Source organism: Pipistrellus kuhlii, unplaced genomic scaffold (genome assembly GCF_014108245.1).
Source record: "Pipistrellus kuhlii isolate mPipKuh1 unplaced genomic scaffold, mPipKuh1.p scaffold_m20_p_3, whole genome shotgun sequence".
NCBI classification, from domain to species: Eukaryota; Metazoa; Chordata; class Mammalia; order Chiroptera; family Vespertilionidae; genus Pipistrellus; species Pipistrellus kuhlii.
Window position 1 is genome coordinate 37799671 of NW_023425529.1, and position 106148 is coordinate 37905818.

The window sequence follows — 106148 nt, forward strand, 5'->3', positions numbered from 1 at the left end:
GAGTGGAGGCCAGGGCAGGCCAAGGAGGGCAGGAAGCTTGGCTTCCTCCATTGCCAGGGGAAACCCAAGCCTCCTGCTTGCTTCAGCTCTGTGGCAGCAACCATCCTTGTTGGGTTAATTTGCATACTTGCTCTGATTGGCTGGTCAGTTTGCATGTTTCTCTTTTATTAGTGTTGATGGCATGCAGATATGGCAAGAATTGTGAAGGTAGAAAGAAAGATAATATTGGGAACCATTGAGTTCAAAAGTATGAATTTAGCATGCAAGTAGCGAGAGAATAACGTCAAAATAATCTAGTTGGATTTTCACATGAATTGTCTTTTTTGAAGTTGTGATGTCATCTTTTTTTTTTTTAATATATTTTATTGATTTTTTACTGAGAGGAAGGGAGAGAGATAGAGTGCCAGAAATGTCAATGAGAGAGAAACATCGACCAGCTGCCTCTTGCGGCCCCCCCTCCCCCGCACTGGGGATGTGCCCGCAACCAACGTACATGCCCCTGACCGGAATCGAACCCGGGACCCTTCAGTCCGCAGACCAATGCTCCACCACTGAGCCAAACTGGTTTTGGCTCATCTTTTTTTTTTTTTTTTTTTCAAAGAATCATAATAACTAAAGTATAGTGTAAGAAACTATGAATATATCAACAAAACCTATCAAAACTTCTCATTAAATAATTCAAAACATACATACTAAGAAAACAGAAACCATTACATTTACAATAATATAAAAAACAATAAAATACTTAGAAATAAATTTAATAAAAGAAGTGTAAAATTTGTGTGCTGAAAACTATAAAACATTATTAAGACAAATTAAAGACCTAAAAGATAGAAATATATCTTTTGTTCATAGATTAGAAGATATAAATTGTTAATATGTGATACTCCCCAAATTGTTCTATAGTTGTAGTACAATTCTAGGAAAATCACAGCTGGCTCTATTGAATAAGTGGACAAGATGTTTCTAAAATTCATAGGAAATTAGCTTATATAATAAAAAGGTAATATGCAAATTGACCATCATGCCTTCACACAAGATGGCCACCCCCATTTGGTTACAAGATAGCTGCACAAGATGGCTGCCACAAGATGGCCAGCAGGGCAAGCAGTTGGGGGTTACCAGGCCTGCAGAGAAAGGTAGTTAGGGGCAACCAGGCCAGCAGAGGAGGAATGACTGGGCCTGCAGGGGAGGGAGGGCAGTTGGGAGGCACCAGGCCTGCAGGGGAGGGCAGTTGGGACAACCAGGCATACAGGGGAGGGAAGTTGGGGGTGACCAGGCTGGCAGGGGAGCAGATAGGGAGTGATCAGGTTGGCAGAAAGAAGTGGTTAGAAGCAATCAGGCAGGCAGACAGGTGAACGGTTGGGAGCCAGGAGTCCCAGATTGTGAGAGGGATGTCTGATTGGCAGTTTAGGCCCAGCAGTTGGACATCCCCCGAGGTGTCCCAGATTGGAGAAGGTGCAGACTGGGCTGAAGGACAACCTCCCACCTCCAGTGCATGAATTTTGTGCACTGGGCCTCTAGTTACTTTATAATTAAACTATATATGTTAATAACCGCTAAATAAAGGTGCCAAGAAATTATTTTTTAAGTAAAAATACTTGATAAACTGATAAAAATTATTATATAAATTCACACATAGGCATAAACTCTTCAATTTTGTATTTTGTAATCTAGGTTATGAGGAGCTCACAAGGGTTATAATATGTGAGTTGTAGTCATTAGATTTTATCGCATTTGGATTTCTGTTTGAAATAGTATATTTACACTGGCTAATCAATACACATAGGATGGCTGGACGCAATTTAACATGATTCTTTATAATAAGAAAGTTCATTAATCATTCTCCTTCCAGAAAAGGACCTTATGATCCTTTGTTAGAAAGAAAACAGAAGAGCAGTGGCTAGGTTCCAGCCTGTGGACTCAAACAGGCTCTGCAGGCACTACCCAACTTCTGTTCTGTGATATAACAAATCCAGTGTTTAGCCCAAGAAAGTCCATTAAGTCAAAATGGGGACCAAGTGAAGTATACACAAATCACTACAAAACCCCCACAAAGTCCATCTGTAACAACACTGGGGAGCAACCAGAGGCAAACCTAGCACAAAGTTAAATACACATCAGGGCCTCTCACACAGGCCACCTCCATGATGCCAGACGGGACCTATCAATGTGGTCACATGGTCATTTGTTTTAAGCTTATATTTTTGTATGCTGATTCTTAAAAAAGAACCCCCCTCCCTTCTTTGTCAGATAAGCCCCAGGCCCCCACAAACCTAAACACAACCTGGTCTTCACTCCTCTGAATATTCTTTTTACTGATTTATATATTTTGGGAAACTTCCCTCCACTCTTGGCTCTGTCAGCTCCTCAGCACTCCTGGATATCTGCCTCCTGTCACCTTGGTAAGCTAAAGGAAAGAAAGATGAATAACATCTAACTCATTTAAACTTCTAATTAAAAAAAAAAAGAATAGTTTGGGGAGAAGCCCAATTTACTGCACAAAATGTCTAACAGATAATATTTGTGTACTATAAAACACATTATCGACATTATAAATTCCTGGCTATAACAGAGGAAGAAACCAAGAAAGCTCTCTTTGTATTATCACACACACACCCCCCGCCCCTTATTCTAAAGCACAGCTGCTTCCAGAGGCAAAGAAAGGAAGGGAGTGGGCAGCAGATGCCTCAAACTGTCTTTAAAGTTTTATTTTGGTTACATTTTCATAGCAAGACAGATGAGAAAGATGTTAAAGATTAATGAATAAAAATAACGATTTAATAAATGACATCTGTTTGAAGGTAAACTTAGAGAAGTCAATCTTTTCAAGTGTGAAAGCACACACACTCTCTCTTTCTCTCTTTCTCTCTCAGACACACACACACACACACACACACACACGACCTCTAAGCTTCTCTTCACAAAGTAAAGTATAAATTGAGCAGAGTGCTTCGATTGGGGGTTGGGACGGAAGAGACTGTAGCACATTTTTCATCTCTTGTAAATACAGGTGCACAAAAAAAGAGAAAATTGTGCAGAACAAGTGATGCAAATAACAAAATAAGAGATCACCAAAGTTGAAACATTCCTAAATTAATTTACTTTAATCTTATAAAGGATATGTTTCTGGACATTTCTTCATCATTTTAAAATGTATACATTCAAAATATGCAACTATCAAAGAAATGTAAGATCTAATATTGTTTCGTTCAGTGTCGTAAAGATTGTGTCCTGCAACATGTTTACCTCTTCCTAATTCTCTTTGATGTTAGCCCAACCTTCTGATAAATTATGCTCATCAAGATTCTAGTTCATATGATTTGTTTTGATGAAGTGCCCTATTCTCTCTCTCTTTTTTTTTACCCTCAAAGCAATAATGTAGGAAATATAAAATTACCTAAATGCAACTTTACTAAAGAGCTTTATTTTAATTTCAGACAATTTTAAACCATTCATGTTCTTTATACTTGACCTGGTTTGGTAAATAGATAATTAGAAATTATAACTAATGTTTAACTTTTACTATTTACTTTTTTCCCTATGCCTTATTTCAAATAATTTTTATTATAAAGTTGACAAGAGGCACATATTATATAAATACATTGCAATTTTTATATTAAAAATTTACAGTGACTACCCTAAAATATTTTCCAATGACCAATCAAAATAATTACATCCTTTAATCTTTGTTTTCAGAGCATCATCAACCTAAAGTAACTCACATACAGTGATAGAGAAACATTGCCTCCCAACAGTCCTTCTTCTTTTCTTCTGCAATGAAGAGCTTCTGACATTTTATATGGACTCAGGGATGCCAATAATATGAACTACATTTCTCAGTCTGTCTTGTAGCTCAATATAGTATATGACTGAATTCCAGCTAATAACATGTAAGCAAATCCTTGCTTTAAAAATAACTGGCCCACACCTTTTGCTCCTTTCTGGATTCATTTCTCCTTTCCTGTCTTTTAGAATGTGGGTGGGATTGCCGATTATAATCATCATAAATGTTGGGAATGGAGATCTATGTATGGCAGAACAAGACAGGAGGAATCTGGGTCCTGGGGACTTTGTGAAACACGTCACCCTTACAGCATTGCACTGTCCATTTTTGAATTTTACTTGAGAAGTAAATACATTTATTTCTTAATAATACCATTACTATTTTAGGGTTTCTGCTACTGGCAACATTACCATATCTGATACATGATTATTGTATCAGTTAATTTTCTGGGACATTAGTGCAAAATACTAAGATCTCTGTCTAGCATGTATATCCTATGAAAAGTCTCAATAGAGATAAAAATTTTGAACACTATTTACAAGGTTCCTAATGGCAATGAATTGATAGTCATGTCTGATATTGAAAAATGCATACCTGAATTTACGACTCCTAGATACAAAAAATACAGTAAATATATTCAATGAAATCAAGTCCTCAGATTTGTTCTGAGAAATAAAAACTCTGCACATGATTTTCAATAAGGCATGGGTTTTTCAAATCATTTTTGTTATTGATTTGCCAAAAATTCAGCTCCCTCATAATTTTGAGGGGGGAGGGGTGGAACAGATATATATATATATATATACACATACATACATACATACACAGTGTATGAATAAATAAAATAATGAGGTCCAGAAACATGTCATGAAAAAATAAATAGTATGGTTAGTTGAACCATTCATTCATTTATTCAATGAACATTTATCAACCAACCTTCTGTGTATAATTTCCTTTGCTAATTTATTCTTATATATATAAATAAGTCTGTGTCAGGGCATTTCATTTTATATTTAAAGAGAAGCAACTGCTTCATGATTTTACTGGAAATTATTATCACTCGCTCTTTTAAACTTATAACTGAAAATAAATCAGCCCTAGCCAGTTTTTCTCAGTGGGTAGAGCATCAGCCTGCAGACTGAAGGGTCCCAAGTCAATTCAGGTCAAGGGCATATGCCTGGGTTGTGGGCTCAATCCCCAGTTGGGGGTGTGCAGGAGGCAACCAATCAATGATTCTCTCTCATCATTGATATTTCTGTCTCTCCTTCCTTTTCCCTTCCTCTCTAAAATCTATTTTAAAATAAATAAATCAGCTTTGATAAGATCTTCTTAAAGCATGAATTAATAGTATAGTGAGGGTATTTAAACCATTCTGATTTATTGAATGAAAATTCCAATAGTTATGTTACCATTCCATAATTGTAGGTAATTTAATATATTAATTCATAGTATGTATGATGACATGTGAGGTGTCATCATTCTTTTGATTGACTACTTGGTGTTATATTTGATTAAATTACAAAGGCAATACACCGAGAAGCACAATAATCTTCTTCTTAAACATAATGTGCATGTTGTAGAATGACTAATTAGGGTATTTAACCAGAGCTTAGTTTGAAACAAAAAAGGATAAGGGCTACAAGAGCAGAACTAGGAATGTAGTTATAAGAACGTAAATGTTAAGGCTCTGACTAAAGAAGATCTAGCCAGGCAAAAATCCAAGTCAAGAAAATTAACAAAAGCAGGCCAGAGTTGGCAAGTACCTTGGACCCTGATTACAAACCAGATAGATATAACATCTGGGAGGACTTGAAGCCATGCTAGAAAATTGAGATAAAAGATTAGAGATTCTGGGCAGTACGCGTTCAGAAACTCAAGCCAAGGAGGCTAGCAGTAAGGTTTCAGGCTCCCATTAGATGACTCTGAGCAATAGGCATGGGTAAAAATGGGGTTTATTATTGAGCTGAAGAGCTTGTGCATGTTGAGCTTCCTATAAATTTAGCCTGAGGCCAGAATTTGTCTCATAGCAATAGACTGATCTGAAATTTCAGATATCCTTGCCTGGGAAGAAGGAGTGAGAAAATAAACAATAAAGTAATTCGTGATATAGGAAACCCAACTCTAGGTATGTGAGACTTTCTTGAGCTAACTGATGAGCATGACTGAGTTTTATTAATTATAAGACAACAGTTATCAAATTAGGATTCCTTAAAGTGAAGAGGTAGGCCAATTTATGGAAGCTCTGATACTACATTATTTTTTTTTTAATCCTCACTGAAGGATATATTTTTATTGATTTTTAGAGAAGGAAGAAGGTAGAGAGATAAATGTGAGAGAAACATTGATAACCAGGGAAGAAAACACAAAACCTAGGTATGTGTCCTGACCCAGAATTGAACCCACAGTCTTTCGGCGTATAGGACAATGTTCCAATCAACTGAGCCACCCATCCAGGGCTGAAACTACATTCTTATTTTGGCAGAATTAAGTATTGCTTACTAGCCTTGGGTCTTCCCAAGGATAGTCTGTGTTATTATTGGGAACCTAAAATAAGGCATTTGCTTGCAAATATGAGAATATGGAGTTTTACTCTCTTTAGGCTCTAGGCCTGATAGCCAAACCCTGTCAGGAAAAATCCTTCAACCCAAGAGGTTGAGTCATCTTGGATCATAACAGCCACATGAATGCTACTGTGAGAAAAAAAAGCAATTAGGATACAGAGGCTTGTGATATCATAAATTCCCTACATCAACACAGAGAAACAATACCTTTACAGACACTGACCTTATACTAAATATCTACAAAGTTATCTTGATGTAGGATTTTAGTCTACCTAAGTTTTCATATAAATTTTTATCTTACCCAAATGTTACCTACTCTTGAAATTCCATGCTCATTTAAACAAAACAACATTCTAGTGGTGTTTTTGTTGTTGTTGTTGTTGTTTTTTGTTTTTTTGTTTTTTTTTACTTTGGATTTATAAAAAGAGTCAGGTAAAATTTTTAAAAATTTAATTTATATAGTGTTTATAGAGTGAACTCTAACTGTATACTAGTAGGTGTGATTATTAACATAATTTTCAACTCTGCTATAGTGAGTATAGAAAAATAGTGAAGTTTGAACAAGCACTAGATAAAGAAATAATGCTAGAAGATTAATAGAACAAGATTCTTCAAAGAAAAAAAAGAGAGAGACAGAAAAAGAAGAAATCTAAAGTAAAGGGATAAAATTACAAATGGGCTTTCAGACAAGCTGTAAGTACTCCAAGCAATGAAGGATGATTGAAGACTTGAATTAAAAACAGATTCAACCAACAAGAAACATATTTTGTAAGGAAGGACAGATGTAATGGCTTGAGGGGAAGAAAGGAAGTGAGCGATGGAGCAGTGAACATGAAAGGGTGACTCAGCTATGCAGTCACAGCAAGGTGATCAAGAGAAGATGAGGTTGGAAAGTACAAAATAAATAGAGACTGACTTTGCAAGTCAAGCAGGAAATTTCAGAGTTTGATTAGACTCAGAGAAATGGTAGCTAATACATAATTAACCCTCTCCTGTTCTTAAAATTCTTGAGGTGAGAAGAGGGGAAGTTTGAAGATAAATGAACGGGGAGAAATTCAAAGAAATGAACAGTTAGTTGTCTTCAAGTAAAAAAGCCTAAGTAGGAAAGATTGCAATCAAGAGACAACTCATCAATCACCTAATTTAGTACAATCTGTATGCAAAGTTTGAGTGAGCAGTCTTAAGTTCAAACCTTGGCTGCACCTCTTTCTGTGTGTATGTGATTTTAATATATATATATATACATATATATATATATATATATATATATTATTGATATTATTATTATTTATTTGAGGAGGGGGAGAAAAATAGAAAAATCAGTGATGAAAATCATTGATCAAATGCCTCCTGCACACCCTCTACTGAGGATTGAATTTACGATCCAGGCATGTGCCCTAACAGGGAATCAAACCATGACCTCCTGGATCATGGGTTGACACTGAACCACTGTGCCACACCAGCTGGGCATGTGGCTCACCTCTTACAGTATTATCTCTTGCAAGCTCTTAGTTTCTTTAAACAACAAAGTCTTCATCTATAAAATGAGGATAATAACATCTACATCTAGAAAAGCCTAAGCAGCTGAACAACCTAATGACCAGTCACTATGATGCGCATTGACCTCCAGGGGGCAGATGCTCAACACAGGAGCTGCTCCCTGGTGGTCAGTGCACTCCCACAGTCAGAATGGCACTCAGCTGATGGACCTGTCTCAGTGGCCCACCAGCCTGGCGGCAGCCGCTCACTCCCTCAGTAGTCCTGTAGGTCCAATCTTTGGAGAACTGCCAGGCATCTATGGACAGTGCCGCTGGCCTCTAGGAAGTTGGCCTCGGGCACCTCAAGTGCTTCCTCTTCCTAGATGCTCTGCAAGGAAGAAATGATATAAAAGCAGCCACCAGGTGGCTCTTGACAACCGGCGTGAATGTCAGTGGGACAAATATGGATCCTGGGCCAGCAAATGCATCCTCTGCCCACCAAGAGGGCCAATCGCGTCCTGACCCCCCACACACACCCACTTCATCACAGGAGCAGCAGGCAGCATTGGACTGCTGGTTTTGGCCTAATCCCCACAGGCCATGCCAAGGAACCCCATCCATGCATGAATTCATGCACTGGGCCTCTAGTATATTTAATAGAATGTTATCAGGATTAAATCCAACAAATTGTGCTAAAATGCTATATGAATGATACCATTATTTTTTTTTTAATAAGAGCAAACATTTATTGTAGAGTGTTTTTAAGCAGAAGAGGAAACTACTTAGAGAAGTTAAGTCACATGCCCATAGGGAAATAGTGCTAGAGCTATTCCCAAGGCATTCCAACAAAAGAGTCCATAATTCTAAAAACTTGGTTATGCTGCCTCATTCCCTGGTTTCAGGGAATTTTCAACTGAGTTGAGGGGAAAATAGTGGAGTGCTGAATAATAAGACAAAAACCATTGTCACAAAGGAACCCATGATTCTGTGTTAAATGACTTTTAGGGACAGGAAGGTTTAACCTGGAATATTTTTAGGAGACCTACTAGTTAAGAAAAGAGTTGACTTATGCTTATGAGGATGATTGGAACTGGCTAATCAAAATGAAGAATAGAGATTTTTTACAAACAGCAACCTAATGAGGCTAAACATATAAGGCATAAATATTAAGATTACTTAGTACATTTATGCTAGAGGAAGCCAAAAATTATGGTGTCATGGAAATTGAAAATGCTGCTTATATTTCCTCGAGACAAAGAAAAACAGCTGCAAATAATAATTCAATTCCAACATATAGACTATAAGTCTTATAACAATTCATTATTTACTATTTAAGGGATGGTTTGAAATACTAGTAAATGACTATGAGATATACTAACCAGAGACCAAAAATTAATAAAAGAAAATGTAAGACAAAATAAACACATTAATCTTGTCAAAGCAAGTATTTTATCTTTAGACAAAGTAATACTATTAGGAAATAACCTTATTTTTAAATATTACTCCCTGATTTTAATGCTTTAAGGCTTAATAAAGTTCTATTCGGTTTTAAAAACTCTTGTTTTATTAACCTTGAAATAAATTAAAGGAAAATTTAATCTAAAGACTTTTTATACTCTTCATAAGAACTATTAAACCTTACCACAACATGATCTTACAAAGCATAAAACTGTATTGTATCTTCTCTGCTTATTTTGGGGGAGTTTTAAAAGCACTCAGAAAAAACACAAATATAAAATGTATAAGAGAAGAAGAAGCTGTGCTTATGTTAAAATTAAGTTTACAAAAGCTTTAGGTGTTTTTAGGGAGTACAGATCTAGAACAAATCCTGCTCTCTTCATCTCTCTGCATCCTTTTTCTTTGTTCTTTTGGCCCCTGCCCAAAGTGTCAACTATGAACACTATGTCTGTTGTCCTAGAAGTGTAAGGACTATTGTTCAAGATGGTCCCTGGGCAACCTTTGGGTAAGACTCTACCACATTATAGCCAAACCAAAACATTTCTTCCATTAAAGCATTTCTTATGACAATGCAAACAGTATCTGGCAAGAATACTATCTCCTACTATTAAAATCATGATTAGTATTTATTTTCAGCTTAGTTATCTATTTTCCTGGTAGGACTTATTTCCCTAGAAGATTTCTTTGTTGGGATGGAAAGTTAGGGAAGACCTTAGTATGACTTATGTATAATTTAGGACTCTTTAGTAACAAAAACCAAACCTGGCTTACTTAAGTCAAAATGAAATATAATGCAATAAGTAGCTCACAGGTCCTATGGGAGAGCTGAAAATCAAGGTTGAGAAAAGTGAAAACAGACAGCGCAAGAAGGTCTTCTGAAATCTATGTGGCCATGACTGCTGAGATACGAACAACCGTTTCTTCTCTCTTTGCATTACTTCCCTCAAGAGTCAGTGTCCCAGGAGAGCAACTGGTTAGCCCTATTTAAGTCTCCTACCTCACTCTTGGTAATACTTGGAAAGTCAGAGAAAGCCTTTGGAAAGAAGAGCCAAGCAACTTATGTGGTTTCTTTTGCAGGAGCAAACCAAGCACTTGGATTTCAATCATGTCAATACTACACACAAGGAAGATTTAATTTGAAAAGAGCAAATCAGGGCGTCATTGGAAAAGGGGAACGAAGTTTTGACAGCCAAAAAAAAAAAAAAAAAAAAAAATCAAATATGGCTACTACGAAAAGTCTTTATGGAAGGTTCTCGGGTGAAGCAGTCCTGATGCCCAAAGGCAGGGCCCCAGAAAGAAAGAACAGCTGCAAATGCATTTGCATTCAACACAAGCTGTTGAAACAACTCAGTTAACAGCAATGTGAAAGTGACTAAACATAGAATATATAAGCCAGAAACCAAAACCCAATAAAAATGCTATGCCCCGCAAAGCTAACAGCTTTAACTGACATGTAATGGATAGACCAAAAATATACTACTGCATATCCTCAGTGTCTCCTAGGCATTATCACCCTTTTTAGGCACCCCCACCACACACACACACACACACATCTCTGACCACCTTCTTTAGTGTTTCCAGAGTGATCCAATGGCCAAAGGAAAACTCCCAGCTACTTGTAATGTTTTCTTTGAAATCAAATTTAAACACAATACACTTATTTTTTACTTAATGCCAAGGAATCCTCATCTGTGAGTACCCATGCTAAGTAAATTGTATACATTCTCCACTGGCTTCTCGATACCTGAAGAACAGAATCCCTGGCCTGTAAGACCCTACGAGATCAAACTGGAACCTTACTGAATCTTATCTCAGCATGTATTATAACTCATTGCCTCAGTTACACCAGCCTTCCTTTTCCCCCCTTGAATGTGCCAAGTTAATTTCCTGCGCATTACCTGGGGCTTGGTTCTCCCTTTGAAGGCTTTCCAATGATTCTTTAAATGGTTGGTCTATCTAATGCTTCACTGTTTGGTTTCAGTTGGCACCTCCTCAGAGAGTCCTTCCCTGAATTCCTTCTCTATAGTCACTTTCTGTTGCATCATTCAATGTATTTCTTCTGTAACACCGCTATTAAAAATTATCTTTTTTACTTGTTCATTGTTTGCCACCTCCTCCTAGAAGGGTCCTTTTCTGTCTTGTTAATTGTTGTATTCTGCTCTTTAAAAAATTCCTGAAACACAATGAGCACTCAATACATATTTCTTAAATGTATGAACTAATTTATGCAAAGCATAACTGTTTTTATACCTGTTTCTTTTTCTGTAAAATAGAGACAAGATTGCTGTGGAGGTCAAATACAAAAAAAAAAGAGCTCTTTGATATAGTAATATTACAAATGTATAAATAGTTGTACTTTAAATATTAAAGATATAAATGATAAGTACCTAAGCAGTTACCTACCAGGTTGTGAGCTTTTCAACAGCAAGGACTATATCTCTTCTTGTCTTCACTTGCTATTCTATGCTTAGTATAGTGTCTGCCTTGTACACTGAGTGACCAGATTATTATGGTCAGTAGTCGGCAAACTCATTAGTCAACAAAGCCAAATATCAACAGTAGAACAATTAAAATTTCTTTTGAGAGTCAATTTTTTTAAAAAACTTAAACTTCTTCTAATACCACTTCTCCAAAATAGACTCACCTAGGCCATAGTATTTTGTGGAAGAGCCACACTCAAGGGGCCAAAGAGCCACATATGGCTCGAGACCCACAGTTTGCTGACCCCGGATTATGATCTCTGAATGCATAATAATCTAGCCACTATATATATATATATATATAGCCCCGTGCATGAATTTGTGCATGGGTGGGGTCTGGCCAGCCTGGCCAGGGGGAGGGGACATGGGCAGTTGTTCGGCCTACCTACTGGTCAAACCCCTGGTCAAGGGAACAATTTGCATATTAGCCTTTTATTATATAGTATATACATTGAGTGGCCAGATTTTTATGCGTTCAGAGATCATAATAATCTGGCCACACTGTAAAAATTTGTTGAATAAATGGATGAATCAATGAATGAGCAAAGCATCTCTCTACCTCCAGAAAGACATCCATCTAGAAGAAATAAATGTAGATGCAGTCCTTCATACGGAATTACATCAATATTATTGTGTGCTATTCTTCATTTACTTATTTGTAAGAATTCTTGAATACCTACTATGGCTAACACTGTTTACAATGTAGAAGATACAATGATAAAAACAAGTAAACCCGCCAACCAACACATAATGTTCCTGCCCTCATAAATCTCATTGTATGTTGAGAGAGATATTAATAACCACAGAGATAAATTTATAAAGCTTCAACTGAGATAAATGCTAGGAAATGGGTTTAAATTACTTTGGAAATTATTATGTGTAACTATTTAAACCAGATGTTATAAAGCTTTTTAGGCAGAACATATATTTTGGTTATTAAAGAAAATAACTTTTTGAAGAGAGAACTGGATCTAGGACTATGCTAAATAAATTCATATTTTTGGCTCATCCACATAGGTTTACTAAATTAAATTAACTACAGAGAAATTCACATGTTCAAATATTTGTTTCCAGGGAAAATGTCCTCTGTCTTCATCCTACGGTTGCTTTTAAAGTCACCTGTATTTGAAATGTCTCTTCATGCGTTCAAAATGAGCATTTCCTCTTCTTAATGTGTTTTAGCTTGAATTCCTCCTAATCTGATCTTACTACCATAACTCCTGCTTTTTGTTTGCCTTTGCCTTTGTTCACAACTTTATAGTCAACTATTAATACATTTTTTTTTAGATGGGCCTGCCACAAACAGCACAAATATATCAAGTGTAATTTCTTTCTAAGAAGAAAAAAAAAACGTTTTTGGAATTAAGCCAATTTATAAGTATTGATATGACATATATTTGGTCTCATTTGTATCTGATTTTTCACATTGACAGCTTGAGTCAAAAGCTAAGATTGACAGCTTGGGACATACAAGAGATTATTGCGCTAGCTGGTTTGGCTAAGTGAACAGAGTGTTGGCTTAAAAGGATCCCAAATTCTGCCAAAACCGGTTAGGCTCAGCTGTAGAGCGTCGGTCTGTGGACTGAAAGGTCCCAGGTTCGATCCGGTCAAGGGCATGTACATTGGTTGCAGGCACATCCCCAGTAGGGGGTATGCAAGAGGCAACTGGTCGATGTTTCTAGCTCTCTATCTCTCTCCCTTCCTCTCTGTAAATAAATCAATAAAATATATTAAAAAAAAAAAAAAAAAAAAAAGGATCCCAGATTCAATTCCAGTCAAGAGCATGTACCTTGGTTGCAGGCTCCTCCCCAGCCCAAGTCCTGGTTAGGACTGTACAAGAGGCAACCAATTGAGATGTTTCTCTCTCTTTCCCTCTCTCTTTCCCTCTCCCTAAAAATCAATGAAAAAATATCCTCAGGTGGGGATTAACAGAGAGAGAAAGAGAGAGAGAGAAATTACTGAGGGTAATGCCTGTGAAAGACAAAGGAGAGACAGCAGAAGTAGGCTAGGAGAGCTTTCAGACCATGGGACTGTCTGAAACTTAAGAAAAGAGAGGGCCAGTTGGATAGGAAGAGCCTCAGACCAGTGCATCTCTGAAAACCAGGGTGGCCAGTCCTAAAGGGGAGCTCTAGGACAAAGATTGCCCTTGGAGAGCCTCCCTGGGCAGATATGGCCAGGCTCTGACATCCATGTCATGCTAAGTCACTGGCTGGAGTGGCCAGCAGAATGTCAGCTCCAACACTGACTGTAGCACAGGCTGTATGCTGACCATGGGCCTCCCAGCAGGGTCACCCTTGAGGAAATATGAGTAAAAGAGCTACATGGCTGCCAAACACATCTTATAATATTTTATTCAAGTATAACCTACACACAGTGAAATGTACAGGTCGTAAATGTACACAATCTAAGGAGTTTTGACAAACTTACAAATCTATTTACTCCATCCCCAACAAGAAAGAGACTATTTCCTTCACAGAAAAAGGTTCCTTTGGGCCCTTGGATCCCATCCCCCTTCCTTCTGTCCTTCGTTGCCACCCCACCATGCTCTCTTTCACACACACACACACACACACACACACACACATACACACACTGTTCTGATTTTTATTACCATAGTTTATTTTGCCTGCTTTGAACTTCATATATGGAATCACAGCACATGTTCTCTTTTATTTCTGATTTCTCATGCAATATAATATTTTTGATATTTATACATATTGTCATATATATCTTAAAATGTTTATTTCATTGTCTGAATATACACCGTTTCTTTATCTATTTTCCTTTTATAGAGATTTGGGTAGTTTCCAACTATTGGCTGTTAAGTTACTGTAAACATTTTTGTAGATCATTTTGTACATTTTTTTATACACATTTTCATTAATCTGTGATAAATATTTAGGATTGGGATTAATGAGTCATACACTAAGGAATGTTTAAATTTATGAGAAAATGCCAGTTTTCCAAATCATTGGTACCATCTCTTACCCAAACATCTGGCTGTTTTGATTGATATTTAATTAAATTTACATACCAATTTGGAATGAACTGACATCTTAAACATAGTGAGTCTTCCAATGACTGTCATATTGCTCTCCATTTTCTTAGTTTGTTCCTTTCCTCACAGAAATGTTTTGTTCTCATTGATGCAGAGAACATGTAAGTTTTTGTTAAATATATTCCTAAATATTTTATGCTTTTAGGCTACTGTAACTAGTAACTTTTATTGATCAATTATTCATTGCTATTATACGAAGCTGACTTTTGTACATTGGCCATGTAACCTATGAACTACCTAGAAATCATTTATTAGTTCTGCTTATTCTTTTCTCTTTGTAGATTCTTTTGTATTACCTGTGTGTACCATTACATTGCCCTCCAAAGATAAAAATTTAATTTTTTCTTTTCCAACTTTCCTTATACATTTTCCTTGCTTTATTGCACTAGGACCTCTTATACAATAGAAGTGGTGAGTGCAGATACCATTCCTTCTTTTTTAAAAAAATATATTTTATTGATTTTTTACAGAGAGGGAGAGGGATAGAGAGTTAGAAACTTCTATGAGAGAGAAACATCGATCAGCTGCCTCTTGCACACCCCCTACTGGGGATGTGCCCACAACCAAGGTACATGCCCTTGACCAGAATCGAACCTGGGACCGAAGCTCTATCCACTGAGCCAAACCGGTTTCAGCCATTGCCTCTTTTTTTATCTGAGGAAAAACAGTTCAATATTTCACCATTAAGTTTTCTCTTTGTTGTGAATCATGGTTTCTTGCTTCATTTAATATCTTGTTTTTATAAAATGTTAGTTCCAAGACTAAGTGTAAAGGACCAGTGTTGTTTCGTTTATTTCTCAGACAGTACAAGTTCCTTCCTTATTTGACAATTGGAAGGAAAGGCTGTTGATTCTGATTCTTTCTAGAGTTTGATTTGCACTTAGATGATCCCACAGCTTTGATTAGGTTGAGTTCACCAATCTCTCTGCTTAGCTTTTAAGAACTCATTTCACCCTAGAATTCAGTTCATGAAGCCTTCCTTGCACCCAAAACTCTGTTGCCATTCCATAGAGAAGTATAATTTTTGTCCCAGTTTCTTGTTACCACAAATATGCTCTTTTATATCTTTTTACATCCTAACCGGTAACATTTTGTTATTTTCCCTGTGTTTACATCTTCAAATATTTGGGTGAATTACATTTAGTCCTCCTTATATTCTTGTCGGTTATTGTTTTTCTAATTGTATATTGTTTCTGTGTGTCCTTATTTCAACCTCATCTTCGTTTCTCTGAAGGTTTTGCTATTGTCTTCTGCATCTTCCTGAAGTCTGCTCTCTCAGATTTCCTCTTCCACTTCTGCCGTCTTATATTTCCTGTGTTCTTTTCTTTCTTCTTCTATTGCCATTTTGTTATCTTCCTTCATAGGACTGTTTTCTTTAACAACAACAATTATAATAAAAGTGCATGTCACAAGCTTTACCTTGTTTATGGCCACCTTTACATAGTCTGTCGACAAATGCTGCTGCTATGGTTCACATTTATCTTAGATATCTACGTCGTGACTCTACCAGTTTCTTTTGCATTTTTGTGTGAGCTGAACTGTTCTGGGCCAGCAATTTGCGAAAGTTCTTGGTGAGGAGGAACTAGGATATTCTTTTCATGATTTATAACTCAAAAGATTCTCTCTTCTGCTTCCAACAAATAAAGCACATCGTTTGTGATGCTTTGTTTAGCCACAAGGTTTAGCAAATTTCTGCCACCAGCCTTGCTAACCCAACTTCTCAGACCCTTCCAAACAAGAGATTTTTTTTCCTTTTCTTTTTTTAAGGTAGCTACCTCATCTTCAGAAAAAACATCATCCTTCCCCCCAAGCTTTTGAGATCTGCTGTTACTGAACTCTCTTCCCACTTTTCTTCACTTCCTACCGTGAAACTTTTTTCAGGTCTCAGCTGCCCTTGGTAGCTAGCTCTCACATGTAAGTTAAATTATATTGTTTGTAGGTTTAAAAAAATTGTTTTCCTTATTGCTTTTGTGTGATTTCCAAGAGGGGGGGAAAACCCACTTGCACAACCACATTCTTATCAAAAGTCACCTGAAGGTGCTTTGGCAGACACCTAAGTTTTATTTTTATTTTTTTAAATGTATCTTTATTGTTGAAAGTATTACAGATGTCCCTCTTTTTCTCCCCATTAAACCCCTCCAACCCACACGCATGAGACCTAAGCTTTATTTAAACCATGTCTTATAAGGTTTATTATTTAGTTTATCCTCTTGAATGACATTAAACCAATTATAAAAACAGTAACCAAGTACTTAAAATGTTGAGTTCTCTAATTTTTTTTTATTAAACACTTGTGAAATATTTTCCAATAGCTTCTATGAGAAATTCTATTTCACTGCAATTACTAGAGAAATTCAACTGATTACCAAAATACTTTATTAGTCATCTAGAAAGTAACTTGCAATAAAATAAACATTTGAACATTGCAGAGAAAATTATAGCACAGCTCCCAGCTATTCTTTCAGCCTTAAGACATGAAGACTAGTACTGGAGTAGAGCTGGATGAGCTAGGAAGGGGTTATAAGTACAGGGATATATTTCACTGTGAAATTAGAGTAGGCATTGAAGTTGAAGGCTGGCTCCCAGTGAGTTTCCTTTTGGGAACACTAAGTAACCATCAGTACAAAGGTCACAGAAGTATCTTATGAAGCCAACCATTTATGACTCTTTGTGGCTATGGAACTGATCAAGTCAGTTGTCAAATGCAGAATGAGAGCATGGGGGCATGAGCCAAAAAGAAAGAGAGAAGAAAAGGAGAAGCACACAAGGAAATAAACATAGGTAGCAATATGTATATACATATTATATTTTATACTTGTTTTTTAATATAGCCTTGAAATGCAGAATGATTAAAGATAATGAGGACTTTTTCCTTCATACTCTTCCCCCACTTCTATCTGGTGCTATAGTGTTCCCAAATGGCTTACCCTCACATGTAGAAATCACACTAAAGTAGCCTGGAGAGGATTTAGAAGATACGAGTTAGTAAAAAATAATGTTGCCCTTATATAATTGTAAAAAATAATAATAATAAAACTACTAGGAAAGATATTAAATAAAGTTTTATAATACAGTAGTTTCAAATTTTTAATGAGAAATTCTTTCTTTAAGCATAATGGATTTTGCATGTGAAATAGTTACACACTTCCTGGTCAAAACTTATGATTAAAAGAATAATAAGAGTTTGTGACAGTGCCCAGAAAAAAGTAAATGCTATATAACAACATAAAATTTTGTAGAAAAAACTTAAATCTTTTTTATAATCATTCAAAGTTTATAGTACTTCAAATGTTTGAAGAAGCTAACAACTCTTTCTATTCTATCATAGAACATTTCAATGTTAAAATTCAAAACACTAATTCAAAAGGATATATGCACCCCTATGTTCATTGCAGCATTATTTATAATAGTCTAGATATGAAAGTAACCCAAGTGCCTATCAATAAGAGAGTAGATAAAAATATTGTGGCACATGTATACAATGAAATATTACTTGGTCATAAAAAATAATGTAATACTACCATTTGCAACAGCATGGGTGGACCTAGAGGATATTATCTATGTGGAATAAGTCAGACAGAGAGACACAAATTTTACTTATATGTGGAAACTAAAAAACATATGAAAAAACAAAATAGAAACAGACTCATATATACAGAGAATAGACTGTTGGTTGTTCAAGGGAGGGCTGTTGATAAAGATGAAGGGATTAAGAAACAAATGAGTCAGTTTGTTTATATTTAAACACATACTTAAAGCTTTTCTTGTTCATCATTCATTCCTCCACTTTAGGCTGATTAGGATCCTATACCTGCTGCCTGAAGTTTTTTTTTTGTTTGTTTGTTTGTTTAATTTCCATTAGTGAGTCACTACATGTTTGGGAATTTTATCAGATATTTTACTATATTCTATCATTGCTCTGAAGGTTAAGCAATCACTCTCATCATTTCTTGAGAATAATCATTCTCTTGCTGCTGGTAAGCTTTTTTTTAAGCTTTTCAATTTTATCTATAAATATAAAGGATCCATAACAACCAAGGCTCCACGACTGAGGAGGAGGCTGCAGGATCAGGCCCAGAGAGAGGCCTGCAGAGAGAGAGGCAGGGTCTGATCCCCGGGCGCGAGCTGCTGATCAGCCTCACCTCTTTGATCAGGCCCAGAGATAGGCCTGGAGATGCTCACTGGCATAGAAACTGACCAATCAAAACCAAATCTAGGTGAAGTGCCAGGAGCCAATGGCTGCCTAGGAGGCAGAGCTTTTGGTGCTGACTGGCATAGAAACCAAACAATCAGAACTTAATCTGGGTGAACTGTGAAGGCAGAACCTAAGATGGGGGCTGAGGAAGGATTTTAAGGGCAACAGCAGTTTGGTATAAGGTGTAAAAAAAGCGGTTCAATTTTTTCATGACCGGTTTGGTATTATAGTGCATATGACTGGCTTTCAGTCCAGATACAGGGATTATGTGTTTTTGTCTGCCAAAAGCATCTACTCCTGCTGAAAAAGGCTTCCCTCCCCCAACACCCCATTTAAGCAATCCTATTCTATATAATCTATCTATACTAATAAAAAAGGTAATATGATAATTAGACTGGGTCAACTGGCCATCTTCTGGATATCCAACTTCCTTCCAGACAAAGCCATGGTGGTGGGGCCGAGACAGAGGCAGTTAGGGGCGATCAGGCTGGAAGGGGAGGGCAGTTGGGAGCGAGATCAGACTGGCAGGGAAGGGCAGTTAGAGGCAATGAGGCAGGCAAAAGTAGTTAGGGGCAATCAGGCCAGGAGGAGAGGGCAGTTAGGGGTGATCAGGCAGGCAGAGGCAGTTGAGGGCAGATCAGGCTGGCAGGGGTGGGAAGTTAGGAGCAATCAGGCAGGCAGGCAGGTGAGCAGTTAGAAGCCAGAAGTCCCAGATTGCAAGAGGGATGTCCAATTGGAGAAGGTGCAAGCTGGGCTGAGGGGAACCCTCACCCCCCGCACAATTTTATGCACCAGGCCCCTAGTAACAATATAATTTACTAAGGAATGATTGTGATATTAAGCATTTTTATTTTTTAATTACATTTTTATTGATTTAAGAGGCAAAGGGCGAGGAAGAGAGAGATAGAAACATCAATGATGAGAGACTCAAGAGTCAGCTGCTTCCTGCATGCCCCCCCACAGAGGGTTGAGCCTTCAACCCAGGCATGTGCCCTTGACTGGAATCAAACCTGGGACCCTTCGGTCCACAGGTTGACACTCTATCCACTGAGCCAAATCAGCCAGGGCTCATTAAGCATTTTTAAACCTATTTATTACATGTCAGGCACTGGATGGATGTCTGAGGCATCAAGAACAATGACCTTAAATAGTAGATGAGCCAGATATTCAATCAAATAAGTATATTGTGATGTGACCAATGAGATAATAGAGGCATATACAAAGTGTTATGGGTGCATGACTTCACAAACAAGACTTTTAACCTAAACAAAGCAGACATTCTGCCAATGGGAATGAGAAGTTGAGGTGTATAATGTGGAAAGTTGCTGTATTTAGGAAAGAGCAAACAGCTGAAATAAAGGCATGTTTTTTTGTTTATTTGTTTGTTTGTTTCAGAAAAAGCGGCTGATAAAGCCATACTGTGCAGGTCTACCTGTGCTATGTTTAGAAATTTGGACTTTTATTCCATAGCCATGGGGAAGCCACTGAAATTGTGTTTATGCCATAAACACAATAACGATCAGACTTCTACTTTAAGGAGGGTGACTGACATCATATACATGGAAAACTGGATAAAGTGAAGAATGAAGGCAGCCAGTTGAAAAAATATCACAATAATCAAAATGAGAGAGAATATGTACATAAACTACACAATCATCAAATGCTTCACTATGAAATGAAAGTTTTTATTTTTCATGCTTTGGAAGAATGTTCTCTGAATCAGAATGATTGCTTCCCAGTTTCCTAATGGTTCCTAAATATATGAAATGTGCAGTTATAATTTAGGTGCCATAAAAATTAATATATTTCCCTTAAGAAATTTCATGGGAAAATGTAAGCTAAATTAATTCTTTTTGAAAAAAACATATGCAAAAATGAATCCATTGTATTACAACTTAGAGAAATGACAAAGGTTATGTATAGAAAGAGTCTTCTTCTTCTCATTTTAGAAAAGAACACTGGTCCTTTATGGTCAGCAGTGGGGGTGGAAACAATGATCAGCAAAGATTAGAACCCCGTTGTAGTGAAAAAATTCAGAATCTTGACTTAACCAGTCTAAGAAAATGCCAGTAAGACTTATCACAAAAGGGTGACTTGGAATAGAAGCACCAAGAATTGAGCTGTAACCCTCTCTACTCCCCACCCCAGCCTGCTGCTCAAACAACCTCTGTTAAGGAGTGACCAGCTTTGATCTCTTCCCTTTTAAAAACAACCAAATAGCTCTTGTTTTCACTCCATGATAAAATTTCCTCCTTGTAACAGAGATTTATTTCTATATTGGCATTTGATGTGTATTAAAGAAACGACTGACAGAAAAGAAAATGTAATGTCATATATTTTGTATTGTTTTTCAATATGTCTAAATTTCAATAATTTCATGGGTACCCTGACTTCTTTCCAGGGCTAATTTTTTTCTTTATAAGACAGGGTTTATGTACACAGGCAAAGTAAATTAGCTCCTGCCTCACAGTTGCTAAGAAAACGAATTGCTTAAGAAGATTAGAGTCATTTTCTTTACTTAAAGGTATTCCTGACAACCCACACTGAAATTACACAAGATTAACTCCATTAACACCATTTCCCATTCTTTAAACTAGTAACTTTCTAGAAAGCAGCATTTAGACTGAATAGTTCAAAGCATACTTTAAGAGATCTCAAATGCTTAGAAATGCTAATAAGAGTATCATTTAAGGATTCAGAATAAGGTTCTGAGAGGTCAAGTAACATTATTGGTTATATAGTGAGCCACAGTGAAATGGAAGAAAGCCGCTTGCTTTTTGTCTTTGCCATTTAGTCTGTATTTTCTTTATGTAGACAGCATTTCAAATCAAATGATAGCTTAAAGGGTATAACACTATTATATAATTCCTAAAGGCAAAGAGATTATCTGATATTTTTTGTCTTTCCTCAAAACATCTTACAGAGTGTCTTTAACTTGGGGACACTCAAATTTTTGCTGACTATTATGTCATATATTTGGCATTGCTTTGTAATTCACCAAAAAAATACGTAAAACCAAAGGACTTTATAAGCCTAACCAATGGACACAGACACCAGGGGATTGAGGGCATGGGTGGAGGGGGGTGGGGGGACAGGTTTAGGGGGATAAGGATACATATGTAATACCTTTATCCATAAAGAAATTTTTTTAAAAAAATGCATTAAGCAGAGGGCTTAACACACATACACACACACACACACACACACACACACACACACACACACACAAAATGATTAAAACAGTACCATGAGATACCAAGCTATCTCTAAGCATCTTTCTGAATCTTAAGCAAAGCCATAGCACAGGCACTAAACTTTACACTATTGATGTTAATTACCATTAGTGCTATTGAAGTGTACAATGCACAAATCTCTCTCTCACAATAGGTTGGCCTGAGCCAGAAGCATTCTGAAAAAAATGCAAGCGTCATCCATCAATTGCTTCACCTGACCATCTCTGAACCTTAAGTATTCCTCAAGGTTTTTAACTGCAAAATTAATACACAAATGTATTTTTGTTTAAAAACCCAAATATTTTAGAAATAGATGAAACAATGAAAAGTCCTATTTTCCTTATTACTCCCCATATTTTTCTCTAACCTCTTTCACTGTCCTTATATTAATGCAAGAAAACTCTGCATTGTGAGACAGAGCTTCATTTTCTTCTTGGTCCTTTAATGGTAAGTTCCCAGGTGGAAAATACTGAGGAACACTGACCTAGATCTTTCTTAAAAGATCTTAATTTGAATGAACTGCTGAATTCCCAGGTTTAGAAATAGCTATTTCCACTTACCATAAAATAAATCTAAAAATGTGCTGAATTATAATTACTTTATGTTAAGACAGAATAAGAGCAGATCTCAAGGGAAAGTCATTAACCATTCCATTGTAAAACTTGTCATCAGAGAGAACAGTGAGATAATATCCATAGAAACACTAGTTGCCGTTTATTTATTGAGAATTAACTAGATGCCAGACCCTGATCTTAGTGTGTAATAAGATTTTCTAAAATAAAGGCTCAGCAGTGAAATTTTAAGACATGGCATGTGATCATCAGTATATGTGTTCATATTATCTTGAATTTGTATATCTTCCATTATTTTGTTTGATGCAAGACTGAGAAATGATTACTGATATTACTTATGATTATCTGAATTCACAACAGAGAAATCCAGTGGGTGGGTAAAGCCACAGATGAATGCAGTGGTGGGGTCCCTCTCTGAGTTCAGGTTCTCAAAGCTATGCCAGCATTCCCCAAACTTCAAGCATTCTTGTTCTGCTGCTGCTATAGCTACACTTAATGCCTTTAAATTGATTCCCTTTCTTTAAAATTAAATTTACTTTTCAAAGAAACATCATGTAAGTGGGAAATTTATATGGATTATTTGCCGTAAATAAAAAAAGATAACTAGAAAAATAAATTCAATAAAACAAAGTGATCTTATTAAATTCTGATTGATATTGTTGCCTGCCGGTATTCCTGAGCCCGAAACCTGCACTGTCTCTGTTCAAAGAGTGCATCAGCAAGTGGCAATGATATATGTTAACTAGAAACAATCAGCTTTCTCCTTGTCTTAAACAGAATGATTGGTTAAAGAACTGAAAGAGAATAAGGGGGGGAAAAGCAACTCTCTCCAAAGTACTTTTTAAATGACATCTAATACTGTGCCAGGTAAAATTTCAAATAACTTCCTATTACCTATAATGATTTTGCCTGTGTTTATGATACAAGTCCCAAGGTAATCTAGAAAATGATTTGTGAATTTCCTGAAGAATCAATCTCCTTTATTTTTATTTTGGTCTCAGAATCTCAAAAGAAATCTTGTTCTCACTGCTCCAATATACCAAATAATAAATGGCAAGTAATATCAAGTTGGTAGGAATGAAAGTTATTAACCAAAAAAACTTATTTGCAGAAGGCAACTGTTAGGTAGACGAAAACAGTGTTGATTTAGGAAGCACAATTAAGTTCAACCACATACTAGCTTGTTTGGCCTTGATAGGTCAGTAAACCACTCAGTATTTTCTCATCTGCAAAAAACAGGAAAACACTACCTGTCTAACTCATGGGTACATGAATTAAAGTAAGAGAAATGCTTGGCACAACAGACACTCAAAAAATGTATTTGTATCAAAAGTTACATATGACTTGCAGCTTATTAAAACTCACAAAAATCCAAATGTTTTAATCTTAATAAAAATATCTCCATTTATTTTACCTTGGTAATTCTGAGGCACTATGGCTCAGTTTCAGATGCAACTTTGAAAATTAAAATTCATCCTTCTGAAAGCCTAAAATGCCCCTGAAAAACTGGTCATTAAAAACCTGGTCATCATTTGGTCCAAAATATCTTAAAAGTCTTAAACTGAAAAAAAAAGTGAACATGGCAAATGTTATTGGTATACAAAATAATTATCCACGTGTACAGTATCTGAATACATTTTATGATGGCTTGAAACAAGTTTAGTGACCTTTTCTTTAAACATGGCTAAAGTAAAGATATCTAAAATTATAGTGCCATCTACAGGCAAAGAAAAGACTCTTAATTACAGCACATTTTATGCTTTCACATTTTCTAATTGCTACTCAATGTTTTAAAAGAAAAATGAGATTTAACAATCTACATAGTTAATTTTGATTGTATTTACATAATTTATTTATTAATGTATTTATATCAATATAATTTGTCATCAAATAAAGTAAAATATTTTCTCTACAATTTTTACTACCTAATATATCATCATTGCCATTAAAATAGAGGCAATTTTTAAAATCCATGATACAATCGTCATTTTTTGTGTCCTACATTAAAATATATGACAAAACAAGAACTTTTTAGCATTAAAAAAAATCCAAACACCCTATCATCTCAACAGAATATCATTTTCATATTTTTAAAATATATTTTATTGATTTTTTACAAAGAGGAAGAGAGGATAAAGAGCTAGAAACATTGATGAGAGAGAATCATCGATCAGCTGTCTCTTGCACAACCCCTATTGGGGATGTGCCCGCAACCAAGGTACATGCCCTTGACTGGAATCGAACCAGGGACCTTCCAGTCCGCAGGCCGACACTCTATCCACTGAGCCAAATCAGTTTTGGCTCATTTTCATTTTTGTTTCCTGTTCCTTTACAATCTATATTTATTTAATAACAAGTGTCAGGCACTTTTCTAAGCTGCTTTACATATATTGATGCAGCAAATCATCACAATAAACCTAAGAAATAGGGATATTACCATCCCCACTTTATAGATATTGAACCTAAGCACATAAAACTTAAATATCTTGTCCAAGATATTATAGCATGCTGTTAAAGTGGCTGAGCCAAGGTTCAAACTGGGGGATTTTGTGTCCACTATCTATGCTTTGAATTACTAAGCTAAGTGTCTCTCCTGGGAAAAAGCTGCATTCAGTGTATGTACCCCTGTAATATATGTTCGGCTTTTAAGGGGTAATATTTTCTTGTAACTAAAATGATCATCATCATTTTTAGTAATTAACATGTTTTGCCATCAAGTTGGTAGATCTCATTTTACTTTTGTTATCTAATGCTTGACTTTCCAACTATTTCTAATTTCTTTCATTATATATAAAATACTGCAATAAGCAAATTTTGCATTGTATGTAGCTCTTTTCTTTCTTTTGCATTTTGTTTTCTTGTGCTAATATTCCCAAAATTGTTTGACCGACTTAAAGTATATATGTTACACATTATTGATATATAATATATAATGCTTTTTGAAATTTTATTATATAAAGCTACCAGAAATTAGAGACTGCTCAGATATTCCTATTTCCCCCAAAATTTATTAAATAAATTGGTTAGGAATGATTTATGATGTGAAATAAGTTAATCTAACAAATATTTAAATTTTTTAATGGGCCAAATGTTTTCTTCCTCTAGCAACATAAAAGATAGAGATAATCCAATTATTTGTTGCTGATGAGGTTGGTGCTAACTTGATTCTTTAAGTGCTCCTAATAAATAAATAAATAAATAAATAAATAAATAAGTAACACACACAAAGTCACTAGTAAGTGTCAGATATGGAGTCAACCCAGCTCTTCCTGACTCTAAAATCGATGCTTAGATAATCAGTGGAGGAGGAAAGGGGGAGGTCAATGTATGACAAGATAAAGAAATGGTATAAAAATTTTATTTCAATATTAATTGAAGATTATTTATCTCATAAAATGGTTCACTACACTGAAGTAGCTATCATAAATAAAGGGATTACATTTCCACGATGTATTTTTCTGATAGATAATATCAAATGTGAAAGAATGACAATAGCAGTTAACAAAATGCTTCATCTATCTTTATCTCCAGCTACATGTTTTCATTACAATCTGGTCTCATTTATATTCTAAGCAAGAACTAAAGGATATAAACATTACTCTAAAAGCATTCTTTCTTAACTGTTATCTTGCAGTATTATATATGCTCTTCATAGTCCAGAAAGATTGTAACTTTTATAACACAATAAAGATCACTGAAATATCAGAAAATAGATAAGAAATACAGGTTTTGGAGTCTTAAATTCAGACCCTGACACTTATTAGCATATATGTCTTCTGAAATGTTAGTAGCAAATTCCTACTTTATTGGGATATTGTGTAACTAAGGGAGATAACAATTATAAAACTCATAGCACATGGCAGACGCTCAAATAAATTTTAGCTCCCTTTCCTTTGAAGAACGAAATATGCATGGTATATTAATGACACTGGTTTTAAAAGCCGTGCTTCATTATTTCCCTCAGACAAACAGTAGCATAACAGGAAGCGTCAAGATCAAAAGAAATCAAAAGAGATAAAGTTGCTCCATCAATATGAGAACCTTCTGCTTTGACATCAGTATCATGTTTTTCTATTAGTTGGTATGAGAGATTACGAGGTTGTTTCAAAATCTTTCTATAGCATCCTGGAACGTTCAGTTTCAGAGTAGGTACTTTAAACCTACATGTCTGTAGTCCATCTCTGTTAAGTACTTCCTGGTACCACAGCCCTACTTCGTTCTTTGGGTACTGAACATTGTATCCAAGCACTGGAAGAACCACCTGCATAAGGGAAGGGGGTAAAAAGATACATGAAATAGCCTTCAGAAAAATATATGATCAAATTTTAAATTTACTTTTATGACTGGGTCCTAGATCTGTAAAAATAAAAAACAGTCTCAGAATATAAACGTACCATCAGCCTAAAACATACTATTAAATGCTATATACTACTTTGATTATTTTTTATGCTAGCAGACAAAGAAAAGAGCTACCTAAAATCAAGAAGGATTCATAATGAACAAGATAATCAATTCAAGTCAGATATTACAAGACAAACTACTGCTAAGGTAGAAGAGATGGAACAAGAAGCTTAGGTACATTTAGTTAACCAACAGACTTAATCTCTGTGCAGTCATACAATCTTAAAAGCATATTCTTTCTGTAACACAAAGAATAACCTCTACTACTCAACTGGTATTTTAGTTGATAATTTTACATTCCTCTTACTGATTTAAAAACACAAAAGCAAATAGCAGACAGCAAAAGTAATGTTTATTTTCTCAGCCACTTATGAGTAGCTGCATTCTGTGGTGTTTTCTCTTTTACTTATGACTTCTAGGCATTTTTCTTGAACAGTACCACAGGGGAGTCAAAAAAGAAATAAGGTAAAAAAAACTCAAATCCACACAATATTAATGTTTCAAATTCATTATGCTAACTGAAAGAAGCCAGAACAAAAGGCCATCTATATATATAAAAGCCTATGAGACCATTACGACTGGATGACCAGATGACTGGACAACTGGCCAGTAGCTATGACATATACTGGCCACTAGGGGCCAGTGTGCAGGAGCTTTCCCCTGGTGGTCAGAGCACTCCCACAGTCAACCTCCCATGGCTGGCCAGCCCCAATCAGTCCCAATTAGGACTGGATGAGACAGCCCCAATCAGCCCTGATTGCCAGCCAGGCCAAGGGAATCCTGTGCACAAATTCGGGCATTGGGCCTCTATTATATGATTCCTTTTATATGACATTTTTTAAAAGGTAAAATCATAAGAATAGAAAGTAGATGAGTTATTGCCCAGGGATGGAGGTTGACTACAAAGTGCACAGGGAAATTTTGAGGAGAGATGAAACTATTCTTTATCTTGATTTTTGTGGTAGTCAAATGGATGTAATACATTTATGAAATCTCATATAAATGTAAACTTAGGAGAGTGAAAATATATATATATATTATACCTAAATTGGAAAGTGGTAAAAAAAAAAAAAAAAAAAAAGTGGGAGAGGGGAACTGGTCACATTTTTGTCTTTCGGAGACAATGTCTACATTTAGATCTAAGTAATACTACTTTTTAAGCAAATTTACCTGATGTATTGCATATGCATTAGCCGATTCCTCTTCTTCAGTTACTAGGTGAACCTATTTTTAAAAAACATGATGAAAAATATGGATGATTCTTAAATGTTCCAAATGCCTTCAAATTTCCCTAATTTGTTATGTAAAATTTGACTCCTATGCTGAATATGCATATATCCAAACAAGACCTTTTCACAGTTTATTTCTGGAGGAGCAGACTTCATAAAAATTAGAATGATTCTTCCTGCTTTAACCACTGATAATTGAAGTTGGCACACACAGATTTTGGCGGGCAGCTTAACACTTCTTTACTATTACCTCAGTCACCAACAATCATTTTCCAAATTACAAAGTTGTTCTTTGTTATGCTGAATCAAAAATTTGCTTCTGTCAAACCACCTCTCCCTCCTCTGTCCCCAACAAATATCAGACTCTATGGGATGTGGTGTTTCTCAAAATGTGCTTCACAAAACAGATACAGGTATTACATGTAGGAGGTATGTGATCTATTACGTTTGAGAAATGCTGCTGCAGGACATCACAGAATAACTAATTTATCTTGCAAAGGAGAGCTCAAGTTCAAAGGCAGCAGCATCATTCCACAAAGAGTGACAGCATTCCCACCTTCCTAATGCACTCATCGTATAAGATAGTGGCCAGATAGCTTCTAAATCTGCTTGCTTTCCCTTTGATTCTCTACCATTATCAACAAAGTTCCTCCTTTTATTTTTTTTCACTTGAGTTGTTTATTTATAGGTATATAATCTGTTTAACTGTTATACTCAGAAGTGGCTATAAAACTCCAGATCAAAATAGATGGGACTATGATTTCTCTTATATCACTTCTAGCTTTTTGTCTTTCACAAATTCATAAGCATACCTACAATTTTGTTATTTAAATAATTTATGAAAATACCAAACAAATATGATCAAGTACAAAAAACCATGTTTTGCCTTAAGAGAACTCTCTTAAAGTTAATATCAATCTATAAACAGGTTCTTGCTGTATTACTGCTCCCCAAATATGAATTCACTGTGCAACTCACGTTTCTCTACCTTGCTCATAAAAAATTTAAAAGAGAATCTACCAAATTCCTTGAAGTAAAGATGTACTTGTTAGGCTAGTAATACTATTAGAAAGGGAGTCAGATTAGTTTCCTACCATTTTTTTAAATTAAAGATATGTAATATTACATGTCCTATATATCATGTCTTAAAAATCTTATTCTGCCTTTTTCCTTTTCATAATAAATTTTGACCCTCTAAGTTCTGCCTGTTCTTTCCTCAATGCTAACTAATACTAGTAAAGCATAAAAGATTTGCCTTAAAATTATAAACAATTTTTTGTTGCTGAGAAAACTGCAGTATAGAATGGAGAAAATGTTATCTTTTCTCCTACAACTCCAAAAAGAAAAGCTGATACATTTCTGACCACAAAAGTCCTTATTAATGTTATGTTGAACAAAGAAGCCTATAAGACACATGTATTTCAGAGATCGTAGCTATATCTTGTCACAGTAACCTTTAACTTCTGCAAATCTGAATGAAAAATGGCTGACTTACTAAATAATGTACTGCCCAGGTAATATTTAAATAGGCCGGTTATCTAGAAGGTGTTAAAAACTTAAGAATTTTTCATTATTTATCAGAAGAGGATCACTGACATTTCTATTTCTATTCTATGAGTTAGAATAAAATTTAAGATACTGCTAGATTTCTTTCTACACAGTTTCAGAGTCTGTGTCTCAGTTAAATGACCATTCTTAGTAATTTATGCTTCTAGTGATTACTTTCTTATCTAAATATTCAAAAGCCACCCACTTAATGAAATAATAAAACTTGCTCAGCCTTTACTACCCCTTTTCTGATAGCGAGTTTTCCAGGGAGCTCCCCTCCCAGATCTCAAACACAGTGAGGATGGGATAGTTCCAGGAAGGAGCCCTAGAAACAAAGGCTTACGAATCATATACTCCAATTCACAGCTATGGGTTTGGGGAACTGTGACCCAAGTCACACCATTCTGAGCCACTGAGACTATTCTTGGCTTTTGTTAAAACTGTTGAGGAAGAAAACATATACATTTTCTGGAGAAGTTGTGAGAAATAAGCATAGAGTTGCTAATAACCATCTTGCCATTAAAGGAATAAAGTTTAAGCCAGACTGAGAATGAATCTAACAGAAAATCAGCTGACAGTTGAAGAAAATGAGGGATGAGGTAGGACAGTGGTTGGCAAACTGCGGCTCATAAGTCACATGTGGCTTTTTGGCCCCTTGAGTGTGGCTCTTCCACAAAATACCACAGCCTGGATGAGTCTATTTTGAAGAAGCGGCATTAGAAGTTTAAGTTTAAAAAAAAATTGGCTCTCAAAAGAAATTTCAATCATTGTATTGTTGATATTTGGCTCTGTTGATTAATGAGTTTGCCGACCATTGAGGTAGGACATTGCATAAGACCCTGAATACAGCTGGGCCTGGATCAATCATGGGCTTCCAGGTGTGAGGGCCAATAAATTCCTGTCTGCTCTTCCTTATGTTATTGTGAAGTGGGGTTCCTTTGTTTGAAATGAATATAAATGTCTCTAAGATATTGTTAAAAAGAAAGCAACAAGTTGTGACATTGCGCTTATATAAAAGAAACACAGACATATTACATGCCCTATATACTGTTATAACAAAAATATTTTTTTCTTTCATATTTTAAGCGTTTAGCCTCTAAGCCTTACCTGTTCTTTTCTTGGTGTTAATAGAATAAAAATCTCCTTTTCTGTGGATATTTATGTGAAAGCAGAGAAAAATGTCTAGAAGGCCAAAAAACAGAGGTTGGTTTTCTGAAGGCATGGGAAGAGATCACAACAGTCATGGCAAAGATAACAGCTACATCTGCAGTGTTTTGGTTTTTATTTTTAAGAAAACTGTTTTGTGCTTTATTTGTGTAATTTTTAAAAGAATGTGTTCTTCAAAGGAAGTTTTACTGTCTTTATACCTTTCACTTCACACCATTGACTACTTTATTTTTTAATGTATTGATGTGTATTAAGTCTCAGCTGAAAGCAGAGTAGAAGAGGAGATGGGCAAATATAAGTTAAAAAGAAATAAAATGCATATTTAAGTTTAAATTGTTTCTAAAATAAGGAATTCAGAAAATTAGTGTTCTTGCTAAGGTAACTGTTCTTGGGAAATTATGATGAAATGACACTTACTTTATTATTGGGGAATTGCTCATCATCACCATCTTCATCCAAACAGACCAAATCACCCTCCACCACTCTTGATCCATAGGTTGCAAGTCTGTAAGATACAGCCTCGTTCCAAATTTTGCTGCTATATGCATGAATGTAGAAAATGCGCATAGAATGAGGAAAGGAGAACCAGGCCTGGATACAACCCTCCTCGGTCATGCCAAAGCGATGCAGTGACTCCAACAGTGCTCTCTCTCGAACTTTGAATTCTGGCATCAATGAAAGTGTGCCTTTAGCATCCTCTGCAATAAAGAGAAAATCAGTTAGTCAATCACTTTTATTTAAAGCCAATTATGAAGACCTTTATTATGCTCTCTAAATAAGAGTCAGAGAATTGCTGCTGTCTTTTATACTTGAATATGAAGATGTTCCAGCACCAACTATAAATCTAACTACACTTGAAGAACTGTGTTTTTTTAAAAATAAAGATCATTAATCATATGAGCCATTCACTTTCCCTGCTTTAAAAACAAAGAAACAAACAACAACAAAACACAGCCCAGCCATCTTAGCTCAGTGGTTGAGTGTCAACCATGAACCAAGAGGCCCCGGGTTGGATTCCCAGTGAGAGCACATGCGCAGGTGTGGGCCTGACCCTAACAGGAGGCACGCAGGAGGGAGCCGATGGAAGATTTTTCTCTCTCATTGATGCTTCTATCTCTCCCTCTCATTTTCTCTCTCTAAAAACCAACAAAAACATATTAAAAAATAACAAAAAGCACAGTAGTAATTCCTACTTCAGAATGAAGATAAAGACTAACTTACAGTTATTAAGAGAACTTCATAAAAAAGCATTACATAAACCTCTGAGCCTAGGATTTTAAAAAGAGCTATAATGGACATTTACAGAAAATTTTTTGAATGAGAAAGGGTGATGTCTGGATTCCTCAAGCATAATATTAGGTCTTGCTGGTGGGATGTGTTTTAAAATTAGGGACTCTACTGTAAAGATGCTGATTCCAGCAGGGCCTTGGAGTCAGAATTTTAATAACTGTATCAGGTTTCTAATGAACATGAAAGTTTAAATATCATTGAAATTGCCATAAGGAAATTATCTTCTTGGGACTCTACAATAGAAACAAATAACTCACTTTGAATTTTTTTTTTTTAGTATCACTTAGATTACTCATAACAATTTGAAATGCCCATATTATTTATAGATTGTGCTGTGACATAAAAATATTTCTCTCCTATGAATAATTACATATTTTTATAATATGTATATACTTAAAAATAAAGTAGATTTTTTAAAACTAGTATCATTTATTTCAAATTAGTGAAATTTAGTATGCACATATATGTAGATCATATATTTGAATGAATCTAAAATGGTATGGTCACTGTTATTATTACTAAAATACAAGTAAGATTTGTTCAGTATTTAGTATGTGCTAGGCACTATTTTAAGAGTATTACCTCTGTTATTTCATTTAAATCTCATAATAGCCTTTTAAGTACCATTATTAGTTTCAATTTCAGGTGAAAAAAACAAAACAATGAGGCTAAATCATTGCACAAGCCCATATATAGTTGGGAAGTACTAAAGGTGAGAGTTACACTCATGCAAATTGACTCACTCATAACTAGTTTTCTTTAGTGATTCCTATTAAGCATTCTGCATATATATCATCCTATTGAGCTAGAGTTTTCAAAATCTGCAGTCAGGGCTGAATGGCAACTAGACCAGAACCAATGCACAAAGCATCAGATATAACAAATGTTCTTTTATTTAGCTTATTTTTCCATCTCCTCTAGTTGTAGTGAATTATATACTTCCATCAGTACCAGTTTGGAATTGGGAACTCCTATCTCCTCAGAGAATTTAGGTCAAGAAAAACTAATATACCATCTCTCCCCTCCGATCTCCCTGCAAGCAAGATTTAGAACAGACAAAAGGGCCTTAAGATCAGATCAAAATTGAAGTACCTAGGGCATGTAATAAAAATGATCAATATAGCCGGGATCGGTTTGGCTCAGTAGATAGAGCGTCGGCTTGCGGACTGAAAGGTCCCGGGTTCAATTCTGGGCAAGAGCATGTACCTTGGTTGCGGGCACATCCCCAGAGGGGGGTGTGCAAGAGGCAGCTGATCAATGATTCTCTCTCATCAATGTTTCTAACTCTCTATCTCTCTCTTCCTCTCTGTGAAAAATCAATAAAATATATTTTTTTAAAATGATAAATATATACAATATATTACAATCTATTTCTTATCACATTTATGTAGCAATGAATGCTCTTCTGGTGATATAGCATTTATATAATGTATCTGCATGGCTATGTATGGGGTAAAGAAACTTTTTAATACCGGTTTGAAGAAAATATTTCTTTGCTCTATTTACAGGATCATCCAAATCTTCTGGTGTAAGAAATAATCTTACAGACTTCACCTTTAAAAATCAAGCAAGCAAACACATGTTACATAAAAATGACAAATTACTTTAAGAAAAACATGCCTCTTCAAAGAATAGATATTTAACAAATGCCTATTTGATATTTGATGCTACAATTTTATATTAAAACTTCCAAAAATTAAATAATCAATGTTGTCCTAGCTGGTTTTGCTCCTCAGTGGTTAAAACATGGCCCTTAGACCTAAGTGTCTGAGGTTCGATTCTGTTCAAAAGTTTCTACAATACCTTGGTTGCAGGCTTAATCCCTGGCCCCAGGAGGCAACCAATCAATGTGTCTCTTGTCACACTGATATTTCTCTCTTTATCAGTCTCTCTCTTTCCCTCTTCCCTCCTACCTTCCACTCTCTCTAAAAAAAATCAATGGAAAAAATATCCTTGGGTGAGGATTAAGAGCAACAAAAATAATCAATGTTACATTTAGAAATAAACTTCTGTACAAAGCAAGCTTATATACAGGTTTAAAATAATATGAATCAGAAAAAGTGCTTTTTCATATCTCCCACAGTTCTTCTGTCATTCTTTACCTCTATTACATGAACACAAGTGTGAAGTAATGACATAAAACTCAAATTTGACCAACATACACAACAAAAATAGGGAAGAATATAAGCATAAGGGAATGGCAAGCCACTAATTGCATTCATGTTCTCAAGTCTCAGAATTCATTGGTTTTAAAATAATTGCCCAATTCTTTTTTGAAATTGCCAACTTTAATATTTTCTTTTAAAACCTAAATAGATGAAAATGTTATTTAAAAAAGACACATCTACACATTCCTATATTTTATCACTCTCTCTAGAACTGTGATTTATTTCTAAGTATGTGTCTTTGAGTAGCAATACTGACTACAAATTTGCAGATGTGGTCTGCATTATTAACTGTCAACCATACTTCCACATACAAGACAATATTCACACGCACAATGCTTCTCACAGTGCTGTTACTATTCTTTTCTCTTCCACTCAAGAAAACATACTATAACACAAATGAGTATGGCACTATCACATGAATAATCTTGCATTTGTGCAAATATATAATTTTTATAGACTTATAGGTTTTTCATATTTTATGCACTTCATTCAGTTCAAAACTATGTGTATGTGTATAATATATACTTATATACAAAATACACACTTTTAAATGTATACATAATTTTAATAATTGGGCAAATGTTGCCTCTTATATATGACATTCATTTATAGCTTCATTTGAAATTAACCAGGTGATTTTTCAAATCTGTTGTTACCTTTTTAGTCTCTAGCTTTGGGTGAATTTCTATCTTTTATATAATCTGATACCAGATTTCTCAAATTATAGGGTATTACTTTACTCTAAATCTCTTATTCAGTTCTCAGAATTTGGTGAGTGTTGGTCAGTTCTTTGTAAAGTCTCAAACAATATCGCACATGGCATACAGTTGGCTTTCTTATAGTATGATGCCAAGAATAAAGTAGCTGCTCAACATATATTCAGTGATATAGAATATGATATATATATGTGGGTATATACATATGTATATATGCTGGGTTAAGAAAGCAAGAAACCGGCTTATGAGTAAGTGCAACTGCGAAAAGAGAAAAGATCATATTTTTAAGAATACATACCATTTCACTCTTCAGCAAAGCCAATCCAATTTGATCTGTGTGAACTTTCCTTCCCATCCCAAATCTCTGTGGTCCATAATAATTCACAAACCCTTTATGCTGTGAATAGAAAGAAATCAATTGATTAAAAGTATATTGGTAGGGTTCAAAGGAACTGCATGCTTGTGACCCCTGCCCCAAAGTCATATGTTGAAATCCTACCCCCCAGTGTGATGGTTTGTGGAGGTGGGGCTTGGGGAGATAATTAGGTCATGAAGATAGAGCCCTCATGAACAGGATTAGTGCCATTATAAGGAAAGGCCAGAAAGCTAGCTCACTCTTCCTTCTGCCTTATGAGAAAACAATGAGAAAACCATATTGGCACTGTAACTTCATGCTCCCAGCCTCCAGAACTATGAGAAATAATGTTCTGTTGTTTAAAAATCACCCAGTTCAGGGTTCTTTGTTATAGTAATGAACTAAGACAAATAAATACAATTATTGCATCAGAATATGTAATCAAATCTATCTCTTCATATTTATTTTAATAAAGAATCCTATAATCAGCAATATACAAATGGGGACCAAATGGTCTGAAATGCTATACAGTTAAAGAATAAAAAGGAGAAGAATAAAAGATTAAAAGTTAGAAAATAAACTGAGTAAAAAAGCTTTTTAAAATGTTAGCTTTTCATTAACATTATTGAGGGGTTTCCTGGGATGTGGGACTTTTGGTGTTAAAATGGGGCAAGTTCTGGGAAAACTGGGATGAATTAGTTACCTCGCATTATATCTGATCTTTGCCCTGAGCTCTGTCTGAATTTGAGACTCTGCTGTCTGGACATGTTTGGAATAAGAAACAGATTTATTTTCAAACCCAGTTCACCTTTCAGTCATCTCAGTTTCTGACAGCCTGAGCCAAGACAATGACATGGTGTCACTTCACCAAGAATAGAAAATTGTAATTTATTACTGCAACCATTTAAAGGCATTGGTCAGTGATTAAATATTCAGTAGGTCCTCAGGTTACATCGGAGACCTGTTCCTATGGAGTGACATAATGCGATTTTTCACCATAAGTCAGAACCCACCTATATAAGCACCTATGTCACTTACATGGAGCACATACACAGCAGTAATGAAGTGAAACAGTAAAAATAAATAAATAAAAGATAACAATTCCTGACCTTTACTTGTGGTAAATAAATAATAAAGCACATATGTACATTCGTGGAAATGACGGAACTTTTTTTTTTTTTTTAATAAATAAATGGGAGATGGCGACGTAACCAAGAAATGATGTATATTGCATCCACCGTAACTCGAAGACTGCCTGTATTCTCACAAAGAAAACACCAGGCCAAAACTAGTTTGGCTCAGTGGATAGAGTGTCGGCCTGAGGACTGAAAGGTCCCGGGTTTGATTCCAGTCAAGGGTATGTACCTTGGTTACAGACACATCCCCAGTAGGGGTTGTGCAAGAGGCAGCTGATCGATGATTCTCTCTCATTGATGTTTCTAACTCTCTATCCCTCTCTCTTCCTCTCTGTAAAAACTCAATAAAATAAAAAAATAATATAAAAAAAAAACACCAGGCCAGACGTTTTCTTGAAAGAGTCTTCCACATTCACTTTATGAAATAAGTACATGTTTATTCATTCAACAATTATTATTGAGCACCAACTCCAGGACTGTTCAATTAAGACGCTAAGACAATTTGTTATTGGCATAGTAGATACAAAAGGCACCCTTACCTCATGCTATTCATGAAAATCAATTGCAGATAAAAATAAGTACTCCCTGTATTTAATCTCATAGTTAACATTTTAACTATTTCAAATTTGAAAAAAACAAAAAACAACATAAGATAATGTCATAGAATAGCCAGAAGAACTTTAACTACCTCTTCTAGTTACTTAGGGTTGGAAATAACAAGGTTTATTGCAATCGGAGACATGACCTTCTAAAATAAAACTTCAAAGAATTCTTATTTTCAGGGCTTCTCAATTCCCTTCCCTTACTATGAGAACTAAAGGGAAGTTGGCTAATGCTAGGATTATTCCAAATGGGGATTTTTATAATGAGCATTTATATATCCATAAGTACCAAATGAGACAGGCCATAAATGCTATCAGAGTTCAGGCCCCCTCTTTGGGAGTTCTGAGCATCCAATTTCAATGTGGAGAGGGAGTTCCCACACCAACAAGCAATTCTCTGACAGTTGGGTGCCCCACCATTCAACTCAATTCTGACACTATCTACTCAGAAACAGCATCAGATGCTACAGGTTAAGTGGTCAGTGGTACAAGATTGCCTCACCCCCACCACCTTCAGAAGCCAGGTCAGTTACAAACCAGGCTGCACATGTGTTTCTGATGACCTGCAGTGAACCGAAGGTTATAACAAATACTCCTTGGACTTCAGAAACCAGCCAATAGTTCAAGTTGTTACCTGTACTTCTGACCTGCTTGTTTTAAATTAGAAGTTCCCAAGACCCCTACCTCAGTTCCACTAACTTTCTAGAGAGGCCTGCAGACTCAGAGGAGAATGTTAATGATCAGATCACCAATTTATTATAAACTCAGAATTATGTGACCCAGGAACAGCCAGATGGAAGCGATGCAGAGTTCCTGTGCCCTCTCCAGGTGGACCAGTCTCCTTGCACATTCAACTGGAGCTCACCAATCCAGAAGCTCTCTGAATGAATGCTTCATTTAGGTTCTTTTGAGTTTTTATGGAGGAATGATTAATTAAATCATTGGCTGCTGATAATTGATTCCACTGTCAGCATCTACCCCCTCCCAATTCAGGGGTTGGTACTAAAAGTTACAACCCTGCTCTAACTGGTTTGGCTCAGTGGATAGAGCATTTGCCTGCAGATTGAAGGGTCCCAGGTTCAATTCCGGTCAAGGGCATGTACCTTGGTTGCAGGCACATCCCCAGTAGGGGATGTACAGGAGGCAGCTGATCCATGTTTCTCTCTCATCGATGTTTCTAACTATCCCTTTCCCTTCCTCTCTGTAAAAATAAATAAATAAATAAATAAATATTGATAAATAAATAAATAAATAAATAAATAAAAGTTACAACCCTGTAATCACAAAGTTGGCTCCACATGAAGCCAGCCCCCATCCTTAGGATCTTTACAAAAGTCACCTCATTAACCAACAAAAGACATCTCTATCACTCTCAACACTTAGGAAATTCCAAGGGTTTGGGAAGCTGTGAGCCAGAAACTGTGGATGAAGACCAAATATATATCTGAAAAATATATTTTGGTCATATGAATGACCAAATATATATTTCTTATAAATCGCAATGTAGCACCTCCTTCCTTTTGTAAGAAATATAATTTTAGTAGCAGTGCCTCAAGTAGGAAAAGAATGTTAGGTAGTTCCAGAAAAAGAAAAAAAAAGTAAAAAACAGTTTGGCAGAATAGATAGCTGCTAGGACTGGAGGAGGGGAAAGTGGGGGGAGGTTATCTCACCCACTGAACAAAGTCAGCTGTCTTGGGACTTGCCAAGATAAAATCGCCAGATGTTCTCATACATTCTGGGAAAAGCCACAACAATGCACAGAGGGACCTTGAAATCTAGTCTATTGCCCAAATATCTGGCAGGGAAACCTTGAAACCTGTAAGGGGAAAACTACAGGATGTACCTCAAAAATACATACACCATATATATATATATATATTGTATTTATTAAAATACTTTAGATTTTCAAAATGTAATAGGAGCTAGAGCTATCATCTGTTAAAGTATGTACACATTTTAGGGGGAACACCCTGTATAAAACTCTTGAACCCTCACCAGGCAGGGCACTCAGACTAGCTGAGTTGGCCATTTGTGCTTTATGTTTTATAAATTCAATTGCTTTGTTTCCTTAATAAATTCACTTGGTTTGTTCAATACTGCTTTCTGTCATTTGTCTGAAGAGAGGAGTTAGAGAGAGAGAGAGAGAGAGAGAGAGAGAGAGAGAGAGAGAAGAGCTGAGAAGGAGAGAGCCTCCTCAGACTCAGGTGGCTTTTCCAGTAACAAAACTGCACATAGAATATAAATTAAGAGAACTCCTATACACAGGTGAATGTGCTGTATTTAAAATCTTTAATTGGAGGATATTTTCCTGACTATAAGGCATAATATTTATTAAAAACCACTTTTGTTTATTTTCCTGGGGGGGGAGGGAGGGGCAGGAGGCAAAAAATTATACAAAAAGGTCTTCATGGCCAAAAACTTAAATCAGTTTTTCTCAATATTAGCTACAGAGTAGAATCATTTAGGAAGTTATTTTTTTTAAATATTAATGCCTAAACTACATCCCCAAATGATCTTATTTAATTGGTTTAGGGGGTGGAGATTTACTACTGAGAATTTTTTAAGCTCTGCAGGTTGAGAATTACAGTTCTAGATCAGGACTTGGCAAACCACTGACTACCAACAAGTAAAATCTGTCCCAACATCTGTTTTTGTAAATAAAGTTTTATTGGAACATGGCTATGTTCAATCATTTATATATTGTCTCTGGCTGCTTCCACACAATAGCAATAGAATAGTTGCAACAGAGACCATATGACTACAAAGTAAAAAATATGTATTACTGGATCTTTATAAAAAAAAAATTTGCTGACCCATAGTACAGATAATCTGATTGAAGGCTATGGTTGTTTACATATATTTAAATTCCTGGCAAATGTCATTTAAAATATATGTTAAGTAATTTTTTACTGTAAGACATAATATAATGTATATAATGTCATTGGTATATGGTACATTGAAACAAAATTCAAAATTAGATTGAAAAAAAAATGTATAATTCCAAAAGATTATTTTCCAAATCACCGAAGATTTCTGAAAAGAATTACTAAACAAAGTTTCGAAAAGTATTAATCCCTTTCCCTAAAATATTATCCTATATGGCAGATGCTGAAAAACATTCTTCTTATACAGATAGCTTTAATTTTTCCCTCACCTCTGGGAAACTTTACACATTTTAATTTTTTTTAAATTATATTAAAGTTGTTGTTGTTTAATACAAAAACGTACTAAGAAGAAAATTTTAAAATAAGCCAAATAGCCCTAAATATTATTTTAAAAAATAATTATACAGGCCCTGCCCAGGTAGCACAGTTGGTTAGTGCATCGTCGCAATATGCAAAGGTTGTGCATTCGCTATCTGGTCAGGGCACATACAAGAAGCAATCAATGTATACATAAGTAAGTGGAACAATAAATCTCTCTCTCTCTCTCTCTCTCTCTCTCATCAATAAAAAAAACTATACATGTAAATAAAAAGAAAAGGTAAAAAATAAAAAAGTTTATCTTCTTACTTCAATGTAAATAGAGGGACTGTCAAAATTTTCCTATAGTACTCTTAAAATTGAGTTTTCTTACCTTAACATTTTCTATTGCCTCCAAAATTCTCTCTCTCAGGTTTGCAGAATCATTTATTTGATTTTTTAAATTTCTGATGACAATATCAAAGTGATTTCCTTTGAGCTGACCAAGTCTAAGGGAATCATCTACAGACCGAATATTAAACACATTCATTCTTTTCTTTTTAATTTCTTTTTCAATATCTTTCAACCTATAAATGATAAATCATATAAACTCAATTAAATCTTACATTTAAAAAATATTATAAGTTTTAAATGATAGTTGCCAGGTAACCACTTATATCACAACACTAACACAAAAATTTTTCCATCTTCCAAAGTTAATGTTAATTCAACAAATGTGTACTAAGACCCCATTATTATAGGATTATGTTAATCAGTTATTTTAAAAATTGTGACATATATTCCTAATGATATCAACTCAATCTATATAGACTTTTTAGTTCAAGTGATATAATTTCTTAACTGTTCTTTTGTCCTTCCTATCCTTAAATTTTGTTCCTTTCCTCAGTCTCTCTTCTCCAACATTACTAAGAAAACTACTAGCACCAGAGGATTCCCCCAAAATTATGCTCTGAACTCAAACTTTCTATTCTTCCCCATTTGCAGGTAAATGCTTCTAACCTCTAATATGAGGGACCAAAAAAAGTATATAATTTTGTTTTTATGATCAAAAGTGCAGTATAAGTCCTTCTCTCTTATTTATACTGCACTTATTTATTTATTTATTTATTAAATATATTTTATTGATTTTTTACAGAGAGGAAGGGAGAGATATAGAGAGATAGAAACGTCGATGATAGAGATGTGCCTGGGGATGTGCCTGCAACCCAGATACATGCCCTTCACCGGAATCGAACTTGGGACCTTTCAGTCCGCAGACCGAAGCTCTACCACTGAGCCAAACTGGTTTTGGCTATACTGCACTTTTGATCATAAAAACAAAATTATATACTTTTTTTGGTCCCTCATGTTAGAGGTTAGAAACATTTACCTGCAAATAGTGCATACTTAAAACATCTAATGACTAAGGATTAATACATAAATTTTACCTCAAATTAGGTTCAATTTTGGCCCAATGATCAACTTTTTGAAAAGTAGCTACAAGGCACAGATTTAAGTACAATAATATTAATCACAGTATTATTTACAGTGAAATATTGAAACAAATTTCTATATCCATAATTAGGGGAAAGTTAAATAAATTAGCCTAAATACTGGAAATAATTTTGAAATATTTCATGGCATAAATTTTCTTAAAAGAATCTTAATTTTATAAGTAAAATATAAATTGCAAATACACTATGATTATCACATATATAAAAAGTCTTTGTACAATGTGTGTACATAGGATAGTCTCTGAAAAATGCATGGAAGGAAACAGATAAAAATATTATGGTGGTTATTTCTGAGTAATTGAATTATCAGGGACTTTTAATTTTTTTATATAGCATTTTTTCTATTTTCTAAATATACAATGAACATGACAATTACCAAAAATACTTTTAGTAATCAACTGAGCTCAAGGGAGGTTAAATTTGAATGCTTTATTTTCTATTTAGATTTATTTTAAATATAAGGAAGCACAACAATAAAAGTATAAGAGTATTGTATCAATTGGGGGAAAAAAGATTTGTAAGACACTGTCCTGAATATAAATGCATATTTAAATATAGAACAGAAGGTTTAGAAATAATTTGATCATTTAAAATCAGCCACTTCTCAAAGTTTCTATGGTAAAATTATCTATATTTGCAGTGCAAATTTACTAGAAAATTATATAGAAAATAATTATATTATCAATGTGGAATGTGTTGATAGTAAGCCTATACTCAAAAAATTAACATTAATGAGATTAATATGCTCCTAGCATTATTCAGAGTTTAATCCTATATTTTCTTATTTGATGCAATAAGAAAAAAGTTATCTCTTATCAAGTAATGTCTTATTACCTCTCTGGAGTCACTTTTCTAACAACCATTGCTTGATAGGTGATGGCTTTCTTGTCTTTAAGGCCTGCATAACTAAAATCTGAAGGAATCACACCAAGTATGACAGCTAAAAAACCAATTGCTTCAAACATTTCTATATTTTCTTTTTGTAGGGTAAAGGCTGGAAAAAAAAAAAAAAATCCGAGATTACAAAAAAGGCAGCTACCATACATCAAGTACATTCTTAGCACACTAACAGATTAATATAATGAATCAAATCACTAATTTAAATAATGCTGGTCCCAATCACCCCTGAGGGCTTCTCCACCTTTCCCTGCTCCTAAGGGGCAATCAGGGCAGCAGCTGCCATTCGCACCTGCTGCTGGCACCAGCCCCAATTGCTCTGCACAGTCAGGGGATCTGAGGAGGGCCAGCACCATCAGCGTGTGGGAGTAGCAGCTGTGGCGGGAACAGGGCTGCTGGCAGATAGGAGATTGGGGACCACATCAGGAGGGGCTGGGCAGGGATGCAGAGGATGGGCCGAAGCCAACCCCCTGTGCCCACCGCAGCCTCGCGGCCCACAGTTCCTTTCAAGGTGCACGAATTCGTGCACTGGGACCCTAGTGCAATAATAAACTCCATGTTTTATGTACTCAGAACTGCAAACCTACTTTTGCTCACCTGTATATGAAATAGCTAAACAAAGCTTGTAATATCATACTTTGGAATATCATGCAGTATTTAAAAGAATGGGGAAGAGCTACATGTTCTTTATATGTCTATGCAAATAATCTCTAAAAACAAAAATACCCATAGTTTATATCACTTATGTGAAAGTTTTAAAAATCTGTAATGCAATGTAGTATATTTTCAGTTTAAATTTTACAATAAAATTCTATATATATTTTTACCTAAATACTTATATATAAAAATATTCAAACACTGTCCACTATTTTCATCTTTTTTTTTTTTTATCACTAGGGTCATTAATTTTTGTACTACCATAACAGCTTCCTGGATTCTCCAAATTTTCTATTACAGCAGTGATAAATTAAGTGTACTATGACTTCTGTTATTCTTAAAGAACTGATAAAAGAAGTAGAGGAAAGGAGAGACTCAAGTTAATTCTGTGTGCTAAGTCACAATTTGCTTTTACACTTTCAGGGTATCTTGACCAATGAATTTGAATATAAATCTCTGATTTTAAGTTAGCTGTTTTTATCACTTTCTCAAATAAAATAAAATAAAATAAAAACCCCACATTTAAAATGTAGAGATTATAATCTCAAAATAGTTCAGCTGTTGTCATGATATGATTAATTATAGAATTTAAATAAAATAATCTGGGAAGAAAGGCCAATATGACAAAAATGATCCCTGCTTTGGGAGCATTGAGTCTTGGAAAAGAATTTGAGAAAGAAGTGCTGCTGCGGTGGGGCCTGAAGAAGAAATAAAAATATGGCAATTAGTCACAGCAATAGAAGATCAAAATATCAAATATTTTCAGATCTGTATGCAATGTTCTCCTTTTTTTCAACTACATGTCTGTGTGAACTGAATTTTGTTCATTTGCTTCAATCAAAACAAAAAATTACACCAGATTGCAGGAAAAGAAATGAGAATACAGCTGACATTTTTTAAGTCAGATATTAGAAAGATTTGTAGAACTATAAAACAATACAATCTGCCCTAACGGGTTTGGCTCAGTGGATACAGTGTCAGCCTGCGGGCTGAAGGGTCCCAGGTTTGATTCTGGTCAAGGGCATGTACTTTGGTTGCAGGCACATCCCCCAAGGGGGGGTGTGCAGGAGGCAGCTGATTGATGTCTCTCTCATGGATGTTTCTAACTCTTTATTCCTCTCCCTTCCTCTCTGTAAAAAAAAAAAAAAATCAATAAAATATATTTCAAAAAACAAAACAACAACAAAAAAACCACAATACAATTCTTACTAATTTTTAGTAGAAAAATATCATTTTTCATTAAGTGGAGAAAAAGATTAAAAATAGGAACAATATAATGGCAATAAATAGATATCAACAATCTAAAAATAAAAATAAACAAACAATGAATCTAATGGACAAAATAAACCGAAGAATAAAATAGAACCAGAGGGTTAATGGGGGGGCTTCAGACTGAGAGGCCCCAGGTTCAGTTCCAGTCAGGTGCACACACCCAGGTTGTGGGCTCAATTCCCAGTAGGGGGCATACAAGAAGCAGCCAGTCAATGATTCTCATCATTGATGTTTCTCCTCTCTCTCTCTCTCTCTCTCTCTCTCTCTCTCTCTCTCTCTCTCTCTCTCTCTCTCTCTCTCTCTCTCCCTTCCTCTCTGAAATCAATAAAAATATATTTTAAAAAGAATTTACTCCAATAAAACTAACTAAATACAAAATAACTGCTTCAACCTTATATATTTGGGACTGTTAACTATAAATGTCTGTGTTAACCACACTATCACCAATAGGTTAATTTCTACAATTAGTGTAATTTGAAAGCCTTTATTGCCCATTAAAAACAGGCCATATATTTTTTCAATATCTCTCTGGACAAGTCCATTCAATTCATGTGAATTACTCAGTTTTCACTGTTTCTTTTTTTACAGTCATAATTTTAATTAAACTAATCAAATAAAATGGTAATAATTTATTAAATTACCTGTGTATATAACTTTTCTTTCCTGGCATTCAACAGACCTTTTCCTGTGCTTGTGTGCTTTTTCACGAAATCTTACCGTTATCACTGTATTTGGATTACCAGCATTGTAATTAGCTTCAGGAAAAGATTTGGTTTCCACAAGATTTCCAAACTTTTTGTTGACAAAATGGTGAACAGCTTTTCTGTGATCTTTGTTTGTATCAGGTTTAAAGGTAAATTTGGAATTTTCTTTTTTTGCATCCAAGTATTTAAAAAAGTCAGATGCTTCTTCTTCAGATACCAAGTGACAGAGTTCTTTATACTCAAGATTTGGCTTTACAACAATTTCACTGTTTTTTCCTACAGTTATTAAAAAAGGAAACTTTTGCCGAATAGCACTATGCAAAATAGCCCTCTGGTTTTTGTCAAGGATTCTGCCCAGTGAGAATTCAGGAGACGGTCCAGTTAGCTCACTTTTAGATTTCCATTTCTCTTTTATATCACAGGCAAACTGGTTCAATCGTTCATTAGTTTTTTCATCCAACAAAGAGCCTAATGCATAAGCTTTTTCTTCTTCACCTTTGGAAGTTCCATCATTACTAGTATCTTCCTTTTCTGGACCAGACTGATGATTCTGTTCATCATCAGAGCACTGGACCAATATATTGACTTTCTGGTTGCTTTCCTCTTCAAAGACTAAATTTTGAAAGCCTAATTTTGTTTTTTTGGCAAAATTATTTGGCTCAGGCAGTACTTTACTCATCTTGTAAGTAGGTTCATTAATAGCCTTATTAACTAACTGTCCCCGTTCATCAATCTCAATAACAACAAAGTCACTTGGTGAGCTTTTTATGGTGCCATGGAATCCAACATGATCAGTAATGTAACATAAAGAACTAAACCTTATTCTAAAATCTGTATCCTCTTCCATTCTTAAATAACAATGCCTACAAAAGAAATAAAAGTTTCTTCAGTTAGTTACCAGAAAGGAAAGTTGCAGATAACCAAAATAAATGTTTGCAGGATTTAATTATCTTTATCCCTTACAACTCATAAGAGCAAGAACCTTGTCTGCCTTATTCACTGATTACCTCATATTTTGAACACTGTCAAGCGCATGTAGGCAAGCAATCGATAGTGATTGTTGAGTGAATGAAACGAGTACAGAATAAGAACTGTAACACTGAAGAGGAAGAAAGATCAAGTCTGCCTATGATAAATCAGTAAATGCATAATGCAAGAAGTGGCCATTTAAGTCCTCAGAATTGCCCAAGCAACTGAAACGAAGCCAGGTAGTATCATAAGCAACGTAAAACAAAATATGCTAGGTGTTAGGGAAAACTGATCAGCCAAGTACAGAGCGGTAAAAGAAAACGTTTTCTAGTCCAGTTCTGGAAAAGACAGTTGGATTAGTGGCAAACTACAGAAGACCCTTGAGGCCCTGTGCAGGCCTTAGGATCCATGGAGTGGTCGAAGGATGGTCACTGGAGATGTTTGGGTCGGAAAATGACACAATCCCCCCAAAAGATGTTTTAGGTAGATGGCTGATGGCACTGAGCAAGATACACCTGATGAAGAGTTAGAGGGGCTGGGACGCAAAGTAACCAAGAGCTCAATTGTAAGACTGGCCTTGAAAAGACGAATACTACACTCTTTCCCCAGGAAAAGGAAGAGGACCCTCTAAGCTGGAACAACTTGGGGAGAATGCTTCGAGGAGGGAATGACAACCAAGCAGCCTGGTAGGAGAGCGGATCCACGTGGCGTTGAGCATCAGTGCGCAGTGTTCCTCGGCGGCTGCAGATCTGTGGATGAGCGTGCGGGGTGCAGAGGGAGAGGACAGTGTGGCCGACACACACACACACACACACACACACACACACACACACACACACACACCAGGGAAGCTGCGGTGGAGGGAGAGGACAGTGTGGCCGACACACACACACACACACACACACACACACACACACACACACACACCAGGGAAGCTGCGGTGGAGGGCAGATCCCGGCAAAATGACAGAAACAGAGGAAGGGGGAGTCTTTCCGCTCGTGCTCTTACTTCACTAAACGCCAAAGCCTGGCTGAGCGCATTCGTACTTCCTCCCGCTGTCACCAAGCCGAGGAGCTCATGTCCGTGGCTTTCGGGCGCGTCCAAAGGTACCCCGACTCCGCCGGCACCCCACTTGCTCCTCCCTCTCCCACCCCCGCCTGCCCCACTGCGAGATGTTGGCCCAAGTCGCCTCCTCCTGGGGATATCAAGAGTAGGGGCCCCAATGCCAATCACGTCATCGCCCCACACACGAGCCCGGGATCGCGCAAGGAGCTGGACACCCCCCAGTCTACCTCCCATACAGGTGAAGGCGTCCGCCAGCGCAATCCGGTGCGCATGCCCGAAGGCAGAATATTTAGCCTCCGACGGTGGCGTATTTAAAGGGGCAGGCGCCCGCTTAAAGTAGCGCGTCACGCGAGACCTAGAATTTCTCACGTTGTACAGCCGCCCGGAGGGTCCGTCAGGCAGGGGAGGGCGGGGCGGGGCGGGGCGGGCCCAACTATTTAGGCTCCGCCCCCGGCTCCATTTCGCCCCGCCCTCCTGCGGGGCGGAGCCTAAAGGGTTGGGCCCGCCCCGCCCCTTTTCAGGGCACTGGCTCCTCCTCCGCCTGCTCAGCGGGGCAGGGTCGGTCCGCTCCGTCAGGTAAGAGATTCAGACTGTGGGCGCCACCTTCCCCGCCGGTGGCCGGAGGCCCGCCCCTTTGCCGCCAGCCCGCTGCCCGCGGGCTGTGGAGGGACCGTTATCTTATCGCCTTATCTCCCGAGTGAGGAAAGTGAGAGAGGAAGTAGGCTGCGTGGGCAGAGCTTGCTCGGCGGTGAACCCTCGGGTGGGGGCCTGGGCATCAGAAAGTGAGGCGCCCCCAGGAGGAGCCCGGGCTTGACGGGCCTCCTCGCCCAGCTGTGCGGGGCTGAGCAGGACCTCGCTCCCCGCTCCCCGCGCCCAGGGGATGGTTCCGAGGACGCGACTGGGAAATCTCTTCCCCTGAGAACCAGGAAGTGAGGACAGCACCCGGCAGCGATGCTCGGGGACGTGGAAAGCATTGCTTCTCCACGAGATTCCAGTTAGCTCCTTTCTCCTGCTTCCAAGCTCCCAGGAAATTAGAAAGTCAAGAGGGAATGTGAGGATCAGGTAAGGGCAATGTCAGACAGGCAAAGTGTACCTGACAGGGCAGGCCGCTTTGCTTGATAAAACGAGGCTGGCAGCAATCTGAAAAGCTTGGCTATATTCTCAGACCTCTCATTGCTGCTCTCTTGGTAGATCCTCACTCGCCACCATGCTGGAAACTGAGCTTAAATACAGCTCTGTACATTTATTTTTTTAAATGTGATATAAGAATAACTTCTGCCATGAAATAATTATCACTGCATTTTTTTATCACCTGTTATTGACAGGATTAGGTCCTTCACATTTGCTGATTTTAAAAAGAATAGCAACTCATAGGTATTACCATCTCTGATTTTCAGATGAAGAATCTAGTGAACTGAGTTATTGCCCTGGTCACAGCTGGTTTGTGGGAGAGCTATATTGGAACCCAGGCCCCTGCAACCTCAACATCTATCTTCCCTCCACTCTCTGCCACTGATCAGAGAGTTAATGAAGCACAGTCTGAACTAATTCATTTGACAAGAATTGTTTTTAATCCTATTTTGGGCACAGTCCATTGTCTGTTGCAGAAGGTGCCTATGAGTGAGAAGCCATTGGGTTGCACAAGCTGACACTGGTTTTAGTATATTTCTCAATTATCAATGTACCGTGTATTCTTGTCTGAGTTGTCTTGTTTGGAAATGTGAATGATGTTTCTTTGCCACGAAAATCAATGGTATGAGGAAATAATCATGGAGATATTTATTTATTATTTATAAGCAATCTATCCCATTGCACTTCCATTGACCTTTAAGTACACGAAAGTAAAATAATCTTGAACACTTTGAAAGAGGTGATACTTTAAAAAAACATTTTTTTTTTTTGCACAGATCATTTATTTTCATTATTGGTGATGCAGTAAAGCAAATGAAAGAACCACCAGAAAGTTCATTTTCAAGAGATAACCACGGTTAACATTTTTGTGCATATTCTTCCAAATATGTGTTAGGGGTGATATATGAATGTGTATTTAAAGAAAAATGTTAAATTTTGAGATTTAAAAGTTTAAGACATATGTGTATGGAGGACTTGATAGAAAGCCTTCCTTTTTCTGGCATCCCTATGCCATCACCTTTGCTAGAAAACTGGGTGCTGGAGAGCTACCCAGTTATTGGGTAGCTGGTTTTAAAATAGACTGTTTTTTTCCCCCCCTCAATTCCCATGTTTTAGCTCTAGCTTTTAGGATGACTAAGCAGTTCTACTTTTATGAGCTTTGTCAATCACACAGTAGAACTCTGAATAAATAAAAAAAATGTACATAGAGCAACTGCAAAAGCTATAGGCTTTTAGAATTTCTTAATGTAAAAAAAACAGTCTGTCTCTCATTTAACACAAATATTGTGAGTAGCTGCTAATGTTGAATTTAATTGGATCTCTGTCCAGAGAGGAGATTGTATAGGAGATAAGGTAGACACATCTGTAATAATAAAAATATGCTAATTAGGTTGGATAACCAAAAGACCTTCCAGAAGTCCTTACAGATGAAGCCACATTGGTGGGGCTGAGGCAGAGATGGTTAGGGGTGATCAGGCAGGCAGGTGAGCAGTTAGCAGTGATCAGGCAGGCAAGCAGAGTGGTTGGGGCAATCAGACAGGCAGGCAGAGGAATTAGGGGTGATCAGGCAGGCAGGCAGGCCAGCAGTTAGGAGCCAACAGTCCCGGATTAAAGGTACCGGGCCTAAACTGGGAGTCAGACATTCCCCAAGGGGTCCCAGATTGTGAGAGGGTTCAGGCCAGGCTCAGGCACACCCCTCCTGCCCCTGCCCCATGCAAGAATTTCATGCACTGGGCCTTTAGTAAATAGTAACTTATGATAACTGTTTTAATAGAAAAACAACCAGGTGACAGTTTGAAGCAAAAGACATTAGGGAAAGTCATAGTTCCTTTTGCATTGGACTTGAAGGGATAGTAGACACTTACCATGGCCCTCAAGGTGCTTGGGCAATTCTTTTACTTAACCCTAGATGACCTTACCTCCAGCTTCACAGAGAAAATAACATTGTGTGGGAATTCTTTCTCTCCCTTCAAATATATCTGCACTCAAACCTCTGTTTCCCTCTTGCTAGATTCAGAAGAGGTTTCCTTCTTTTCAAAGCTGACCTCTTAACCTATACTCTATTCACTACCCACTTTGTATCTTCAGCCAAGCTTTAAGTCTTAAAACAAATATTAAAGCAGCAGTTCTCAGGGTATGGTTGAGGTGTCCCAGGCTCTTTCAGAAGGATCATAAGATCAAAGTCACATCCAGAATAAAAGATTCATTCAGAGTGCAATGGATTTTTGTGTGTGATATATAGATTATATGTATTGTTGACATTATTACAGATTTCCACCACCACCCATCCTACCTCCACCCAGTCCCTCCACCTCACTCCCACCCCGGGCCTTCACCACACTATTGTCTGTGTCCACATGGGCTATACATATATGTTCTCTGCCTAATCTCTTCTCCTTCTTCCATCCAGGTCCTCCCATCCTCCTCCCTTCTGCCATCTGTCAGTCTGTTCCATCTACCCATGCCTCTGTTTCTATTTTGTTCATTAGATTCCACATAGTGAGATCATATGGTATTTGTCTTTCTCTGGCTGTCTTATTTCATGTGACATACTAATCTCATAAAAAAAAAGGTATAATTATGATACATTCCTACCAGACAGTTATTGTATTGGTTGTTGTCATTTTTCTATTGACAATCTAAGGGTAAATCCGTCAGTGCCCCCTACTAGTCAGATATTCCATGTTTTAAAAATTCTTGCAGCAGTTGAAAATTGTTGTAGTTGGTAATAGGAGCTACAGAGAAATTTTTCAGTCTAGCCAGGGATAAAACAGTTATGAGGGATAAATGTTGTAATAGGTGTGTGCAGAGTGTGACAGGACCCAGAGGAGGAATGTCAAGCTGAGCCAGTCTGAAGGAGCTGTCTTAAGACAGATTTGGGTGAGGTGGGAAGATAGAGGAATGAATGAAAAGGATTAAGGATAATTCTCCCCCATCCAAAAACAAAAAAACAAAAAAACAAAAACCCAAGCATTAGTAATAGCACAGGAGGACATGGTTAGGCTCAGGCAAGGAGTTTGCTATGAGATTATCCTATGTAATCTCATAGGATACAGGCCATTAAATAATAAGAGATGAAGTTAGAGAGGCAGGAAAGGCTAAATTAACATGTGCCTTATGTACTACCGTATGACAGGCTTGACCCTAAAAGGTACAGGGAGCCATCTGAGAGTTTTCAGGAAAAGTATTATGTGCTCTTACTTGGTTAAGTAGATTCCTCTAAATGAAAAATTGAAGGGAGACCAGTCTGAAAACTTTGCAATAATCTAGGAGAAATGAAAACCTGGAAACAGTATACAATCAAGGAATGGAGAAGAAAAAGATTAAGAGATTTAGAAGACCAAATCAAAATAATTGAATGAAAGATGAGATATAAAAGAAAAAGAAGAGTGAGGGAAGCAAAGAAGCTGATTCCTGGCTTTTTTGGCTTGACCAACTAAGTAGATGGAGGAAATAAATTCTGGTCATATTAAATGTGAATGCCTACCTCTGTCACCATCTTGGGGAGATAGCAGTAAGTAGAGCTTAGGAGAGAGATTTAGGTAAAGAATGCTTACTATACAGAAACCGGTTTGGCTCAGTGGATAGAGCATTGGTCTATGGACTGAAAGGTCCCAGGTTCGATTCCAGTCAAGGGCATGTACATTGGTTGCAGGCACATCCCCAGTAGAGGGTGTGCAGGAGGCAGCTGGTTGATGTTTCTCTCTCATCGATGTTTCTAGCTCTCTGCCCCCCTACCTTCCTCTCTGTAAAAAATCAATGAAATATATTTTTAAAAAAGAATGCTTACTATATGAGATTCTCACATATTAGTATATGAATAGAAGGTTGAAGTAATAAGTATATATTAGTGAATAAAATGGCCAACGGCTCTGAACTCATGGAACTTATAGTCTAATGGTGGCAACAGCCAGTAAACAACTAAACAAATAAATATATCATTACAAATAAATTGTGCAGTGATGAAAGATAATTAGATTGAGGGCAGACAAACCTACTTAGATATTGTATTCAAAGAAGGCAAAAGAGAAGAAAATGCTAATATAGAGGCCTAGGATATAGAGAGACTTTTTGCTTATAGATTCTGGATTTTGTACGACATGAATATATTCTTTAAATATTAATTGTATGACATCTTAAAATTAAAAATGTAAAGGGGAGGAGAATAATTGGCAGAAGAATATCTGAATCTATGTGTCTTGATTAATTAGAAGGAGAATGAGGGCCATGGAGATAAAATAAAATCACATAGAGAGAAGTAAAGGTGTGAAATAGTTCACTAAGGACAATGATTGAGGACAAGTAAAAGGATTAATGGCTGTGTTGAAGGCCCAGTGGAAAAGGGGTCCCCATAAATCTGTATTCACACCAATTTGTTGTCATCTGGTTCTCTGGTGTACAAGTAAAAAAGTGAGATTTATCCCTAGCTACAGCTCTCCAAGGTGGAGTAACAGAAGAAAAAGGGGACAGAGGAAATAAAGGCTCTGCCTAGAGAATAGTTAAGGTGGTAAGCCATAGGGTTTGCCTTAGTAGGGAACGAATTGTGATCAGATAGAGCTGATGGACTCAAAAATGGTGGAGGCATCACAGGGAAGAGCAAGTTATGTGAAATGCTGGTGGATAGACCATATCTTTTAATGCTACACAAGTTATTTCAGGATATTTATATTTCTTCTACCAAAGAGTATTTCTATAAATATTTAATAGAAATATGTACTGACTGGTAAACCTATTTTAAATCGAAAAATAAATCTCTTTTATTAATAGATTTCATTCCTGAATTTGTTCACAGTATTTTTTATGGGGGAAAAAAGGTAAACTTTTTACTCCTTTGTATAAATTTCACTCATAAAATGTCAGTATCAGGGGGGAAATTATAATTTCTTAATTGATATTATAGGTAGAGAAAAAATGCAAGCCCAGAAGATAAACAAATAAACCACAATTTTAATTTATTAGGATATCAACTATAGTTGACCCTTGAACAATGTAGGGATTGGGGCGTTGACCCCCAGGCAGTTGAAAATCCACATGTAATATTTTACTTCCTGCAAATTTAACTACTAATAACCTACTGTTGACTGGAAGCCTTAAAGATAACATAAACAGTTGATTAACACATATTTGTATGTTACATTTTTGTGTTAGATACTGTATTCTTACAACAAAGTAAGCTAGAGAAAAGAAATTGTTACTAAAGCAATCATAAGGAAGAGGAAATATATTTACAGTATTTATAGAAAAATATTCATATACTGTATATAAAAGTCTAAGTGACTGACCATTCTACCAGTAGTATGATGTGCATTGACCACCAGGGGGCAGATGCTCAACACACAGGCAAGGAAACATGGAACAGATTGATGAATCTCAGAGGAAAGGGGAGAGGGGAGAGAGCAGGAAAAGATTAAACAAAGATCTTATATGCAGTCTAGAGGCCCAGTGCACAGATTCGTGCACCATTGGGGTCCCTTGGCCTGGCCTGCACCCTCTTACAATCCAGGATCCCTCGGGGAATGTTGGACTTCTGGTTTTGGCCCAATCCCTGCAGGCCAGGCTGAGACCTCTAGTCTACATCTAAGTGGACCTGCATAGCTTAAACCCTTGTTGTTCAAGTATCACCTATAATTGTCTTTGGACTATTCTTAGTTATAGAGTATGTACAGCTGCTAACAATTCGTATGTTATAGCAGAGTGATATATAAGCTTATAGATATCATCACTAAAACTACTGTAAAATTTTAATGAGAATTTTTGCTATTATAGGAATAGAAGATGAACAAACCGGTAACACCATCAACATATGTGCGCTGCCTCAATGTTGGACTAATTAGAAAGCTGTCAGATTTTATTGATCCTCAAGAAGGATGGAAGAAGTTAGCAGTAGCTATTAAAAAACCATCTGGTGATGATAGATACAATCAGTTTCATATAAGGTAATGTATAAAATTCTTTTCCTTTTAAAATTATTACATCACAATCTAGAATGACTGATAGATATAAATGCTGTCTAATATTGCAGTTCAGAAAAATAAACGTCTCCCCAGTGGAGATAATGGTAAAAAGCACCTCCCCCTTGTTTTGCAATGTTTTGTTTCATTAGCTAGGCTAATATTGCGATCTTGCAAATAGGTTTTTGGATTAGAATTAAGATTCCCACTTTATTTTGATTCTGTTTAGCAAGCCAAGGAGTACAGTTCAGTCTGATTTACACTGTCATTTCCAGTTTGAAGTAACAAAAATATTATAAGAATTGCTAGCACAGCCGAAACCGGTTTGGCTCAGTGGTAGATCCTCAGCCTGTGGACTGAAAGGTCCCGGGTTCAATTCAAGTTAAGGGCATGTACCTTGGTTATAGGCACATCCCCAATAGGGAATGTGCAGGAGGCAGCTGATTGATGTTTCTCTCTCATTAATGTTTCTAGCTCTCTATATATATTCCCTCTCCCTTCCTCTCTGTAAAATATCAATAAAATATATTTTTTTAAAAACACAAGAATTGCTAGCACGATTCTGGAACCTAAACTTCTATGTGTATAAATCTCTAATTCACTTTAGCAGTGTACTTTGGGAATTAAAATGGGCATTTTCTAGTTGTTCATAAATGTATACATCTATGAACAGAATTTTTATTTCTTAGCTAGGATTTCTCAACACTGTCTTTAGATAATTTCTATTCTTCCTTTCTATTCATCTCTGCTTAATTTAGTATAGAATATAAGTGCAGATCTTATTGTGGTCAGTTATTTCAGCTCAAACCTATATCAAAACCTGTCTTTGGAAATGTAGCCCTGCCCAGTGTGCTAGGTGGTTAGAGCATCACCTGAGCACCGAAGGGTCACAGGTTCCATTTCCGGGCAAGGGCGTGTCCTGGTTTGCAGGTTTGATCCTCTCGGGCACATGGGATGCATGGGAGACAACCAGTCAACCTCTCTCTCTCTCTCTCTCTCTCTCTCTCTCTCTCTCTCTCTCTCTCTCTCTCTCTCATTCCCTTCATCCCTCCCACCTCCTCTCCTTTCACATTCCCTAAAATTCAGTGGGAAAAATATCCTTGGATGAGGATTAACAAAAATGAGAGGAAAAGAAATATATTTGTGATTTTTGGCATTAACCTAAAACTATGACTCCCTTCCAGGAAATGTTTCCTCATATGAAGGATGAACATCTTAAATTACTTAGAAAAAGCTTCAGTTTAGAGCTTGCCAGCCTATTTTTTAAGATAGTTTATTTATATTACTATTAAAAACTTTGGAAGATGAGACAGTGGTGGTGGGAAGAAAAAGCAAATAATTTTTGAAAGAAAGATAGAATTAGAAAGTTACCAGTTTACAACTACCAATGAGTAATTGGTTCATACAAGGCTCCTTAGTAAGGGCTAAAAAAACAAAACAAAACACAAAGTGAAAGCTTATTAATGAGCAGAGCTGCATGAGATATGAAATTATTACCCACAGCTTACTTAAGAATTATGAAGGGAAAACAGAGAAATTTCTCTATAAAAAGAGAAAAAATCTGAAACATGCCTTCTTAACCAAGTAGTCAAACTTTGTGTCACCAGTAATAGTACAAACTGCCATTATGTGCCTCAAATGTGATACACACACACACTCAGAGAGAGAGAGAGAGAGAGAGAGAGAGAGAGAGAGAGAGAGAGAGAGAGACAGGGAAAGAACGCATGCAAGAGCACAACATGACAAAATGTTATCAATTGGTCAGCTGGTGAAACTACATGAAGGATAAATGGTTGTCCATGGTATTACTTTATTTGGAATTTTTCAAAATAAAAAAAATTGGAAGAAAATGTAAGTTTTTAAATGTTACCTTTCAAAACTAGTTTTTAAAGAAGTGGGAATGAAAAACTAATGTTATTAAAATTTAACTGAAATATAGTAAAGATCAAAGGAATACTTCTCCAAGTTTATGTATATTCTGTTTCTTTAAACAGGTTTGTTAAAAATCATCTTACTAGCAGAATTAATATATAATATATATACACTGAGTGGCCAGATTATTATGAACTCTGAACACTTAATAATCTGGCCACCCAGTGTGTGTGTGTGTGTGTGTGTGTGTGTGTGTGTGTGTGTGTATGTATGCGTGAATTCGTGCATGGGTGGGATCCAGCCAGCCTGGCCAGGGGGAGGGGACATGGGTGGTTGGTCAGCCTGCCTGCTAGTTGAACTCCTGGTTGGGGGACAATTTGCATATTAGCCTTTTATTATATAGGATATACATTCAGAGATCATAATAATCTGTCCCCCTCAGTGTATATTATAATATATCATTAACTCTGCTAGAGAAGTAATAGAGCTTTGCAGGTTGAGAGCACATTCCTACATCAAGTGAAATCGGAATTTGGATCTTAATTTAGATACAGCTTATTGGCTGTGTGGCTATGAGCTGCTTACTTTACCTCTCCATGCCTGGCTTTCTCATTAGTAAATTAGTATGATATTCATAGTGTCTTTCAGAATAAAATGGTTCATATGTGTACGTCCTGTAGTCCACTGAGCAAATACTCAGTAACTGCTCTGTATGTTAACATATTAGCATCACCTTCACCATCTTTTTTCTTCTGTTTATCTTTCCTATTTTCTGTAATTCTTGCTGGTTTTCTTTTCTTTTCTTTTCTTTTTTTAATATATTGTTATTGATTTCAGAGAGGAAAGGAGAGGGAGAGAGATATAGAAACATCAATGAGAGAGAATCACCGATCAGCTGCCTCCTGCACGCCCCTTTCTGGGGATCTAGCCCGCAACCTAGGCATGTGCCTTGACTGGAACAGAGCCCAGGACCCTTCAGTCCACAGGCTGAAGCTCTATCCACTGAGCCAAACCAGCTAGGGCCTAGCTGGGTTTTTTTTTATTTTTTTATTATTGTCCCTTTTCTTTAACATTACAGGCGGAGCTGTCAGAGAAAGGAATAGGGGGACTGATTCCTATTTTCATGTTAACTCCATTTACATACTAATTTTCTTTCTTTGTTGCTTTTAAGGAGATTTGAAGCATTACTTCAAACTGGAAAGAGTCCCACCAGTGAATTACTGTTTGACTGGGGCACCACAAATTGCACAGTTGGTGATCTTGTGGATCTTTTGATCCAAAATGAGTTTTTTGCCCCTGCGAGTCTCTTGCTACCAGGTAAACTGAGATGACTAGGGCATCAGCAATGAGGGTGAAAAACAGGCTGCAAAAACAGGAGCATTTCTTCTTACTCTCACTTTTTCTCATAGCAGCTGAGCCTGACATTTGAGACTCCTTTTCATTCTTTCATCTGTCCCCAACTCTTAACAAGCACCCCAGACATAGGGCTCTGCAGACTTGCTTGCTGTTAAAGAGATGGAGGCTTCATGATTGAGTCCTACACCACCATTAAAGTAAGGTAGTTTGGTGCCAGTAGGAAGTTTAGAAGGATGGGAATTAGATATTATTTGGGGGTTTTTTGAGGGGCGGTGTTTTTGGCTTTTATTTTTTTTCACCCTCCACTTCCACCCCAATGGAACTCTGTGGTTCATGATTTCCTTACACTGTACTCTGGTGAATTAGTGTCTTGTTGCTTTCCCCATGACTTTTCCTTTTCCCGTTGATGTCATTAACACCAGTGATTCTCGGTGTACACAAGATCCATCTGGGGTTTTTTTAAACGGGTAGCTTTCTGGGCTCTGTTATAGACATCATTATTGGAATTCTGGAATTTGGGTTCAGGTACTTCAGTGCTTCTTATGCAGGTGGTTCCTAGACCATTTTTTGAAAACACTGCCTTACCTGTCTTTACCAAAACAAAATTTTTACTAGGTAGCTTCTGTGTGTGCTGTGAGAATATGGGGCTAATGGTTGAAACTGCAATGACTTAAATGAACCAAGTTTCTAGATTAACTTTTTCACTATTTCTACGGAGGGACGACTTGTATCTTACTTCATTTGGCAGATGCTGTTCCCAAAACTGTTAAAACGCTGCCTTGTAAAGAAGCTGTAACAGTCGAGCAGAATCAGATGCCTCTCTATAATAAAGACAGGTCATTTGTGAAACCTGTGCGGAATCCTGAGCAAAATTATACGCCACCTGACTCCTCCAGTACAGAAAGTTTAGAAGTTAGTGATACGCGTAAGTAACATTTGCAGTGCATTCCATTGACTAGGGCAACGATCTTTAACCAATGTGCTGAAATAATTTTTAAAACATGCAATACTTGACTATTTAGTCAGAGGCATTGACCTCTTTTCCCTTACATTGTCAAAGTTAAAAAAATGACAATAGCCCATACATCAATAGCTGTATAGTGTGAATAAATAAAAAGTATACCTATTTTGCCTGGCCAGTGTTGCTCGCTCAGTGGTTGGGTGTCGAACCATGACGCAAAAGGTCACCAGTTCTATTCCGGGTCAGGGCACATACCTGGGGTTGCTGGCTCAATCCCCAGTAGGGGGCGAGCATGAGGCAATTGATTGATGTTCTCTCATCCATGTGTCTATCTTTATCCCTCTCTGTCTCTCTCTCTAAAAAAGAAAAAAAAAAAAAAATATATATATATATATATATATATATATATATATATATATATATATATGCCAAAACCGGTTTGGCTCAGTGGAAAGAGCCTCAGCCTGCGGACTGAAAGGTCCCAGGTTCGATTCCAGTCAAGGGCATATACCTTGGTTGCGGGCACATCCCCAGTAGGGGTTGTACAAGAGGCAGCTGATTGATGATTCTCATCGATGTTTCTAACTCTCTATCCCTCTCTCTTCCTCTCTGTAAAAAATCAATAAAATATATTAATATTTTTTAAAATAAAATAAAATAAATATAAAACAAAGAAAAATTGTTCCTAATTTTTTTGTCAGAATGGCAAATTTTTTTTCTTTTTGTATTTTAAAGAATTTTACTAATTACCTTATGTGTGCTGTGAGGTGAACAAGGTTGAAAATTGCTGTACTGGTGGTTTGTCATTAAGACCATTACTGCTAAAAACAAATTCCTCCTTTTGTTTGTGCACACTGGCAATAGCTCTTTTGTAGTTTTTTCCTCTCCTGACTTATTAGGCACCATCTTCATTAAAATAAAGTTTATAAAATATACATTAAAAAATAAAAAATTTCTTTTCTATATCCTTTGTTTCCATTTCTGTTAGGGTATTCATCTTTTACTTATTGTTATTAAGTAAAAGTCATATTATTAGTGAGTAGAGTCCATAAGTAAATATTTACATAATTTGAAAGGATTTTTTTATGAAGAAAACAAGTGACTAAAATTTTTTATTTAAAAATCGTTTTGCTCTCTCTCATTGTGCCTAATCCAAAGTAATAAATATTTAAACATAAAATACTTAAATTGATAAAATACTGGAATTGCTAAAACCACTCTTTTATTGAAGCACTTTTTCCCCTTACTTTATTGACATTATAGGTTTTCACAGTTTTTCATTTTACGAATTGAAGGACGTCACAAATAACTTTGATGAAAGACCCATTTCTGTTGGTGGCAACAAAATGGGCGAGGGCGGATTTGGAGTTGTTTATAAAGGCTATGTAGACAACAGAACTGTGGCTGTGAAGAGGCTTGCAGCAGTAAGTTTTGTTCCCAGGGATAAAAAGATTTAAAGGAAGAGTTACTTCCTACTGTGCTCTAAATAAGTTTTAAATTAATCTTTAGGAAACATGTTATTTCAGTGCACATTTTCTTTAAATAAACATCATTATAAGCTGGTAGTTCTTAAGATTTAAAACTCTGCTGAATGCTATGGGTCCTATTTCTACCCAAAATGTAGTTATGCACACATACATAACATTATTCATACAATTATGGGAGATTCACAAAATAAAGTTGAGAACCCCAGTTTTACATAGTGCTTCATGCATAATAAAGATTAAAATTATAAGATGCTAAGAACATTTTATAGAAATAAATTTCTTGTATTTTCTCATTTAAAAATAAAGTTTATAAAATGTACATTAAAAATGAAAATTTTCTTTTCTATATCCTTTTGTTTCTATAATAATCTGTTAGGGTATTCATCTTTTATTTATTGTTTTGTTGTTATATTTTTTAAATATCAGTATAGTACATATTAATATGACAAAGAGAGTCACCCTGTTATATATACTAAAAATACTTTTGCAGGTTTTATTTTTCTTTTTGCCTTTAACATGTTTTCTGCTCCACAGAATTTTTTTTTCAAAATGTTTATGCAGTAAAGTTTCATATTATTTTTTTCACTCCCATAATAACTCAGTGAGGTTTATATGTTTACTTGGTTTATAAGATTCTTTTCCTTCCACTAACCAGCCATGGGACCTTGAGCAAGTCACTAGTTCTCAGTTGTTCTATAAAATGGGGAGAATAATGCCTTGCTATTTTAAGGAAAGTAGTGTCAGACAATTGATCTCTTTAGCCATGTTCTAGCATTAGGAACCTTAGGGTTATTGTATTGTGTTATATTGTATATTATTCTTTCAGGTGGTTGACATTAGCAATGAAGAATTGAAACAACAGTTTGATCAAGAAATAAAAGTAATGGCAAAGTAAGTTTATTTGGCGGTGTGATACTCTGGAAAAGAGCATGGCAAGGAATGAGGGATCTGGTTTCTTGCCCAAAGGGTACTGTGAAATAGTGATGTTTTTACATATATACAAATTAAATAAAGGGTTTAGATTAGAGCAACTTAAATTTTTTTTTACTGCAATTCCATAACTAAACATACCCATATGCCTGTAGATTGAACAGCAGTCATTAATTTAAAACATAGCAAAGTTTTATAGAATTTCAACTTTCTTTCATTATCATGTTTTCTACTCTCAGGATTTATGAGAGATAAATTGTAGGCATGAAAAAAAGTATAGTATGATGGGCTCTTAGATATAAGTTAACACCCATAACTTATGGTATGGGAAGTGTTATATACCAGAGTGCTTAGAAGGCCTTGACCCAGTACGCTTAAAAATTGTTGGGCATCATCTGGAAAAGTAACAGAAACAAATTGGGAACTTTATTCTAATAATTGCAATAATAGATATTTGAGTTTACATAGTGTACAAGACGGTATACAGTATATTTTATGTTCATTGTCTCATTTAATCCTAACAATAATTGTTATAACCTCCCTCTCAACATTTTTTCCCCACTGAGATTTAGAAAGTTCACATAGCCAGTAAATATTAGAGCTGAATTTCAAATACAGATCTGTTTGATTCCAGAGCTTGAGCTTTTGATATGAATTTTACTAGAGCCATTGCTATAAATCACCAATTCTAGTTGTTTAACCTCAAGAAAGAAATAATAGACTGGAATTAATTTATTTTCAGTAAAAATAATGCATAGTGATAAAAAAAAAATTAAAACACTTTTTCAATTTGTTCTCCTCATTTCTACCCCCACTCGCCAATCCTAAAGTAACTTTTTCAAATAGGTAATCTAGGCAATACAGGAAAATATTTTTTAAATAATAAAAATCACCTCCTAATCATATCAGAGATAACCTCTGTTGATATTTGATGTACTTTCTTCATGATATCTGCATAGTATTTCCCCAAGTCATTAAAAATAATTTTAAAATATTTTAAATTATTGTATAAAATTCTGTCATATATAAGGATTATGTTTTGTTTAATCATTACCCTATTACCGTGGTCAGCAAACTGTAGCTCACAAGCCATATGTGGCTCTCTGGCCCCTTGAGTGTGGCTTTTCCACAAAATACCACGGCCTGGGTAAGTCTATTTTGAAGAAGTGTCGTTAGAAGAAGTTTAAATTTTAAAAATTTGGCTCTCAAAAGAAATTTCAGTTGTTGTACTATTGATATTTGGTTCTGTTGACTAATGAGTTTGCCCTAGTAGGTTTATTTGATTTTCAATATTACGAATTAAAGCTCCTTTAAATCTCTTTGTACATAAATCTTCAAATGCAACTCTGCTTATTTCATCAGGATAGAGTCCTAGAAGAATTATAGTTCAGAATTCATGAACTTTTTAAAGACTTTCCAAGTATATGTCCAAATGGCCTTACATATGTTATGATAATTAATTCTCTTATCAGCAATGTATTACAATTCAAACCTCACTGCTACCTCACCATTATTGAACATTATTACTATTTTTTAATAAGTACCAATCTCTGGACATTACTAGAAGAATAACCTTAGCCACATTTCTTAACTCTATATCCATTAGTTTTCTCATCTATAAAGTAAAATATAATAGTTCTTTCTTCATTATGTTATTGTAAGGAATAAATAAACAAAGCAGGTAAATTATTTACTATAGTGCCTACAGTATAAACTCAGCATATGTTATCTACTCATTTCTAAAATGTGCTCATTTGTTGGAACATGGAGAATTTGTCATTTTAATTTGCACTTTATAAAATATTTTTGAGGATAGACTGATTTAAAACCAAACTCTGATTTGAAATAACGAAATGCTAGAATTATAGATCAATTTGAATGAACAAATGATTAAGCAAAGGATGGAATATTTATCATGTTCTAGGTACCTGTGAAGGCTCTCATATATTTGCTCATTTAATTCTCACAGCATCCATGTTACATAGTTATTATTATCCACTTTCAGCAGGCAAATTTGCTAAGACTTGGTGAGTTGTTAATTTGCTATAGTTCATGTATCCAGGAGGTGGCAGAGCTGGACTTTAAACTTAACACTGAACACTGAGTCCAGTTTTCTTTCTGCTGTATCGCATATGTCTGCAGTTTTGTTACACTTGAGCTCTCTTTAGTTTTTTTTACTGGCACATATATAAAGAAACTCAAGTTAGGTTACAAATAATCAGATATGATGAAATATCAGAAATGTGTAGATTAGATGTGATTAAAGACCAGATGTCTGTAAATCAGTAGTGCTTTGGATGTGTTAGAGCTGTGGTCGGCAAACTGCGGCTCGCGAGCCACATGCAGCTCTTTGGCCACTTGAGTGTGGCTCTTTCACAAAATACCACAGCCTGGCCGAGTCTATTTTAAAGAAGTGGTGTTAGAAGAAGTTTAAATTTTCTCTCTCTCTCAAGAAGTTTAAATTTTAAAATTTGGCTCTCAAAAGAAATTTAAATCATTGTACTGTTGATATTTGGCTCTGTTGACTAATGAGTTTGCCAACCACTGTGTTAGAGCAGGGTTTCGTACAGGTTTCAATGGATTTCATAAAATCTTATTTGTGCTATAATTGAAAATTGTGCTAAATAAAAGTACACATCAGCCTAGTCCTTAACCAAATTATCACAAGTTCCAGTGGTCTGAATTATTGAACTTTTACTATAAAATAGGAAGATGTTTTGCTTCTTAGTTGATCAAAAGGGAAGTGTTTGCAGAAGATCATCAAGTCATAAGAAAGATATATAAGCATATATCATATTATGATATTAAACATATTGTTTTCTTGATCTTTTTTTTCTATTAAAGCTCTAAACTGAATAACTTCCAACATACAGCTGTATATATATGTATATAATAATAATTTTGAGTGAAAAATTATTTGTCACAGGTGCCAACATGAAAACTTAGTAGAACTACTTGGTTTCTCAAGTGATGGAGATGACCTCTGCTTAGTATATGTTTACATGCCTAACGGTTCATTACTAGACAGACTGTCTTGCCTGGTAAGATATTTGTTCATCAGATTTTTGGCTTTCTGTTTCTCTGTTGAATATTGATATACATCTTAATGCAGAATCATTTAAACTGCATCAATTTTAATATTTTTCCTGCACTATGAAAATTATACATTTGTCATGCAAAAAACAGGGGTTACCATTCTATTAGGTGATCATCTAAAATGTAAAATATTGTGCTCGCTTCGGCAGCACATATACTAAAATGTAAAATATTACATATTTCTATTATGAAATGAGAAATGCTAACCCCTGTTTAAAAGTTGCTTAGGAACATTTTCTGTTATCTGTTGGTATTTTTATCCTCCTATTTTTTAAATTGGTTTGTTTCTTTTTTTACTTCACAAGGATGGTACTCCACCACTTTCTTGGCACTTGAGATGCAGGATTTCTCAGGGTGCAGCTAATGGCATCAGTTTTTTACATGAAAACCATCAAATTCATAGAGATATTAAAAGGTAAATGTTACTTTTGGAAAAACCATCTTTAAATAATTTGCCCTCCCTCTTTCTACACACATGCATGTCTCAATCTAGAGCACTCCCAGATTATAGATGTCCTTTTTCTCCCCAGGGTTCTGCCTTTACTTAGATCCTGGCTGTCTATTGTTGATTTTATTACAAACCCTCCTGATCAGCCTTTAACCTGTCTGTACCAGTACTTACTTATTTACTACTGCATTGTCAGGTCATGACCCAAAAGATCAAGCCTGAACACCAGTTTATTGAAATTGGTCATATGTTTTTATGTTTTTTATCACTATTTCATGGTGCTCCATTTGACTGAAATGCCTATCTTTCATTTAACCATCAATTTCTAATAATTATTCAGGACTAAGCACATTTTTCCTTCAAATTTTCTTCAGTTCTTTTATTCATATAGTTGTTCTCTCTGCATTTTGTACCTAATATCACCAATATGGTGTACTTATTGGATTTTTTTAAATTATGCATGGCCACAGCCAGGTGACTCACTTGTTGGAGTGTCCTCCCATACATCAAAATGTGGGTTTGATTCCCCATCAGACTACATACCTCGGTTGTGGGTTTGATCCCCAGGTGGGTCATGTCAGGGAAGCAACCAATCAATGTTTCTCTCTCACATTGATGTTTCTTTCCCTTCCCTCTCTCTAAAAATCAATAAAAATATATCATCAGGTGAGGATTAAAAAAATATTTATGCATATACCTTTGTCACAGACAAGATTTGAAGATTTCCTCCATGTCCCGCTCTGAGCTTAAATACTATAATATATAGGGAGTCCTCAGTAAGTTTTGTGGAATGAAAGTAAATGTATGAGTGAATGCATATGATGAATGAAGACATTTTAGCTTTAGTCTTTCTTCTTTGAAAGATTTCAGATAGTACAAAAAAGAAAAAAGAAATGAAAAATTGAGATACTTGAGCTAGAAATTTGTTTTTAAATGAATTTAGAAATGTTACAAAAGGAGTTAAGAATGGTGCTTTAGCAGACCTTAAGGGAAGTGACCCTGTGATAACTTATTTGTAAAATAATGAAAATATCTCTCACTAATGTGATCAGCATTATTTCAATTTTATTTTCTTAACATTTTTCTAAAACAAAAGGGAATAATATACAGTCATTTCTTTTTTAGCTTTAATCTGAAATCTAGATTTATTTACACAGGCTTTTATGATGTATAACATGTTATACTCTGTAAATACATACATACATATATATATTCACACAGCTATTTAAGGAACCATTTGACTTGCCTGAGAAGGACCTGGAGAGTTTTATGCTGAGTGAAATAAACCAGTCAGAGAAAAACAAATATCGTATGATCTCACTAACATGTGGAATCTAATGGACAAAGTAAACTGAGGAACAAAATGAAACAAGAAATAGGGATACATAGAACAGACTGGCGGGTGACAGAGGGGAAGGAAGTGGGGTGAGGTGACTGAATAAAGAAGGTGAATGGATTATCTAAAAAATATATATGCATACCCCATGGTCACGGCCAATAGTGTCGTAAAGGCCGAGAGAGGTAGATGTGGAGGTGACTGGAGGTGAGCAAAGGGAGGATATCTGCAATAGTCAACATTAAAAATTTTTAATAATTTTTTTTTCTCTGCAAATTTAACATATTTTTTCAGTGCAAATATCCTACTAGATGAAGACTTTACAGCCAAAATATCTGACTTTGGGCTTGCACGGGCTTCTGAGAAGTTTTCCCAGACAATCATGACTAGCAGAATTGTGGGAACAACAGCTTATATGGCACCTGAGGCTTTGCGAGGAGAAATAACACCCAAATCTGACATCTACAGCTTTGGTGTGGTAAGTTTCATATACCCTCCTATATAATAAAGATGTAATATGCAAGTGGTCGTTACACCTTGAAGTAACCACAGGATCAGGGATCAGCAGGTGGGTGGGGCATAGGCAGAGAGCTATAGGAGGGAGCAAGGCAGCAAACTAGGAGAGGAGGCAGGCAGAGGGAGCTACAGGAGGGGGGGCAGCAGGCAGAGAGCTATGGAGGATTTGTGCTCAGGGCTACTAGTATATATAATCAATAACAATAATCAATCATTCTGGTAATAATTATGAAATTTAAGTAGAATATTTTGAATACACCTGCCTTGCATAGCTCTCTGTAAACTTTCACTTTAACCTTTAGTTAAATGAGAAAGTTATAAAAACTTCTCCATCTTTGTAAAGCCTTTATATTGATTTCTGAAATCACTGCAAGAAATTATTTTTGGCTACACTATCCTTATGAATTCGTATGAAACGTAAATTAATGCCTAAAATAAATGTCATACAGTATGTAATTTAGTGTCATATTTAAAAATGAAGTATTTTTTAAAAGAAATACACTTTGGCATTCTCTGATCTACCAATCTATGCCTGATAACTTAAGATGGAATGAGGAGTGAGTGGAGGTAGTTGGGGAAATTGAGTAGTTCACCATTAGATTCCACATATTAGTGAGATCGTATGGCATTGTCTTTCTCTGACTGGTTTATTTCACTTAGCATAATTCCCTCCAGGTCCTTATTTTTTCATGTGTGTTTTATACATGGAAATTTAACATCATAGCACTGTGAACTTAAGGTATAGGGTTTGGGATGTGCCTAACATTTAGAAAATAATATTCTCCTAAGAGCCAAAGAAAATTATTCTTATGAAGACTTCTTTGCAAAACAGGGAAAGGTACGTCCAGAACATGTTGAGTGGGGCTGACTGTTTAGTAAATTGCCAATAGCAAGAACTGCTTGTGGGGTGGGTGGGATCCATGGTGTCAGTGAAGCTTCAAAGGATGTTGAGAAATGACCACAGCTCATGTTCTTTCTGCCTTGATGCCTAAAAGACATAATGCAGTGTGTGAAAATGACTAACCAGATTTCATAATCAAGACTTATATACCTTCTAGTTTCTATATTTTGCCTAGAGTGTGACATTAATGGATTTGTTGTTTTTTCTCTTCATAGGTTTTACTAGAAATAATAACTGGACTTCCAGCTGTGGATGAACACCGGGAACCTCAGTTGTTGGTAATTGAAAGACTCATTTTTTTCTCGAGTCCTTTTTCTTTGCATGTGTAATATAAATTTATGTGGGTAAATTTGATATCTAGAAATGTCATTTTCTCTTGGTAATTACATGGTGGCATATGGAAAGGATCAAATATTCCTAATTTCAGCTCTACTATGAAGTATTTGTGAAGCTTGGAAGACACATATATTTTGTATTCTAGTTTCTTTGTGAGTAAATTAGAATAGACCTATATGATTTCTGAGGTCATCTCCAGTATATTTTTACTTGTTACTTTCAGAGTGATTATTAACAGTCTTTCAGCTCTAAGGGGAAAAACAATATGGCTTTCATCTATTCAAATTTGCATCAGAATAGAATTCCTAGCAAAAATTCTTTATCCATTTATATTATGAAGTATTTTATTTATAAAGTTATAGAAAACATCACCTATGTGTTATAATTAGACATTCATTGACAATTACACAAATAGGCTAACTGAATGCTAACGCTGTGGGAAAATTATGCCACTCCCCACTTTTCCCTATATAGTAGATATTAAGAACTTAGAGGCTCTTTTTATAAAACTGAAGATTTATAGAAATATCTGCTTCCATGTATAAGGTTTTCTTAAAATTAGTTAAATAACATCACTGACTTTATTCTAATTAATGTGTTCTAAGGGGACAAACCAGTGTGACAAATTCAGACAATGTATGTTTACCAAATTATTTTCCCAGAAGGGGATTAGAAAGTCAAAAATATACTATATATGCTCAAGAGCTGAGTACTTAGTCATTTAAGAAAAACCATGAGAAATAAAATATATATTTATTACAATATTCCTACAGATTAAAACTTTATATTATAAAGTTACATTATAAAGCTTTCCATGGTTTCCTGGGTATGTAGTAATGCAAAATTACATGTTATATAATACTTCACATTAAAACATATTTAGAGAACATGGTATTATTGTAAAAGTTATTATTTTTATAATGAACTTTTTACCATGGTACACATAAATTTAAAATTCTCTGTCTCATTGGTGGTTGGTGGTCAGGAAAGAAACCGAGGCTAGAGATGCAGTTTCTGAGTCATTTGTGTATAGGCATAGATAAAGCTTTGGGTATGGATTGAATTATGCAGAGAGTGTGTAGAGTAATCATGCAAGAGGACAGTTAAAAAACAAGGTAGTAGTTTGCTACCTTACATTTTGCAAGGCCTGCCTGTCTAAAGGCCTAAAATTTTTCATCTTTTCACCTGAGACTTTTTTTCTCCTTCAAAATATTATAAAAGCCTTGAAATTTTGCTTTGAATAAGGATGTAATACAGAAAGACATAGAATCCATCTCAGTCACAAGTTTTATGAATCCTCAAATAATAGTGAAAATCATAATACTTCAAGAAAGATTATACTCTGTGACTTATTCTTAAGGTTTGAATGTGACATGACTATAAAGTTATAAGATTTTAATGAAAGTATAACCATAGCACTATATTATGCTATTACCCAAATATTTTCAAAATTTTTCTTTTGAAAGAGTTTCTGGAGACTTTATAGTCCACCTCACAAAATAGTCTTTGCCATCTGTATGTTTCCTAGGACTGCCTTAAAAAAAAAAAAAATTAGCCAAAATAGGTTTGGCTCAGTGGATAGAACGTCGGCTTGCAGACTGAGGGGTCCCGGGTTCGATTCTGGTCAAGGACATGTACATGGGTTGCAGGCACATCCCCAGTGGGGAGGGAGGGGTTTAGGAGGCAGCTGAGTCAATGTTTCTCTCATGGATGTTTCTAACTATCTGTTCCTCTCCGAAAAATCAATAAAATATATATATATTGTATTTTTTAAAAATTTCTGCACACTCGGGCTTAAAATGACAAAAAATGTTTTCCCACAGTTCCGGAAGCCAGAAGTCTGAAATCAAGGTTTTGTCAGGGCCACGTTGCTCTGGAGTCTCTAGGGGAGAATCTTTCCTTACCTCTTCCAGCTTCTGGTGCTGTTGGCATGCCTTGACCTGTAGCCATATCACTCCGGTTTCTGCCTCGGTGATCACATCATCATCTCTTCGATGTCTGTTTTCTCCTTTTTCTGTCTCATATACAGATGCTCATCATTGGATTTAGGGCCCACCTCCAAATACAGCCACACTCACAGGTTCTGGGGATTAAGACTTGGCTATAGCCGAAACCGGTTTGGCTCGGCCGATGGAGCGTTGGTCTGCGGAGTGAAGGGTCCCGGGTTCAATTCCAGTCAAGGACATGTTCCTTGGTTGCGGGCACATCCCCAGTGGGGGGTGTGCAGGAGGCAGCTGATCGATGATTCTCTCTCATCGATGTTTCTAACTCTCTATCCCTCTCTCTTCCTCTCTGTAAAAAATCAATTAAAAAAAAAAAAAAAAGACTTGGCTATATGTTTTTGGGTCCACTGCTCCACCCACTATCTCATCCTAGTCCTATTCCTCTCTCCCTGTTCATTACTTTTTCCCCATGGCTCTGACTTCCTTTTCCTCCTTCCTCTATCTCTGATTCAACAGTTTGAGTACTTACAGAAAAGTTTGAATGAGGGGAGGAAAGTCTGTTTTCAGAAGTTGGAACTGTGTTATCAGGAGCAAATCAAGAAGCAGACCACCTTGCGCTGGCAGCCTAGTAAGTGCTGCAAATGGGAGCATGACAACAGTTAGCTCAGTAGCATAAACACAAAAATTAGACCGCAAATGAAAAGTACCTAGGAGGTACAGTATGTATGTATGTATGTATGTATGTATGTATAAATAGATAAGGTTTCTTCTATATGTCTTCCGTTCTTAACAAGGTTTTAATAGTAGACAATAAAATAAGATTACAGCCCAGCTGGTGTAGCTCAGGGATTGAGTATCGACCTATGAACCAGGAGGTCAGGGTTTGATTCCCAGTCAGGGCACATGCCTGGGTTGTGGGCTCCGTCCTCAGTAGGAGGCTTGCAGGAGACAGCCAATCAATGTTTCTCTATCATTGATGTGTGTTTTTTTCTCTCTCCCCCTTTCCCTACCTCTCTGAAATAAATAAAAATATATTAAAAAAAAAGAGTACATATTATTATGAAGTAGACTAAACAATTAAGATTTATGTTCTGATTGTTTTCACTTTCATTTGAAACTCAAAGTTTTAACACTTGTTTTACAGCTAGATATTAAAGAAGAAATTGAAGATGAAGAAAAGACAATTGAAGATTATGTTGATAAGAAGATGAATGACATTGATTTCACTTCCATTGAAACTATGTACTCTGTTGCCAGTCAATGTCTGAATGAAAAGAAAAATAAGAGACCAGACATTAAGACGGTATTAATTTTTTATACTTATTTAAAATTAGTGAAGGAGGTGGGTTTGTCATTTTTTCCTTAATTGTGCATTTCAAAACAACTATTTAATACAGTTCTTTTTGTTGTTTATTTTCCTCTCTGTCTCTATAAAAGGTCCAACAGCTGCTGCAAGAAATGATGGCTTCTTAAAACTTTAGTAAAATAGACTCTTGGCATTTTAATATACAGTTATCAAAACCATTTTCTAGGCTAAATGTTCTGATAAACATTCTTTTTTACTTTTAACAAGGCAGCGTGATGCAGTACAGTGGTTATTAAAGCTTATGTAGAACCCCCAACATACAAAACAAAAGTAGAGCTGCCATATCAACGCTTGGCCCGAACTTCTTAGTGCCACCCTCGATTTGTGCAGTAATCCCTAAAATGTCTTCTTGGAACCTCACCAAACACAATTTGAAAACTACAGGATTAGCAAAAAAGAGGACTGGAATGAAAAGGCCCAGCTCCACTACTAATTTTCTAAAAAGCTATGGTCAGTCTCTTAGCTGTTTTGAGCTTGTTTTTTTTTTCTCACCTGTAGCATTGGATTATACTTACTGTACCTCTCTGACAAGTAGTTGTGAAAATAAAAGGGTGCAGAATATTTACAAAGTACTTATAAAGTTACATAAAATGTAAATTTTATATAGATGATTATAAAAATTTTACAGTAATTTTTTATAGGGTCATGTTCACATTGAGCTCTTTTTTAATTTATTTTTTCATTTTTATTGATTTCAGAGAGGGAGAGAGAGATAGAAACATCAATGATGAGAGAGAATCATTGATCGGCTGCCTCCTGTACACCTCACACTGGGGATCAAGACCACAACAACCCAAACATGTGCCCCAACTGGGAATCAAACCATGACTTCCTGGTTTATAGATCAATGCTCAACCACTGAGCCATGCCGGCCAGGCCACAATGAGGTCTTTTAAGCAATTATTCACCACAAGCCAAATATTCCCAGATGATATTCCCATGATATGGCCATAATTAGATTGTTACATAGCAAAGTTGATGGAATTTTGCAATGCAGTGAAGATTCCTAATCAGCTGACTTTGAGGGACTAATCTGAGACTGTGCTGAGTGGGCCTGACCTAAGAAGGTGAGCTCTTGCCAGAAGTCTGAGAGATTCTCCTGTGGACCTTGAAGAAGGAAGCTACCATGTTGTAAGAAGGCCACATTGGCTAAGACCTAAGGATCGCTTTTCATGAGAGCTACCTTCTGGCTGGGACAAGAAACTAAATTCTTCTAACAGCCTAAATTAGCTTACAGGAGTACCCCTGACTTCAGATGATGTTGAAGTCCCAGCTCACACTGAAGTTTCGGCCTTGCGAGACCCTCAGTGAATCTGGCTGAGCTGTGCCTGTACTTCCTACATACAGAACAGTGACATAATAAATGAATTGCTATAAGCTACTAAGTCTATGGTAAGTTATTATGCAGCTATAAGAAATGAATACAGATATTACCTTGGTGATTCTCCCATGGTGATATACCATCATGTTCACAGATTCTGCTCACACTCAAGGAGTTGATAGGTATTAAATTGTGTACACCAGGGGTTTCAGAGTACTGTCACTGGATTTCTCGATTTTCCTCAGTGTTTGTTTTACTACAGAGAGTGCTGGATAGTAGTGATGAATTGATTTTTTAAATAATTTCTCCTAAGTTTGCCAAAACCAGTTTGGCTCAGTGGATAGATCATCGGCCTATGGACTGAAAGGTCCCAGGTTTGATTCCAGTCAAGGGCATGTACGGTATCTTGTTTGCAGGCACATCCCCAATAGGGGGTGTGCAAGAGGCAGCTGATTGACGATCTCTCTCATCGATGTTTCTAACTCTGTATCCCTCTCCCTTCCTCTCTGTAAAAAAATCAATAAAATAAATAAATAAAAATAATAATTTCTCCTAAGTTTAAGTTTTTCAATTGGTTTATATATTTGAAAATTAATTTTTCAGATTTGGTGAGCAGAAGGAAGTAATTTACTTAATCATGAAAACTGGCTGATAGAAAAGTTAATATGTACAGAAGAAATGACAAGTGGCTACAATTATTCACTCGCTCATTACGCTTTCTATCTTTAGTTCTTTCTCTTTTTTTAAAATATATTTTATTGATTTTTTACAGAGAGAAAGGGAGAGGGATAGAAAGCTAGAAACATCCATGAGAGAGAATCATCGATCAGCTGCCTCTTGCACACCCCCTATTGGGGATGTGCCCGCAACCAAGGTACTTGCCCTTGACCGGAATCGAACCTGACACCTTTCAGTCCGCAGACCGACGCTCTATCCACTGAGCCAAACCTATCTTTGCTTCTTTCATTAACACACTCAGAACAAGTACGTACAGTGAGCTGCAGTAGAAAATGCTCATGTTCTATATTGCATCATTTAGACTTTCCTAAATGCTCTCCTGGGAATCAACACCTCTTTCTAATCACCTTTGTACACTCAGTATTTAAGCGGAAAGAAACACTTGCTAATTGAAAAGGGGAAAGAAAAATAAGTAAAATGACTTAGTTAAGTCAATCTCAATGGAAACCCACATAATTTGAGGCATGATATGATACTGAACATAATTATGTTATTTTAAAATATAATTAACTATTTCTTAAAATAAAAAAAACATTTATGCAAAATTACATACTTATATCTCTGATTGTAAACCATTACCAAACTATATGGTACTCAAATTTTTTAAATGAGTAAACTATATTTTTTATTTTGAAATTTTTATAATTTGGTCGATATTTTCATTCCATCAAAAGAAATTGATATCAGATTTACCAAAATTAGATATAGCTTCCCCCCCAATAAAACTGTACCTTAGCTCTTTGGGCCGCAATAATACAGTAAATCTAAGACTCACCACACTGTTTCATCTTTTTGCCTGATGGCATCTGATGCATCATGGACCACTGAACTTGTGTGATTCACTCAGCTAAGGAACTGAGCAGCAGGGGGGTTGTCCTCAGCTCACACATGAACATGACTTTCACTAAAGTTCTGAGAATAATGTCCAGGCTATTTGTACTGTTTCCCTCAGGCAGAAATGAAAAATGTGGGGTGACATCTAGTTAAAGCTTTTTCTTAACTTCATTTGGAATATGCTTCCCCCTCATTTTGAATAGATGCAGAAAATTTTAAACAGATTTTTTTAAAAACTTTTGACAGGTTTTGCAAGTTTTGTTGTGAACTTTTAATGTTTCCTAACAACGGATTGTGCAAACCAATAAGCAATGGACAAAGTGGTTGAGAACCACCCACATACCCCATTTCCAGAAAGAACAACTGTTTTTATTTCCATGTTTCTGACCCATTGGTTTGCTAGTTAGCCAACTCAAATTTTTTAATTCTGTTTTCCCTCAACTTAATATGAGGAGCAAGCAGGTAATAAGAACAATTAGTCAATGTTTTGCTTTATTTTTCTATTATAATATATAAGTAAGAGAAATTTAAGACATTCTAAAGCATTTCTGGCTCTGTCCACTTTTTGGTTCTGAAACATATAAAATGAACATAGGTCTCAGCCTTTATTAATCCTATTATTCACTTTCAAAATCAGCATATATTTTATTTTTCCAGCTTTATTGTGGTATTCTTGACAAATGAAAATTGTATATAGCCTGGCTACCATAGCTCAGTGGTTGAGCATCAACCTACAAACTAGAAGGTCACAGTTCAATTCCCAGTCAGGGCACATGCCCAGATTGCGAGCTGAATCCCGGTGGGGAGGGGAACATGCAGGAGGCAGCCAATTGATGATTCTCTCTCATCATTGATATTTCTATCTCTCTCTTCCTCTCTGAAGTCAATAAAGTATATATACTTAAGGTATTTAACTTGATGGCTTAATATAGGTACAAATTGTGAAATGATTACTATAGTCAAGCTATTTAATAAATCCAACACTTCACATAGTTACATTATTATTTTATTTGTTTGTTTGTTTGTTTGTTTGTTTGTTTGGTATAGTAATAGAGGGATTCGCTCAGCTAGGAAGCTTTAACAACACCCAAATTTCAAATTTTTAAAAATTTTTAAAAAAGACTATCAGTATATAGTATCAGGAATGACTAGACTGTACTTTAGCTTTAAGGAAAAGAAATAAAAACTTAAACTGAATCAAGTTCTATTTGTGTGTTATGGTATTATCAGAGTCCTTTAGGTCAGCAGTGAGCCAAGAATAAGACTTGAAACATCATAATGTTTCTCCTACTGTTCTGCGGAAAGGAATATTGTGTTCCAGATGATGTCAGATATTTTCCTCTACTGGCTATTCATATATCAGGGAAGTTTGTTGACGATTTTTGTGAAGGTCACCCAACCTGTTTTCCTTGCACTAACTCCATGCTTCTGTAGCAGCTTTTATATTTTGACCTTTTGTTTCTTGCCTGAATTTGCCTTTTAGAAGGTAAAGCACAGTGACAATCTACATATTACAACTACATACCAGTTTCTATTGCAGAATGTCTTTTTATGATTAATAAAATCACACTCTGGTTTATACCTAAAGCTTTTGAAAGTTTAGCATGAATTAAATCTTTAGAGACTGATCATTTCAGGCTGCCATGCTGAAATCTAAGCCCTAGACTAGGATTCTGTCTCCTGTATAGCCTAGTATTTCTACTAGTAAGAGCTAAGTGGTAGCTCCACCTTTTCTAAGAATTAAAAATTAACTAATGCTATGGTGGTAATCATTTTACAATACATAAATGTATCAAATCAACACATTGTACACTTTAAACTGTTCTACCATTTAAACTTACACAATCTTTTATGTCAATTATATCTCAATAAAACTTGGGGTGGGGAATTAAAAATTTAAACAGGGTCTACATCCTTAGCACCTCACTTATAAAATGTCTCAAAAATAAAACAACTTTTATTATAAGGAGATGCATATCCCCATCATATATTTTAGAAGAAGAGTAGCAGCCAGCCCAAACCGGTTTGGCTCAGTGGATAAAGCGTAGGTCTGCGGACTGAAAGGTCCCAGGTTCGATTCTGGTCCAGGGCATGTACATTGGTTGTGGGCACATCCCTGGTAGGGGGTGTGCAGGAGGCAGCTGATCGATGTTTCTCTCTCATCAATGTTTCTAGCCTCCTATCCCTCTCCCTTCTTCTCTGTAAAAAATCAATAATATTGATATATATATATATATATATATATATATATATATATATATGAGTAGCATCCATCTTTATAATAACAGAGTTTGACTATTTTAAGTTAGCAAGTGTCCTTAAAAATTTTTAAATGCTAAAAAAAATTTTTAAAAATTTGAAATGCTGACCAGTATGTTTAAAAAATCACACAAAACTCAATATCACTTCCATTAGTGGCATTCTTTGGTGAAATATTCTTAAATCAATGCATAAGGGAACATGTAATAATTTACTCTGTTAAACATATTAGGAAGCCTTGCCATACAACATTCCTTTTTTGACCAAGAAAGATCAATAATATCTGCCTTTAAATAGTTAGACCTCGCAAATGTCAAAGGAGCTCTGAAAACTCACCTTTCCATAAAAACAATTAAAAAGCTGGCAAAAAATGGTCGAAGTTGACTTTTTCAGAACTGGAAACGAACCAAAGGTTTGCGGCAAACAAGGAAACCAGCTGAATCTCAGTAAGAGGAAGCTTTGTGGCGTATTAACTTACCCTAGTCTCTCATTCCTTGTTCAATGGTAGCCTTGAAAAATAACAGCCCACATTCTTGGTACCAGAGAGAAAACAGCTAGAGCTTTTTCAAAGCCTTATTCTGAAAGAAATGTAATTATTTGATCTTTCTGGCAGTTCCCTGGAAGACTCCATTCAAGGGCTTCTCTTTATTTGACCTAAATCTCACCTAGCACTAAAAGCTTCTCTCTGGAGTCATTTGTCAAAAACATTTACTGGCAAATATTGTAATCACAGCTGTCTGAGGTGATAAATAACAGTTGGGACAAACAATAGGCTACCCAAAAAGCTTAAAAGAAAAAGCTGAGGAGCAAGATATCCATTACAGCTTTGAAAATCCCCAACATATTCAACATATGGAACCTACAAAGCCATGTGTGTATGGAAGGCCAAGCACATGCTCAACATAAAAAGGACCTGAGAAGGCTCTAAGCTTTACCCCTGGTTGACCTTCAGGCTCCATACAAGCAAGAAGTAAAGACTAAGGCAGAGTCAAAACTGCAGTGGGAGGTGTCTTGACATGTATACAGAGCTCCTTGCAAATACTGGGAGATTTATTGGTTACAGATGTTTAAGGAAGTTTGTCCAAATTCATTAGCTGATGATGAATCTGAGTAGAGATTTCAGTGGCCACACAACATTAATTAACAAATGAATTAGGTTACAGAATTAGGTTACTTAAGTCACCAAAAAAACAAACAAACAAAAAACAGCAAGTAAAACAATTAGCAACCACAGCAAACATTGGGGAGGGGACAGAGTCTGATTTCCAGAATCGTCACATTATATTTTTCAAATGCTCACTTTTCAACAAAAATGGCATACAAAGAAACAACCAAGTATGACCAATACATACCCAGGGAAAAAAATCAACAGAAATAGTATCCGAGGAAGCCTACATGTTATACTTACTAGACTAAGAATTTAAATTGGCTATTTTAAACATGTTCAAAGAGCTAAAGGGAATTATATCTAAAGAACTAAAGGGAAGAGCAGACCAAGGGAGGAGGGTGTCATGGGCTAAGACATACAGAGGCTAATGGGCAAAAGTTAGATTTTATTCTAAATGTCACCAGAAATCATTACCACTACATACCAGTATACACTGAGTGGCTAGATAATTATAATCTCCGAATGCATAATCTGGCAACTCAGTGTGTGTGTGTGTGTATACAGGCCTGGTACATGAATTCATGCATGGATAGGGTCTGGCCAACCTGGCCATGGGGAGGGCACCTGGGCCATTGTTCTGCCTGCCTGCTGGTTGGACTCCTGGTCAAGGGGAGAATTTGCACATTAGCCTTTAATTATATAGGATATGCAGAGTAGCCAGATTATGTGTTCAGAGATCATAATAATCTGGCCACTCAGTATATAATACTCATGAAGTTTGTTGACTGGATGAGGGGAAAATATTTTATTCCAATTTACATCATTCAATGCAAACTATACCCAGTTGTGTCTACACATGAATTATTTGTGGAACTGATTCCTGGGTCTACCTACTGTCTCAAAATCTCTGGATGTGAAGCCCTAGAACCTATAAGTCAGTACTTTTTATAATGTACTAGAAGACTGGTGCATGACATTCATTCACTATGAGAGGGGGTCCCCTCAGCCCAGCCTGTGCCCTCAGTCCGGGACTCTTCAGGGGATGTCTGACTGCCAGCTTATACCCGATCCCTCTGGGAGCACACTGACCACCAGGGGGCAACTCCTGCATTGAGCGTCTACCCCCTGGTGGTCAGTGGGGTCATAGCAACAGGTTATTCTGTAGTTTGGTAGATTTGCATATTGAGTTTTATTATATAGGATGGCTGTACAGTATTTGCAAAAAAAGGTGAGGATACAATCAATTACAATGTTAGTTCCATGTGGAAATCCCTTAACTTTTATGAACGTTTTAGTATATCAGTCCTTTTAAGGACAATTCTCCATCTTTTGTAAAACTGCTACCAAATACATTCTTTTTGTAAGAAGCCCTAATAAGAATGAATTTGATACTGAATTACAGAGTGTATTCAATATTTGAATAGGCTAGTCCCTTACACAGGGGTCCTCAAACTTTTTAAAGTGGGGGCCAGATCACGGCCCCTCAGAGAGTTGGAGGGCCGGACTATATGAACTACTAATTCCTACTGTAACACCTCGGCTGCGCTCACTGCCCAAAAAACCTGGCGGGCCGGATCAGACTCCTCTGCGGGCCGCATGTGGCCCGCGGGCCTTAGTTTGAAGACACCTGCAAGTATTGTATGTTGCTCCCCTATTGTACTGGGTGTTTCTATCACAATGGGAATTGTATAACTCATGGCATTTCCACAATTGCTGCAGCAGTGGTAATTTCTCATCTAAATGAAGCACTCTTGAATCAACTTGTCTAGATTTCAAACTACTTAAAGTCCTTTTTGGTTTAGACAGGTTAATTAACAAATGAATAAATGAATGGGATTTCAAACCTATCACCAGACACTGCATTATGTAGAATTGCCCAAACATTTAAAAAAAGATTAGACTAAAAAAAAAATCAACACAATTTAAAGAGAAAAAAATTTTATTGCAATATAAAATGCACTTATAAAATGTCCACAGAAGACATAATTCTTCAATGCTATATAAATTTATTGGGAATACATTATTCACCTTCTATTGTTATGATGACACCACCTAAAATATACTGTAAACGATGAGTTACACTCTATAACAAATGCATCACTGATTTTTCAACAATCATTAGTTTAATAATTAGTTTTAAGATTCTATAATCACATCTATATTCTGGAATGTCCATTTACTTTCATGTAGTGTAGTGGAATTTAGAGTATAATTGCACATGGATAGTAGAGAAAAACACGTTCACTGCTAAATTATTTTATGACAGGTTAACAATCTTCCTGACTAAAAACAACAGCTTCAGGATTCTCAATGCAGGATTTTGTATGTATGTTGTGTCTACGTGTGCACCCATGAAACAACTTAAAATATATCTTTAGTAAACAAGTGCAACATTACTGTTATTTTGCATAAACATAATAGTCTGATTAATTGTAAACAAACAAAAACCCACACAAATACTCTTATTTAATTCTAGGGGGGGAAAAATCTGTCAACCTATAATTATTCTAATATGCTTTACTTGAACACACAACGAATTTCTAAAAGGTGCATATATTACCTTAGGTAATAATGTGTAAAAGTGAGTGTTTTGTATTTTATACTATGAAATATGCATTTCTGATACTGTTTTATGCAGCATAAAGTTTAGATTAAAAAATTCTAAATTCTGGATCCCCACAGTTCATTTAGAAAAACCTCCAAGTTATGGCTCTCGCAGCAGGTTTAATAGATTAAACATGATGAAGTGTTCTAGCTTCCTCTATTTCAAGTATCAAAGAAAAAATGAGGCTCAAAATCTCTGTAGGTTGTAGATAAAAATGCAAAGCTTTGGAAAAACAGTTAAATGTGTCTTGAAATAAGATGTAAATTGAAACAAGATTCTTTAGGGTTCATCTGTGTTAGGCCAACTACTGGGACTTTAAATCTGAATATTTGTTCCAAAGTGATAGAGAATACAATTTGCTTATAATATATGGTTTTGTAGAGAAATCAATCTTGATGTTTTCAATATTACTTTAAATATTTGCTTTGGAATTATATTAATAATATATTACATTCAATTGAACGTAAATATTTGACCTCTCACTACTTACAATGAAATGACTTACTTTTGAAATAGAAATATTTTAAAGCATTAGAAAGAGAATTTATTAAAGCTGTATAAATATGTCTTTCAATTACATGAGAAATCCTGCAGTACAGAAAATTTCTTGTACCCTTAAGGTTTCAGAGTGAGCTGATCTTCTGAAATTTTAATGCCATTTAAAAAAACAAAAAGTGAAATAACTGCTGCAAGAAAGTACTGTTTCTAAAAGTTGCAAACATGATCCCACTCTGAGAGTTAGCCTGCTCCTCAAAGTAAGCAAGTTTCCACCTCTTCTTAGGCACACTAATTTTCAGTTTAGAAAATAACCTAACCTTTTTTTTCTTTATTGATTAAGGTATTACATAATCCTTAAGTAGTATGAATATTTTAAGGCCTTTCTCCCTTAAAGAAAAAAGTTTATGTATCACTACATAGTAATAAGAAGTACATCTTACTTTCAGACATTAGACTTTCTGGAATTGGCCCAACTGTATAAAACTTGAAGAATTCTGTGAAAGTGTGGAATCATCACTCTGAAAACTGTGACAAAATTAAACATCACTATATTGAACCCTTTTCTAGCTTCAACTCAAAAATAGAAATCATGAGACTTCTATAACATTAATTTTAAAAACACACAGAAGTGAAAAGTGCTATTTTTCAAAAAGTTCAATTTTTTTCTCTACTACATATCAACATGGAATGATTTTAGTTCTCCTGTACTAAAAGTTGGACTTTTAAAAAACTAGTATTGTAACACTTAATATAATGATATTAATCAGTAGTGGCTTCAGTTTCAGCTGGACCCCTGATTAGTCTTCGAATTCCCCTTTTTCCTGCAGGACCTTTAGGTTTTGCAAAACTTTGCTTATGTGCATGCTGCTTGGGGTGTACTTCTTCATAAAGGAAGTCCGCAGTTAGCTCATCCCCATTGTCTATCTCAATCTATAAAAGAAGAAATGAGTAAAGAGTAATGCAAAATGAAAAGTACACCATGCAAAACCTTAATGAGCACTTGAAATGTGGCCAGTGTTATTCAGAAACTAAATTTTAAATTTAATTTTAATTTATATTAAAATTTAAGTAGCCACATACAGTTTGTGGCTACATATTATAGATCTATAGGGAGACAGATCATGATAGGAGTGGAGGAGATCCTAATGATTTATGATGAGAACAAGAAAAAGCTTTTATTTATAAATCACACATCACAAACTACGTGGAAAGGCAATACAAATCTAGCAAAAACTGAAAAACTTTTATTTATTTTATTTTTTTAAAGGTTATTTGTTATTATTTCTTTTTTTAAATATATTTTATTGATTTTTTACAGAGAGGAAGGGAGAGGGGTAGAAATAAGAAATATCAATGAGAGAGAAACAACAATCAGCTGCCTCCTGCATACCCCCTACTGGGTAAACGCCAGCAACTAAGGTACATGCCCTTGACCAGAATCGAACCCGGGACCCTTCAGTCCACAGGCCTACGCTCTATCCACTGAGCCAAACTGGTTTTGGCAGAAACTTAAAAACCTTTAAATAAATAGGCAGGCATTGGATAACTATTGATAAGATAAATTAGATAAAATAAATTACATAAGCAGGTAGGCAAATACCTTTCTAATGACATCCATCTGTAGTTGTCTTTCTACAATTTCTAGCAGAGGACTCTTGCAGCTAGAATACAGCATCCGTTCTCTTATACTGCATGTGTATCCAGGCATTGAATAAATAAAAACTGTGTTAAAAAGTAACAATAAATACAATTAGCAGCATAGCAATTAAAGCAAATACTAAACCTCATAAAACTATAAACAAGCCTTCTGGGCAAGAAATAAGCAACATGTTAAAAACAATGTGTCACATACCTATGGACTCCAAGTAGTCTCCTTCATGGGAATGTTTATACAGAAAGAAATGGTAGCGGGCTGAATCCTTGGGAATCCTCTTTGGCAAATCTTTTAGTTCTGTATTTGTTGTGTTGGCCAAAATTATAATTTCATTTTTTATGTCTATTTCCTGTCAATAAGAAACAAAGTATACTCATTAAAACAGATACAAAGATATTTAAAAGTGATAATTAAAATACCAGGAGACAAGGGGAAACATACACGTTTGACTTTTTCACATGAACGTATTATATACTGCTTTTAAAGTTGAAAAATATGGGTAAGAATAATCAGGCAGCAAATAAAACAGTTTGAAAATCTATTAAAAACATACCTTCTCTAAGCCATAAGCTATCAAAAAAGAGTAGTCATTTCATAATAATCATTATAGGTCTTACCAATTGCACATAGTTGAGCTGTCTGTTACTCAATTTTTCCAAAGCTTGAAAAGCTTCTCGAGAAATAGGAAATGCCACTCCTTGCAGTGTTTGATGCTTAGTGTCCACACTCACGTCAGTTTGTACCTAAGTATGACAGATTTAATGTACGGATAAATTTTCAGCATTTAGCCGTGTCATATGGCAGATATAACAAATCCCAACTTCTATAAAGTGTCATTCCACCCTTGCCCATTTCAATGTAATTAAAATGAACACTTAAAACACTACAAACTGAAAAAGCAAGTGATCTTTCACATTTGTTAATGTCCTGCTAGCACTTTGTCAGCATGCACAGTGCATGACACATCTCTATGAAAATGTGGGGAGTGAATGTAAGTGTTAATGGGGTTTTAATTTACGTTTGGCACAACTGCAGTGAGCGACATCAGCTCTCTGAAGTGTCTTCATATTACATGTTTAATTATCAAATTTTACTTGATAAGATTTATGGATAGTAACATATATATAAAATATGTATAGAGCTTTATTTTGTTCTGCTAGACATAAAATGTAACACAAATACCATGCACTAAATTCAAAGGAGTACACACAGTATACAAAGACACACACACACAGCTCAACAAAGTATACTACTGCAGAAGTTCCAGACTCAGAGCTTTCATTACTAAGAACATGGGCGTACATGTATTGGAAGAAGAGTACTTCAAGAAAGCTTTCAATGCATGTTTAAGACTTTTATACTCAATAAATGATAGCTTATATAGGGTCTCATTTGCAGTGTTGCAACAAAAAATCAAATAGAAGTTCTACTTCAAAAAAAATGAATGGAGATTCTACAGCATAAATGATATTGGGTAATGAAAACATTATAGAACATGTGCAAATGCATACCCCAATATGATCCTCTGGGTTCTGATTGCAAGGAATAAAACAAACTATCAAACTTGTAAAAAAAAAAAATCACATAAAGTACCTACTCAAATTACTTGAGTTAATATAAAAATAGATCCTTGCTATCAGGTTATTTTAAAGAATATTCAATCCTTTCCAGACTTACTCCTATTAGTCTGTTAATCAGACTAATGAATAGTAGCTTCTGCTATTTGGTTTTTTTTGTTTTTTTTTTTACTTGTTCTTTTCTATAAATTCCAGTAGAAATACCATAGCTTTTTCTAACTTGTAATTAGAATGGATGCAGTAAACACATTAAAAATGATAAACTATAATATGGAATTTATTAACTCAAATATGCTAAATAAGTATATATATATAAACACCATCCAAGTAGCATTCACAGAAGTTAGTTTATAGAGCTTCTAGAACTCCTTAACATCCTATAGCATTTATATTTTATTCTCTTTAGTCATCACTATTCTCTGACATAACATAAAAAAAACCTGCTTTAGGGAAACTCAATATATGTAATATTCCTTGCACTAAATGGGTAACATATACTTTTTCCATATTGTAGTATCTAAAGTACAAAGTTAAAAACAATTGTGCTTACAACAGGAAGATTTACTCTTCTGTCACATACAATATAAAGACAAAAGAAAGCTACTCATGAAATTGGCATGAAGTTTAATATTCACTTTTAACCTTTTTCCTGAAAACACATTGAGCAGTCTTGTCTCTAAACTAAGGAGAATAATGTAAGCCACCTAATCTATTTATTGTCTAGTTATCTCTATGTCTATTAGTCTATTATTAATTAATAATATATTTCCAAACACTTAAAAGCTTGCAACAGTTTCAAAATGGCAATTTACCTCATTAATTTTAATTTGTCGTAATTCTTCCTCAGCTGCAGTCAATGGGGCAGGAGAAGATTGTGACAGCAAGTACTTTTTATATCCATGTAATGACACATCTTCCTATAAGCAAAGAAATGCACTATTATTAGTTATCCTTAAGTCAAACCTCAGTGCAAATTGTCAATTTAACAGAAAAGAAAAATTTTTCATTGAAAATAAAACTATCAAAAATTCTACTATTTTTCCTTATTTTTTAAATCCTCAAATTCTATAGGTTTCAGACAATCTACTCTTCATGTCCTAAAGTCTTACAGTTACCAAGTCTTTTTATGAGTGTGCTGATGGTGAGGGCCAGCCACAGGATGAACCAGTCATGCTGTAAGTCTAAAGGAAGCCTGCCCTGTAATTATTTAACAATCAACATATCCAGGTTATGAATTCTTATCATGATGACATAGTTCCTCTGTAATCATTCATGGAGAATAATAAAAGTTCTTTATTTCAAAGAAAAAAATAATCCAGAAGTCTACTCTTTATCAGAATTTTGTGGTTTGGAAGACCGAGGATAGAATTTAAAAATGAAGCTATTTTACAATTAATGACGAATAAGCAATCACTTTTAATCTTGTTTTCTATATCCCAGATTATAATACTTTCTGAAACAGGAGAGAGGTCTAGACAAAGGTCTAGACAACAAAACCGTGTTCACACCGCGGTGGTGAGGCTTGCCCGGCTGGGAATGGCTGGGGGTGGGGTATGTGTGTGTAGGAGTCAGTAGGGGGAAAAGGAGACATATGTAAAACTTGAGACAAAAAAAACCCAAAAAACCTGTTCAAAAAATATATTTCAATTTCCTTTTAAAACAAAGTAAATTCCTAATCATAATTTAACTAATTAAAATACCGTATTTTTCGGACCATAAGACGCACTTTTTTCCCCCCAGAAGTGGGGGGAAAAAGTCCCTGCGTCTTATGGTCCAAATATAGCCTACACATATACTTTAAAAAAAAAGGTTTTTTACTTGCCCGGCTCTAAAATGGTTCTAAATGCTGCTGTTTACTTTACAGGGTTGATTACATGTGTTTATGACTGTGATGTTGGGTTTTAATGCACATAAAATATTTTAGGACACTATTTGTTTCAGAATCTTTTTTTCTTCATTTCCCTTCTCTAAAAACTAGTGCGTCTTATGGTCCGGTGCGTCTTATGGTCCGAAAAATACGGTACATTAATCAATCAACTAATTGTTCCAATTAACTATCAAACCAATTTACCTGCCTCAATGTTCTGATTTAAATAAAACAGTTACTGCTTCCACAACTTGGGTATAAATGTCCATAATATCTAAAAAATATTTTATCAAGTAGTCTCTAATTTTTCTGAGCCTATTTCACTATCATTAAAATGAAATGGTTGAACTAAATGAGGGGTTGAATGAGAGCATCTCTGAGGTATATTCTAGTTTTTGAAGTCTAACAAAGTAGATTCCAAAATATTTTTTAAAGGATAAGTGTAATGTTTCAGTTAACTTAGCTATCATATGAAATATAGCAATATTTTCTCTCTTAATTCTTGTTTACAGATTCATCAATCTGAATTCATATCAATTACCCATTACTTAGGAGTTCTTCCATCAGGTACAATTATAAAGGTATAAGTTTTGTACCTTTACTGTTCCAAACACTTCATCTTTAATGTGGCCACCTCCGAACTCCTTTTTCAGAGTTGCTCTTGTTGCTGCATACAACATTTTTTGACGAACCTATTAAAATGTAAAAGTTTGCTTACAAGTTTATAGATAAAAACTACTATTACAAAAGAAAGCACTTTCTAAATATATTAAAATCTTCAAGCACATTAAAAATGAACTGTAATAAAGCTGAAATCCACTGACTGTAATTTATTAAAGTATGTATCTACAAATAAACATTATAACACCAGTGTCTAAACTATCCGGGCTATTAAGGTAGATTTTACTTTTCAAAAAGTAGAAAATAATCTAAATTTTTATGAATTAGTAATTTTTTAAAGTATGAAATGAGTTCAAGAAAAAAAAACCCTACTTAAGACACTATTTTAAAATATGAGGAAGAAAAAATTGAAATGAAGTAACCTTGCTACAGACATATTACTAAAAGCAAATCTAGATTAGATATTACTAATTAAGATAAAATGTTTATGACATATCAATGGTATTTGTGGGGTATATAGGGGACATATGGGATATACCTATGGTATACCCATAGGAGGGAAACATAAATGAAAAGAACTACAATATATACTATAATTAAAGACTCTAATAACATCTACAGAAAACCAATAGAAATTGCCCACCAACAGAAATCAATTCATAATCCTGTATGGTCAAATCCAATATTTCTTTCAGATAGGATATATGAAATTAAAGAGGAGGATAACTTTTGAGAATGATATCTAGATAACTTTAAAAATTGTAGTTTTTCTACAAGAAACAAGAGAATTACTGTTTTAAACAAGAGAATTAGTGTTTAAAACATTAGCACTAGTAGTATCCATATATTACTTTTGTCTTTTGTTTTATTAGTCAATCTAGTCAATTTTAACTTTACCAAAAAACAAAACAAACAAACAAAAAAACCCTGTATCACTTGAATGGCAGCTGTTAAGAATATTTAATGTAATGTTCAATTAATTCTCAGAATTATTACAATTATTACTCTCAGACCAAAGTAGTTAGCTTTATTCTTTAGAGGTCCACAGTAATTTATAATTTCTACAGATTTTAAAGTTCAAATCAATAATAATTCTATTGATTTCAAGGGTAAGACATCTGAATCTAAGCACATTACTCCTAATTCCACATTACCAATCCAAGGATTTTCTCCATGGTCATGCTCTTCTATGGAAAATGATTGTTGCTTCTTAACTTTCTTTTAGCCTAGAAATATTTTAGAAAAAGAATTCTAGCGTTTGATGTTAACAAGTTACAAACAAGTTACTTACATGAGAATGATCTGGAGACCATGCAATGAATATCCACTCATATCCCTGGGCATTCTGAGAATCTAACCTGAACAGTATATAGCACGGCTGCTTGTCCTCCAGCAGGGGTAAAACAAAGGAATCATAATCCTTGTCCCAGGAATCTGAAGGCTGACTACACGATCCAATCACAAGTTTCTCTATGAAGAATAATTTTTTAAAAATACATAAATGGTTTGAAAAACCAAATGATAGAGTAACAAAGAATATAAGAATAAATTTAGTTATTTCCTGATTACTATTATTCACATCAAAAAGTTGAAAGTAAAATGGGTGCTACACAAAAAATAATTATGATATAAAATAGTATTAAAAAACGATACAAAAATGTTATGACTCACATGGTTAAAATAATGTTGTTTAATAAAAAACACAAAAAGGGAAAAGATAAAAATGACCATAAATAGTTGTTCTAGATGGTTGAAGAATGGGTGGTTATATTTCCTAAAATGTTTAGTATTTTAAAATATATTTAAATAAGTGTACTACCACTCAAACGATAATTTCTGATATTTATTCTTTGTAATTTCCTCATTTAAAAGATTTTCTCAAGACAAAAATAAAACTAGAAAATAATGATTTAGGAAACAGCGTCATTTTCCTTCTGTATTAGAGATATTAGTCAAACTTTACCACTTTAGTCAGTTAAGAAGTGATGGTATTTAAAATTTTAACTCAGCATTTCTAAAATATGCTGCTTTACAGTTTATTCCTTTTCAGTGTGGTAATATATGTAAAACAACTGCATATTTTCAAACTATTCTGGCCTTTTTAATATGTAAGTAGAAAATAGAGAGCAAATATATTTACTTCCAATTTATGAGAGGACAAGTTATTTTTCTAAAGCAAAATATTTCAAGGTATTTAAAAGATGGACCTGGAGAGCATTATGCTAAGTGAAATAAGGCAGTGGGAGAAAGACAAATATCACATGATCTCACTCATTTGCGGAATATAATGAACAACATAAAGAACAAAATAAGTCCAGAGACATGAAAGCATCAGACAGACTGTCAAACCGCAGAAAGAAGGCAGGGAAGGGGGGAAGAGATCAACCAAAGGACTTGTATCCATGTACCTCAATATATAAGGATGACCAATGGACACAGACACTAGAGGAGTGGGGGCATGTGCTGGGGTTGGAAACATGAAATTAGGCAAATGGAATATTTTAACCTGTTCATTTGTGATCAAGTAGTTATAAAATAAATTGTTCAAATTCAAATCTAGCAGAATTAAAATATTTTTCCACCCAAATTTTCCGATTATATATTTTGAAAGAATCAATGTAAAGTCTGTTACATTCTCAGAACTTTTTCCCAAAAGAAGGGGAATCATTTCTTCAGCACAGACTGCAGTCAAGTGGAGAAAACAGGAGAGTTTGAAATCCTCTGTCTCTAGTTCAAAACTAATTTCACTAAATAACTATTCACAAATAACTATTTTTTTTTATAATCCCATTACTGATTTCCATTCCAGAGGTAGAAGCTCTGACATTAGAAATGGATTGACATGCAGAAACTGAGACAAAAAGTAAAAGAGTAAGGGGTCACAACAAAAAACATCTTTCTCACCCTGGCCTGTTCGTCTCTGGCCTGCGGACAGAAGAGTCCCAGGTTCAATTCAGGTCAAAGGCACAGGCTCAGGTGGCGGGCTCCCTCCCCAATAGGGGGTGTGTGGGAGGCAGCCAATCACTGATTCTCTCTCATCATTGATGTTTCTCTCTCTCCCTGTCCCATCCCTCTCTGAAACATCTTTTCTCTTGCACTGAAAGTTAACTTCAGAATTCAGAAGATAAGCAGAGGCCCATGGGACACGCCCAAAATGGACAAGATCCAAGTTAGCTAAAGGCAAGCTTTTAACTTGCTTCACGGACAATGACTTAGAAGTTTAAAATCTAACACCCAGTAATTCAAGGACAACCAAAATATAAAAATGTTTAACTAACCATTTTCAATAGATATTTTCAGAAGTCTGTATTTTCCATTTCTTGCTCTGGCAAATACATCTTTCACATCTTCACTTGCTGTGGAAAAGATAAATATAAACCTATTTTCATACTTATGGATTAATACTTTCTAATGCTATTTAAGTGAAGAAAAATGAATTATAGTACAAAGCAATGTATCCTGAGTACGTGTAGCATCCTCTTCTTATCAGTAATTTAAACACAGTGGACACCGTACAGCTAGGAAATATGAACGTATTTTCAAAGTATGTGAATTCTAACTTGTTTTAACTAGATCATTCCACAGCAGAAGTAACACTGGGAGTGCTGGCCATGTGACTCGGTCGGCTGGAGCGTAGACCTGGAGGTGTCTCAGGGTTCCGTTCTGGGTCAGGGCACACACCCAGGCTGCCGGCTTGTCCTGGTTGCGGTGCTTACAGGTGGCAAGCAATGTTCTCTCTCACATCAATGTTTCTTTCTCTCCCTTTCCCTTCCTCTCTCTAAAATCAATTAAAAAACAAAATAAAAAAAGAAATAACACAGGCAGTGAATATATTATAGTTAGTCAAACCTAATACTGAACAAATTACAATTTTGAAAAATACCTTTGTCGTTTCTTTGAAAAAAAAAAAAAAAAGTTGAAAACCTGCCTTCATTCTCTTCTACTCCAATCCCAAACTTATGATAAACAAAAACACCTCTATCAATGTTCTACATCTTCTCGTAAAAAATAACACTAAATATAAGATATCCTATCTCGATTAAAGAAAAAGTCACTAAAACCCACTCAAGCTTTTCCTTATGTTTACATTTTTTTTTCTAACTAGCATTCCTCCAAATGCTGGAATAAGCTCCCTGCACAAATACATACTTAAAAAAAAAAAACCTAACCCCTGTGTTCCCATTAAAGCTTCCATTTCCTTCTTGGGTTGCACGCTTGACAGCAAAAACCATACTATGTCAAGACAGTGCTTGCGAGAAGGCGGCACAGGCGTCAGGGTTAATCATTTACACGTTGAAATGTGAAAACCACTGCGGACAAACACAACCACCAACGCTTTTAGAGTCGAAACTGTTTTGTTTATGTCCGTGCGCGCAGGGCAGGTGCGGGGTCCTGTCAAAAGACCCTTAAGTACAAAACCCAAAGACAATAACGTTCGCCCAGGGAAAAGATGCCTCGTCTGCTAACAGGAAGAAGAGCTTGTGTTTCTAACAGATCTCATTAAGCGATCTCGAGTAACCCCGGGGATATATTATTTGATGGCGATGAGAGGCCGGGCTGCCCATTCTCCGAGCAGGACGGGAGCTGAGCGGTAATTGCACATCCAGCGCCGGCTCGGGTCCCTCTAACTGACTTAACTACCCGGGTCCATCAGACGGCCCAGGTCTCCGGGGGGAGTAACTGGGGAAAAAGATCAACACACCCCCATCCCCGGCGTTTCACAACATACTAGCTCATGTTCCCGTTTTGGAAGAAAACACGGAAGAAGAGTTTGGAAACTCTTATGGAGATGACAACCATTCCAAAGCATTTTTTCTTTTTTTATACTCAAAAATCCGGTAACCATCTCCCTGGGACTATAACAAAACAAAACAAAAAAAATTATCCGTCTCTCTGCAGGAAAAGGAGCCCCGGTCGCCTGCACCTTCCCGGGTCTTGCCCGCCCGATGAACAGGGGGAAAGTTGGGGTTCCGTCGGGGGCGCTGGCAGGCACGCCCCCTTCCCCCACGCCGCCTCGGACACCGATCTCCTTGGCTCCGGCGAGTGTCCCGGCCGGTCGGCTACGTGGCGGCGGCCGGCCGGGCTGGGAGGGACGCAGGCCGGGAGCGCCCGGGATGCGGGAGCGCGGGGGTGGGGGACTCACAGGCCCGGCTCGCCCCGGCGCCGGACAGGCTCAGGCTCTCCGCGCGCTCCCGGCCGGACGTCGCCCAGCCCGGCCCGCCACCTGCCCGGCTCGCCCGGAGCCTCCCGGGAGCCCCTGCCCCGCGGGCCGCGCCGGGCGCCGTTACCTTGGATGCCGGTCTGGTGGGACATGGCGGCGGCCGCGGGCTCCCGGCTCCGGCGCTGAGGACGGCTAGCGGCCCCGGCCGGCGACTCCAGGAAGTGGAGACTCCGGGGCCGGCCCCGCGCGTCATCAGCCTGCGCCCCGCGGCCGCCGCGCCGCCCCGCCCCCCGAGCCGCCGGCGTCCTCGCGCGCCCCGACTTCCCGGCACCCCGCGCGCTCCCGCCGGCTTTCCCCACTGGCCCGGCGGCGGGGCTGCCTCCCTACGGCCCCGACTCCACCGGCGGCTCCCCGCCCCGGGTATCGCCCTCTGCAGTGGCCGCCGCTTCTCCTCTCCGCCTGGCGGAACACCCCCGAGCCGACCGGTGGCCGGGCTTCCAGCGACCCTGTCTTCCGTCCCCGCGTTCGCCGGTTCTGCAAGAGGAGGATGCTCTGGAACAGCAGTGACCGCTTCCCGGAACCTTCATGCTCAGCTTTAAAAAGACGTGCACAATATCTACTCCTGTAATCAATACAATTTAATGTGCAAGGTCACTGCCCGCCCCTTTAAAAAAAAAAAAGAGAGAGAATTAATATAGTATAGGTGGTCTCCTATCAAATTTTCCCACGCTTTTAAATTAATTTAATTTTCTTTTTTTATTTTTCAGTTGGGTTCATTGAGAGTCCAAGTTTTGCTTTTCATTCCAAAGAGAGTCCCTGAGAAAGAGAATATTAGCTGACTTAACTACGCGGGTCAATTCTCGTTGCAAACTATAATACTCTGCTTAAGATTTGCCCGCTTATTGTTTAGTTAAGCAATTATTCAATACTTACTTGATAAATTTTTAAAAATATATTTTATTGATTTTTCTTAGAGGAAGAGAGAGGGATAGAGAGCTAGAAACGTTGATGAGAGAGAAACATCAACCAGCTGTCTCCCACACCCCCTACTGGGGATGTGCCCACAACCAAGGTACTTGCCCTTGACCAGAATTGAACCTGGGACCTTTCAGTCCGCAGACCGACATTTTTCCACAGAGCCAAACCGGCTTTGGCTATTTACTTGATAAATTTGCAAGGTAACGGGAGATATTTAAAATTATTTCCCGTTTTTATTTTATTTTATGAACACTTGTTTCCCTTTTTAAGGGTAGTTTTGGTAATTATTTTTTAACTATTTTTTTCAGCCACCCCTAGATTATAGTTCTGGGCCTTGACCTGATAAATATACAAAATTGCAGTCTGCTTATCTTTGTTCGGGCCAATTAGGGCAAGTTAAATCCCTCTTCAAATACAATATTTTTAAATTATCGTTAACTTACAGGCAGGCATTTGCTTTTCTTTAGAAGGATCACAGCAAACATAGTTGCTGTGTTCTGTTTCTTGTTATCTAAATTCTGTTTCTCAAACAGATCTGCATATTCCAGAGTAAGCAAAGTTTAATCTGAGTTTTATGACTTGTTTGAATACAATAAATGTGTATGTAAGGGGGAGGCAGTTCATTTTAACCATATTATTCCTGACACAGCAGCTTACCCAATTTACTAGTTTTGATTGCATTGTTGAGCAGAGAGAATTATAAAGTTCATTTATAAATTGTTAATAGATTCATGTCCTGGTAACGAGGGAAAATTGCTTAAGGAAGTTGGCATTGCTCAAAAGTACTGATAAGAAAAAATAACCCTCCCATATTTATGATTAAAAAGGAACACTATTCTCAGCTCTGACAGGGAGGGAAAGTTCAGTGAAGATGGGTAGGATCTCACTGGCATCCTCAGGAAAGTGCTTATTTTCTGCCGGTACTAGTATACTAGTGTGACTTTAACTATTTTTTTTTAAAATATATTTTATTGATTTTTTGCAGAGAGGAAGAGAGAGGGATAGAGAGTTAGAAAAATCGATGAGAGAGAAACCCTTGACCAGAATTGAACCTGGGACCTTTCAGTCTTCAAGCTGATGCTCTATCCACTGAGCCAAACCAGTTTCAGCATTAGTGTGACTTTAAAAAGTTGCTTGGACCATGGGTGCATTGTTTTTAAAATGGCAAAGGTTCTTCTAAGCCAGGGGTGTCGAACTCAGAGAAGGGGCCAAAATCTAAAATCCAGCCTAAATCGCGGGCCGAATGGTTTACTGAACAGTCATAAACTGACAATGTTAACCAGAAATGTGAATTTAAAATGAGTGGAACAATCTTTTCCTTAACAGTGCTGTTAACCAACTCACATGCTATCAAGCAAAACAGTAATATTGGTATCAAGCAAAACAGTAATATTGGAATGTACCTAAAATGCTCATTGTTTTGTTTTCTGGCTAGATGTCTGACACCGTTTTCCCCGGATCAATGAGTCAATGTTCGGTTTTATTTCTTGGGCTGTAGCAACCCGCAAAACAGCATGGAGGTTGTCATCGGTAATGCGTGATCTGTGCTTGCTTTTGTTCAGATTCATTATTGAAAACATCTGTTCACAAAGATAGGTGCTCCCGAACATGGATAGAATACGGGCAGCATGAAGTCGGAGCTCTGGCATTGAGTCAGGGGGCAGTAGAGGGTAGAAGTCCTCAATTTCAACATCCTGAAACCTTGATTTCAGGCCACTGTCAGACTGAAGCTCGATTATCTCCATCTGAAGGTGATGGGGCACATTGTTGACATCAACTGTAAAAGGATTGGCAAAGATGTCAAAGCCTGAGTGCTGTGTTCTAAAGTCAGAGAAGCGCTGCTCAAATTCACTTAGTAAACGGCTAACTTTGGTAGCCAGCCGACTGCAAGGAAAAGTACCAGAAATAGTGGTTGAGATACTCAAACAAACGGGAAATGGGCAAGATTGTCCTGTTCCAGTTGGGACTTCCATAGTTGAAGTTTACGCTGGAATGCTGTGATCATGTCAGACATCTTCGTGATGACTTGTTTGCGTCCCTGCAGCTTCAGATTCAGTTGGGCGAGATGCTCGCATATGTCACACATCATAGCAAAATCACATAGCCAGGCGGGATCCGACAGTTCAGGCAAGGGCTTTCCTTTACTTTCCATGAAAAGAGCAATTTGTTCTCTGAGCTCAAAAAATCTTTTGAGGACTGCGCTCTTGCTCAGCCATCTTACTTCTGTGTGGTATGGCACGTCTCCATGCTCTGCACCCACCTCCTGTAAAAACTGCTGGAACTGGCGATGATTCAGGCCACGTGCCCGTATAAAGTTAATAGTTTTAATGACTGTGGTCATTATGTCATTCATGTCCAGAACTTTTCCACACATAGCCTCTTGGTGGATAATGCAATGATAAGTAATCAAGGGTGTGTGGCAGTGACTTTTTTGCATTCTTTCCTTCATTAGTCCAACCAAGCCTTTCTTTTCTCCGCACATTGAAGGTGCGCCATCGGTAGTTAGCCCCACCAACTTTTCCCAGGGTAATTTAAAATTATTTATAGATTTCTCCACAGCCTCAAATATATCTCTACCAGTCGTCGTCCCATGCATGGCAGCTACATCCAAAAGTTCCTCAGTGACAGAGAGGTTGGTCTTCGTAGCACGTATAAAGATGGACAGCTGCGCTGTATCAGTGTTGTCTGTGCTTTCATCGATAGCAAGTGAAAAAGCGAGATAACTGCATGCCTGTTCGGCCAGCTGTGATGATAGATTTCCTGAGAGTTCTTGAACTCTATCTGCAATGGTGTTTCTTGACAAACTGACATTTTGAAAACTCTGTATCTGGTCTGGGCATACTTGCTCACACACTTTTAGCATGCATTGCTTCAAAAAGGCACCCTCTGAAAAACACCTTGAAGTACGGGCAATTTCTTCAGCCACTATAAAGTTTGCTTTCACTGCAGCATCATTTTTCGCTGTAGCCTTTGTAAACATTTGCTGCTGTGATTGTAGTTTGCCTTTTAGTTCTTTAACAATTTTATGCTTTTCTTCCAAAGTATATTTGCCATACTTAACATTATGTTTGGTGTCAAAATGACGACGTATATTGTACTCTTTCATCACCGACACTGTCTCATAACACAATATACACACTGGTTTGCCCTCTCTAAGCACAAACATGTATTCATTTTCCCATTTGTCATTAAATTGTCTGCCTTCACCGTCAACTTTTCTTTTCCTGGACATTTTGGGATCAATATTGGCAGTAAAAGATGTAGTTTATTGGAAATCTGCGTTAGAAGGAAAAAGTTGAAAACTGCACAGGGATAGCTTGATTTGGCAGATGGAGTGGAGAAAAAAAAAGTCAGTCAATAAATGCCTGGCTGGGTACAGATAGCAGATTCTGTTGCGATTTTTATGCCTGCACTTTATGCCAGGAACTGGCAGCTTCTGCTGTGTATTTTTTATGCCCGCAAACTCACTCTCTCCTCTGCTCTGCCACCCACACAACCACATCGGATGCCTCCTGAATCTCGCGTGACTTGTTATCTATGCGCATGCGTAATAGATAGCAAGTACTGCGGCCAGCGAGGCAGCGGGCGAGGCGGCCAGCGAGATCACAAGCCTGAGGCGGCCAGCGAGATCACAAGCCTCCTATGTCACCGCGCGCGTCATTGTGATGGAACGCAGCGGAGTGCAGTGATGACAGCGCGGTGCGGGCCACATTGCAAGGCCTGGCGGGCCGGATTTGGCCCGCGGGCCTTGTGTTTGACATGTGTGTTCTAAGCAAAGAGGGAATCGCAGCAGAGGAAAATATTTGCTAAGCTATAAAGAACATGGCCAAAATGGTCTTTTTTACTGGCCATATAGTTAAACTAGAGGCCCGATTGAACAAAATTTGTGCACAGGTGTGGGGGTTCCCCTCAGCCCAGCCTGCACTCTCTCCAATCTGGGACCCTTTGGGGGATGTCCGATTGTAGGACATCCCTCTCACAATCCTGGACTGCTGGCTCCTAACCATTTGCCTGCCTGCCTGGTGGTCCCAAACTGTGCACCTTTTCCCTTCCACCCCCACCCCCTGGCCTGATCGCCCCTCACTGCCTCTGCATGCTGACCTGATCATTCCTAACTGCCTCCTCCGCTGCTCCTAATTGCCCCTTCCCCCCCACTGGCCTGGTCACCCCCAACTGCCCCTCTCTGCCAGCCTGGTCGCCCCCTCATGCCCCCCCCCCCCCCACCTGATCACCCCATTCAGCCTGCTATTCAGTCATTTGGTCATCTCTCACTAACTTCCCTGCTGGCCTGGTTGAAGGCAGCCATCTTGTGAGGATGTCATGGTCAATTTGCATATTATCTCTATTATATAGGATAATTTCCTCTGTTTTACTGTATTCTGTGTATATGTAAAAATTGGTTTTTGGTGTTTTCATAGGATGTTATTTCATGAAAATGTTAATGGTTAATATTGACAATGCACTTAAATTTTACTAATTTATTATGTATGATGCAAATATACAGTCAAATAGTGTAAAATGCATCTCACCTTGTTATGCAACTCTTTCATCTTGCAAAACTGAAACTGTATCCATAAAACAACTCCTATTTATACCAATCCCTCAGCTTCTAACAAACAATATTCTACTTTCTGGCTTTATGAATTTGCCTACTTTTGGTACCTCATATAAGTCAAATCATTCAGTTTTTTGTGTGTTTTTTTTTTATTTGTGACTTATTTATTTCACCTAGCATAATGTTCTCAAGGTTCATCCATGTTATAGCATGTGTCAGAATTTCCATCCTTTTTAAGGCTAAGTAATATTCCATTGTATGTATATACCACATTTTGTTTATCCGTTCATCTACTGATGGGCACTTGGGTTCCTTTCACCTTTTGGCTGTTATGAATAACTTTGAGGCCCCGTGCATGAATTCATGCACAGGTGGGTCCCTCGGCCTGGCCAGGTATCAGGGCCAATTGGGGCCGACCAGATGTGGAGGTTGGGGGGAGGGAGGAACCTCACGAGGTTGTGGCGGTGGAAGATTGGCTGTGGGAGCACACTGACCACCAGAGGGAAGCTCCTCTATTGAGCATCTGCCCCCTGGTGGTCATTGCGCGTCATAGCTACAGGCCGGTTGTTTGGTCACACAGTTGTCTGGTCGTAACAGTTCATTTTCTGAGATGATCTTCTGACTGGTTAGTCCTCTGCTTATTGACTCTTAGTGCCTCCCCACAGTCTGCGGAATATGGTTCAAGCTCCTCAGCTTGGCATCCAGGGCCCTTGGCAACGTCTTTCCCAATCGCGCCCTATGTGCCAGTCACACTGACACAGCCATCCCTGAAAACTACACAGCATGGTCTGCATCACAGTTTTTCCTCATCTGGAAGACAGCTCCTCACTCCCCCTCCATGTACACCAGCATTTTTTCTGCTGGTCTCTACTCTTCCGTTTAACCCATTCTTTAGAGTCGTATCAACTTGCATTAAGCCTCTCCTCTGTCTCAATTACATATGAAGTCTCGTTTCTTCATATGCCTACAGCGTTTTGTGTCTTAGTAGCATCTCTTATTCTTTCCTATAGTCCAGATATATGTGACCTTATCCTAGTCTTTCTATTAGACTGTGTAATCCTTGAGATCAGGGGCTTTATCTTGTTCTTTTTTTGTATCTTACATGTATTTTGTACTCATTCATCTGCTCTTTCATTCAGTGCATTGTGTTCTTAAGTTGAGGGCCTAACCATGATCACAGTGCTCTGGAAGCATTTCTGGAATTTAAAGTCTTACTGACTTCGTTTCACATGTGGGAATGTATGTTGCTAAGTCATTTCTCCTCAGTGGAACCATGAAACAAGGGTGCTGAACAGTTGTTTTCCAAGAATGCTTCTTTAAGTTTTCAAATTGTATGACTCTGGTGATTAAAATGATTATATATTAACTCAGTAAACCAATTATTTGAAAACAGTTCTGATTAGTTTATGCAATTAAGTTGAATTTCTTTTGAAAAACCTGTATTGCAAGGTTTTTTTAAAAATAAAAAACTTCATTTTTATGGTAATTGGGTTTTTTTAGCAGGAACATCTCAGACAGTTATAAAAATTGCTTCCTATAATCCTTATCTTTTTCATTAAAAATTAACTGGTTTAACAATAGGGCCTTACTGTTGGCCTCATCAGCTTATGTATTCTTAATTTCCTATTATTTGTATGTGTACATCCTCTGCTCTAGCCACAAATATTTTTCCACTTTTACTTATCTACTATATCTCTAGTTATTAAACACTTGTTAGAACTATCATAAGAGTACCTTAGAGGTATGTATAGGTTTCAAAGACTATCTATACTGGTAGACTTACTTGAGCACCAACATCATCCTATTGGACAGGTTGAATGAAATATTATTAGGTTTTATTTTTGAACTTTCAGAAATTTGGAAATCTAGGCACAGAGTGGGGAAGTCAGCAAGTTTCAAGGATATGACACATGTCTCTAAGAGACAGAAAGCACATTAAGACCATGTATGCAAATAACAGGCTATATTATAAAGATACAGGATAATCTCATTGGCCTGGTTTAATCTCTGCTTCTCTCTCTTTCTCTCCAAGTGGGAACTCTGCTTATTTAGTCAAAATGACAGAATATGGCCACCCTATACTTCTCAAAATGACAGTTACAGTTCTAGCTACATGCAAATATTAAATAGTTGTTTTTAAGTAAAAGTCCCAAACTTGTACTCTAGGAGAGCATAAGATTGACCCAGCTTGTCTGAGGTGTCAAATTAGCCTTGGTCAAGCTGGTTTACCTAATATGCAATCTTCAGGAATGAAAGGCAGTTACCAAAGAAGGGGAGATGTATCTGAAGTTTGGAAACAGGCTCAGAATGCCTACTTTTTACAGTTTGGTAGAGCTAATGCTTAGAACCTAAGTTAGAAGTCACAAACTCAAATGCATATAGAAGGCAATTAAATAACATGAATGAATCTGACAGACGAGACTCTGTCACCCTGATGGTACACAGGCTTCATCCAAAGGGAGCTTCTACTCAACTCCAGTTGACTAACACTCCATAGAAACTTAGGCTCAGGGTAGACAATATTCTGATTTTCAAATGAACTAATTCTGTGTGAGTCTTTTGTTCTGAGTTGTGTTTCTAGCAGAATATATATAAATATATATATATGTAATTTTTCTTATCCATTCTGCTACCCTATATCTTTTGATTGGAGCATTTAAGCCATTTATATTTATGGTTGTTATTGATAGGTACTTATTTATTGCCATTCTTATTCTTTATGCCTGTGTTCATCTCTTTATTTTTCTTCTTCTCAAAACAGTTCCTTTAGCATTTCTTACAGAGCTGGTTTGGTGGTAATAAACTTTTATAGCCTTTTTTTTTTGTGTGTGTGTGTGTCTGTGAAGCTCTTTATTTCACATTTGATTTTGAAGGATAGCCTTGCTGGATAGAGGAGTTTTGGGTTTAGTCACTTCTTGGTTTTCATTACTTTATACCACTTCCTTCTCTTCTGAAGTGTTTCTGTTGAGAAATCAGATGACAATCTAATGGTAGATCCTTTGTAGGTAACTGTCTTTCTCTTGTAGCCTTTAAAATTCTTTTTCTCTTTAATGTTTGCCATTTTAATTATTATGGATTTAGGTGTGGGTCTTTTGAGGTTCATCTTGACTGGGACTCTGTGTTTCCTGAACTTGAGCAACTTTTTCCTTCACCAAGTTGGGGAAATTTTCTGCCATTATTTCTTCAAACAGGGTTTCTATTCCTTGCTAGGATTCCTCTCCTTCTGTTATCCTTATAATATGAATGTTGTTAAGTTTCATATGGTACCAAAGCTCCCTTAAACTCTCCTCTTGCTTTTTAAATTGCTGCTCTGATTGTTTTTTTTGTTTGTTTTTTGTTTTGTTTTGTTTTGTTTTTTTCCCTACCTTGTGTTCTAATTTGCTGATTTGGTCCTCAGCTTCTTTTACTCTACTATTTAATACTTCCAGGGTATTCTTTATTTCATCTATACCATTCCTCATTTTCAATTGATTCTTATTTATTGTTTCAACCTCTCTTTTCATGTTGCTGTAGCTTTCATTAAGTCCCTTATTATTCTCATTAAGTTGTTTGTAGTTCTCACTGAATTGTTTGCGTACCTTTATTACCATTACTTTGAATTATTTATCTGACAAATTGTTTGCCTCCATTTCATTTAGGTCCTTTTCTGGGTATTCTCCCTTTTATTTGGGGGTTGTTTCTTTGTATTCCTATTTACTGTCCTTTTGTATTTGTTTCTATTTAGATAAAACTGCCATGTTATGGTGTGGTCTTATGTAGTAGTGTAATCTCTTAGATCTCCTGAGTTGGGTGCTCTAATAAAGCCCCTTGCTTGAATTACTTGGGTTATCCTGTTGTAGCTGGGTCTTGAATATTATTGTTCCATTCATGGATGGAATCTCCTTTCAGGCTGGCTGACTATGTGGATCACCCCCAAAAATGTCATGTGAACTGTTGTGTAGGTGTGTTCTCCAGCTGTTTTCTGTCCTTCCTTGATATAAGTCTCCTCCTCAGCTCAACCCTAAGTTGGTAATTCTGGGTGTATATACCCCACTTTAGTTTTATTTCCAGTCTGGCCCTGGGAGGAAGTGCAAGAAAAGTCTGCCTATTTGGCCAACATATTTTCTTCCCTCTGAGGATAATTTTTCCATTGACTTTTCAGAGAAAGTGGAAAGGAGGAGGAGAGACAGAGAAACATTGATGTGAGAGATACACATGGATTGGTTGCCTCCTGCATGCACCCCCATCAGGCCAGGGACCAAGCCTGCAACCAAGGTGTGTGTACTCTTGACCAGAATCAAACCCATGATCCTTCAGTCTGCAAGTTGATGCTTCAACTACTGAACCAAACCTGCAAGGGCTCACGTTGATGTTTCTCTCTCTCTTCCTCCCTCTCGATACCCACCCTTTCAATCTCTCCAAAAGTCAATGGAAATGATATCCTTGGGTGAAGATCAACAAAAAACCATCACCAACAACCAAAAGAATCATTCATGCATATTGCCTCTGAATTTGAAACTGGATAGAAGTGAATCATCTCCTCTTTACTTGCTGAGATAATTATTCATAAAGAGCTGCATGATTTGCCTTAGGTTTTACCACTGCTTCATGGTTGTCACAGAAATCAAGTGAAATACAAATTTCTAAAGCTTTTGACATATTTTGTTGCCTAATGTATATTATACTTCATATCTCTAATAATAATTAAGTCCAAAGGGGAGGGGATGCGGAGGAGAGGTCAATGGGGGGGGGGGGGGAGTAAAGGAGACTCACGTAATACCTTAAACAATAAAGAATGTGTGTGTGTGTGTGTGTATGAATTAAGTACAACATAATGCAGTGTATTTTTTTTTAATGTGATTTTTTTTTTAGATATTTCTTTATTTTTATTTTATTGATTTTGTACAGAGAGGAAGGGAGAGAGAGAGTTAGAAACATTGATGAGAGAGAGTCATCGATCAGCTGCCTCTTGCACACCCCCTACTGAGGATATGCTCGCAACCAAGGTACATGCCCTTGACCGGAATTGAACCCGGGACCCTTCAGTCCCCAAGCCGACGCTCTATCCATTGAGCCAAACCGGTCTTGGCTAATGCAGTGTATTTGAAACATACTGTATGTTTCAAAATAATATGTCATTGAAAAAAACAACATATAAAATTAGACTGACTTTCCAAACTTCAAAATCAAGGATCCACAGTTGGTTGGTTTGTTAAAATATCACTGATAACTGCTATGCTTTCTTCAAAATTTCCTTAGAGTTATAAAGCATCAAATAAAAAAATAACTCTTGGTCATATAAAATAAGGATCCAGCATTAAATAATTTTATATGCATGTAATTATAACCCCGAAACAATTCTAATAAACACTTGGCAAAATTGCTCAGAAGTGCTCGGATGAGTCACCAAGGAAACAGAACAATAAATTTAAATTAATGATTAGTTCAAGCAAATAACATCTCTTTTGTATTCTCCCCTGAATGAAATCTGTGCTGAAGTAATCTTTTAAAAAAATATATAGTTTATTGATTTTTCACAGAGAGGAAGGGAAAGAGAGTCAGAAACATCGATGAGAGAGAATCGTCAATCAGCTGCCTCCTGCACACCCCCTATGGGGGATGTGCCCACAACCCAGGTACATGCCCTTGACAGGAATCAAACCTGGGATCTTTCAGTTCACAGACACTCTATCCACTGAGCCAAACCAGTTAGGGCTATGCTAAAGTAATCTTAATAAGTGATAGCCACTTTCAAATGAAAAAAACAGAATATTTTTGTCAAATGAGTTCTTGATGATGGTAAGGGTGGACATTGGAATCAAAGTGCAGGAAAGCACAAAGCAATTTCCTTTTTAATGTATTATTTATAATAGGATTTTCACCCTGCTTTGGGGAAGTGCCTTAGCAACAGCATCTTGAACCTCCTCATTATCTCTAATGTCTTCATTTGGATGGGAATATTTAGAAACACTTTGATAGAATAGTGCTCTCTCCTTGTTTCTGTCCTTTCTAAATAATTAACACCTAAAATGCCCCTCTAGCTGAAACCGGTGTGGATAGAGGGTCAGCCTGTGGACTGAAAGGTCCTGGGTTCGATTCCAGTCAAGGGCATGTACATTAGTTGTGGGCACATCCCCAGTAGGGGGTGCGCAGGAGGCAAACTGGTCGATGTTTCTCTCTCATTGATGTTTCTAGCTCTCTATCCCTCTCTCTTCCTCTCTGTAAAAAATCAATTATATATTATATATGTTTAATTAAATATATTTATTAGCAAAAGCTTCTAATACTTAGGCTGCCATGGGACAACATTTTATGTCTTTTAGGTGTTTGGTAGTTACAACAGAAGTTCCTCATTGTTTCCATATTATGGAAATTTAGGGCTGGATTCTGGTTGGAAAGCAGTGCAAGGACTTGAAGCTGGTCTTACACAACAGAAGATTGTGTGTGTGTGTGTGTGTGTGTGTGTGTGTGTGTGTGTGTATGTGTGTGTGTGTGTGTAATAACTTTGAAATAACAATTGATCTAATAATTGGGGGTGGTGCTGGAGATGAGGAAGGTTATGGGAGAGTTAAAGCCCCTTCACCCTTATCCTAAACTACCCTTGGGGATGCTGAAAACTAGTCTCATAGTTGGAATCCAAATGGATTACCCTTTTACTAAATACTGCTGCATAACAAAGACTTTATTCCAAAACAGCCATGAATGTATTATATATATTTTGTGTGTATGTGTGGTTTAATGGAAATATTTATTAAATTTCTGTATATTAATAATTAAGAGAAGAAAAATAAATTTGCAAAAGTGAAGCAGGAATTTTGGGGGAACGAAGGCAGGCTTAGGGATTTTTTAGAATTGGGGTCCATGGTGGAGTCTGTGTTTGTTCTTCAATAGATCTTCACCTTTGCCATACCACTTTCAGTCTGTGGATTAATTCTTCGATTCTAGCAGACAAAGAAACTGGGTTCCAGTCCAAAAACTCGTTATCAAAAGAGATCTTAAAATACATCAAGTATTGAATTCATTGAACAAACGTTTCAAATCTAAAATTTATAATGAGAAGTTGCTTCTAATGAACATAACTTTTCAAAAATCAGGATTGATCTCGTATGTGGAATCTAATAAACAAAATAAATTGATGAACAAAATAGATACAGAGAAATAAAAGCATGGAACAGACTGATGACTCTCAGAAGGAAGGCAGGGGACTGGGGGGGGGTGGGGGGGTGGGGGAAAGAAACTAACCAAAGAATTTACATGTGTTGTAGGTGGGGAACCACACCAGGTGACTGACCCATGGTGTCAGACCAGACCTAGGTTCAGCAACCTCAGTACTTGTGTTCTGGCTAGGAAAGAATTCAGAGTCCAAACTGTAAGATAACATTTATTTTATATGTCACAAAGGTAGAAGAAGTAATTCCTAAAAGAAAGAGGTTTAGGAAACAAGTTAAAGAGGTAAAGAAAGGGCCCATGGAGTCGGGAAGTGAGGAAGCTAATGGTAATGTGCCTGGGGCCGGGAGGGGGAGAAGGAAGAAGAAGCCTCAGAGAGCACTCTGGGTCCTCTGGCCTAAGGATTTTAAGGGAGGAGAGTTTAGAGGAAACCCCAGGGGAAGATCCCAATAGAATATTCAGCTGCTTTCCAGGTGTGTCCTTTCAGGGTCTAGGTCTCCACTGATCGGGTTGGTGCCAGGGCAGGGGGCTTTTATTCAATGCAGTTGGTCCTGAGGTTAGCCAGGGATCACTAGCCTGGTTTTGCTACTTTGCTGGACCCGGAGCTACACCTGAGGCCTAAATGTTATCTCTAAGGAGGAAAGATCAGGGGTTTAAAACCACATGACCAGTGATATGATAGGGGAGGAAAGGTCACTCTAGGCAGGGGCCTTTGCTAGGCAGCTGGGGCTCTCCACCCTGATGACCTTCTGTACCTTGCCCATCCTCCTCGTTCGGTTCATGTCTGTCTAACTGTTGTGGGGTCAAACCCTGGGTTCAGAATAAGACTACCGGAGGCTGAAGATTGATTAAAAAAAGCAAGCAAGGATTTACTGAAATAAATACTGGCCAGGACATTCGCAAGAGCACCACAGGCAGGCGTACTCCACACAACTGCACCATTTCAGGGGTAGGCAGTCCCTTTTAAAGGTTCAAACCACAGGAATTTTTCTTTGTTCTAAATTTTAAATCCTAAAGACTACATTCTAAAGACTGGGGTCAGCCCTCAGGGTCCTTGCTAGTCACACCCTGCTGGACATTGGAATGTGGCCCTATCTTGCAATAGCAGATAACACAAAAGCAGAGCTCAGGGGTTATCTACAGTTCCTATCTCTGAAGGTTATCTACAGTTTCTATCTCCTGTGGTCCAGGTCCCAGGCAAGGGAAAATTGCCTTAGCCTCCAGGTCTTTACCTGAAAGCTAAGGTAAATATCCTGTTGTTTAATCAGGTGCAGGAGCCAAACTAGAAGGGTTAAAATTCAAACAGCAGCTTTTACCAAAATATGGTTGCCACTGTATTTCATAACTGCCTACCACATATGCATATATGCATAATCCATGGACACAGACAATATTGTGGTGAAGGCCTGGGTTGGGGGGAGGTGTCACTGGTGCAGGGTTGAAGGGGTCAGTGGGAAAAAGGGGAGCATCTGAATACTTTCAGCAATAAAGATAAATTTTAAAAGAGCAAAATAAAAATCAGGCTTGATCCTGCAAATGGCTAAATGTAGATCCTGATTAAATGAAATTTTTGGACTGGAACCTGGATTCTTTGTCCACCTGAGTCGAAGAATGAGTCCACGGACAGAAAGTGGTATAGCAAAGGTGGAGATTTATTGAAGAACAACTACAGACTCCCATGTGGGGAGAGGAAAAGGGTCCCACAGAACAGACTCCATGTAGGGCGGGGGAAAGTGTTCCACTGAGTTCTTTTTCTCTGTAGCTTATAAAGGCTGCAGATCCTGATGCTTTCCCCTCTGATTGGCCACTATTCCCTTTGACTGGTTACTATAGTAACTCCTGGGCTCAAAGGTTGAACCTCACATGAGACAAGCAAGGTTCTCCCCCCTCCTTCCCTATTGT

General features: G+C 36.7%; 3 protein-coding genes and 2 long non-coding RNA genes across 16 annotated transcripts; 2 read left to right on the forward strand and 3 right to left on the reverse strand.

Annotated features, from left to right (window-relative positions):
• Nucleotides 1-25393: 25393 nt before the first annotated feature.
• Nucleotides 25394-48010, reverse strand: PUS7L (pseudouridine synthase 7 like). 3 transcript variants are annotated; one of them, XM_036454522.2, is made up of 9 exons: nucleotides 47922-48010; nucleotides 45598-46523; nucleotides 42965-43124; nucleotides 41011-41203; nucleotides 35640-35738; nucleotides 33930-34011; nucleotides 31585-31865; nucleotides 28394-28447; nucleotides 25394-27083 (listed from the first exon to the last, which is right to left on the reverse strand). In XM_036454522.2, exons 2-9 carry the CDS (start codon nucleotides 46505-46507, stop codon nucleotides 26757-26759), a joined length of 2106 nt encoding a protein of 701 aa, XP_036310415.1. In that variant the 5' UTR covers nucleotides 46508-46523; nucleotides 47922-48010; the 3' UTR covers nucleotides 25394-26756. The 3 variants fall into 3 exon arrangements, with proteins under 3 accessions (XP_036310415.1, XP_036310416.1, XP_036310414.2); XM_036454523.2 differs by having other exon boundaries at nucleotides 47931-47999; XM_036454521.2 differs by lacking the exon at nucleotides 47922-48010 and adding an exon at nucleotides 47638-47915.
• A 184-nt stretch (nucleotides 48011-48194) lies between these two features.
• IRAK4 (interleukin 1 receptor associated kinase 4) lies at nucleotides 48195-72705 on the forward strand. 9 transcript variants are annotated; one of them, XM_045587930.1, is made up of 12 exons: nucleotides 48195-48270; nucleotides 54592-54761; nucleotides 57820-57965; nucleotides 58753-58929; nucleotides 60229-60389; nucleotides 61279-61343; nucleotides 64309-64423; nucleotides 64784-64893; nucleotides 66557-66740; nucleotides 67895-67957; nucleotides 71103-71261; nucleotides 71396-72705. In XM_045587930.1, the coding sequence occupies exons 2-12, from the start codon at nucleotides 54601-54603 to the stop codon at nucleotides 71429-71431; spliced, it is 1377 nt and encodes a 458-aa protein (XP_045443886.1). In that variant the 5' UTR covers nucleotides 48195-48270; nucleotides 54592-54600; the 3' UTR covers nucleotides 71432-72705. The 9 variants fall into 9 exon arrangements, with proteins under 9 accessions (XP_045443886.1, XP_036310418.1, XP_036310421.2 ...); XM_036454525.2 differs by lacking the exon at nucleotides 48195-48270 and adding an exon at nucleotides 48339-48756; XM_036454528.2 differs by lacking the exons at nucleotides 48195-48270; nucleotides 71396-72705 and adding exons at nucleotides 49091-49304; nucleotides 70475-70586 and having other exon boundaries at nucleotides 71103-71246.
• Nucleotides 67564-70115, reverse strand: LOC123653179. The gene is made up of 2 exons (XR_006742827.1): nucleotides 69920-70115; nucleotides 67564-67766 (listed from the first exon to the last, which is right to left on the reverse strand). It is a non-coding gene; the product is annotated as an uncharacterized LOC123653179 (long non-coding RNA).
• Nucleotides 72706-79505: 6800 nt separating the features above from the next.
• Nucleotides 79506-91844, reverse strand: TWF1 (twinfilin actin binding protein 1). Of its 2 annotated transcripts, XM_036454533.1 has the most exons (10): nucleotides 91695-91835; nucleotides 90290-90362; nucleotides 89685-89762; nucleotides 87698-87876; nucleotides 86382-86477; nucleotides 84731-84835; nucleotides 82959-83084; nucleotides 82540-82690; nucleotides 82288-82409; nucleotides 79506-81617 (listed from the first exon to the last, which is right to left on the reverse strand). In XM_036454533.1, exons 1-10 carry the CDS (start codon nucleotides 91818-91820, stop codon nucleotides 81447-81449), a joined length of 1227 nt encoding a protein of 408 aa, XP_036310426.1. In that variant the 5' UTR covers nucleotides 91821-91835; the 3' UTR covers nucleotides 79506-81446. The 2 variants fall into 2 exon arrangements, with proteins under 2 accessions (XP_036310426.1, XP_036310427.1); XM_036454534.2 differs by lacking the exon at nucleotides 90290-90362 and having other exon boundaries at nucleotides 91695-91844.
• Nucleotides 84996-86667, forward strand: LOC118728236. The gene is made up of 2 exons (XR_004990836.1): nucleotides 84996-85093; nucleotides 86298-86667. It is a non-coding gene; the product is annotated as an uncharacterized LOC118728236 (long non-coding RNA).
• Nucleotides 91845-106148: the final 14304 nt, after the last annotated feature.

Bases quoted from the DNA above. Each gene is read 5' to 3' on its own strand.
- IRAK4 (XM_045587930.1), top strand. From the start codon at position 54,601: ATGAACAAACCGGTAACACCATCAACATATGTGCGCTGCCTCAATGTT. The intron at 57,966-58,752 runs GTAAACTGAGAT...TTCATTTGGCAG, and splicing joins TGCGAGTCTCTTGCTACCAG to ATGCTGTTCCCAAAACTGTT. The intron at 71,262-71,395 runs GTATTAATTTTT...TCTCTATAAAAG, and splicing joins AGAGACCAGACATTAAGACG to GTCCAACAGCTGCTGCAAGA.
- TWF1 (XM_036454533.1), bottom strand. From the start codon at position 91,820: ATGACGCGCGGGGCCGGCCCCGGAGTCTCCACTTCCTGGAGTCGCCGG. The intron at 86,478-87,697 runs GTAAGTAACTTG...ACATTTTAATAG, and splicing joins GGTCTCCAGATCATTCTCAT to GTTCGTCAAAAAATGTTGTA. The intron at 83,085-84,730 runs GTAAATTGCCAT...TGTCATACTTAG, and splicing joins GACAAATTAAAATTAATGAG to GTACAAACTGACGTGAGTGT.
- PUS7L (XM_036454521.2), bottom strand. From the start codon at position 47,669: ATGCGCTCAGCCAGGCTTTGGCGTTTAGTGAA. The intron at 41,204-42,964 runs GTAATAAGACAT...TATCATTTATAG, and splicing joins AGAAAAGTGACTCCAGAGAG to GTTGAAAGATATTGAAAAAG. The intron at 34,012-35,639 runs GTATGTATTCTT...TGATTTTTAAAG, and splicing joins CTTTGCTGAAGAGTGAAATG to GTGAAGTCTGTAAGATTATT.